The 143,431-nt window shown below is 36.9% G+C and overlaps 14 protein-coding genes across 15 annotated transcripts; 9 read left to right on the top strand and 5 right to left on the bottom strand.

Annotated features, from left to right (window-relative positions):
* The first annotated feature begins 27,405 nt into the window (after nt 1-27,405).
* On the top strand, nt 27,406-28,915 carry LOC6640473 (odorant receptor 42b). The gene is made up of 3 exons (XM_002063094.3): nt 27,406-28,264; nt 28,325-28,682; nt 28,768-28,915. The coding sequence occupies exons 1-3, from the start codon at nt 27,498-27,500 to the stop codon at nt 28,840-28,842; spliced, it is 1,200 nt and encodes a 399-aa protein (XP_002063130.1). The 5' UTR covers nt 27,406-27,497; the 3' UTR covers nt 28,843-28,915.
* A 2,702-nt stretch (nt 28,916-31,617) lies between these two features.
* LOC6640474 (J domain-containing protein CG6693) lies at nt 31,618-32,830 on the top strand. The gene has a single exon (XM_002063095.4). The coding sequence runs from the start codon at nt 31,787-31,789 to the stop codon at nt 32,624-32,626; it is 840 nt and encodes a 279-aa protein (XP_002063131.1). The 5' UTR covers nt 31,618-31,786; the 3' UTR covers nt 32,627-32,830.
* Nucleotides 32,831-39,555: 6,725 nt separating this feature from the next.
* On the top strand, nt 39,556-40,644 carry LOC6640407. The gene has a single exon (XM_002063096.3). It carries the CDS (start codon nt 39,678-39,680, stop codon nt 40,416-40,418), a length of 741 nt encoding a protein of 246 aa, XP_002063132.1. The 5' UTR covers nt 39,556-39,677; the 3' UTR covers nt 40,419-40,644.
* A 693-nt stretch (nt 40,645-41,337) lies between these two features.
* On the top strand, nt 41,338-42,688 carry LOC6640408 (odorant receptor 42a). The gene is made up of 3 exons (XM_002063097.1): nt 41,338-42,113; nt 42,172-42,529; nt 42,590-42,688. The coding sequence occupies exons 1-3, from the start codon at nt 41,338-41,340 to the stop codon at nt 42,686-42,688; spliced, it is 1,233 nt and encodes a 410-aa protein (XP_002063133.1).
* A 5,920-nt stretch (nt 42,689-48,608) lies between these two features.
* On the bottom strand, nt 48,609-50,703 carry LOC124460036 (alpha-amylase A-like). Its single transcript, XM_047010207.1, has 3 exons — nt 50,676-50,703; nt 50,056-50,323; nt 48,609-49,990 (listed from the first exon to the last, which is right to left on the bottom strand). The coding sequence occupies exons 1-3, from the start codon at nt 50,678-50,680 to the stop codon at nt 48,683-48,685; spliced, it is 1,581 nt and encodes a 526-aa protein (XP_046866163.1). The 5' UTR covers nt 50,681-50,703; the 3' UTR covers nt 48,609-48,682.
* Nucleotides 50,704-53,256: 2,553 nt separating this feature from the next.
* LOC6640410 (alpha-amylase A) lies at nt 53,257-55,144 on the top strand. Its single transcript, XM_023182015.2, has 3 exons — nt 53,257-53,348; nt 53,424-53,691; nt 53,757-55,144. Exons 1-3 carry the CDS (start codon nt 53,272-53,274, stop codon nt 55,062-55,064), a joined length of 1,653 nt encoding a protein of 550 aa, XP_023037783.1. The 5' UTR covers nt 53,257-53,271; the 3' UTR covers nt 55,065-55,144.
* A 1,268-nt stretch (nt 55,145-56,412) lies between these two features.
* Nucleotides 56,413-76,869, bottom strand: LOC6640411 (alpha-amylase A). Its single transcript, XM_023182014.2, has 3 exons — nt 76,822-76,869; nt 57,866-58,133; nt 56,413-57,800 (listed from the first exon to the last, which is right to left on the bottom strand). Exons 2-3 carry the CDS (start codon nt 58,040-58,042, stop codon nt 56,493-56,495), a joined length of 1,485 nt encoding a protein of 494 aa, XP_023037782.1. The 5' UTR covers nt 58,043-58,133; nt 76,822-76,869; the 3' UTR covers nt 56,413-56,492.
* Nucleotides 76,870-77,315: 446 nt separating this feature from the next.
* On the top strand, nt 77,316-85,680 carry LOC6640412 (zinc transporter 2). Of its 2 annotated transcripts, XM_002063101.4 has the most exons (9): nt 77,316-77,494; nt 80,447-81,304; nt 82,538-82,723; nt 82,949-83,111; nt 83,352-83,505; nt 84,080-84,349; nt 84,656-84,797; nt 84,922-85,162; nt 85,224-85,680. In XM_002063101.4, the coding sequence occupies exons 2-9, from the start codon at nt 80,858-80,860 to the stop codon at nt 85,337-85,339; spliced, it is 1,719 nt and encodes a 572-aa protein (XP_002063137.3). In that variant the 5' UTR covers nt 77,316-77,494; nt 80,447-80,857; the 3' UTR covers nt 85,340-85,680. The 2 variants fall into 2 exon arrangements, with proteins under 2 accessions (XP_002063137.3, XP_046866161.1); XM_047010205.1 differs by lacking the exon at nt 77,316-77,494 and having other exon boundaries at nt 80,361-81,304.
* A 4,169-nt stretch (nt 85,681-89,849) lies between these two features.
* On the bottom strand, nt 89,850-111,164 carry LOC6640258 (nuclear pore membrane glycoprotein 210). Its single transcript, XM_002063102.4, has 17 exons — nt 110,964-111,164; nt 108,461-110,891; nt 107,645-108,401; nt 107,263-107,580; nt 106,201-106,332; nt 105,887-106,086; nt 105,544-105,807; nt 104,482-104,607; nt 103,096-103,201; nt 100,303-100,424; nt 100,137-100,235; nt 99,690-100,073; nt 95,727-95,879; nt 93,588-93,723; nt 92,510-92,560; nt 90,301-90,378; nt 89,850-90,235 (listed from the first exon to the last, which is right to left on the bottom strand). Exons 1-17 carry the CDS (start codon nt 111,122-111,124, stop codon nt 90,096-90,098), a joined length of 5,658 nt encoding a protein of 1,885 aa, XP_002063138.3. The 5' UTR covers nt 111,125-111,164; the 3' UTR covers nt 89,850-90,095.
* A 294-nt stretch (nt 111,165-111,458) lies between these two features.
* Nucleotides 111,459-112,669, top strand: LOC6640259 (hydroxysteroid dehydrogenase-like protein 2). The gene is made up of 4 exons (XM_002063103.4): nt 111,459-111,591; nt 111,652-111,815; nt 111,878-112,091; nt 112,152-112,669. Exons 1-4 carry the CDS (start codon nt 111,578-111,580, stop codon nt 112,618-112,620), a joined length of 861 nt encoding a protein of 286 aa, XP_002063139.1. The 5' UTR covers nt 111,459-111,577; the 3' UTR covers nt 112,621-112,669.
* Nucleotides 112,670-112,837: 168 nt separating this feature from the next.
* On the top strand, nt 112,838-115,464 carry LOC6640260 (mediator of RNA polymerase II transcription subunit 16). The gene has a single exon (XM_002063104.3). It carries the CDS (start codon nt 112,886-112,888, stop codon nt 115,382-115,384), a length of 2,499 nt encoding a protein of 832 aa, XP_002063140.1. The 5' UTR covers nt 112,838-112,885; the 3' UTR covers nt 115,385-115,464.
* A 110-nt stretch (nt 115,465-115,574) lies between these two features.
* LOC6640261 (angiogenic factor with G patch and FHA domains 1) lies at nt 115,575-122,286 on the top strand. The gene is made up of 9 exons (XM_023181994.2): nt 115,575-115,940; nt 116,007-116,103; nt 120,022-120,158; nt 120,348-120,443; nt 120,691-121,120; nt 121,201-121,683; nt 121,745-121,868; nt 121,930-122,035; nt 122,113-122,286. The coding sequence occupies exons 1-9, from the start codon at nt 115,701-115,703 to the stop codon at nt 122,275-122,277; spliced, it is 1,878 nt and encodes a 625-aa protein (XP_023037762.1). The 5' UTR covers nt 115,575-115,700; the 3' UTR covers nt 122,278-122,286.
* Nucleotides 116,123-117,825, bottom strand: LOC6640618 (hexokinase type 2). Its single transcript, XM_023181995.2, has 2 exons — nt 117,768-117,825; nt 116,123-117,707 (listed from the first exon to the last, which is right to left on the bottom strand). Exon 2 carries the CDS (start codon nt 117,542-117,544, stop codon nt 116,180-116,182), a length of 1,365 nt encoding a protein of 454 aa, XP_023037763.1. The 5' UTR covers nt 117,545-117,707; nt 117,768-117,825; the 3' UTR covers nt 116,123-116,179.
* A 40-nt stretch (nt 122,287-122,326) lies between the features above and the next one.
* LOC6640619 (probable nuclear hormone receptor HR38) lies at nt 122,327-141,146 on the bottom strand. Its single transcript, XM_023181996.2, has 8 exons — nt 141,018-141,146; nt 134,357-135,083; nt 133,620-133,805; nt 132,468-133,399; nt 132,232-132,367; nt 129,817-130,122; nt 123,215-123,345; nt 122,327-123,151 (listed from the first exon to the last, which is right to left on the bottom strand). Exons 2-8 carry the CDS (start codon nt 135,045-135,047, stop codon nt 123,029-123,031), a joined length of 2,505 nt encoding a protein of 834 aa, XP_023037764.1. The 5' UTR covers nt 135,048-135,083; nt 141,018-141,146; the 3' UTR covers nt 122,327-123,028.
* Between the last annotated feature and the right edge of the window lie 2,285 nt (nt 141,147-143,431).

Raw genomic sequence — 143,431 nt, 5'->3', positions numbered from 1 at the left:
AAAGTCCTTTGAATGTCCTATGACATTAGAAAGTTACTAAACTAAACTATGTTTTGTTTTTACTACTAACTCTAGTCTCTAAATAAGATTTTATCGATTAAAAGGAGTTACTTAAAATTGTTTTCTACATTTAATACGATTACTTCGTCACAATTTTTCAACATCTTCGTTGTCACAACTTTCGCTGTTTGTCATTTTGGCTGCATTCTGTCAAAATGTCGTACCGAAATTCCATCTTGATTACATTCCTGATGGAAACCTTATACAGCCAGTCATCGGTTGAACTGGTTACAGGGTAAAGAGAACAAACTGCTTAATAAGCAGCGCAGCTGTCAACATTTTGGTATCAATTTCGTTGCTAAATTTGTTCTTTTCTCTTTTTGTCCCCCTACACTCATACACACACACACACACACACTCACAAATATATAGCAACACCCACACGCCAAATGTTTTGGCAGTCATCAAAAGTTATTGCATCGTTTTGATGCGCTATCAATTTCTAGTTCAGTGATCTTTCTTTCTCATTCTATCTCTCTCTGGATTTATCTCACTGCCGTTCTCTGTCTATCGAAGGCTATCTCTTTCATTCGTTGGCCGGAAGTGCTTAAAGCAATTGACAAAGTGGTTGGCCGCTATAAAAAATGAAAATGGCCTAAAAATAAAAAGCAGCTGTATCTCTAAAAAAAATAAATGTATGAACGAAATGCCAAAATGAAAAGCAAGTAAATGAAAATGACAGCTCGCGTAGATAGAAAAGAAAGTACATGGAACAGGTAGAATTTATTCTGCAAGCTGGGAGGCAAACAGGCAGCAAATTAATTTCAAGCCAAAGCTTGATGGCTATCGTCAACGCAATTTGCGCCTCATGGAAATTGAATGGCCGCAACAGCAAGAACCACTACCAACACACTGAAGTTTTGTGGAAAGTCTCCGGCTCGTTTATGTGCCGCAAATTGCAGCTGCTGCCCAAGGTTTTGACAATAATCAAAACACAAACAGCAACAGCAGCAGCAGCAGCAGCAGTAGGAGATGACAGGCCGCAGCAGGCAACAAAATTTTGAAGCCGGCTTGGGGGCATTGCCTGGCCGCACACTCTTGTCTCTTGGTCTCATACTAATTGCTTTCAATTTAATGAAAATTTTAATAGAAAAGCGCTTTGGCTGCCAAAAACTGTCGTTGTCGCCTTGGCAAGTTCCCTCTATACCTCCTTCGATTTCCCCTATCGTTTCGTGTCGTTCCATCTTTAAGCTGTCGCCATAGCGTGCATAAAGTACATAAGGGAAGCACAAACAGAGTGAGGGGGGGGCAACAAGGGTAACAAGAGAAGAGACCCAAAGCTGGAAAATTGCTACAAAACAATTTGCACTTAATATTGTGCAAGGAATTTATTTGGCACACACACACACACAGAGACAGAAAGAGAGAGTGTGAGAGCAAAACTTGATAATCAAAAGTTTACATTTTCAAAAAGCGTGTGAGCGTGCATTTCATTTAAGTTTTGTATTTGCATTTTGCCTGCATGATACACAATGCCCCCTCCACCCCTCCACCATACTTTGCCATCGTGCTCCTCTTTCTGAAATCTACACCGACGGTAAAAAAGTTTTTTTTCTTTTCTTTTTTTGGGCTTAAGCCAGTCGACGAGGACGATTGCAAGTTGAATTCCTTGTGTCTCCTGCGGGCTTATGGTGCGCAAGTGTCAGCTTTTAGGCGCTTATGCGACAGCAAAGTTCTTACACTACTTTTGCGTTGCTGCCATTTGCACAAGAGATGCAGCGCCGAGGCGCGTGGCGGGGCTTGTCTTCTTTCTCGGATTGATTTCCATATCAAATAGACTGTAGAGGAACGAAGATTGTTACCTAAAGGAGATAACGAAACAGAAAAAGTCTCTGAAACTACTCCATAAACTTGAATTAATCGAACTAAGCGGTTTTTCTTAAAGGGTTGTACCATTTAAGGCCATGAATAACTTAAATTTGATACATTTCTGTTTCAGATCAATACCCAAGTTGATATGTTCATGACCGACTTATGATTTCACTTAAAAATCCGTTGAACTTTTGCAAAGCACTTTGGCAGAATATTTAATTAGAATGCGATGGAGTAAGTGTACAGACCAAATTTAGTTCTTTTCTACTTAATATGTAGTAATTATAGAGATGATTATAGGTTTGGTGAAAAGGAAAACCACGTAATGACTAAAAATACCTGTCCAGACATATATATAATAATATATTGAATAATGACATTTGTTAAGAAATATTTGCAATAATCGCGTTAGTCTAGAGTTTACCATTTCAATACTGGCAATATATATCAATCATTAAAAATTGTCAGGTGAAATTGGTTTATACACAAGTATGGCATTTGGCTTCTAATTAATTTCAGTCAATAGATCTTACGCAATTAATACAATCGAATGTCTAATTACTGTCTTGTATCATTTAAATGCTATTATTCTTCTTAATAATATTTTAGGGAATGTTAAATTGAATAGACATGATACATTTAATGATATTCAGATTCCCCTCTACGACTCTACGTCTTTAATTTAGACTGTATTTACTTCTATGATAGTCTTTTAATCATTATTTTTAATCGTTATATGCTTCTTAATCTAAATGCCACCAATTGTACCAAGTAGTTTTTGGAGTTTTAATATACGTACTAAACTGCGTACATTATGAAAATGTGACTCATCAAATCATGGTTCGTCTAGATTACGACCTGCTCACGTTTTGTGTGCCTATGATTAAGAATCTTATAAGTTAGTTAAATGTATTAACTCCAAGCCGTCTATAACCCAGCTTTGATGATTATCAAATCAATTGATTAATTATCTCATAGTGATTAAAAAAAAAAAAAAAATTAAAAATTATGTGTTCTAAGATTTTAAATGCCCAAAAAACAATTAAGAAGTAAAATAAATATCATAACTCTTCTTTCAAGCCAATTGATCGGGATGTTGCAAAGAACTCTAATTGCTATCTATCTATATATCCCAAAATTGCTATATATTGGCCACGGTGTAGATAGAGATGGATAGATGATTTCTAATAGAGTGTTAAGGTGACTTTACACAGTTGTATATCACGATTGGATTTATGTGGAATATAATTTATGACACGAAAAAGGAAAAGCTAATGGCTAATGAAGACACAAAATCAAAGTGTCACACCTTAACGCTTTGATGCCATTATTATTTTTGCTTTTGCTGTTCTTGTTTTTGTTGTTGTTCTTGTTGCTGCTGCTGCTTTTTATGCTTTTCATTCGTTTTTTGTTTTGTTGTCGATTTTTCGATTATGGCGGCCAAATTGCTAGCCATAATTCTTATGGCACGGCTCGATGAAGCCAATAAACAATGACGAATCACTTATAAATTGTTGCAATATTTCCTTGAGAAAGAGCAGCTCCAAAAATATTGACTACTTCTCGATAGGACCCATCCACATCCACATCGACAACCACCCACCGATTTGTGCCGCTACTTTTGTTATTGTTGCTGGGAGTGAAAATTGAAATTGATGACGATGCTGCCGCTAAATGCCGCATTCCCCGTCATTCTCTTTCTGACTTACTACTACTTTCTAAGTCCACCTCCTTCATTTCGGCCATCTCTTGTCTACACTTTGGCGTTTTCCTTCTCATTGTTGTTGTTTATTTACGAACATTAACAAAATAAATGACATGCAAATAAAAACGCGAAAGCAACAGCAGCACCCAAAAAAAGAAAGTTTAAATAGACAAATTATTGTGCTGGCTGCAGGGCCTGTGGGGTGGGGTGGGTTTTGGGCGGGGGGGTTGGGCCAGAATGGGCAGCAGCCTGACAATTGACAAACGTTAAACGCAATTCATTTGCCGCCACTCGGGACGAGACGTGGCAGAAAAAAGAAGAAAAAAAAGGAGGAATTCGAAATTGAAGTTCGTGCAGATGGCCAAGAACAAATTTGGCAAATTGGCTTTGTCGTGGTATTTTTAATTTTTAACAGTCAACCCCAACACACACAAAAAACAAACACGTCTGTGATTGGTTCAATTCGATTGTTTTGTCAGTCACGTAATTAACGGTAAACTTATTAATCAATGGCCAAAACAGTCTGACAGTCAGACTCAGAGTCTGCTTAATTAAGTCAAATTGTGTGCAAATAGAAATCGAATTGAATTTTATCGCATTTTCTATGGCCTAAGCTAAGCAGTTGTTCAACCTTTATTTTTTGTTTTGGGTTTTTGGCCCAACCAGCAGAGGATTGAGGTAAGAAGTGCTTGAGTTTTTTTTTGTGGGATGGGGTAAAATGTTGTAATAGGTTGGCATTTGACTTTGTGTTGGCAAAAGTGTTGAAAGCCTGTCGGCACTGTCGTTGACAGCATTAGCAATGTAGCTCAGGCATTTTTGAACTGTATACCTCCCCTCCACCCTGCCACCCACAAATGCCGCCTCCATTTACCCAAAAATTTTATAATAATTATAATTTTGCGTGTATTTTGCATATTTTTAGCCAGGGCCAAAAGGTTGAGGTTGCTGGTTACTGGTTGTCGGTTCTTGGCTGTGGCAGCTGTGCGTTTAACATGGCCAAAAGTTCATGCCTCAAAAGTTGTAAGCTTTATGAAATATTTGTGGTAAACAGGCACAGGTTAAGTTACGCCTTCTTTAACATTTTGTCTCCTCTCATTAAGCTGCATGTTCAACAATTTTCATGTAAATGAAGATAATACCTGTTTTGTTCATTTGCCTACAAGCATAATAATTGTTGAAAAGTTTTCAAATTCAACATTTCCCATTGACTGCTTTTGAGGAATTCAACTGTTGGGTTAATTATATTTATGACTTATTCACACGCTTTTCTCACTTTCTCTCTGTGCATTTGGTTTTCTGGGTCAACTCGGAATCACCATAGAATGGTTTTGGTTTGCTCATATGAGCAAAAAGCAAATAAATGCAAAACAACAAGTATTAAGGCTCTACATTAAGGTCAGATTAGATATAATGGATATCGTTTAATATAGAGACCAAATGTATATGCAACTTAAGGCATAATTCCACAGCAACAAAGCACGTACACACACACACACACACACATTTTAAAATCCCATTAAAATGGCCTTGTTTTGCTCGACTTGCAAACTGATTGCATTCTTCTCTCGAATCATTTAATGCATATGAGAATAAGTATCTGAGTGAGAGTGTATGCGTCTGTGTGTGTGTGCTGTATCGATGTTACGATCTGGCAAATCGCTCTCCATTCTCCATTTGCCTTGTACATATGTAACCCTTAATACTTTGTCACTGCAATTGACATTTTGTCAAATGGCAATACAATGAGATTTTGCCTCTGCCCCTTTTGTCTGAAAATTCACTCTTTTACGCACAAACATACACTTACACACACACACACACACAAAGAGAAGGAACAATTGTATCTCGGTTTCATGTATTTTGTATCTGAGAATGAGTGCGAAAGAGAAAGCAGCTTTTAATGTTGCGTAATAAATTGAAAAGTAAGCAAGCGTATAAAATCCATTGACGGGTGAACAGAAATTATCCTGAAAAGGGGTAAACTAAATTTAAGTCGATCAGAAATCTATTAATAAAGGTTTCCTATTTTGAACAAATTGTTTTCCAAATTACCAAAGACATGGATTTCTGTAGACTTAAAAATCTTTATCACAAAGTTAAAACTGATTTTGCTTATTAAAAGTTGCTTCTTAAGATAAGAATATCAATGTGTTTGATCATTTTATGTCCTTCTGAAAATACTTTTTTCCTTACTAAGAGACTTATCATTAAGAGCCTATAGGTTGATCCTAAGTTCATATATGATTTATTATATTCCGAATAATTGGCTATAACTTTGTCTTAAAACCAAAAATGGTTCTTTCTCTTGAAATATCAGTATGTGATAAAATTGCAGATTACATCTTATAAACTTTTCGTGTATTTACTTTTGAATATATTCTCCTAACTACTAATTCACTTAATTTTGGCCAGATCAAAGTGTAAGTTTAAACAGTTTTAATGTCTTTGGTCATGACAAAAACCAATAATTCCCTGTCTTTGGCTACGCCCATGCCAAATAACCACACAAAGGAAGCTTAACATTGTAGTCGACTATCAGTTTCAGACAGTCATAAAAGTAAACTTTGCAATACATGCTAGTGAAATACAATACCAAAAACACACACACACACACACACACACTCTGAAACACACACACAGAAACTCACACTTACAGTCACAACTGAGCTTTATGTGTTGTGGGGCAGCTGTGATTGAAAAATTCGTTAGCTTTTGTTTCGTTTCATTTCAGTTTATTTTTGGTGTACTTTCATTCAATTTTGAGCATCTTTACGATTTGTTAGTTGCCCCAAAAAACTGTCCCACCCCCTTCTTCCGGCTATATAGCCATATACTTAATGTCACGTATTTGATCAGAAAATTAAGGATCAAAAAAGCATTTGTGTAAGCATCTGAAAATGTTGTGATTTATTGCACGAAAGCGTTTGGCCAGGCGGCCAGGATTTGTTCAGTCTCACTCGCTCCTACTTGAGTGTGTTGTATGAGTATGAATGTGTGTGTGTGTGTGTGTGTATGTCTGTGTTTCCTTATGATGCACGACAACAGGACAACAGCAGTTGAGCAGCTGCCAGCAGAGCTTTGAGTCCTCTGTCTGCCTGCCCGGTTTAGTTTAAAACTGGGACGTGTACAATTTAATTTAATCTTTTGGATTTTCCTTCCATGCATGCTGCTGCTGCTTCTGCTACTGCTGCTACTCTGACTGCTTTTCCTTTTTCCTCTGTTTGCTCGACACATAAATTTTAGCAAATCACTGAGCCAGAACTAAAGCATAGAACCGAAACTGAGACAGAAAGACAGCCAAAAAGAGATAGAGAAATAGATAGAAAAAGATGGACATAGAGAGAGAGAGACACTTAGTAGGGTGAGAATAAATTTATGAACAACTTTCAACATTCACAGAAGCAATCGCATAAGCCACAAGGCTAACGAACTTACCTGTAAATAGAAAATATGAAATTTTTCCGAAAGCACAATTTATGGCAAACAAATGTCAGAGCAATTAGCAAAATGCGTCCTGCAGGAGGACTTGAAGCGCAATATTAATTAAATTTTCAAAATCTACAATAAATACACGATCATAATCTAAAACATACGCCCTGTATTCCCATTCCCAACACCCACTCACATTCACATCATCGTCGATAATGTTGTTGTTGTTCCTGCTGCTGCTGCTTGTCAATTTAATTTGCTGAAAGCTATTACTTTCCCTCGGCACGTACTACAGCTATTTGAAATGAGCAACTGACGGATAAATTTATTAAATTTTTCACGTGCGTGTGGGTGGACGGTGAATTGGTTGCTGAATTGAGAAGCATCAAGAATCGACAGTGGTATGACAAAACTCGATGAAATTGATAGGCCAACGCAGCTGTATTCAATAAATAAGTGTACACATATATGTATATATATATGTATATCTGATATTTGTTAATGATTTTTGCATTGTATATGCAATTACAGACAGTTTTATGCTAATTGAAATCCAATATGAATACATATGTACATATGTACGTAGGTAATTGTTGACCTTGTTAATTACCCAAACGTTTCACATGGCATTAAAGCGACTAACTGCAAAATTATGTTAGCAAATAATAAAGAATTCACACTAAATATTCAAAATAAAGAAATAAAAATGAAAAGATAAATAGAGACAGAAACTTTAAGCATAATTTTATTTTTTTTGGGTTGTATGCTGCCATTGTTTGCCCGGTGGCATTAATAAATACAAAACAAATACTGGGCGTATACTTAATCTGCGGCCATTCCAAACCATTCCGAAACGGACAGGGCCCCAGATCGCATACACAAATCGCCGTTGGTTATTTTTGCTCTTTATGTCAAATGAAGCGTGCAAATGCCACAAACGCCCCCCAAAGCCTCGACATTAAATGCGCAGCCCCCTACAAACCAAAAATAAAAAGAACCAAAAGCAACAGCAACAGCATCATGCGCTTCAGGCTATATCCAAGGACACCACAGGAGTTGGAGTGCGTGTGTGTGTGTGTGTGTCTAACAAGTGACCAAGGCAGACCAAAGACGACGCCGCTTGTTGATAAAGTCATCAGCTCCAACAGCGACAACCACAACAACACGAAAAAAGAAATCGATAAACAAAATAAAAGCAAAGCAATAAAAAAAAAAATTTTATTTAATTTGGTCCGAACAGAAAAAGAAGAACAAAAAATAATACAAAAGGAAAACAAAAACGGAAAAACTGTGTGGAAAATCGTTTGGAATGCGATTTCAGTTTGTTCGTCTTCATCTCCAGTTTCCGTACCATTTGCTCTACAACCCAAATGTTGAAATAATTTATGCCTTTAAGCATACACTCAGAGAAACTAAAGAACCCTACAAAAAGGCCTAGAAATCTGTTAGCTAAACTATCCTTGTTTGAACTTACATTATTAAAGTTTCATTTTATAAAGGACCATGACAATGACAATGATGTAAATGGGAAACTTTTGCGAGTCTATATATAAAATATATGTAGAGATTAACTAAATTCCATCAACTGTAATTTGTGTATTCCATAGATATTTAATTCATAAATTATTTATCTAGACAGCAGCTCTAAATATTATTATTATTGAGGTGGAGAGAGAAAGAGAGAGAGAGAGAGAGGAAAAGTCGCAGCTGCTTGTTCATCTTTTAATTAGTTAGAAGCACGTGATGTCAATTGTAAATTTAATTCAAATTCCATTAGGCTTAACCAAAATTCATCAAGTGGTGGTACACACATACACAAATGTATGTGTGTGTGTATACAATTTATGATGCGCAACACAAAAAAAAAGTTAAATAAATATAATAGAACTATAAATTAAATTAGTGCGCAATGTTTAATAACAAATAATTCACTGGCTCAATATAAAAATAATAAAAAAGGAAACTGCAATTGCAGCTTTATTCTACACAAACAATATGAATTATGCATATGCACATAATAAACGTGTAGAGGGCCACACCGTGCCAACACGCATGTTCTGTTTGTTGTTGTTGTTGCTGTTGTTGTTGTTGTTGCTGTTGTTGTTGGTGTTTATGGGCATGTTAAGCGCTGGTAGGGGGGCTCATAATCGAATTAGTTGCAATAAAGCACAAAATTAATTTCCGCTCTGCATGCCGCAATCCGCAAAACATAAGCATGAAAATGTAATAGAAATAATAAGTAGATTGCGCTGAAAAGTAGGCGACATAGAAAATGATACGTTTGACCAGTTGGCATTTACAAAGGGATTCATTTTGCATCCCTCTCTCGCACTCTCTCTCTCTCACACACACTGACTTTCGATTTACTTTTTCCAGCACATAAAACCTAGATGCCTGGCGCTTTAATGGTCATCAGTTTGCATTGAAAGTGAAAAAGGAAATCATAATAAAGAATGCAGCATAAAGGGATAACGACATAAGCGGGCGATCTATGTATGTATGTATGTAAAGAGAATATAGAAAACGAATACAAATGGACTAAAGGAAAATTGCCAGAGCTGGGCTATTCAGCAGCGGCATGGCAACGGCAGCAAACCAAAACCACACACAGAACAGATAAAACCGATTGCCTGCGATACGAGCTGTAAATAAACAGGCCGAGAATGTGTGAGGGATATGAAAATGGGACTGGCAATGCTTCTACCACTGCCACTGCCACTGGAAAAGGAGCCATGCTATGGGATATAATACATACATACAAAAGAATGGAAGCAAAACAATGCTGAATGCTGGCATCTATGCATATACAAACACAACCATACACACTAAAACGCACATACAAAATTCAATTTTACTAGCAGACGCTTTTGTCTGTGCATTATGTGGCCCAGCAATGGCAGCAGCAGCAGCAGCAGCAGCAGCAGCAACAGCAGCAGCATCAGCGGCAGCATATTTATGCCAAAAAAAAAAAAAAAAGAAGCAAGCTTTGGCATGCCTAGCATAGATCTTTTTACATATATAAGCAAACTTGTGCAGAGTACCAAGTCTTGCCATATTTGTAAAATTTTATGGCATACTTTCCAGCGCACAGGCACTGAGAGTTGAGTTTGTTGAAAAGTTTGAAGTGTGTGTCGATTGCATGAAAAATGCCTTCACCTAACTTGAAACTTGGATCTTTTGCTAGTCGGGCAAATGTATTGACTGTTTCTCGTCAGCTTCTCTTACTACTTTTTCTTTTGGTTCTTTATCTCCTATGAGTTAATGGGCAAATCTCTAAGGGACCCATATGCAATATTTCTTAAGTCTCTCTTTGTTGCTGCCACTGTTGCTATTGCACGCTTCATCAGTCGATAGCCTGGCTTTAAAATCCACCAGGCAGCAGTTAAAACTTTTGGCCAACGACCGAGTCACTCAGAATATGTGTGTGTGTGTGTGTGTGTTTGTTTATGCGTATGTGTGTTGTGTGTGTGTTAGTCCCTTATGCCCCAAAGTGCTATTACTGAAATTGAAGACATCTATAAGTTGCCCTTTTTTTTCTTCTTCTACTTTGCCATTGACGGCTGCTCTTCTTCATTTTCATCTATATATCTGCATACATATGTGCGTGGGATTGCTGTTGTTGTCTTTGTTGTTGCCGTTGTTGTTGCTGTTGTTGGCAACGCTTTTATGGTAATGAGCTCACATTACAAGCAGCAACGAAGAGCAAAATATTTTGACGCTTCTCCCATTTGTAGCCCCCCCTCTCTTGGCTACTCCATCCCAAAACTAAGAAGAAAGAGCAAAGTTGCCCACCAACTTTCACTCGGCTTATCACATGGCACAAGAGGAAAGAAAAAAAAGTCAGAAGGGTATGGGTAAAAGAGGTCGCATTCCATATTAAAGTATCTGCAGCATGCAAAATGTTTATTTCCGTCATTTGACTCAAGCTCGAAGGCAGCCTTTCGTTGAAAGCAACTCACTAAGCAGTGTGTAGGGCAGGACCAGAGCACAGGACTATATCATAGAGGGCATGGGCTGAGTTCGGGGAATGGGACTAGGGGCTGGGGCAAGTCTTTCATGTTTTGTCTCGCGTTTTGTTTTGCTTTTTGCATTGTAAGCCCAGTCACACTCACCGACGCAGTCTGGTCTTTGCTTTGCTATGGTCTCGACTGGTCTGAGCCACGCCCACGCGGCGCGTTTTTCTCACACCTCTTAGTTAAGGGTCTGCGCGTTTCATTTGCGCCTCCTTTTTTCAACAAAAAAAAAACAAAAAATTCTTGATGTCGTGTGCTCATTTTTTCCGCTTTTTGCTACTGCTGCTGCTGGCTTTGCCATTGTTTTTATTATTGTTGTTGCCACTTACATACCTCCGTTTGGCCCCCTCCCACACGAAACGTCTTTGTTATGTTTTGTATATTTCCTACTCCCTCCCCCAGCCAAGAACCAACTTGATCCCAAGGACCTTGAACTCAACTTGCCAACGGCGCTAACGAGTACCACCAGCAGCAGTCGCAACAAAAAAAAGCAGAAAATAATTCAAAGAGTGGGCTGCGAATATTTCATATTTATTTTTATGTACTCGACCGGGGCCAAGTGCTCGTAAGCCATAAAGAATTCTGAGTGGGCAAAAAAGTTGTGCACACGCATTACGCATGATTTACTTTAGACTTTTAATTGAATTTAATGAAAACTGCATACAAGCACTAACACGTGCACACACACACATGCATACATACGCACACATAAGCACACACCTATACATATTATTGAATATAACAACAATTAAAGTAGTTGAAACTAAACTTGCCTGGTTTAGAGATTCATTTTCATTTTGGTAATTTTTGTGTGTGTGTGTTTTTTTTTGTTGTTATTCGTGAGTTTGTGTGTGTGTGTGTGTGTATTATTTTCTATGTAAATCAGCATTATAAATTCCTGAAACTAGTATAATAAAAACATGCACGACTGAACAGAGTAAGGAAAAAGTCGAAGCGGCAGACAGAAGAAGATAAAGATAACGAGGGAAGCATTTGTATCTATAGATATACGCTTGGCAGGATAAATTTCAAATTTTTTTATTTTTTTTTTATTTTTTTGTTTGCAAACAAACACACCAAGTGCGATTTATACATAATTATATATATACAAAAACATATATACGTACATTTAAAATGTGGGTATCTTATACGGGTGTGTGTATGTGTGTGTGTGTGTAGGTATTGGCTCATTGAAGCAGAAGCAAGAAGCAATTTAACAAACAGCCACAGACAACAAAAGAAACATTTTATTTTTCACTTGGAGAAATTTGCGTAAGTAAAAGAAATTCTAAAGACAATATAACTTCAAGGCAAGTCAGTGACATGGTCGTTCTCTCTCCATCTCTATCTCATTCTTTATCCTCATCTCTTTTGGTCTATGTCTGTCGTTTGTTATCTTTTTGTTTACTTTCTGTTGCTTATTAGACATATGTACATATGTATCTATAGTTCTGATTTGAATAGAAAATCTCTATTAAGCTGCAAAACAACCTTTTGGGTCTTTTTTTCTTAAATTTAAATTTGGTCACCTTTGTATATACATATTTTTGAGGTGATTTTGGTCTTGGGACAGAAGAATATTTTTGTTAAGATACGTAGTTCTCAAATTTATTTTTATTTTCCTGCATATCAACATCAAGATTGTATTTTTTACATGTGAAATAAAATTTAATGGTTTCCAGATAATGCATTCAATTACGGATTAAGAGCTATCGATCAGAGTTGGAATGTGTCTATACATATATTATCATATTTATATAGATTACATACATATATGTAGGTATGTAAAGGATTTTATCTATGTATATTATCTAATTTGCTTTAATATTGTATTAACCGAACATCATAATATTGTAATTAAGACTATCCAAATCTATTAAATAAATGTAGTTAAGAATGGCTGAAATTTTAAACCACGTCTATCTTATTTTTGCAATCTGAAAATAGATTGCTCAAATATTTGCATACTTTTCAATAATTCGCATTTAGTTAGTTGTTAATACAAGCAGTTTAAAAACAATATTGAAACTAATATTTTATAAAAACTGGGGTTAAGTCAGCTTGAGACCAATAAATCTTACTATTTTATAAGATTTTCAATCATAGGCAGCACAGAAGATGTCCCTGAAAGTTTAATAGTTCAACTACCCATTACCAAACAGTTCAAATTTGTTAGGTTAAACATTTTTTGAATTTAAATAAAATGAAATCAATAATTATAATAGAATAAACTAAATTTAACTATCTAAAGAAAAAACAAATGCAAGCATAGCCAATAAGCCAAGCAATTAGTTTAATTTTCATTTCAGAATTTCATTGAACACAATTTTATATATAAACAAAAGATTCCAATATCTAAGAAAATATTTAGATAAATAGATAAAACATTTGTTAAGTTAAATATATGTGAATTCAATTAGGATAATTCCAGTGTTAAAGAACGTTTGTATACTGACTCAAACTTTTCAATGCAAGTCACAGAGACAATACAGAAGAATATTTCATTTCCATAGTTGTGGTAGAACGGTTTCAATAAAAAGAAAAACCAAGAATAAAGCGAGGGCAAGCAAAACAGAAAGTAAACTAGAAGGAAAGCAGATAAGGATATAGGGAACATATCACACACACACAAGCACTTACACACTAACACACTAGCATAGCTAAGAGAAAGAGAGCAATAGAGGGTAATTCTTAGTTAACGAGCAAGCAAAACGTATTCACGCTTTACTTAATCCCCCTAGGGACCTACTACACAAGACTTGGCCATGCTGAGCTCCAGGATCCAGGTTCTATTTGTTGTCCTGATTCGGAGTCTCTAAATGTGTGTGTGTGTGTTGGTGTGTTAGTGTTGATATTGGTGTTGGTGTTGGCATTGCTGTGTACTTAGGACCCAGGCAATGCAGTTAGCTAGCGCCTCTCTCTATGGTCATACTCATTTTGGGCCTAATTGTGGGCAATTACTTTTTGCTCGGCTAATAAAAACGTTAGAGATATTTGCGTATTTTAACTAATGATTTTCTGCTTAGACCTAAATATACAACACAGTCAACATTTAAGTGACCCAGTTAAGAAGGCTGACTATCTATCTGTCTGTCTGTAACTTTTCCTTAGTCATACCCACACACACACACACACACTCAATTATAGGGACATGTCGAACATTTGAGTCATTAATAATTCAATTTTGGTTGCTAATACATTGTTTTGTTCTCCTTTTCTTGTGTGTAAGGTACAAATCTTTGACACAAAACTTTGGCTCTTAGCATAATTAGTTGGCCATATTCAATAATTAAAGACAATTGCTATGAGAGAATCTAATATACCGCAAATCAACTGATGGCAGGCAGGGAAATGATCAGAGTCAAAGAAAATCAAATTAGATATTCTCTCCTTCCTCCAAACCAGCAGCTGGGACAACCTACCCAAATCAATCAATCATAATTGATTGTATTTCGATTGGTAATCGATTCCACTACGCCAACAATTAAGTCTCTCATCTCCTTCCACTAACATCACCCCCTCATTATGGTCTTAATTTGTTAAAAGGAAGATGTAATTTTAATTGGCTATTTAACATTTTGCAGTGAGAGCATTGTAAATGTTTATGAGCCAGTTTAATTGGATTTACCCCGCAAGCAAGTCATAAAATGTCTTTAACTAGACTAAGTCAATGGGCATTACAATTTGTAAGCCAGTTTTTCTCTTCCCACACTTTTTCCCTCTCTCTCTCTCTCTCTTTCCCTTTTTTTAGAAGGCATTTACTTGAAGACATTTTCAAAGAGAAAACATTTGCAGAAAATAAGTCAAATAATTTGTGGAAAATTATTGAATAGACAGAGGCAACTTTTGCATTTTATTCTCATGAACTTTGCCAACCAATCGCAACGAATGCGGGTCTAAAAATACTACCATAGATAAGCCCAAACCCTCTTTAAAAAGCACAAACACAAAAAAGACAAAACGAGAAACGGAATTGGAAAATTAAAAGTTGGCCAAAACTCGGAAAATGCAATAAGAAGTCTACAAAGCAAAGCATCAAACAAAAAAAAAAAATAAAGTAGAGAACATTGAAATTATGCCAAGCTCAGCAGCTAAACGAGAGTAGAGATTGAATAAAATATTAAAATTGCTTCAACTCAAAATTCATGACTATGCTGATTTTTTTTCTCTCCTTTTTTTAGCCTTCTGATGTTCTCGTTGTTCCTTGTTATTTTTTTTTAGAATGGAATGTGTGTGTGTGTGTGTCTGTATTGCAAGTGGCTTGTGCCTTAGATTACTGGCCACATATGGCTGAATGAAAATAGAACTCATAGAATTGGGGGTAAACGTGACATCATCGGGCTATACACAAATATTCTAATGAATAAAAATGAATTTAAAAAACAACCAGCTACAGAAGGGGATCCAGCAAACAACAAAGACTGCAAAAAAAATTGAGAAATTTCAGGTCCCCGAATATCAAATACCTTTAGTTAAAGCCAAAGAGGTATATTCTGATTTCAAAAGATTTAGTAATTGAAATATTTTAAGTGTCCTCAGCTTAGGGAAACTTAAGGAAACAAACCCTCAATTATATCGGAAGTGTAGGAAATTTCTTATAACATACGGTGTTTATGAAAATCTGTGGAATTCTCCAAATATAGACAAATATAGACTTTAGACTAGCACAAAAATATTTTCTTTATAACCTCAAAGCTTGCTTGTTAACAACTTTTGATACATAGAGCTGCTTTGTCTTGTCAGCGAGAGAAAAAGTTAAGAAAACGTTAAGAAAATTGAACCATAATTTCTGCATTATCAAGGCTAATGACATTTTCACTATAATAATATCATGCCTCTAACCACTGCAGAGTAACTTTTGTATGGACTCTTGGAAAGAGTAGAAGAGTAGAGCAAATAAAATATCAAGAAAAAGAGTCAAATTCTCAGACATCAGGCTGCCAGCCAGTCTACGCCAGTCAACCAAACTCATAACTAAATGGCAAACTTACATGTTCTTGTCCTACCAAATCAGTTGGGCTTTTTTTTGTCTTGTTTTGTTCTGTCTGCCTGCAGCAGGAGCAGAAATAGAAGCAGGAGCTTCTTCTTTGTGGTAATCCTTTATTTAAATATTTTCTCTTTGTTTCTATGTGCCATTTTTTGTGTGAAACTGTTTGTGTGTGTGTGTGTGTATATGTTTTTATTTGCTAATGCTTGAAGATGTTTTTGCATAAATAACTATGTGAACATGACACACAGATATGGTCGAGAGAGATATAGTCATATACTGGGGCAAAAACCTCTTGAATTGCCAGTTGACTGTGCAGACACACACACAATCAAATCAAGTAAAACAAAGAAAAACAAATTTCGCAATACTTTTTTTTTTTTGAGGCTTATTTGTTTTGAATTCAAAATGTTTTCTTGACTTTTTGCCTTCGATTGAACTTCAATGGGTCTCAGTTTCATCTCCGATTTCAGCTATGATTAATGTTTTATTGCAATGCTGTTGCTGCTCATTACTAATTACATGAAGGCGTCAAAATGAGCCAGCCATAATGAATACCCCCAAGAGCCACTGTGAGTGTCGCCACGAATTTGTGTCAACGTCCAGACAGCAACATGGCCAACTGACATGGGCAAAAAGAAAACATTGGAAAGAGATAAAAGACCGAAAGCCAGACGCGGCCACATTTTGCATGTTAAATCCTCAAGGTGATGAAATGCTTTTTACAAGTTCGAGCCTGTTGCTAAATAAATGGCGTTGACATAGGCTCCAAAAAGCCACGCCCAAATGTGCGTGTTTTGTGCGCCTTTACGAATATGTATGTATGTATGTATATCTGTACGCTTGTGTGCGTGTGCAGGCTTTCAAATATCAAATTCACATTAATTTTGACATCGAAGCGGAAATACATTTAATTGCTTTCTAGGCTAAAGCAGTCAGAACACTATGACACATGGCTGACTCTAGATGACTGGCTGGCTAGATGGCTGGGCTGGGCTGGCTGGGCTGGCTGTCTGGCTTGTGTCCTAGTCCCAAACCGAATTGCTGGTCTGTCAGGCGTCAGTCAGTCCCTTTTTACTTGTCTCACGTTGACGACGCTAACGACGACTTTTGCCATTAGCACCGCCGTCGCGTCTCTAAGGGGAATTCACATACAAATATTTGACAATGGCTTTTCTTAGCAATTTTCATGTGTTTCCATTCTGTCATTTTCATTAACAAGCAGCCAAATTAGAGGAGACGACAAGCAAAGAGGAAGTAATATCACATATATAGTAGGAGTCTCTCTTATCTTTCCGTATAATAGGGAGTGTGTGTGTGTGGGTGTGGGTGTGTGTGTGTGCGTTTTAGGGGGTGTTTGAGTATGTATGCAAAGCTCACTTGTGCGGTTCCTTTGCCATAATCACATTGGGTTTGTTTATGGCACGTAACCAGGCAAAATAATTATACAGCCCAAAGCAAACCTTGCGGATTTTTGATTAACTCTCACAAAACGAAGCCAGTTAATTCTAGGTAAACATTTTAGTTTCCTAATATTTAATAATCCTTAAACCACAAATATGAGAATAGGTAATGCAAGTTTCAGCATCAATTTTTTCATTGCCTCCTAACCAAAACTCTATTAATCATTTTTTGTTTAAGAGACTCCAGAGAGATTTCAAATAAACGAATCGATCCCCATTAATAATCAGTTCGCATCTTATTTGAAAAGCAGTTGGAAAGTAAATAAATTTTAATAGCTCAAGTGAAATTATTTAAAAAAAATATACTTTCAGGAAACATATTGTATGGAGTACATAAGGATTAATTATCTAGTCTGGTTCAAAGGAATGGAAAACGGGCCTAATCCTTGAATATTCAAGAATTGCTTAAAGATTATATATTTTAATTCTAAAAGGATTAACTTTTATGGAGAACTAATTGCAAACAAGTTAGGCCATATTCATTGTTCTATGCTTCACCTGTTGCAATTCGTAATTTAAGTCAAAATTCATAAAGTTAATAACAAAAGAAATTGTAAACAAATGGAGAGTGAACAAAAGCGAAAGGCAATGAACAGAAAGTATATTTTGTATAAAGGAAAGGCAAAGTTATGAGAACAGCAAACAATTTAAATAACAATTTGATTACTACTCTGTAATTTGAATTAGAAAACACCAAAAAGTATAAATGCTTATCTCCATTGTGTCTGAGTATGACAGGCCGGGCAAGAAATTCAAGCAAAGTCACGTCAAGACACAGCTTGCCGTTGGGTTTAGAAATGCGCCAAGAACCCAAAAACCGACAGCAGCAAAACTTTCAAATCCCCCATAAATAAGCGAAAGGTAAAATGGGCCAAAACAAGGAAAAAAAGTAAAAAAAAAGGAGAGAGAAAAGTCGAAAGTAAAAGTCACATTATACACGTGTCATACTCACATGCGAGATGGCTCCAGCTTTAGCTTCAGCTTCAGTATCAGCATCAGCTTAAATGCATCCAAGTCCTCTAGGATGACAGATTTCTGCCTGCTTCTTTGCTCTCACCTTCTTGGGGATATTTTTTGGTTTGGTGTTAATGGGTGGAAAGTGTCTCACAGATTTGGCTTGTTGCTGTTTTTCTTCATTTTTGTTGCTGTTGTTGCTTGTTTAGCGTTTTCGTTGTCAAGGGAACTTTGTCACGGCAATGACACCTTGTCTTATCAGTCAAGCACTACACACACATATACATAGGTGTACATATATAGACATACGCACACTTGCACACCTGAAAGGACTAGAACACTGTGCGTGCGGAGGATGTGACGTTAGATGATACGATTTGGGTCAAAGTGCTAACAAAACAGCAATGCGATGCAATGGCACATGGCACAGTTGTCGTAGTTTTCTGTTGCCGCTTCACTCGATTCGACTCGCCTTGCTCGATCTCCCGGTTGGTCTTTTTTGTCGTCGTTTCCGTTTCCGCTTTCACTTTCCTTCTTTTTTTTTTTAGAATATTATTTTTTTCTTGTCGTTGTTGTCACTGACTTTTTGCAACGTTGCTTTCACACGCTTTCACAGAGAATGCGTTTTTAAGGATAACTGGGAAGCCGCAACTTGACTGACTTGGCCCTAAATCCACATACACACACACTCAACGCACACCCACGCGCGCGTATTCACTCACGCACTCAATGTTGGCCTTAGCCTTTGTTTTGGGGCTTGTTTAACTTATGATTTCTTGTCAAAAAAACTTCCAACGCACTTTTTTTTGGCCGCCGGCAACTCGTCACTCATCTCATATTTTATTATCCTTTATGCTTTCCTTTTCCGTTTTTGGAAAATATTTTCTTTTTTGCCTTTTCGGCGACCTTGTGTTATTGTTGTGATTATTTGTTGTTGTTGTATCTGTTGGTGTTGCTGTTGTTATTTTTAGTGACTATGACTCTGATCGGACAGAAGCGTTTATAGTTTCCGTAGTGAACAGTTTTCAACGAGTAGACGAAGTGAACTGAAAGGCAAACCAAACATCCTGCTGCCACAACTTCGTCCTAGTGTTCGTCACTTAACTGGAAGCGAAACTCCTTACCAAGAGGCCTGCGCAATCTGGCAAAGAGAGAGGCAAAAGAGCTTTTTTAGCCAAAACGTAAAAGCTTTTAGGTCAGTTACACGAAGAGAAACGGGCAAGTGCGCCAACAATTTAAGAGAAATTTGTTTGACAAAGAGAAAATCTTGGCATTCAAATTCGTTTAGCCCTCAAGATTTGGCGAATTTGTGTCACTTGGCTAAAGACTCGTTCCACATGCAGCAGAATCAGCAGCAACACCATAAAAAAGAGTCTCAAAAGAAACAGAAATGCTAATGACAGATTTCAAATCGCAAGGAATCAAACCTGTAATGGGCTAGATGACTAGATGAAGCCATGGATGTGAGGAGTACGTGATGGGGAGGGGTTCCAACAAGCGGCCTAAACTTTTGCGGTAGCCACACACACACGCACACAACGTGGTCGGTACATTTAGTTGGTTGGGAGACAATTCAGAAGTAAACTCTGACCGCAGAGCTGACAGGGACAACTATTGCTCTGGCAGCATCCGGCAGATGGAGGGTAAAATGTTTGCCTTTGCCCACATGCCACATGCCGCATGCCGCTTGTCGTTTTCCATTAGACGACCAACCTCAATGATTTCTTACTTACAACTCGCGCGCTCGTACAGAGACATGAACTCATTCTGTTCCACCACCACCTCGTCCTAGAGGCTAACCGACCGCAGGACGCATAATCGCATTCGTATTGCTGCTTGTTCTCTTCCTCCCTATCACTTACTCGCCTACTCACTATTCCTCTCTCGCTCTTTCGCTGTGTGAAGTGTATGTGTGTGTGTGTGTGTGAGGGGGGGGGTAGAAAAAGTTCAGGAAATTGCTTTTGCATGAGCAGGTCGTAAAGCGGAAGCCGCGGCGATTGCAAAAGAATTGAGCCAAAGTGAAGCGAAATGTCTACAAACTACTCAATTGCTAGTTAATCTTGAAGAACAACTAATTAGTTAGTTAAGCAAACTAACGCAAATTTAAAAAAATTTCTCCACAAAATTTGTGGCAACTATTTATATATTTTTTTTGTCGTCGTTTCTTATTTTTTGTGCTTTTGCATGTTTTTCAGTCATTCAGTCAACGGTCAATAAGCTCAATTCATAGCACTTTGACCTCGTTCAACTTTTGTCGTCATTCGAAATGATTTCGTGTCTGACACACCCACCTTTCCCCATCCTAACCCACCTAACAACAACAACAAACTCTGCCATTTCGACACTATCAGTGTAATGTTTTGTAGTTTCTGTTGTTGTTATGTTTGCTTGTTCACCCTTCTGTTTCCCAACCTGCCTTGTCTCGAATTCAATTGAAAAATGTTGCCTACTTTTTTGTGCTGTCAGAGAGAGAGAGAGCCAAAGGACATAACGTAAAACAAAAACGAAACACAGATGGGCAGGAAACAAAACTGTTAACCCTAAAGCAAGGATAGGTCAAACAGAGACACATATATTAAATGAGTAAGCATAATATTTATTTGGTAATTGGAATTCTATGTATATAACCTCGGGATAGTTCAATACAAAACATTAAAGACAATAGTTATTTTTTTTCCAATTAAACATATTTGAAACATCAAAAGACACTGTCAGAGACATGCCAAATAGCAATCATATAAAAGGGTGACCAACTGACATACGGCCGAGGCCATTAAGAAATCGACAAAGCATCATGACTTGCTTGAAACATAACTTTTATGTATAAATGTTATTCATGTTGTGTATACAATGTGTGATTGCATGTGATTAATATTTTGAGACTGCTAATTAAAAGACAAAAGGGTGGAGCATGATATATATACATATGTCCTTGAGAGAAGTGATATTACATGTTTGTTCTACAATTCAAAGCAACTAAAAGGCATAAGCGAAATATACATTACTTCCAATTTGGAACTAGATATGCCAATTTCCTTTTTTTTTTTTGGGATTCAAAAGAGGATAAAAAGAGTTTCCAAAGATTGAAGATTCGTTTAGATTATAACGAAGTAAGTACCTCATTTTCAATTCTTTTGGTAGAAAAGGACTTACTAATTCTATTCCTTTAAATGCAAAAACTGTAAAAAAAAGCTTTAGCTTATCTCTCCCAATACTTCATAGTCTTAAGAGTTTTGGATCTCTATAATAAAAAAAGCGTATCCAAATATCGTGTTAATTGTAAATTTAAAACCCTTTTGGTATGATTTCTGAATTGGTTTTGCTTGCTAAAGTATTCATAACTGGCAATTAATGAAAATTAACCAGTAATTTTGCTATAGAAACTAAAATTGCAGTCAATTGGCATGCCAAAAAGTGAGTACTTCTGCTTGAGGGATATGTATGTTGCCGTTGAACAATGAAATCAATTCAATTGCAACATGCAGGCAAACAAAGAGACAGACAAACAGACAGGCAGACGTACAGATCGACGTATATACCGACAGGACGACCTGCATACATGCCCGTACGTATTGGAATTTGTATTAGATAGCTGCATACGTACACACACACTCACACACATAGACTCATGCACAATATATTTGCCAGGCAATCACCATGCCTCTTCGGGCGCCCGCTGTATTGTAGCCATGCCACACAAATACACAGACATACAGAAACATACACATAATGTAGGTCTATTAAATCAATTTCGGTTGTTGCTCTTTTGTACTACTTTCACTGCCATACAAAGCACCTATTGCTGGTTGCCTTCTTTATAGCTGACAGGCAACAAGGGGCCGATGTCTGAGCAAAAGTTTATATCTAACTCACTGACTTGCCTGGTTGGCTGGCTGGCTGACTGACTGACTGAATGACTGACTAAGCATGCAATATTTAAACAGTCAGTAGAGAGAGGAAACATATTGTGTGTGTGTGTACTCACAAAATTGTTATGAACTTCAAATATTGACAGTGCGAAACAAATTACCTGATTACATTTAGGTCAAGCCATTTCTTTTTTTTTCTTTCTTTTTTGTGAGACCTTTTCGCGTTGCTGTTGTTACTGGCACCAAAGCGACACTAAATGTTGATGTGTTGTTTCTGCTGTTGCTTCTCCTTTGTTTGTTTGTGTTGTCTCAGGGGCCACACAGACAGAAAATAATTAAAAGTTTGTTGTATGAATGTCTAGCTAGTTGTTGTTTATTTGTATATATATGCACACATATCACTGGTTGTCTCTGTGTGTATGTATGCGTTTTATGCGCGCATTTTTTTTTTTGAACTTTTCATTTTTTTGCTTACCCCTTTCAACATTTTGAACGACCTTGTAAGTTAACAATTTGGGGCACTCGCTTGCTCACTCGCACTCTGTCGCAATGTTTACAAAATAATAATGGCATTTACGACCCTGGTCCTGTTGCCCTCTCACATGCACAGGCACACTCACACACACACATACGCCATGTGTGTGTGTGTTTGGCAGTGTGTATTTGCCTGAGGGTCGTCGCCTGCTGTCTCTGTTTGGGGAATTCTTTTTATTATAATTTTTATTTGCCGCATTTACAGAGCACAAGCAAAAGTAACTCATCAAAATGCATTTAAATGACACACGGGAAAAAAGCAAAAAACAAAAAAAAACGTGGAAAGAATAATAAAAACAAAAAAAAAGTATATAAAATGGAAACCGACCCAAAAAAAAAAATTATAATTATTCCAAGAACTTTTAAAACAAAAAATAAATGAAACATTTGATGTGAAAACAATTTAATATTCGATTAAAACTTGAGCCAACTTTACAGACAAGAATTTATAATAAAGGAAACAAAGTTTAACTGAAGCCCAGCAACAATGACAAAATCAATACATTTCTTAGAAATCGAAGGTTATTTTTAAATCCCGATTAAAACATGCAATCCCCACTAATTAATTGAATGTAACCTTTGCTTTTGTTTGACTTTTACTTTAATAATTTTACAAAGGGAACCAATATCCTAAGAGGAAAAGACCAAAAATTTGATTCTCATTTATATATTATCAGGTGAGCTCGAGACGATAACATTCTGTATGAATGAGTGCCTGTTATAGTTGTCAAAAGAATCTAAATGGTTGGTGAAACTTTTATACCATTTCTGTGTTTGCATTCAAACTTTAACAAATATGTTGATTATTGCCCACAAGAGGCTTACAGTCCTGGGAAACATCCAGTCGGAGTTAAAAGAGACATCGGCATCATACATAATAAGCGGTTACATTCTAAGGCTTTTTCAGATGCTAAAGAAAACTTTTTATTGGCAAATTAAACTGTTTTACATAGTTGACGATTTTGTTTGTTTCTGTATGATTTTTAACTAATAGCTTTATTGGTAGCACATTCCTGTAATATCATAATCCTTCTCTTTATTCGAGTTTAAGGACTTAACAGACATTTTGTTGCAAAGTTTGTTTTTAAATATATTCATTGGCTGTATACGCCTTCAATCGCAGCATTTGACCACCGACGATATAGAATTTTAATGGTTAATAAAGCAGTTTCCTCAAAAGATTTTATTTGGCCAGCATCGTCATCATATTATAATAACTTTTGCTCATTTAGTGAATTATTTGAAGAACATACAATCGATTACCTGTAAGATTTGTTAGAAGATCTATGCTAATAACAACATTTACATGAAGTCATTTTTAAAAAGTAATTGGCAGAGATTGTTTTATCATCTCAAATAAAAATTTAACAATAATATTCAAATTTTGTGTGTTTCATTTCAATTTTAAAAACCAAACGCTTAAAAAAACACCCGTTATATCATATTGCCATAATTACGACTTACCTGCAAAATATCTAGATTTAATACGTCCTAGCTTAATAATAAATAAACAATTTCGCGAAAGCCAAAGCCAAATGAAAATTTATTTGAACCATAATAGATATATTCAATTGTTCAAGATTAATACGTGTTTAAAGCGCGAAGGTAGCAAAAGAACTATTGTATAAGAGCCAGTTGGTCTAAAAAAATGTCGTCTTAAGCCAGAACCAGGTGTAAAACTATTTACAAACTGGTCCCAAACGACAAAAATAATATATTTCTTAAGGCAATTGCCATAACAATTAAAGCTGTGGCAACTTCTACTAAAGCCTTAAAATTTTGCAAGTTAATTATTCCAATACGAAAGTAAATAAATTTTAATTTCAATTTCTCTTCTCTTCAATGATTTAGCAAGCCTTCCAAGGCTTTATTAATATGCTTAATACGCTGGATGACGTCAAATTCCCCGTGTCGATGTTATTGCGGCCAAGTTGGAAAACATTTCGGTTACTTAAACTAATCAAAATTTATATGGGTTATTCGTCTGCTACTGCTGCCACTTAAACAGAACGCACAGAATGAAAAAGAAACACATTTTGAGACAAGAAATATGCGAGTGCATGGCAGCTTGAGGCCTAACAGTGTTGCCCACTTGACGTTAACTCCATTAATTTGCGACATATCAAAAACAGATTGACACTCGCTACACTATATATAGACCTGTGTGTATATGTTTATGTATGAATGTTGTATGTGTGTGTGTGTGTGATGACATCCTTCTCAAAAAGGTTGCGTTGTCGTCGTCGTCATCGTCGTGTGCGGTCATGTGTGAATGCTTCGTCAGGTGTTTCTCCCCGCTGAACCAACCAAAATGTGTGTAAGCAACTGCAAACCATGTTCTTTTTCGCACATACACACACACACACACACAACTGGGCTGCGCAGCTTGGCATTAATTTCCGTTAATTAAAATAAATACGTCAAGCGATAATAAATGACACAGCGTTTGCTTGCTTGCCGTTTGGTAGTTGCCAACTGAAAGTATTAAATGCAAACCAACCCAATGAGAAGCGCAAAAGGCTCACACACACGCGCCTCAGCCGACTGCAATTAGTTGACATCCTACCGAAATCGAGCAACCACCCAACTAACCGACACAGGAACTTATCAACCCACAAGGACTAAGGAGACAGTGAGACAGACAGAAGCCAAAAACGAAGTTGTTGCGCATTTTGGTGTTGCAATTAATGACATAATTGATCTGCCTTGGGGCCAAAATTAATTTCTGCCGAAGACAGCTCATAGATTGCTGGACTGTGGCTCTGGCATAAATTCTATTCAAAATTTTCCTAACATATCAGCACGTAAGCTAGAGCTGTCAGGCTTAATATGTACAGTCTGGCCTGAGGTGAAATGGTGGCACCAGGCAAAGGCAGATGCAGAGGCCAGAGGCAGAAGGCAATAGCACAGGATGGAAAGGAGATGGAGTAGAAGAAGATAGCCAGGCCATGTGCAAATAGCTGAGGCAAACACACACAAATGTGTTTCGGCACATGCTCATATCTACCAAAGGTGGGACCTCTCTGGTTCAGGAGCGTCAAGTAAGGGGCAGAGAAAAAAAGAGACACTGAGCTAACGTACTCAAGTGTGAGAGCTCGTGTACAATGGCAAACAAAAGATTATCCTTGCCCTTACTTCACACGCCAGAAACTTGCCTTGGACCAGCTTGAACAGCAGGCATCAGGGCCAGTACCAGTAGCAGTAGCAGCAACAGCAACAGCAGCACCAGCTGCTGGGCAGGTTTCTTCTTTGCTGCTGCTGCTACTGAAACGGTTGCAGTAATGAAAAAAAATGTCAACTTGTAAGCAGAGACAGCAGTTGGAGGAGGCAAGTAGCAGCAGGAGCAGAGAGCAGGCACTAGAGGTACATACAACAAAAGCGACAGCGACAACAAAACATGTGTCAAACGCCAGACATTCTGAGGAATATTAATAACACTCGGCGAAACATATTTTTCATTAAAGCTGCAAAGAGATGTCAAGCGAGCGATCCAAACAGATATGTGTACACAATATGTTGTGGAATTCTCCTCCTGGCTGTTGGCAATAGCTAGTGGCCGGGAGCCACTGCCCTTGCTTTTGGGCTTTAAGCTTTGGCTTATGCCAAATCCACAGCATGGCAATAATGTAGTTATAGTGGGATAAGGTCATGTAGTTGTTGGTTTTGCCTTGAAATTTTACTCTTCAGATAAGGCAAAACAATTAACTACTCCTGCTTCTGCTGCCCACGCTGCGTATGAGCAATATAGCTAATTGCTTTGCAATTTTCGTCAACTTTCCGTTTCATCATTTATGCAAAGCGGAAACTCGAACATGTGTAAATATGCGCCATTTAAAACTACACTTAACAAAAATTAAATACCATAAACTGTATAGATAAAACAATTTCGTTTGCCAAGAGTACAACAGCTGAAAAGTAGGCAACATTATTTACAAAGTAAGTAAAACCAAAGGGGAACTACTATTTACCTGGATAAATAGGCAATTTGTTTGTTAAAGAAAAGAATCTATAACACCAGTTTAGCTGACCACATTGACACACTATTCTAAGCTTTGGTATTTCAAGTCTAAATGTATTCACTTTAAAATGAATAAAATAATTTAGTAAAATAATTAAGAATGTCTGAAGAGACAATAGAAATTTCCTAACTATTTCAATCCATAAATGCTTGACCAAAAGACAAAAAGAGTTAAGAAATATCTAAATAATTAAAGGTAAAATAGTTAAATATTTCACAGCAATAAATGTTAACGTTAATTTTGCCATAAATGTTTTCTATTCTAAAAGAATATCCAAATTAAAGCTAAAAACAATTGTTTCAGTGTGTTGCATAGTTGTAAAATATTAAATATATATGTATTTATATATATATTTGTAGGTATCCCAAAAAATGGCTGCCTGCACTTGCTGACTTTTGACTCTTGTTTAATTAAACATAACATCCTGGCACACACAAAAATTCTCAAGTGAATAATTAAACAACAACAAGAAGTAAAGCAAAGAAAAAAGAAAGAACATAAGAAAAAAAAAAAGTCGACAGAAGAAAACTTAATGGAAACTTTTCGAATTAATTGAAAACTTCATCAAGGAACATTCTTGGACTCGGGCCACATATAAAAGCAAGTGTCGTCTTGGGTTCATACAAAACATACACCGATACAGTCCTCAAAGATGGTCTTCGATTTGATACGGCCAGCTCCATTGACCGAGCAGAAGCATTCTCGAGATGGCTGCATTTATCTATATCGTGCCATGAAGTTCATTGGCTGGATACCGCCCAAGGATGGAGTACTTCGTTATGTCTATCTCACCTGGACAGCGATGACATTGATTTGGTTTACCACTTACTTGCCATTGGGTTTCTTGGGCAGCTATATGACCCAAATCAAATTGTTTACGCCCGGTGAATTTCTCACCTCTCTGCAGGTGTGCATCAATGCCTATGGATCATCTGTTAAGGTGGCCATCACTTATTCGCAATTGTGGCGTCTGATCAAGGCTAAGGATTTGCTGGACAAAATGGATTTACGCTGCACCAGTATGGAGGAGAGAGAGAAAATACATCGTGTAGTGGCTCGCAGTAATCATGCCTTTCTAATTTTCACATTTGTCTACTGCGGCTATGCGGGATCGACATATCTGAGCTCGGTGTTGAGTGGTCGCCCACCATGGCAGTTGTATAATCCATTTATCGATTGGCATGATGGCACTCTTAAGCTGTGGGTAGCCTCAACTCTGGAGTATTTTGTTATGTCAGGAGCTGTATTGCAGGATCAGCTATCAGATACTTATCCCCTAGTCTATACACTGATTCTAAGAACTCATCTGGATATGTTAAAGGAACGCATTAGACGCCTACGTACGGACACTACAATGTCCGAGGATGAAAACTATGAGGAACTGGTGAAATGTGTCATGGATCACAAATTGATTTTAGAGTGAGTCGACGACTAAAATACATATATGTGAAGCCTAAGTAAATGTATATCTTTTTGTAGATTTTGTGCCCTCATCAAGCCTGTTATATCGGGAACAATCTTCACACAGTTTCTATTGATTGGCCTCGTCCTTGGTCTAACGCTCATCAATGTGTTTTTCTTCTCAGACATCTGGACTGGCATTGCATCCTTTATGTTTGTCATCACAATTCTGCTGCAGACATTCCCCTTCTGCTACACCTGCAATCTCATTATGGAGGACTGTGAGGCACTCACCCATGCCATTTTCCAATCGAATTGGGTAGATGCCAACGGCAGCTACAGGTCAACGCTATTGTATTTCCTTCACAATGTTCAGCAGCCCATCGTTTTTATTGCCGGCGGCATCTTTCAGATATCCATGAGCAGTAATATAAGCGTAAGTAATAGCCCAGACAGCAAAGGAGAAGTAAAAGGGTTGCAATCTCAGTTGACTTGTTTTTTTTTCCTTTTGCGTCTTGCAGGTGGCCAAGTTTGCTTTTTCCGTCATAACCATCACCAAGCAAATGAATATAGCCGATAAATTTAAGACGGAGTAAACGGAATGGAGACATGAACAACTTACTTATCTACTTACACAAACTTATTGCATATAGATTGATATATTGCGTATAGTGCATAATGGATATAATCCATATATTTGATGATTTTAACAAAATTTATTGATAAATTAGGGAATAGTGCCAACAATATTTTTTTTATTTTTATATCCTTGTACGGAGGTTGCAGCTTTGAAATATAAATATTCTTCATCTGTGTTATGCTTACATTATTTTAAAGAATTAATTAATTTTATAGTAATTTTTTCTTTAGACGTAATTGAAAAAGCCATGACTTATATGACTTGTGACTTATGTTTTAAGCCATGGCTCTATTTGCCTCTAGACTTCAAAACCTATCTTAACGCCTTAAGGACAACCTTCTAATTTCTTGTTTGCCTCAATAAATGGCCTCAAGCTTGCTTATTTAAAATATTGAAATTATATTAGTTATTTGGTTTTATCACTCAACTAAGCAGTTTTCTTATCAAAATCCTTTTATACTATTCTATAGTTATCATAGAGTCGAGATCTGCTAAAATCAATAACCGACTTTGCATAGATCATTAAAGTCAAATGAAAAATTGTAAGGATACCAAGCATAAATTAAATCTTGAAGTGCATTTATAAGTCCCAATTCTCATTACATTATAATAAGTGATTCAAAAATGTATTCTTATTTCTTTATAAGTTGCGAAGTAGAAAAGTCTAAGCCAAACCACTTCTAATGAAACACAACAATTATTGAAAATTTATGATTTTATATAAAGAAAGGCATTTTAAACTACTCTTTGGCAATACCATCAATAAAGACAGCGAATTTTTATGGCAATTGTAAGGACAACTAAACTATAATCAACCTTAAAATGTGACTATTTCTTGCATTTTTTCTGCTCCGAAAATTCAAGGATGCAAATCATATGAAAAGACATTTCCCACATTCACATACGCTTCAAGTGAACTATAAATATAGGACATGGCATAACATTAGAGAGATGTCATGGTAACAATTCGTTATATGAATTCTGCATAAATCACTCCTTTGCATATAAACGAATATATATGGTGTACATATATTTATTTTTGGTACTTTTTGCATTCTTTATTTGACAATTGGCCCGTTACCTATACACGTAAACAGGTATACAGATTGCACTTCTTTTTGTTGCATGGCTAGGGAAATTCTTTTGGTGCCTTGCTCAACAAACGATACCAAAAAAGGAAATGTATATATTTGCAAATATGTAGATATATATGAATGAATGTGTACCTATGTATATATCAGTATTTTTATAGTGAATTTTTTGCGCTCAGTTATCATTTATTGCATTTTGAGCTCAGCATATGATATTTTTGTTGTGCCCTTTATTATACGGCTTGTTACATATCATATTTTCTTGCCAATTTTTGTCTACCCTTCAATGAAAAAGTAAAATGTCTGAGGCATTTCGAGAAAAAATAAACTACATTCTCGAAATTCTTCTTCTCCTTGTATTTCACAGGATATCTTTAAGTCGACTCTCTTGTATGGTTTGGTCTAGGCCAAATTTGTGTTGGCCAATATGCAGTCATTGCACCTGTAACTGAGGCAGATCCTTGGGTAAATATTGCAAATATTTCAGGCATCATGTAAAAGCAAATATTCTATTTAAATACATTTTTTTCAGGTTGGAAAAAATATATATTTGTATATATAACCAGACTCTGCATTGCATAAAAACTGTTTGGCCAGATTGTCGTCGATTTAACACCACTTAACAAAGTAGCTTAACCACTTTGGTAAATTCTTTGCAAATTAAAAACTAATTAAGCCTGCAATCCTCAAAAAAGAAATAAAAAGGAAACACCCACACACACCCCACACCCCCCACAAATACACTAAGACTAACTAAACTTACATGCCTAAACTAAACTAAATTAACCAAGATGAACTAACGTTTGGATCTATATGAGAAAAAAATGGAGAAAATGAAAGTGAATGGGAGAAAGAGAAAAAAAAAGTGAGAGCGAGAAAACTCAACTAAACTTAACTCAACTTTTCGCATTAAGAAGAGGCGGGCCCTCCATTTAAATGCCAGCCACGTTTCAAATGATGTGAAAACTGGGCCTACAGCCCGTCGACATCGACGTCAGGATGTGTAACAGCTGAGAGACACTCACATGCTCCGATCTGTTCAGACTTGGAATGGTTTGGTTTGGTTTTGCTTCGGTCTGGCTGGAAGCCGCAAAGTATACGTATGCATAATGCTAAATACCACACACACACACACACACTGACAGAAGACAAAAAAGATTGTATGTTTATGTATTTATGTGTATGGTATATTTGCAGCACGTGGCATAAATCTCACCCAAAGAGCAAAAGTGGAGCTCAAAACGTTGCTTAATAAAATTATGAAGCACTTGAGGGCAAAAAGTTGATGATTTTCGACTCGAAAAAAAAAAAACAAAAACATAAGAAAAATATGAACGAAAGAAAAATCTCAACACGCAAAACGCTTAAAGTTTAAGTGTAATTGAAAACGACAAACTCAGAGAAAAGGTAATGGAGATGGAGCTAGAGAGAGAGAGTTGGAGATGGAGAAGATGGTTTGGAAGTGCATGCGCCTCTTAGACCTGGGCATTAATTTAACTTTATGCGGTCTTGTCTCAAATAAACTTTGCAAATTAGATATACAGGGGGAGTTACTTTCCCTCTCTGATCTTTTCTCCCAAGGTGCTCCATGACTTTAATGTCAGGTAGCTTGCTGTGAGGCATTTCAGCATGTAAGTAAGTCTGGGAGAAGTTCAGTTTGCTTTTTCATCTCCACTAGTAAACAAACTCTGAAGTAAACAAATCCAAAATTTACGAAAGTTACAAGTAAAAAATAAAAAAAACATTTACTCTTTGTAAGGACTTCCTTTAAACTGACCACTTACTCTCACACTCACACACGCACACACGATGTCTGTGATTAGTGACTCTTGGCGCCTCTTTAAAGCGCGGAATGTCTACGATGTTTTGGATATTCCTCCTGAGTCCTTGCCCCGTCATATACGGGAGGCTGCCTATCAATTGATTTTGCATGAACATCCGGACTTGAAGCCACTAACAGAACGTATCGACGGTTTTGACAAATGCCGCTTGGTGCATAAAATCCTGCTCATCTTGACGGATGCCAAAAAGCGAGCTGCCTATGATGAACGTGGTGACCTTGGGCCACTACCATCTCCTAGTCAAATGGACCAGAGTCTATCCACTTTGCTGGGCCAATGTTTTGCATTGAGGAAGTTTCCTCTTGATGGGACAGGTGTGCGTGAGAATTTTCTACGTAATTACAAAGGTTCGCTTTTGGAGAAGGAAGACATCAAAGCAGCCTACTTTTTGGGCAAAGGTTCAATGGATCGCATTTTAACAGAAGTTCCTCTGATGACAGTAAGCGACGAGAAGCGCGTTAAAAAGATAATTAAGGGACTTATCAAGATCAAGGAGCTCAAGGTATATAAAAAATTCGAGAATGATGCAGCCGATAAACGTCGTAGCCGTAAGAAGCGTTTTGCCGCCTTCACTGTGGAAGAGCAACACAACAAGGCTATGGACGAACTTTTAGTAAAATATAACAAAGATTTGGATAAAGAGGCAATCGATTATAATAATGATGATGAGTTGGATGCCAACACACCAGCAAGACCTGGCGATATTCTGCTGACCCGTTGCCATGGTGATATGCATGCCGTACTCAACAATCTGACCTCAAAATATAGTAGTGAATCATCCGCTACTCAAATGGAATGGGACTATTAAGAACAATTGCAACAGGATGGTTCGTCTTCTTTGCGTTCAAGACCCAATGCCACAAAGAATGCTCTACATTCAGAATGAAATCTACACGAAATGCACGACGATCTTATCAGGAGGGAGAACATTGATAAATTTAATATGTTATTAATCTTAAACTCGTTTTAATCTATGTATGTAGCTATATTAAAGAGGTTTTGTAAACAGTAATCAAAGGTTTTACAAAATTAAAAAAAAACAAAAACAAATACTCAGGAATAGGTATCAAAACCAAGGTCCAGGATTTAAGAATCTTTGGGGCAAGACTTTAGTAGATATCATCTTTCGATTATATACTTTAAAGAAACTAAATAAATCGAATCTTTAATAAGTTATTTTAGCTATTGGCTGTTTTGACTGTTTGGATATAAAAAATAATGTCATTTTCGCTTCAATTCATTCCACAAGAGAGAAGACCTTCACGTATCTGTTTTTAACTTCTTGAATTTGTTGTGTAATTCTAATTTTTACAACGTTTAACGCTTCACTTGTCACATACATTTGCAACGTGCTTTCTTTTTTCTATCTTTATGGTATTTCGAAAAGGGCACAAGAAAAATAAAAGCATTTCAATAAAAAATGCACATTTCATGAACTTCTCCTTCCAGGGCGACTGCCTTTTCGTTTAAAGGCAAATAGTTTTTGGTTGCAAGTTGCTTTGTCATTTCGTTTTCACTTCGTCCTCGATGTCGTCGTCGGTTTGCCTCAGTTGTGTTTGGTTGTCGAGCTGCCGTGCTCCCAAAAAGCTGCCTTGCTGCCTGCCATCTCCGTCTCCGTCTTCGTCTCGGCCGTCGTCTCGGTCTCCGCCTCCGTCTGAATAGTGTGCACGGCTGTGCATCCGTTGCGGTTTGTCTAAAGGAAGCGTTGCCCGAAAAATAAACAGCCAAAAAGGATGCGAAATGTAACGGAAGTGCGCGAAATTTTTGTACATTTTACCAAGTAGTAGTCGCTCGTTCGTTCGGTCGGTTGGACGCTTATAGTACATAATAGTTGAGAGGGAGTAAGGGGACTGGAGGTTTTTTTTGTTGTCATTGGATGGGTCGAATAGTTGCAAGTTTATGACATTTTAATGATGTCGACATTTATGACAGTTGGCTTGAAGATTTCACCATGCTTTGACAGTTGATAGTCCCAGTTAAAGCCACACAAAAATTAGACAAAACAAAAAAGAGTCGAAAAGGCAATTTAAGATCGAATTCAAATATTGAAAATTAAATGGAAAATTTATACACTTTGAACTGGGATTTCCAAAAATTAATAATCGTTGACTTTTTGCTGACACAGAAAGAGAGAGAGAGAGGGCGAGAGAGTATGAGGGAGAGGCAAAATAAAAAGAGGTTGTAAATCGTTGGAAATTTGCCATACACACACACACACCCGGCCTGTTGATTTGTTTGCCGACTCGTTTTTGAGGTCGGTTTTCCAAACTCTCCCAAATGCGGTTTCGTATGTTGGCTTCCCCTCGTCGCTGCTTCTATTCCTATAAAGCTGGTGGACTAGAGGGGGTGTATGATTGTGTATGCTTGGCATGCTTTATGGTGCCCAGTCCGCTGGTAAATGTTGTGACATAAATCAATCACTTTTTCCTACAAACAACACCACAAACACAATGTGAAATGCTGACATTTATTAAAATTCGTGTGAATTTGTGTGGCAATCTGTGCGGCAAGTTGTGCATGTATTTTATGACTGCCTCAATCCACTTTACCTCCATTTACCCTCCCAACCCCTATCAAAGTCCTCTTCCTCCTCTCATCTCGTCTGACTGGCTGGCTCTTACTGGTTGGCTTTTGATTTAGCAATTTTATGAAATTTTCGTGGTCCCTGTTCAATTTACCCCCACACTAAAAATTTGCCTGGTTGCCTGCCACTCAAATCCACATTACTTTGGTAACTGACATCAAACAGAAACTGGCAAAAGTTAATAGAAATATTTTCCAAAAATCTCCAAAATTTAATTAAATGCAATATAAATCTCAGCACATCAAGTTTAAATACAAATGCTTAGAACTGTTTTCTTTAAGTCTAATATTATGTCAGAAAGTTGACAACAATAAGAAATAACTAAAATAAAGTTTTTGCACTTTGAAATTGAGGTACAGACATATCGAAAAGTAGCTAACAGACAACTTTAAAAAGGTTTCCATTTGCTTTGTTAGTTTAAACTTTAACTTGAAGTTGACTTTTCCCTTTAATTATGGAGGCTTTTGTCTTTGGGAATTAAACAACATGCGGCAGACAACAAAAAGTTGCAATGGCATTTGCATTTCTGTTTCCTTCATTTTCATTTCTAGTGGCTTCTCTTTTCGCCACACACACACAGAAAGCCATAATTATTGTCCTCACAACACAAAAATTTCCCCTTTTCAAATACCCTGCAGTCAAATGGGTTCTGAAAGTATATTAAGGAAGTATTTATAAAGATGGAACAACTAAAAGTAATTCAAACTTTTAAGTGGCCTCAGAGATATTAATAAACTCTTTTAAATTAAAATGCAATATTGAGTATAAACACTTTAAGATATTAACATTCCAACTGTCAAAATAGAAGAAAAATAAATGACTTTAAACGCTTAACTTTTACTTACATTTCAATGATTGACTCTGATTTGTTATAGGGTATTTTCATCGTCTCCTTTCTAACTCTTCTTTTGTGTATATAACTTTAATTATTGAAACTTTTTGCCATAAATAAACCAGAAAATACATTCATCAGCATGAGCAAAAAAAAAAAAATAAAAAGTAATAAAAAATAAAACGAAGGTAACTTGAAACAGTTTGGGCCAAAAGGTTGCAGTTTCATCTCACCTGTTATGATTCTTTTGTGCGAGAAACTTGAAAGTTAAGATAAATGTATTTGCATTTATAACATTTTCATTTGCAATTTTCAACAAAAAAATTTGACAGTAACACGAAATGAAGCAGGGCGTTTGGTAGGTTAGGTGTACATTTAATAATGAAAATCAGTTGCCAAGTAAAAGCAAAGCAAAACGAGGATATGCTAAATACGGTGACAGGCGCAACTGGAACTGGCTTTTGAGGTGAAAGCAAAGTTTAAGCAATGTTTCGACTTAAAATGGATTAAATCGAAGGATTTGCATGTCTGATATTGGCAGGAACTGACTTTATATATATTCTTTGATATAACTTTCTCATTGTGCTTTTAGTCCAACTTTCTTGATTGCTGCAGTTTTCTGAAAAGGAAAATGCGTTTGCCAATTTTGGTTGGGCAAACTTTTTTATTTTAAACGGAATTTGGATATTTTTATGCATTTTTGCAGCAAAAGTTGAATGATACAGTTGATTTAAAAACGTTAACTAAAGATTTTTAAGCCCTACAACATGGCTTAAATTTAATTTGAATTGTAAGGATAAAACACAATGCCAAGTTATCTTAATATTTATATACCCTTGCTGAGCTCTATATTTATTATGGTAAAAATTTTGAAAAGCATTGGAAGAGTATATAAATATATTTATACCAAAGTAGAGATGGTCTATAGATGGTATATACATAGATCATGGGTGGATCTAGGGCTGTTAAATGGGTGGAAATTTGCCCGTTACAGTTTGCAAAATGCTGGAAAACTATTATTAGGAAAACTATTGAATTTGTAAATTTTCGAAATTCTGGAAATTTTCAAATGCTTTATAAACAATATTTTTTGCGTCAAGTCCACAAGTTCAGAAGATACCAAAAATTCTTTCTATACTTTTAAAAACGAGTCCCTGGACTATTTGTTGCATACTTTCAGGGGCAACAATCGACTATTTTACAGTTCTAGATCCGCAAATAATAAAAATGGTATACAAATAGAGTAAATAATTAGTGGTAAAAGCTTTTTTCGTCGATCAAGAGCATTTTAAGTTCGATGCGAAAAAATTTAGATTGTTTAACATTAAATTTTTTTATATGTTAAATCAATTGTAATAATTTATGGTACATTTAATTTCGCTTAACTCGTTTACATGTTGTCTCATTGCATTACCAATTTAATTAAATCAAGGCTTAAGGCTTAAAAATCATAAATAACATTCACAGCAATTATTCATACGGCAAGAAGAACAAGAACATAAATATGGGCCAACATCGCCGGCACATACATATGTACATACATATGTATGTACATAGAGTCAGAATTCAATTATGGCCCTCTGGGAATGCGTTCTCGGTTCAATGTGCATAGAAATCATGCTTGGAACTTCTGTGTACCCATCATTGTTGTGAATAGCATTCACAACCATTTGCTCGCCTCGTAAATCATTGTCTAAATTGAGCCATCAGAATTGACTGGACTCTAGTTTGGGAATAAAAAACGAATGGAGAAACAGGTGTTCCAGTTTGCCATCGGCAATCCCGTTTTTGGCAGCCAGCACCTTGATTGGTTGCCCTCCCAAAAAGCTGGTAGTCGGCAACGTTTCGAAGTGTCTCAATTGACGCAGCTGCCGTTTGTTCATTTAATTAACAAACTGTGACATTGCTTCTGACCGGGTCAGGTCAGACGAGTCTCTGACTCTGACACTGTTTCTAATTAAAACGCTTAAAAAACTCAATTTCAAGCCCTACGATAAATTAGCTCTATTAGCCCAGGACCAGAAAGTTGTTGCTCTTTATTTTTTTGTGCAACTGAGTACAAAGTAAAAAGCAAATTTTTCGCGCACATCAAATAATAAGCACTTTTTACAAAAATTTTCCAGCAAATAAGCTGAGAACAACAAAAAAAAAACCAAGAGAGAAAATAAAGGAAAAGCACCGCACCGACACTTCCGTTAAACAGGGAAACTGCTGCACAACGCACAACTGCTGAAGCGAAGCTAGGGCAAGGGGCAAGGGCATGGGAGTACAAACAATGGGCGTCAGAGCGGAAACAGCGTCAAGTCACTGCATTGAAATTAAATGCCATAAGATAATGTTGTAGCTTCGTTGCTAACAGTGAGTACTATAAGTATACACACACACACACACACAAAAGTGACAACAGAGCTCTGCCACCCTGATGAATAGAGTGGGCCATTCTTTAAGTAGGTTATTTTGCATTTAAGCTCAAAAAATTATATTTTTTTTAGTTTGTAAATTTTAAAATATATTTTGTTTGCCATTTATTTCCCTTGTTTGTGGTCCAAACTAAATACATTGTTTTAGATACAAACTAAGCTACTTCTTTATATGAAATAAGATTTGAAACCAATCTAACAGCTAATAGCACGAATATAACTTAAATACATATACACGAATTTGATTGAAGACCTTGCAAATCTTGTAAATATCGCAAAACTTAAGTAAAACTGCACCGAAAATACCTTGCCAGAAAGGATGAATATTCAAAAGGAACTGAATGATATTGCGAGTGATCCAATACATATAGTTCAGATATGTTGTGAATTAACTCCTAATTTGAGGCTGTGGACAATATTTTGACCACTATTCTATATTTTACTTATACAATGTATCTGAAAACATAAAAAGCAGCTCGGTGCAGAAGTTTCAGGAAAATAATATTTTGAAGGTGTCCCGAAAGTTTACAATTATCGCACGCAATGTTTTTTATCAATATCAAGTGACTTGCTGGTATATTCTTCAAAATATATGAGATCGAACTTTATTGGCAAACCATAACCAAATATTAAAAATAACAAAAAATACCAAAAATTATTAACAAACTTTTAATAGTGTTTAATATTCCTAGAGAAGTTTTATGAGGTGTATTTTGCAATTCTGGATCAAACTCATTGATCCAGAAGGGAGTCCTGTGTCGTACAATTGTGATAAATCCTTGTACTGAAAAAAATCCCTCATCCCAAAATTATTGAATAAGTAGATTTTTCTTCTTCAGTAATTAAGCTAAAAGCAAAGAAATAATTTCTTAAACAAGCCTTGACCTCATCGGCAGTTATATGGGCTTACGCCTTTAATATTTTAGTAAAATAAAGAAAGTATTTCAAAGTAGGTTTAAATATTTGTTGTCAGAAATCTACATCACGGCTTCTAAAGTTAGCAAAAGGTTTTTTCCACCAAATCATTGTATAAATTAGATTATTATAATTGTAGCAAAAGACTAATTAATCAGGCCAACATATTTTGTGCTCTTAACTAATTCAGTTACTCTGATTCTGTATATGAACTCGGCTTAATAATTAATAATACAAAGATTTTAAAATTTGATTAAAATCTGATTACTTTTTAATTCAAATGACACAACATTTTATTCTAAGAAAAACATGCATTACTTTTAGCCAAGTTAATTAAGTCCTTTTGTTTATAACAGCGTATTTTCATTTATAGTTTGTTTTCCTTGGAAAAACATTAACAGCAAAATTTTCCCCAGGCCAAAATACGATACAGAACTGATTGAAAGATTTGAAAAAATAAGTAAAGGAAAATTACGACAATGTTTTAACAGGTTTTCTTAAAATATCAAATTTCATTGGCATAGCCTTAAGTGCTCAGTCTTACTTAACCTAGTGTCGATGATTTCTTCTTTTCATTTTGTGTCTTGGGTTATTTTTTTTCACTTAGCTTTGCGTGTTGCTATGTATGAGCAATCAGCGTAATGTTGATACTACCTGCCACACAAATATTTAATTTCATCTGGCTTTTTACAATGGCTGCACCACTTACCGCTCACCTTACAGGCAACTTACCGTGCCTCCCGCAACAGGTGAGATATCTCAGGTAAACTCATTTGCACTTGAATATATATCGGTCAGAAGTGGGAGACGGCGGGAGATGGCGGCGTGTGTCAGTTATTCAAATGTTGATATTAGCCGCCAGCGAACCAACCGGAGAGCCAGTCAGCCTGAATGCCAGTCATCCCAACTGACTGACTGAATGACTGACTGACTGACTCCGGCGTTTCGTTCCAGCGAAATCAACAGTTGGCCTTGAGGGCAATTTCAAAATGTCTAGCCCTGTCGTGCCTCGCCTGGCCTGGGCTTGCCTTACATTTCAAAGTATATAAACAAAAGTATTTGAAAAGTATTCCCAGTTTCGTGTAGTAAGGAGCAAGGAGGTCTCAAGATGATGCTGCTTCGCTGGTTTCGCATTTCCCGTAACCTTGTGCTGGAGAGCAATGCTATATTGCTAGTGACTGGCATTATTTTCCTGGCCGATGTATATTTGCACATATTTGTTAAGCTATCGACTCTGGAATTCTTCGAAATGGGCAATTATATAGTATCCCTAAGCGCCTGGATGAGTTGGGTGCGCGGCCTCACACTTATGGTCTATATATTCGAAGCCATTCTGGGCATACGTATGGCCAAGAGTCCCAGTTTGTTCGCGTTTGCTGGCTATATGCTAATTGGTTTTATTCTCTTAATTTATTTAGCCAGCATAGTGATCTCCAGTATTGCATATCTGGACGATTTCAATATCTCAGTCGATATGTTGTTACAGAAACTATGGTTGGGCAATCGATTTGACAAAGTGGAGAGTCTATTCGAATGCTGTGGCAAGACGGGAGTTATCGATTACGTAGAGACCATCGAAAATCGGACTTGGTCTCGCGAATCATGTTGTGGAATGGAAACTTGTCATGGATGTCATGATATTATTCATAAATTTCTATGGGCGATTGAAAAAGAAATTGCTAGAGATAATATTATAGTATTTATTGTCCTGTGCATTGCCATGTTGATAATGTTGTGCCACTATAAGGATGCTGAATTTGTCGATGATCCCTATGAGTCAGAGTCATCAGATAATGATGATGATGATGATAATGAACCAAGTACACTGAAAGATCCAGGACAACAATAAATGGACAATTGCCACAGGGTGATTAGTAGCTAAATTAACGACCTACAATTTGGCTTTGGTCAATTGAACTTTAATTCAATGTTATGCCCCAGGCTCAGCGCTTGTTGCGCCTCATTAATCGATTGGCTAAGCCAACTCGCATTACGTTGCTTCGGTTCATTCGTCCTTCGGTCTTTCTGCCACTTAATTAGCTTTCAAAATAAAATGCCCACGAATTATATATGTATGTATAGCTACTTATGTTTTAATGGCTTCGATTTGCAGGCACAACAAACGATTATTGGCATTTTATGGATTTATTTCAAAGATTTATAACCAAATCACTGCATGTTATTTAACCTTGAGAATTTGTTGTTATGACATTTAACTGATATTTAATTGTGATTCGTTGTTATACCCTGTAATATAATCCAAAGCTTGTGTGCACTTTAATGCCATTTAAATTGATGTGTTCAGTCTCACTCTCAGTCTCTCCGTCTGTCTCTCTCTCTCTCTCTCTCTCTCTATAACTCGCTCTTCTGTGAACAAGTGCAGGCTGCTTCATTTTGGTTAAGCTTGTGGATGGAGGATGCCATTAATTATTTATATGAAAGTGTAAACTTTTACACTTCTCCTTTTAGAATGTTACGTGCCAAGCGTAAATGGTGTACACGGTGTAGTGTAACGCTGATGGCAAGGCATTTCAATTAGTTCAACTCTCGCCAAGAAAATCGTTGGGAATAGCGTATAGCGGGAACCGCTGTAGCTGGATAACCCAAAACAGTAATTGATTTCGATGAAAGTGTTGCCTCATGAATTTTTGACTACTGATGAGCTTATAATCACGCAATATCTATATAAAATGCCTCGGACTCTGCGACTTAATAGACACATCAGTTTTGCCCTCAGGATCATCAGTAGCAGCGGCAGCAACAGGACCATGGTACTTCGTCGTATCTTTCCTGCCATGTACACGGCCAAAGATAGTGAGCCGGCAAACTCAAAGAATGGCACTCTTTATCTTTTGCGTTGCGTCTTTTTCATGGGTGTGAGAAAGCCACCGAAACGTTATTTTCTCGCCTATTGTCTATGGTCGTTTGCCCTGAATCTTTGTTCAACATTCTATCAACCGATTGGCTTTATGACCGGCTATGTTATCCATCTATCGGAATTTTCGCCAGGTGAATTTCTTACATCGCTGCAGGTGGCCTTCAATGCCTGGTCATGTTCCACCAAAGTGTTGATTGTTTGGTATTTGGTGAACCGTTTCGATGATGCCAATGAGATTCTGGACGAAATGGACAAGCGCATTACACAGGACAGTGAGCGTAAAAGGATACATGAGGCATGTTCCCTAAGCAATCGCATATTTTTCTTCTTTATGTCCGTCTACATGATGTATGCCACAAATACGTTTCTAAGTGCCATTTTCATAGGGAGACCACCGTATCAGAATTACTATCCATTTTTGGATTGGCGTAGCAGTAAATGGCATTTGGCTCTGCAAGCTGGTCTAGAGTATTTTGCAATGTGCGGTGCTTGCTTTCAGGATGTTTGCGTCGATTGTTATCCTGTCAATTATATATTAGTGCTTAGAGCACATATGCAAATATTTGCTGAAAGACTACGTCAATTGGGCAGTGATCCGCACGAGAGTGAGGAAGAGCGCTATGAGAAACTGGTGCAATGTATTCAGGATCATAAGACTATATTAAGGTAAGTAGAGGAGATTACAATTTTAAAGGAGCGTTTATTCATTTCTTTGGTCTTGAAGATTTTGTGACAGCCTACGGCCTGTAATCTCTGGAACGATTTTTGTTCAGTTTCTAGTCGTGGGTTTAGTTTTGGGTTTCACTCTCATCAATATTGTGATGTTTGCCAATTTGGGATCTGCAATTGCCGCCTTATCGTTTATGTCGGCTGTTTTATTGGAGACTACACCATTTTGCATACTTTGCAATTATCTTACCGAGGATTGTAATCAATTAGCTGATGCTCTTTTTGAATCCAATTGGATTGATTACTCTAAGCGTTATAAAAATGCTTTGAGGCACTTTTTGCATAATCTACAGCAGCCCATAACTTTTATGGCGATGAATGTTTTTACAATTTCAGTTGGCACCAATATAAGTGTAAGTAAAACTTAAACAATTTAAACTATAAAAAATTATTTCATTTTAAATATGTTACAGGTTACGAAATTCTCTTTTTCCGTTTTCACACTGGTAAAGCAAATGAATATTGCCGAAAAATTATCGAAAACTGAAGAAGAAGTTGAAAATTTATATTGAATGTTTATTTTGAGAGGTTTTATTAGAAGATAAAGATCATCGACAACAAAGTTGCTCTGTCCCCAGTTACATATACTCGAATTGTTCCAACGTGCTAAACAAATGGCCCAAACATATCGACAAACAATTTCAAGTGTTCAACAAAACCAAATGCTTAACTTGACCAATAAAAAGTAAACGCCATTCACACACACAAACCCACCCTAACCCACGCACACTTACACATACAGGCCACAAGCTGGCCGCAAGTTAAACACTCGTACACACAACTGCCAATAGTCTGAAATCGAAATCTGAATGAATGTGTCAGTTGGCTTTGGCTAAAAGCGGTTGTCACAAAAAAAAAAACGAGAAAGAAAAAAAACGAAGAAAAAAATGGAAAGAATGAAAGAACAGAATAAAAGACGAAATCAGTTGAAAGCAAGCGCTCTGTTCCTTGGCCAAAAAGCTATTTGCATAGCACTTAAAAATGAAAAGGACACAAACAACCAAAAGGAAAGCAAAAAAAAAAAGAAGAAAAAGAAAAAAAATGCAGGTGAAAGGTACAAGGAAAAGGCGATAATTCGACATGAGGCTCGTTGCTGTAATTGACATTGTTAGAGGCAATGCGAAAGGCACATACAAGAAGGATGTTTTGATGCTGTTGCTGCTGCATGTGAAGTGTCCTAGGCAGGCCTCTAATAACGTGCATATATCTTTCTATCTCTCTTGGTCAGCACAAGAGTGACAACGACATTTGCAGCTAAAGTGTTAGTGGGTCTCGTCAGTAGGTTAGATAAATGAATGAATGCCACACACACGCACATATACACAGACCGAAGGTGATAAACAAATAGGCCTAAAAATAGCTCGTCACTAGGTGTATACTTAAATCCAACCAAATTGTTGTCTTTGGCATTGCCAAAAGTCCAAATAACTGGGTAGTAAGTGAAGTAATGTTGGAATTAAATCTTGAATCTCAATTTACGTTAATTGGTTTCAATTAACTTTTATCATAGAAATTGGGCAACAAACTAAATGAAGGCTAAAAACACTTGAAATAAAACAAACGGCAATGAAGGCAGGAAAAATATCAAACAATATGCAAAACTCGAATGCAAATTTACATTTGCCCGAAAAATGTAAAATTGAAATACGTTTATTCCATTTCCTGCCACCATTTCCCCTCACTTTCTATTTCTCGCTATTTCTCTCACGTTCTCTCTGGCGTTCCTCTGTATTTGACTATATGTGTGTGTGTGTGTGTGTGTGAGCGCAAAATATTTCACTTTGCAGTTTATTTTTTGTTGTTTTCACCCGACTTTGTTTTTGCAAACGCGTTGCATACTTTTAAGCGCGCTCATATTTATTTTTACAATACACATACGCAGCGTATGCCATCCTCGCATTTGTTTCTGTTTTTACTATTTCGTGTTGTATTTATTTCATTTTGCGTGAAATACGCGCCAAAAGAAGATGAGCGAAACATGCCACGCCTCGTGATGTACTACAGCTTGGGCAATATCAGCATTTCATACCGGGTGGCGGCCATCCACAATCCGCCAGCCGCCGTCCGCCATCCGCTATCATCATCATCATCATCAAAGCTGGTTGGCATTTTGTGCTTGCTGACCCGCTTTGCCTCTTTTTTTCCAGTATTTTCTCTTTTTGTTTTGTTTGTTTTTGGTTTCTTTTTTTTGGGGGGTATTTTTGGTTTTTATTTTTTCACTTTTTGGTGCTTTTCCCCCATTACATTTCGGTTTGCAATTTCTTCGTTCTTTCGCTTTATTTTTCTCTGCACTCTCTCGCTTGCTTACTTATTTATAGTATAACTGTTTCATTGTTGGCTCGCGGGCATGAACTATCTGCCATAGAGTCGTCTACATACATACATACGAATACATATATGTATGTATGTATTTAGATAGATGTGAGTGTGTGTTTTTGCTGGTTGCACCAAATCAGTTTTGCCATGTAGTTTTCATGTTAAACGCGCTCAAAATTAATGGCCAAACACACACACAGACACACCCAGCGACACACACACACATTCGTACACATAGTTGAGTTTTTGAAATAGAAACGAAACGAACGTTATCGTTACAAATGTCCTTTCCGCTGCCTGTCAGCAGGGCTACAATTCGCTGTCTCTGCTCTCCGCCCTCGTTCCTTTTGCTTCACAACGTGTTGTTGTCCGCTTGGGGTTCACTGTCGTTGCCATTTGCCGCAATTCTCGTCGTTGATTTTGATGTTGCTCCCGCTGTCCGTTGTTGCCCCCGCATGCCTCATACCATGGGCGTTAGGAGCTCTATTCGCCATTCTCCCTACAATTCGTACACACAGCATGCATTTAATATTTGCTTGCAGCTAAATCAAATTGTTTTTTTTTTTTTTTTCATTTTACTTTACTTTACTCGCACTGAAGATAAATGTGGGCAAATGTAATTTGAAAAAGCTCTAATATCCTGGCATACATTTTACAAATCTTCTTTTAGTCTTTCCAAATTTTTTCAAATTAGCGCCCAAATCACTCAGAACACATCTCTGTGTTACTTGGTTTTTGTTTTTGCTTCCCATGAATTCGAAAAGGTTATTTAACTGATTGTTTACACGACACTTTTTTTCCATCTATGCAAAAATGTTTAATATGTCAAATCTTGCTAAAGATTGATTAAATTGAAACACTTAACTTAACACATTTTTAAGGGAGTCAAAAAACTTCAAAGTTTAGTTTTCATAGTTTAGTAGATTTAAGAAAGAAATGTCGTTATTTTGGTGCTAAATCTATACGTATGCCTTGACTACAACTAAAAAATTAAATTGTTAAAAATAGTTCAACTACATATTTCCATACTTAGTTATCTTAAAAGTTTACCACATAGAGATAAAGTCCAGTCAGAAACAAAAAAAAAGTCGGTATATGTCGTGTCATTTGTAATTTTTGGATGTCACGTTTTTCTCTCTTTCCCTCAAAGTTTAAACTTATTTTAGAAAATTTCTTAGAAAATTTCTTCTTGGCGCAGCTGTTTAAATACCTAATTTCTAGCGATATTCCTTTTAGATTATTTTAGGTATCAATATTAAAACTTAGATCAAATATGTTAAAAAAATATGTTAAAAATTAAATCGAAATCAATAATAATTAATATCAAAAATCTTTTTATGCTAAAAAAATGTCTCCAGCTACCCAAATTTTAATAAAAACAAAAGTGATTAATGCTTTTTATTAGGCTTATAAAATATAGTGATGGATTGTTATATTGATGTATTATATAAAGATTATATGGTCATAAAAAATCACCTCATACCAATCAAATCGCAGTAGTTGGTTTAGAGTTCAAATTGATCACGCTTTTGGCAGCATGTCTTAACTTAAGTGGAGATGGTAAGTCATACTCCCTCATCGATATCTAAGGAATGCATTGTCCAACTTGAATAATCGAACGAAAATTAGTACGATTTGTGCTGATAAGACTAATTAGCAAAGCGTGTTACGAATCACAGGTGCACCTCATGGGTCTGTGAAGAAAACAAATTGCTAATAATGAAGCAATCGAGATTAATATTTTCGTATGGATTAAATTCTAGAAAATTGAACTCTAACATACGAATGTCAGGCTAATGGAAACCACATAAAGATGATGATAATAATGATGATGTTGATGTTGATTGGACCGCGAGACCTAGCTCGACCAATTCCTAACAGACAAGATACTGGAAAAGGCGACCGCATTACTTCTGACATCCCCACATGGCATTAATATTTAAAAGTCAGCTTTTTGAAACTTGTTTGACAGGCTGTCAGGACATGTTTACCAGCAACAGCCACCATCAGCGGGTGCAAAAGCAGGAGCTGGAGACGTAAAGGATAACACAGGCAGCAATATTAACCAACTGACGTCAAATTGAAAACATGTGCTAAGGAGCATTTTACACACACTTCCACGAACACTCAGACAGTTTCTGTGGAAGTTTTCATAAAAACTAACTAGGGTTATCCTTCTCCCTGACTTCACCTGTCATTTAAAGAGCTTAAAGATAATGCTAAATGTACTGAAAGTCAATTCTCAGCTGCTGGCAATGTCAAATGAAGCACAGTTGTCAAAAAAAAAAAAAACAAAACCGAGTCTATGCCACGGCGGTCTAAACAATGCCATCAGCCAAAGAACAAATGCCTCTCACTCTCTCATATGTGTGCGGTTTTTTTTCTTTTATTTTTATTTTGATATTTTGCATAAAAATGAACACAAGCAGCTCTGGCTCTGGCTCTGCTTTTGCTTCTGTCTTGCCTTTTGTCAGCAATTTTAAATTAATTTTTTTTATACCGCACACTCAGTTGCATGACCCCCCCCACCATCCCTCTCCACAGTCAACGCTTTCTCAACCTTATGCTTATCATTTTTGTATATACATATATATATATGGTTGGCTGTTGTATTGTACACGTGATTTTTGATGTGACTTGTGATTTTGCTCCTCCCTTTATGTAGATGTCCTGAAGGGAAGGCACAACACATAGAAGGAGATGGGCAACACACACACACACACCCACACCCACACAACACATGCTAAATCATAATCTTTTTGCAAGAAGAGCATATGAAAATTGCGTTTGCGTAATAAAAAGAGGTCTGAGTTTATCTGCTGTTAGAGAGAAAACTGATTTACTTTGCAATTTTATGACTTTATTAAGAATTATGCGATGTTTTGAATATATTTACCATATATGCACACACACACCCCAACTCATGAGTATATTAGAGGGGGGAAACGGGCAAGTCGGAAGTTAAAGCCGGAAACTCAACTTTATGCTAACTCTGCCCATCTCCCTCTGTTCCCTGTCCTAGCTTAACTCTATTTGTCTAACATAAAGCTCATATACATTGTGTACTATGGTTTTGGTTCTGGTAATGGTAATGCTAGTGGAAGTGCCAGTGCTGCTGCAGTCACTTGACCTCTAGTAAATGACATGAAAATCCTTTGATAAAGCTGCACACACACAACATACACATACGCACACATCTACATTCACATTCACATTTATTCATATCAACTCTAGCCAGGGACGACGGCAAGTTATGAGTGCATATTTTTATGCAACAAAATTGTACATCGACTTGCCAGCAGTAAGAGCATATCCTTCCGTATCCGTGTGCAGCTGCTGCAGCTCCTTTCCCCATCTACGGCTCCCTGTTCTTTTGGTTTGTATTTGCCCTTTGGATTGCAAACTGCCGGACCAATGCTTACTTTCCCCACTCTTGCATTCAAAGCCCGCACAAAATTTGTTCGTGTGATGAGCACAAATAAGCGCATTGCATTGTTGGAAGTGGGTTGGTGACTCGGGAGAATGTTGATACTATATCTGACAAATGATAATGACATGCTATATATCCATGAGTTGTTTACTAGCTAATGCTTGCTCTCTATAAATTTCTATATATGGCAAATCAAAGATTTAAGTACTTGGTAGTCAATAGAAAATTTTTGGAAATTGGAAAAATTCACTTCACAAGTTTCGTTCTCTTCAGCAGCTTCAATCACCTTTTTCCATGCGTTTCATTTTTTCCCTCTATTGCTGCGTTTGTCATTTGCTCTAATCGACTTTTATCTAAAGTGACCCATCTGTCCAGGCCTTTGGTACTGAAATTTAATTAAGTTCTGTCCTCTCAGGCATGCGTTATTCCTCTGTTTCTCTCCCTCTCTCTTTCTCTCTATCAATCTCACTCTGTATCTCAAGGACATTTTTAGGCATTTCCTCGAATCACTGGAGTATCGTGTTTTGGCTTTGTTGTCATCTGTTTGATTAGGGTCAGTAGGTGAGAAAGGCTAAAGGAACGACACATATAGAAGAGTCAAGTGGAAGAAAAAGCTTATATCAATTGCATTTTATTGCATATCTTCCTTCTTAGCCACCTTCCCCTCTGGTTTACCAAGCAAATTCTTCAGTTATAATCACAATGTCGTTTTTATTAAAAGTTAATAATCTCAAATTGAAAGCTGTAAAAGAATTTTCATTTACAACTTCGCGTTGACATGAAGAGCCAGGACACCATCGTCAGCAGAGCTGCTGATAGAGATGGAGGCACGACCATCAGAGCCAACGGTGACCGACTTGCCGGTGCAAGAGGAGCCGTTCTTCACGCCAGAGATGACATCGCAGTAGGTACCAGCGGGAAGACCGGTCTGCAGAGAGCTGTTCAGATCATAGTTGTCGTTGTTGAAGGCAACGAAAGCCTTGTTGCCACGGCTGAAGGAGATCTGGTTGCTGCCATTGTCCCACCAATTCTGCAATTCAGCGCCATCGGCGGCGTTGCGGAAGGCAACCATGTTGTAGATCTGGCGCCAACGGTGCTCACATACCCATCCACCGCTGCAAGACATGTCGCTGTTGAATCCGGGGGAGGCAATGTTGGTTCCATCAGTAGTGGGTGGTCCCTGGTCGGTATCGTCGAAGGAGAAGGAGGACATCACACGGGGAACGCCGAAGGGATGGGCCAACATGAAGGCAGAGGCCATCTTGTACTGCTTGGGCACCTTGTAGGTAAGAACGTCAGCACCACCGGCTCCATGTCCACGCTGGTTGTCATGATTGTCCACAAAGACCAGAGAGCGATCGGAAGCAGCGAAGCCCCAGGCGGTGCCCCAGTTAACCAGATATTGCAATTGATCCTTGCCGCGGAAAGCCTTGCCAATGGAGTCGGAGTGACGGAACTCGGTAACGGCACCAATGCCAGTGTACTCAGTCTTGCTAATAGCCTCGCCGCCCATATCGATGACCTCCTGGAAGATGTAAGGCTTGGCACCCGAGCTGAAACCATGAGCAGTGTTCAAGTTGTTCAGACGTCCATAGATGACACCCAAGTCAGAGGGCCACATATGTTTGGCAGCATCCACACGGAATCCAGCAACACCCAATTCGATCAAGTGGTTAAGGAACTCAACAACCTTGTCCTGGACCCAGGAGTTGCCCTGGTTCAAATCACGCAGACCAACCAACTCACAGTTGCGCACTTGGTTGGCATCGTTGTAGTTGGAGATGGAGCAAGTTGGGTTGAAGTCCAGGGAGGAGAATGGCACACCGGGGAAGCTCTTGGTGCTGGGGTCGGCAGTACTGCCAGCAGTACCATAAGTACCACCATCAGCAGCCATGTGATTGAAGACAACATCCACATAGGTGCGGACACCGACAGCATTGCAACGCTTGACCATGCTGGCGAATTGCTCCTCATTGCCGGAACGGGTAGTCAGTTTGTAGGATATGGGCTGGTAACGTTCCCACCATGGGCGGCCGCTCTTAACAGCGTTCTCGTTCACAGGAGAGACCTAGACGAACAAAAAACAGGGATAAATATCTATCCGCCAGAAGATGCCGCTCCATATCAACTTACCTGCAAACCAGCATAGCCGTAGGGGCCCAGGAAGTTCTCACATTCGGCGGCAATGTCATCCCATTTCCATTCAAACAAATGGACCATGCCATTGCGTCCCGACTCATAGTTGGGGGAGAACTGGGCATTGGCTATGGCGACGAAGGCCAGGGCCAAAAGTGTTTTGGTGAAAATCATTTTGCTGCTCCTACTACTGCTTGGTTGAACCGAAAGTTCAGTCTGAATTCGGAATGGCCACAGCTCCAGCTTATATGGGGGGTCCGCAGAGCTGGAAAAGATTCAATCGGTGAATGATTTGTGATGCAAATGGCCAGCTTATCACCACAACTGGTGGTTACCCCACCCATCAATCGACCAGTGGGGTATCGCGGGGCATTCTCTTGACGGTCCGATAAGATAAGTTTACTTTCTTATTGGAAAGTTTTATTTTAATCAAATTTACATTTTTAACGCCTAAAACTAATATTTTGCTTTTCATCGAGTTGGTAAAGACCACGTAGAGACGTCATGAGTATACATGAATTATTTTTTATACTATGCAAATGAACTTCATATTAAAATTTCAAATATATTGTCACTTTGTGCATGGTATACTAAGGTCGGCAAGACGATTTACTTACTTCATTGGAATTTCCAATTGAAATCTGTTATAAATTTACCCAAAATAGAGTCTAAGGCATCAGGTGGAGTCACCAAAAATAATTTTCAAAATTTTTTAAAAAGAAATATCAAAAACACCTTTATTTCTCAATCTTTAATTTTATTTATTCATTTACTCATTTATGTTTTAATCGATTATTTAATACCGTTCCCAACTCTCCTTTCTTATTTGTGAATTGCACTTAAAATGTGTTTAATATGTGTTGCATACATTTTAGAGTTTATATTGATTATGTCCTTATAGAGTTGAGATATTATATAAAATTTATATTTAATTTATCGTGGGCACTATTTAGTGATGAGATAGCAATGAATAATTAGACAAAACCTTTAGATAATATAAGTTCTCATCATTATTATTTTAGTTTGTTCAGTGTTAAGCGATTTCAATAATGAGCTAAATGCTTATTCCAAAACGAAGCTAATATACATACTATAGAATGTCTAACTTGGTTGGCTATTTTGAAATTACAATTGACAAATATTATTAATGCACATATTTATATCCCTATATAAAGACGCCAGTTACGTATGAATTTTCGCAAAGCGCTTATAGTTTTATAATTTGTATTAGACCGTTTGTTTAAGAATCGTGTTCATCTCAAGCGGATGCACTAAAGAAATCATAATACAACTGCACTTTTGTCACAAACAACTAACCTAGCGTAAAAAACACTTGTAATTCTAAACTACGCCCAAAACAGTAATAATTTTTCAACCCCCGAATACGAGGGTTTGAGTCATAATAGAATAAGATTTTCCAAGAACAATTGTTACCTCCTAGAGCCTAAGATTTCCTATATAAACTCAGTAATTTTGTAAATAAAATCAGTTCATATTTTGAATTCAACGAATGAAGATTGGGTTATTTACCTTCTATTTACCATTAATAAAAAAGTAGTCTTCCCTACAATGGACAAATGAGAAATTTCCTTGTGAATCTTTAGGACTTTTTAATAGATTTAATCTACTGTTTTTTAACTATCGATTAGGAATGTTTTTTGGCCGGTTTCTTAAGCAAACGAAGATAAATCGCTTTGCTCTACCACTTTGTTTTGGAGTCTTATATGGTTTAAACACTAACTAGTATAGAAAAGTTAAGCCCCACGACTTCTTAAACGCTATTACTATTACTATTACTAGAAGTTTAAGCCAAATATAAACATATATGTTCAGTTTTTGGACTTTAGTTCTAATTTTTTTAGCTTCCAAATAACTAAATGGAAAAAAATTAATTTGTTTTTTATTGTATTCAGTTGACGAACCGTAAATATTTACACTTTTTTAGATCTTGTAAAACTAAAAAAAAACTGCATCCTGGGAAAATTCAATTGACTTTCGTAGTATAATGAAAAAAGCACTTATGTAAGTAAATACGCATAAATATGCGGCCACGGCCAATTGGGCTTTTTAGATACTTAATTACTTAGTTAAGTTACTTAGGTGCCGAAAAATCAGATCTCAAGGTCGAAAACTAAAAAAGCCACAACTTCATAACCACCACTATTTGTATAGTGTAAATACACAAAAATTAAACATTTTATTGACTGTATACAGTGTATTGAACTACGTTCAAAAAATTAAAGTCTAATAAGTACTTGAATGAAGCTCATATTTATTACAGGGAAACGACATAAATTGTAATAAAAAAGACTTAACTTATACCTAAATTTAAATAAAATAGACAGTCATTTCTGATTTGTAACAATCTAACTTTAAGATTGTCATTCTACGTTGCAGAATATAGAACGATAAATTTCACTCTAAAATGAGGCAATAATAACGAAATAATACGTATTTCACATCATGATAGCATTGCTTTAACAATTTATGACGACCTTGATTACTGAATAATTTAATCGCTACCTAAATCTGAAACTAAGAATAGCAATAGGCCAATTGATGACCAATCTCGAAATCACATTCCTAGAACGCCTTGCCACGCGACGAGCACTCGACAAATGCGTGACTTGCACTCGGATGATGCAAATACGCATTAACAAAACTACCCACTAAGAAAAGTAAAAATAAGTTCAAAAAATAGACTTTAATTAAAATAGATTCTAGCTGCAAGTATTTGTTTACTTATCGTTTGATAAAGATGCCATTTTTTCTATGTATGTGCGACGAGCAAAGTTCGGAGCGATAATTAGATAGAAAACACTATTTCTATACTTCACTGATCATCATTATAAGCATCATTATTAGCAAACGAAAGCCAAAGATTTACAACATAAACCACTGGGACATGTCAGAAGTTGTAAACCAAAACGAAACAAACAGGCAGGAGAGGTGTCAAGTGGGTATTAGTCTAATCAGTTGATGGAATTCAATGATGAATGCGACTGTGATGATGGGGGGCAGGTGAGGCGAAGAAAATGTCTGGCCGATAGGTTATGCAGCTGATCGGCTTATAGATTTGATTAAAACTAATTATTTAGTCATAATAACCGCTCCAACATGTCTGCGCGTTCAACTGAACTCGAGCACTGAGTATTAAATCAAAGCATTGCCGTCACCCCCCTAATAGATGATAAGGCAGCGGCAGGAGGCGATATGTCGATATGGCAATTGTCATATCTTATCGCACCGTCAAGAGATCCCCCCGCGATACCCCACTGGTCGATTGATGGGTGGGGTAACCACCAGTTGTGGCGATAAGCTGGCCATTTGCATCACAAATCATTCACCGATTGAATCTTTTCCAGCTCTGCGGACCCCCCATATAAGCTGGAGCTGTGGCCATTCCGAATTCAGACTGAACTTTCGGTTCAACCAAGCAGTAGTAGGAGCAGCAAAATGATTTTCACCAAAACACTTTTGGCCCTGGCCTTCGTCGCCATAGCCAATGCCCAGTTCTCCCCCAACTATGAGTCGGGACGCAATGGCATGGTCCATTTGTTTGAATGGAAATGGGATGACATTGCCGCCGAATGTGAGAACTTCCTGGGCCCCTACGGCTATGCTGGTTTGCAGGTAAGTTGATATGGAGCGGCATCTTCTGGCGGATAGATATTTATCCCTGTTTTTTGTTCGTCTAGGTCTCTCCTGTGAACGAGAACGCTGTTAAGAGCGGCCGCCCATGGTGGGAACGTTACCAGCCCATTTCCTACAAACTGACTACCCGTTCCGGCAATGAGGAGCAATTCGCCAGCATGGTCAAGCGTTGCAATGCTGTCGGTGTCCGCACCTATGTGGATGTTGTCTTCAATCACATGGCTGCTGATGGTGGTACTTATGGTACTGCTGGCAGTACTGCCGACCCCAGCACCAAGAGCTTCCCCGGCGTGCCCTTCTCCTCCCTGGACTTCAACCCAACTTGCTCCATCTCCAACTACAACGATGCCAACCAAGTGCGCAACTGTGAGTTGGTTGGTCTGCGTGATTTGAACCAGGGCAACTCCTGGGTCCAGGACAAGGTTGTTGAGTTCCTTAACCACTTGATCGAATTGGGTGTTGCTGGATTCCGTGTGGATGCTGCCAAACATATGTGGCCCTCTGACTTGGGTGTCATCTATGGACGTCTGAACAACTTGAACACTGCTCATGGTTTCAGCTCGGGTGCCAAGCCTTACATCTTCCAGGAGGTCATCGATATGGGCGGCGAGGCTATTAGCAAGACTGAGTACACTGGCATTGGTGCCGTTACCGAGTTCCGTCACTCCGACTCCATTGGCAAGGCTTTCCGCGGCAAGGATCAATTGCAATATCTGGTTAACTGGGGCACCGCCTGGGGCTTCGCTGCTTCCGATCGCTCTCTGGTCTTTGTTGACAATCATGACAACCAGCGTGGACATGGAGCCGGTGGTGCTGACGTTCTTACCTACAAGGTGCCCAAGCAGTACAAGATGGCTTCTGCCTTCATGTTGGCCCATCCCTTCGGCGTTCCTCGTGTGATGTCCTCCTTCTCCTTCGACGATACCGACCAGGGACCACCCACTACTGATGGAACCAACATTGCCTCCCCCGGATTCAACAGCGACATGTCTTGCAGCGGTGGATGGGTATGTGAGCACCGTTGGCGCCAGATCTACAACATGGTTGCCTTCCGCAACGCCGCCGATGGCGCTGAATTGCAGAATTGGTGGGACAATGGCAGCAACCAGATCTCCTTCAGCCGTGGCAACAAGGCTTTCGTTGCATTCAACAACGACAACTATGATCTGAACAGCTCTCTGCAGACCGGTCTTCCCGCTGGTACCTACTGCGATGTCATCTCTGGCGTGAAGAACGGCTCCTCTTGCACCGGCAAGTCGGTCACCGTTGGCTCAGATGGTCGTGCCTCCATCTCTATCAGCAGCTCTGCTGATGATGGTGTCCTGGCTCTGCATGTCAACGCCAAGTTGTAAATCAAAATTCTCCAACAGCTTTCACTCTGAGATTATTAACTTTAAAATAAAAACGATATTGAGATTATATACAATTTAAATAACCGAAGATTTTGTGTGCAAAATGTGGAGAGTGGGACGAAAGTTATCATAATGCTAAACAGTTTCTCTTATTCATACTTAAGCAGACAATTAGAGCTAATCGTACTTACAGCGTTGTGTAGTTCCATAGTGACTAGGAAAATATTTGGGATGATTTGATAATACGCTAGTTAGCCGACAAAGAATTCATTAAAGGAACTACGTTATTTGCTTCTTATTTCCCTTTAAGAGGGTCTAACACCCTTCGACAAAAAATTTTTTTTTTTAAATTTATTTTAATCTACTACTTTGTGAGAATACGTGACAGAAAGGTTTTGGTCAAAATCGCATTCCTTCTCATGTTTCTGATAACCAAAAGGTCCCCATTTCCTGCCGTTTCTGAGAACTCGAGCGCGCTTTAAACGCGTTTTCCCGAAAATAGTGTTTTTTTACCGTTTTGGTACTACGTTTATTACACTAAATTTAGTCCGATTTTAATAAAATCGTCTTAAAATGTTCGGAAAACATACCGCTATGTTTTCCCGAGAACTTTTATTGAAATTAAATTTCCTTCCATTTTATGACCAAAAAAATGTACAAATCGTTGCATAACTTTTGTAAAAAAATTAAAAAAACAATTCGCCTCGGAAAAACCAACGTTGAGCAAATTTTGGCTTTATGAAAACCTCAAACGGACGATACATTCTCCTTTTCTAAATTTCATATGTTGCTGGCTTGATTATCTAAGATTTATATAAATCGGACAACCCATTCAAACAGATTAAGTCAATCATTAAGCAAATAAAAGAAATACGAGCCTATGACTCATTTGCAATTGGTTATTTGGTTATTTATTACACAACTTTTAACTAAAAAGGCTACCAGAGGAGGGCCGAATTGATGAATGGGAAAGCATTAAGTGATCGTCCGGTTTCTATTTTGTTTCAGAATTGAGAGTAATAGTTATCTCTGGCTAATCTTGGCTCTCGCTTAATTTTAGTACTACTCCTGGAAAAGCTGAATTGATGTAATATATTGAACTTTTGCTACATATTTTCCTTTATAATGCCCCAAAAATTAATCTCACTTGACGAATAATATCGATATTAGTTAAAACAAATTTTGAAATAGGTTTGGCTTGGTGGAATTATCTGAGAAAATAAAGTTGAATCAGCCAAAAAATTATTCTCAAAGTTTCTTAATAACATCCACTAATTCCGTTATTTTTCACCGATTTTTAAAGACTCGATCTTACCGTTATTACCATTTTTATAGAAATCTTCAGTTATTTAAATTGTATATAATCTCAATATCGTTTTTATTTTAAAGTTAATAATCTCAGAGTGAAAGCTGTTGGAGAATTTTGATTTACAACTTGGCGTTGACATGCAGAGCCAGGACACCATCATCAGCAGAGCTGCTGATAGAGATGGAGGCACGACCATCTGAGCCAACGGTGACCGACTTGCCGGTGCAAGAGGAGCCGTTCTTCACGCCAGAGATGACATCGCAGTAGGTACCAGCGGGAAGACCGGTCTGCAGAGAGCTGTTCAGATCATAGTTGTCGTTGTTGAATGCAACGAAAGCCTTGTTGCCACGGCTGAAGGAGATCTGGTTGCTGCCATTGTCCCACCAATTCTGCAATTCAGCGCCATCGGCGGCGTTGCGGAAGGCAACCATGTTGTAGATCTGGCGCCAACGGTGCTCACATACCCATCCACCGCTGCAAGACATGTCGCTGTTGAATCCGGGGGAGGCAATGTTGGTTCCATCAGTAGTGGGTGGTCCCTGGTCGGTATCGTCGAAGGAGAAGGAGGACATCACACGAGGAACGCCGAAGGGATGGGCCAACATGAAGGCAGAAGCCATCTTGTACTGCTTGGGCACCTTGTAGGTAAGAACGTCAGCACCACCGGCTCCATGTCCACGCTGGTTGTCATGATTGTCAACAAAGACCAGAGAGCGATCGGAAGCAGCGAAGCCCCAGGCGGTGCCCCAGTTAACCAGATATTGCAATTGATCCTTGCCGCGGAAAGCCTTGCCAATGGAGTCGGAGTGACGGAACTCGGTAACGGCACCAATGCCAGTGTACTCAGTCTTGCTAATAGCCTCGCCGCCCATATCGATGACCTCCTGGAAGATGTAAGGCTTGGCACCCGAGCTGAAACCATGAGCAGTGTTCAAGTTGTTCAGACGTCCATAGATGACACCCAAGTCAGAGGGCCACATATGTTTGGCAGCATCCACACGGAATCCAGCAACACCCAATTCGATCAAGTGGTTAAGGAACTCAACAACCTTGTCCTGGACCCAGGAGTTGCCCTGGTTCAAATCACGCAGACCAACCAACTCACAGTTGCGCACTTGGTTGGCATCGTTGTAGTTGGAGATGGAGCAAGTTGGGTTGAAGTCCAGGGAGGAGAAGGGCACGCCGGGGAAGCTCTTGGTGCTGGGGTCGGCAGTACTGCCAGCAGTACCATAAGTACCACCATCAGCAGCCATGTGATTGAAGACAACATCCACATAGGTGCGGACACCGACAGCATTGCAACGCTTGACCATGCTGGCGAATTGCTCCTCATTGCCGGAACGGGTAGTCAGTTTGTAGGAAATGGGCTGGTAACGTTCCCACCATGGGCGGCCGCTCTTAACAGCGTTCTCGTTCACAGGAGAGACCTAGACGAACAAAAAACAGGGATAAATATCTATCCGCCAGAAGATGCCGCTCCATATCAACTTACCTGCAAACCAGCATAGCCGTAGGGGCCCAGGAAGTTCTCACATTCGGCGGCAATGTCATCCCATTTCCATTCAAACAAATGGACCATGCCATTGCGTCCCGACTCATAGTTGGGGGAGAACTGGGCATTGGCTATGGCGACGAAGGCCAGGGCCAAAAGTGTTTTGGTGAAAATCATTTTGCTGCTCCTACTACTGCTTGGTTGAACCGAAAGTTCAGTCTGAATTCGGAATGGCCACAGCTCCAGCTTATATGGGGGGTCCGCAGAGCTGGAAAAGATTCAATCGGTGAATGATTTGTGATGCAAATGGCCAGCTTATCGCCACAACTGGTGGTTACCCCACCCATCAATCGACCAGTGGGGTATCGCGGGGGGATCTCTTGACGGTGCGATAAGATATGACAATTGCCATATCGACATATCGCCTCCTGCCGCTGCCTTATCATCTATTAGGGGGGTGACGGCAATGCTTTGATTTAATACTCAGTGCTCGAGTTCAGTTGAACGCGCAGACATGTTGGAGCGGTTATTATGACTAAATAATTAGTTTTAATCAAATCTATAAGCCGATCAGCTGCATAACCTATCGGCCAGACATTTTCTTCGCCTCACCTGCCCCCCATCATCACAGTCGCATTCATCATTGAATTCCATCAACTGATTAGACTAATACCCACTTGACACCTCTCCTGCCTGTTTGTTTCGTTTTGGTTTACAACTTCTGACATGTCCCAGTGGTTTATGTTGTAAATCTTTGGCTTTCGTTTGCTAATAATGATGCTTATAATGATGATCAGTGAAGTATAGAAATAGTGTTTTCTATCTAATTATCGCTCCGAACTTTGCTCGTCGCACATACATAGAAAAAATGGCATCTTTATCAAACGATAAGTAAACAAATACTTGCAGCTAGAATCTATTTTAATTAAAGTCTATTTTTTGAACTTATTTTTACTTTTCTTAGTGGGTAGTTTTGTTAATGCGTATTTGCATCATCCGAGTGCAAGTCACGCATTTGTCGAGTGCTCGTCGCGTGGCAAGGCATTGCATGGAATTTGTGAATTGTTCATCAACATCGTAGAGATATTTTTGGATTTAGATTTTAGTAGCGATTAAATTATTTAGTAATCAAGATTGTCATAAATTTCTTTATCAAAGTGTAGTAAAATTGCACGAATTCTGAGTGGCATTTTCTATTGGTCTTAAAGCCCAAAATTTAAGATAAATTCAAGGATTTTAGATTCCCTTTGTATTGCATCGACAACAATTTACAAGACACTCGAGGCACAATCATCTCAATTTCATAAAGACATTTAGTTGGCTTTGTGTAGTTTAAAAAAGTCAGTTTTTATTGCTTTTTATTTTATCTGAAATTTTACACACTCCACTGATTCGTGTGGCAGAAGCAGCAACATTTAATTGGAATTTCATCAAAATGTATTCCATATGCAGCCACTCGAGTTGAAGTCAAATACATAGTTGATGATAAGTTTTCAATTAAAATTAAACAGAAAATTCAAATTCAAGTGGTCTTTTATTTCATTTTGTTTTATTTATATTGTAAATTGTATATGTAGTTGGGTATTTTTCGCATTCTGTTTACGAAGAGATAAGGCAAACGTGTATTTGCCTGTAAGCTCACAACAGGATTGATAAGTCAGGTTGAATGATTTACGACAACTTCTACCTACTGTTTTTTTGTTATTGAAAATATTTTCAATTTTAATACACCTCTTTTCTCTTACTCTAGTCAATGGCAATGTCTTTTTTGACACACAATCAAATTATAGAAAACATTTTAGCAAACGGTGCAAACTGTGACACTTGTGCATATTGATTTGCATACTAAGCAAATTTGAAGTTGGTTAAAACGAGAACGAATGGCAAAAAGCAAATGGCATAGAGAGAGAGAGTAAGAGGAACAGATACATAGATAGACAAGCTGTCTAGCAAGTCAAGTCAGTGTACAAATATTTACCTTAAAGTACACATAAACGAAGAAGACAACCAACCCAAGAACTGAATGTGAGCATTTCCGCACATTACACCTGAAGTTGAGGAAACTTTCCTGCCATGGACAGGACAGAAGGGCTGAAACAACTTGCCATCTTATACCCGACTAACTTGTCTACCGTCTCGTTCTACTCTTTTGCTTAGAAGCCAATTTGAATTGTAAGCAAAAGCCGGATATGGCAAAGTTCAAAGCGGAAACGTTTGCTGCACTTTCAAAGCCAAAAAGTAACAGCAGTTACAGTAGGCAACTTTCGACCCCCAAGAGTACCTGGAAAAACTTCAGTAGATGGTATGAATGTAGGTTTCCAACCTCATCTAACATAAACCAAAAACTTGCAATCTATAAATGTAGAGACGGACTTGCCACGAAATGCAGTTAGATAAGTAAGCTTAAGAACTTTTTCCACTCATATTTCCAGACGGAAAGAGAAATTCATTTACATTTAAATTAAATTTATGGCATTTCGTTTAAAAACTTTATTAAAGATGACAAAACAATTGTCAAGTACAAAGTGAGTTTGCAAAGAAATTCTGAATTGTTGATTGAAACAGAAGCAACGGCCAACGGGTCGTATACACTATCTCAAATATGTATATATCAATGTGTAAGTACGTACTTACATATATGTAAGTAAAATATTTCAGTTATGCATGTGGCATGGCGTATGTTGTATAGATAAAGAAAATGATAGGAACGCTGTAGTATGTTGTTGTTGTTGTTGTTGTCTTGTGGAAAGAGTTCATTATGCATAATAATGGTTGCAAGTTCATTAAAAGCCACCACAACTGTTGGCGGTTTAAGCCACTAAAATATATACAAATTAATTCAATTTAGGTTTCAAAACAATTGTTATACATTCTTAAAGATAAAATTATTTAACTTTAGGTCTGAAATAAGATTTGATATTAATAAAAGTTTTCTTAAAGTAATTTTTTGACTTAAGATTGCTATGATAAGAATTAGATAAATTTATTTCCATTTGCGTGAAATGCACAATTCGCTGAATATCAATCCTAAAACTTAATAGAGATAAAATCAAAATTGTAGTATAAATTATAGATGAAGAGCATTTAAGAAAGAGAGAAGAGAGCATTGTATTCTACAATATCTATACTCTACTTCATATCTTAAATATTCTTTATCAATACTATAATATAGATTTTATCTCTATTAAGTTTAAGGCTCAGATTCAATAAAATCAACTTATTAAAACGACATCACTCTATCAGGAATTGCAATCAACTTTTTTAAACTATTCTTATTCCAAAACACCAAAGTAAAGCCACCCCAGGGAAGCCATGTTAAAGGGTAAATTTAGTAGTTCAATGTTTGCCTTTGGTTTTACTTTCTGGTTTTCCCAATTATCAGCAGATACTTAAACCGGGAAAGGAAAAATTCAAAGATTTTTCTTTGATTAAATAAATGAAATCATAGAAGAGTTTACCTATAAAATACTGCAAGTTTTTGCCATTTTAATCGGTGATATGAAAAAACAGTTTCGATTTTCCATCCATATTTATGGCACTTTACTTTAAGGTTGGCATAAAAAGTGTGTTATGTTTGTATGTACATGCAAGTCACAGTCATCAACGCGTTCATATGCAAAGCACTTAACAGCATTGACACAGGACAAAAGACAAGGGGACAGAGCACAGAGGACATAAGGCACAATGCCACACACACATATACGCACACCCACACAAACTCAACCACCTACACCCACACACGCACTCTTACTGAGAGCTAACGAGAGCAACATCAGCGTGTGTTACACGTATATAACTTTGTCACATTATCATTTTGATTGCAAATATGCTAAGCATTTCGCATTTAGCACACGGTAGCACAAATTCACGCTACACACAGAGAGAGAGAGAGAGTCAGAGAGAGAGAGAGATGTGAGAAGGGAGGGAATAATTTGTTGCACTTAATTTGGGGAAAAGAGATTTAAGTTGGATTTGAAGAACATGCATATTTCACATTTTCCTTTTATTCCCCCTCTTTATTTTATTCAGTTTTTCTTTACACAGGAATAGCTAATAAAATATAATACACTGCCATGGCCAGACTACAACAAAATGACCAAAATGAAATGCCAGGAAAAAAAAAAAAAAAAAAAAAGGAAAAAATAACAGAAAACGAAAGAACCAACTTTGCCGCTTTGACTTTTGTGCGCTTCCTTTTTAGTGTCACACGAAAATAAAACTGAGAATAACGAGCCAGTTGAAAGAGCCAGCGAATTGCAGTCGCAGGAGCAGCAACAGCAGCCACGCCTCCGCCCACACAGAGACACAATGAAATGTAGTTGAAAATTATGAAAATTATCTGCCACGCCATTTTTATGCCAGAAACTTTGCATCTAAATGTCCATAAAAGCGGAAGCGTCGCGACGCCAAATGGCACAAAGGCAAAAGAAATGGGAAGAAAAAAAAAACAGAAAACTACCAAAAGAAAGAAGTAAAAAAAGTGGAATTCAAGGGAAGGCAAGATAACTACAGCGAGGAGGTAGGTGGTAGATAGCAGAAAAGAAAAGAAAAAAAGCAATGGAAAATAATATGGGCTGACTACGTGTGGGCGTGTCAACTGCTGCCGGGCAACTGCTGCCTGGCAGACGACGGGCATGTCATCATTATAATAGAAATTAAGTGCAGTTCCAGTTCCAGTTGCAGCACCAGCATCAACTGAACCAACTCCTATGGCCAGCTCCTAGTGCTCCGCATCCCTGCAGCATACTCTCGCTACTCTCTACTCTGGGTAATGGGTAATAGAATTAAAAATTACTTGGACGCATGCCACACAGTCCAATGGCAATAGCAACGACAAATGCAACGACAAGGACAAAATGGCAAACAATGGCCAAAGGCATTGCCAACTTTATTGCTTATGCTCATGGCTTTAAGCCTTAAAGCCCACTAAATTAGCAAAAAGGGGAAGAAAAAATTCAGTATAAAAGGGGAGAGCAGAGCAGAAAAAAGAAATGAACTTTAGCCTCGTGACAATTGCAATCTGTTGGCATTTACTCGACCCGCTCAAAAGTATGCAACATGTCCGAGATTGCAAATGTTGCACACTGCAACGAATAGTAACGAAACCACCAAAAAAAAAGGAAAGCAAAAAAATCCTTTTGACAGATGATTTTCCACATTTCAGCAAGCATTTTTTTTTTTTCATTCTGAAATTCAAATTGTACGCGCAATTGATGTGAAAAAATATTTTCAGCAAGAAGAAAAACAAAAACATTTTGTTTATATAGCATTAAAATGTTAAAATTATAAAAGGGAAAAAAATGATGATTGAGCAAATAAAATATATAGCCAAAGGCTAAATACCCTCAAATGTTTGTTAGAACTCATATTTAATATATAAAAAGAATTTCCACATAGTTGATAGGTGCGAAAAGATGCTAAACTTTCGGGACAACAATTAAACAAACTCTTAAGGCACATTTTTACGATTGCAAGAGGTAAAAAATCACTGAACTCATTCTTTATTGCCACTTTAATGGCATTTTTATTAGGACTTCTATTAACTTTAATTAATTACCCATTGATTCAAACAGCTCAAACTGAAATGCTGGTGATTACAAGAGTGTTTGATTGGCATACAAAAGCGTTGAGTGGATTATACGCGAGAGTGTTCAAGTTAATAATAATAGATTATATGTGTTAAAGGCAAACATCGAAACACATAATGTCAGAAATAGCAAAAGATGATAAATATGGAAAAATGTACAAATTGTACATATAATGATGAGCATTCTGTTTCAAAATAGCTTTGTACATATTCCTGTCATTAAGCACAAGGCTATGACAACTCATAGTTTGAGTCTCATGCCCGCCGAAATAAAGCGAATAAAGGACCAAGCCGCAACCGCAGCAATGAAAGGTTGGTTAGCCACACACGCGCACAGGCATTCGAAGCTGGACAGGACCTATGAGACACAACACAATAACAGTTCCTGTTCTGACGTTCTTCCCCTGACCCCTGACCCATGATCCTCATATATCAGTATTTTCGCGAAAAAAAAATGTTTCATCACCTGGCCAACTCCCACCCAACCAATTCAATTCACTCATTTTCCGCTACCAATGCGAAAATAACTGCGAAAAATTGCATTTTCGTATACAGAAAAGTAAAATTGAAATTTGAGGTGAACCAATTCAGTATGCCTTTCTGCATTTCGGTTGCATTTCATTTCTGCTAGGACACAATCATGTAATTGAAAATATGCCCAGATAGAAGATAATCAGATATCACAAATATAGACTGAACTAATAATGAGCCATAAAAAAAAGGGCAGCCATTTATATATCGAAACATTTGTCGCATTCTCTCTTTCGCTCTCTTTTTCTATGTCTCTCTCTTGCTTTTTATACTGATTTGGGATATCTTTGCCACGTAAGCATTCAATTTGTCTTAATGTGAAAGCGAATTGCATGTCATAAGTTAAATCACAGGCCACGACTGCAAGGCCAGGACTAAATGACGAAAAAAAAAAGAGAGAAAGATACCAAAAGAGGAAACAAAGAATATGGCCGAAAAAGCCAAAAAAAAAAACCCAAAAGTCAAATCAAAAGACAGCGACAGGCGACAGCAGAACAATCAATTTTATGACCTCATCGTTGGTCCGCCCAGAACTTAGATTCAGCCGGCAGCAGCGTTATGAGCATCAAATGAACATAGAGTCAGCTAGCTAAAATTGGCTGGATTTGACCGATATCTGTACATATAGGTTTATGGGTCACCATCAACTAGTTACGACCATTGTTTTCCCGCGTCACCATTTTCAATTTATGGCACACTATTTTGCTATCTATCTCTACCTACTACTACCACTCTCTCGTTCTCTCTTTCTGTCTCTCTTGCGTTCTTAGTCTCTGATGTGTCTCTTTCGCTCTTTTTGTGCTGGTATCTTGATTGTTTGAGCCATAATGTCAGTCGTGCATATCGGCCAAAATAAATCAAACTAAAGTCAAATGAATTTGATTTGCGTTCAGGAAATTGTCACTAAAAATAAGATGTCATAAATGTAATTTCCTGATTCACTACCCCCCTCCCCACCCCAAACATTACTCACCTGCTCGATGCTTGGGACATAATGTATACAAGAAGAATTCTAAGCTAAAATCACCTTGGATTTTATCAATATATTTGGTAAGTGTAATTCATTTCCGTTCAATGGCATAACAATTCAATGTGAAAATAAAAGCATTAAAAAAAAAGGTTTGCTACATTTCACACGATTATATTTAAGATCCAACATGAATAATAAATGAATGGTAAAATCTCTTATCAATACACAAGTGTTCTGGCCAATAACTTAAAGTGCATGCCAACTAACATTTGCCATACTAAACTCCTACTTATGTGCATATATTTACACTGAGAGATCGTACTATTATCTAAAATTGATAAACTATCTATGTGGTATTCCTATCTTTTCAGGATGGAAAAAACCAATCCTAAAATAGGAGGGTAAAAACCTTTTTTATTTTAAATTAGGCTAAAATTAAACCAGGTAAATGCTCTGGTAAATGAACAAGTTTCTTAACTAGTTTAGCATTTTATATTTAGTTTTCTAACTCAGATATCTGAAATCTTCTTCTATTGTGTGATCACTTATCTGAAGACAATTCTATCGAATCAGTTAATAAACTTTTTATTCATTTTTAAAGGCAAATCAAATAATTAGTTAGTTAAGTTCAGTTTAAGGTCTAATAATCGATACCTAAGCCTTGTATAAATACTTTTGTTTTATATTATGGTAAGAGTCCAGTGTACTCGATACCTCAAATATAAATTCTAAGAGAACATTGTACTAAACTAAGTATGAAAATAGAAAAACATAGTTCCCATGTATATAATAGATTATCATGATGACTATACAATTTGTTAATATCAAAATTGTAAGCCTACTAATATATGTAGAAAAAGAAAGAAGCAATCAAATGTAATCGAAAGGTTCTTAGTATATGGAAGTCAAGCCATTAGGTACTCATTTCTTTATTATGCTAGTATTTGGTATTGATACTGGGAAATGTAAGTTTTGCAAAGTTCTCCTTTTACCTTTTTTCTAAGTGTATATTGAGCTTTTGTTCTGTTTTTCTGCTTTTTGCTGGCATGCAAATCACCGAAAATTCTCAAAACTGTGCAAAACGAATTATCAAAGCGGCTCAGAGACTATGAAAGAGGCACACACATCCTCACACACACACACACACACAAAACACACACAAACACATTCATATACACAAGCTAACTAGCAATCACTAACCGCCGACTCATTTTTAAACGCAATTGGTCAACACTCAACCATAGAGGTATGTATATATGTGTGTGTATAAACGAGCAGGGAGAGATATAGAGAGAGGGTAGGAGAAAGATAGGCACATAGAAGAGGCAAAAACGGCCCAGACGTTTCATGAATAAGGCATGAGCGTCAACACCAGTTAGCAAAAACAACAGCAACAAAGACAAGCCCAGCCACATGGCCATTGCCATCATCATCACCATCATCATCATCATGATCATCATCGTGTGTATGGTAGGTAGGCAATGTCTGAGCCTACAGGCAAACTGCAGCAGCCTGGAATAGGTCCCCATTCAGGACTGGCATGCTGCAGCTTTTCCTTCTCCTGCCTCAACTCTATTTGGCACTCAAAGTGCTTAGCATATTTTGCACTGATGGCGGTTTTGGCACGTAATGGCCAAGGCACAGTTGCACAGGATGCTGCAGCACTAAAAGTCTTAATTATTTCAAAGGTATTTGCGCCCTGATGCAGGCATAGTTACACATACACACACACACACACACACACCCACACATGCACAACGAACAATGGCATCACATTATGAACCTGCATCAGGCAAAAAAAAAATGCCCTTACGATTTCCAAAAATTTTCAAATAACTTCTTATCTCTTTCTCTCTATCTATCGAAAGTAGGTCAATTTCGTTTTAAATTTACTTCAATGTCGACGAAACGAACGTTATCCAAAAATGAAAGTTTAAAAGTAAAAATTTAACATAGTCTACTTTTGTGCGCTTCAAAAAGTTACTTCGAGAGATCAGAAAGTTAACATTGTAATCAGTAGCGGAATTTGAAATATGAATTTCAATTTAGTTTTTAAATATACGTTTTTGAAACTTTATCAAAGCAAACACAGATTTATATTACTATCTGTATTTGTAAGTTGCTAGTCTTAAGAAGTTTTATGTTTTAGTATTAATGATTATATTAATGATATATAATGATATGATATATATATAATCATTATATTATATTAATGATTATTGAGCGAGGCAAAACACTAATGCTCATTTTAAGCTTAGTACAAAATTTGAATTTCAAATCTTAAGTTTTCCAATCAGTTTACATATTCCTGAACTATTAACGGTCTTTAGCCAACAAAATGTCCTTTTCTAATTTTTTTAGTTTAATTTTTATATAAGTTCAGTTTTGACCAAAGCTTTTAAAATTGCTTGATAAAAGAAACTGAATTTGTTAATACTTTGAGAATTTATATCAAAGCTTACAGCTATAATATTATAGGCAAGAACTTGAAATTGCATGATAAAATAAATTAATAGGAAAAACAAATAAAAATTTTATATTGAAATAACAAACACCTCAATTGATGTTAATCCCTCACTGTTGCCCTTAATTGAATTAACTTATATATGTAGAATATTCCAAAATTTCTTGAAGTAAATGTCCAAATTTTCCTACACAATCACATAGAGCATGGCAGACATGCTCAGAAAGTTTCGCATGTATTTCTTGTTGAAGTTTTAAAGAGCTCAAGATGGCCAGAACATGTCAGTTCAAACTATCATAACAATTGCACGCATGGCTGGAGCAGCAAAATTAAAATTATGTATCTCATATTTTGGATTGCATTTTAAGCAGCTGCTGCTGCTGCTGGTGATGCTGGTGATGCTGCTACTGCAACTGCAAGTGCATCTTTTGGCTTATCAGTAAGAGTGCAGCATGGCCAGCACATAGATACACAGAGAAAACAAACCGAAAAGCACTTGCGTGTAGAAGGGAAAACCAGAAAAGAGCAAACAAGAATTTTGGCTTACTCTTTTTTTTGGGACAAGTATTCTTTGGGCCAAGTCAACAGCCAAGCAACATTCTAAGAAATTTGCACACAAATTAAAATTAAATGGACAAAACTTGCCGCGTCGGGACGCAATAATATCGACATCCAATGGCACACACAAATACAGCCAATTTTCCAGTCGTGCCACAAGCTAAAATATATATATATACATATATAGGTATACAAGAAAAAAGAAAAAAAAAAGTTGATCGTTAGTAGGAAATTTCAGCTTTTACTAAAAGTTGCGCTTCAAACTTTTGCTGCTGTTGCTGCCTCTTTTATGCTGGCTCTTATATAGTTTATCGTTAAAAAGTTGGACAAAAGTTCTATTTGGGATTTACGCAACAGCAAAAAAAAAAAAAAAAAGGTGAAAACCTGACGATGACGATGCTTCACATTTTTATATACCCTGGATGAAACAAGTAGATTACACGAAGCAAACATTTGTGGCCTTTTGAAAAAAAGTTATAAGCTTCGATTATAACCAATACCTTGGATTTTACAGCCATCAGCGCCCTTCTGGTTTTATTTAATTGGCATAGATATACATTTATGTGTTGAAGTAGTAAATTGATTAATAAAGCAATCTGCTTTAAATATTAAAATAATATAATTAATATGATAAAAAAAAGTATTTTGTATAGGCCCTTTGAAAGATTTGTTTGCATATAATCGAAGAGAGAGAGAGAGTTGCGGAATGGAGCAGATTTCTTATGAGGCAAACTAGAAAATTATCATTTTATGAAACCGAATTAAAAAAGCATGTAAATTAATTACATATTCTTTAACATGTCTTTTGGATATTGCTTTCGGATATTCGGATATTCACAGGTGAATCTGGTATAAAAAACAAAGGTCTTTTGCCCCTTAAAGTATATGTGTTGCTTTTTTGAAACGAATTGGATATAAACAATGCTCTGCTTCAAGGATTAACTAATTTTTATTAACAGTACATTCCATAATTTCTTTATATGAACCAAAAAGAGAATTCTCGGGCTGCTTATTGCAGGAAATTATTCCCATTGACTGACAGAAACTCCATTAGAGGGTATGTCAAAGCCAATGTCTCAATTGAAGAAAATCAACTTTTACTTTCTAGTTTTGCCAAAAAGTTATGTGTATACAAAAATCAAATCTAAATGCCTAGTCCCTCAAGTGTAAATAATAGTGCACTTTTCGCTTAGATTGCGGTTGGATTGAGAGAAGGCAGAGACATGCTCTTAGATACATATATGAAGTCGAACGACCTGAATGCGACCTTGAGATTGTCGTCTAGCATTAATTTCGAATAGATTGAAGTACCGCCTAAATGCGTTCGTGTGCAATTTATAAGAACGTGCTTCATCACCCACATTCCCCTCACACTCCGCTGCCATCATCAGTTTATATGCCCATCCCCTTGGCCATCATCTTATCATTCATTGCTGACGAGTTTCACCTTCATTTCCTACTAGTGTATGCCACGCCTTTAACCAATCCCCACTTGGCATTTATCTGTGCCAGGAAGACGTTTAATTAAGTCACTTGAATGCGTAGCCGGTTGCCTTGGCATTTATTCTCTCCCAGTGTGTGTGTGTGTGTTTGTGTGTGTGTTTCTCACTCTTTCACTTACTCGAAATGATAATGATGTTGTTTAATGCTGATGACAATGATAATGATGTTAATGACAATAATGACGACGACGATGCCTGCCAATGATGAAGGAGTTGCCTTTTGTTGCTGTTGTCCCTATTTGGTGTTGTTGTTGTTGTTGTTGTCACTGCTGTTGCGAATGTGCTGCATGTTACCTGGTGACCTTGTCAAGTGTAGCAGCTAGCATACCTCCTTTCAACATCCAACCACTCCCTCCACCCAGCTCCAACAGATCTGACATTTCACTTCAGCCATTTCAAAATGCGCATTGTGATTCTTTATATATGTTGTGTGTGTGTCTGTGTGTGTGAGTGTGCACGTGTGCGTGTTGGTTGGCATCCTCTGTCAACTCATTTAGATGGAGCATGAAATCGGTTTAGTGTTGCTTTTCAAAAGGAAATATACTTATGCCATATATCCCCATTCCATACCATTGCCACCTATCAACAAAGCTTTAGAACTTAAAGTCTTAACAAAATTCCAATGACATGGAGAAAAGCTGATTAACTCATGTTTTTTAGCAAGCAAAAGGGTTCCCAAATGGAAATAAAATTTGTACTTATATAGAAATATATGTATATATAAGTGGAGATGAAGATACTTCACGTTTCCAAGCTCCATCGACGGTTGCCATACACTACATAATTGATTTTCATTCACCCAATTCTCTTTTCGTTTATCGAGTTTGCTTTGGCAAAATGATTCAAGTTCTTAAGTGTGTAATAGGTCAAATCAATTGTGTTATCGGGTATTTACTAAGCTTATTTGCCCTAAAAAGATTTTATAATTACTGCAGGTTTGTTAAAAATTTGATCACTCATGGGGACTTGCTTCCTGGCCTTAGTCAAAAATAAAATTTAATAATTCAGCAATAAGTAGACCCGAGAACTGTGATATTAATGTACCACTTAAATTCTTAGACCCTATAGACACAATCCAAAAAAGTCATGTTCTTTCTTTTAGTGTTAAACCAAATGGGAAAAAACGGAACAATTTAAAGACGTTAGACACAACTTCAGTATTTAACTTTATAGTTTTATAAAGCTCACCTATTCATAATATTTAATATTATAAACACAAAATAGATTTAGAATAAATGTGCAAATTCGTTGTAAAAGCTATCCGAAGCTTTCAACACAAAACAACACAAATAAAAAATAAATTGTTTTAATAATTTTTTTTACATATTAACTTAAGCTTATATTAATAACTATTCTATTTAGATTTACGCATTTTCCAAGTATGTGCAAGTTTTTTAATAAGTTCTAGGGACATGTAGCATATTAATTCATTTATATATTTCTAAACATTTAAACATCAAATAAATTATTATCTGCAAATTGGGTTAAGTTTCGTTATAAAATAAAAAGGCTTACTTGAGTAAAAAAAATACTGTTAAATAAAAAAGTATCATTTATGACCCTAACAAGGAACTTGAGAGAATTTTTAAACAAGGAAGTAATGTATAATAGTAACTTTAACATAAAGTGTCTATTATATAGACTGGATCAATTCAAATTTCTTCGATGACTTCTAAAAAACTTTTACCAAGAAACATTTTGCCTAACAGGAATTCATGACCTCATTTGAAAATGAAGTTTTAAGATTTTGGTTTTTATATGGAATATATTTTTGGTTAAAAATTTAGAAAAAAATTAGATTATTTATGTACTTTACTTTCAAAGGTTTATTATTATTATTTTTATAAGTATAGGAACTAGTTGTAAACTATCAACCTAACTATATTTTACAAGCACTGGCATCTAAGGCCTTCGGCTTACAATTAGATGGAAACTACACCCATCCACTAGGCTGGGATTCGAACCCGGATCCGCGTTGTTCAGTTGCCTAACTAACTGGGCCACTTAGACAACTCATCTACTTTAAAGGTGTTGGACCAGGAATAACCAAATTTGATCAAAATTCTCCATAAATATACCGTAAGTAAAGTAAATGACCTTTTCTTTCAATCTGATTCTCCGTCTTTAAGTAGCCTATATACATATTAACAGTAAAAATGTTTTGGAAATGTTTCAGGATAAAATTTATATCCAATAAAAATCTTTCTAAATTTAAATTTAGTCATTTTTTGTATTGGTATTGATTTTACTATGACCTTCATAACATTAATTCAAGAGTCCTTAAAAGATTTAAAAAATTTATTTTCAATCTTTTTAAAGTTTTAGCAAATCAATTATAAGCCCCTAATTTAAGATGAGTTTTAGATTTGAAAATTTAATTTGTCAAATTTCAATGAAAATCAATTATTGATAGATAATTAATTTGCCAGTTAATTTGTATATGTTAAAAATTTATTTATTTGTTCGGATATAGTATGTACTTATGGATATCCATACATACATATGTAGATACGAAATTTCTAAGGACAAAGGAAAAAGGTAAACTGAGTGGAATGAGGAAAAGAAGAAATTAAGCACATTAACAGCTCCCAAAAGGGCAGACAACATGCCGGGTTGACTTGTATTTGAACGAATGTTGGCCAGCAAATGTTTAATTATGTAACAGTATCTAAACATAATGTATTTGTATTTGCATTCCCCTTGCCACCACCCACAAGTTTTCCCTCTGACTGAATTTGTGTGTGTGTATTTGCTTAAGCATATTTGAGTGTCGTCCAGAGTTGAATCTAAAAAGCAGTAAGACAGTAAATAAATGGCCCATGACAAAAAATAAATAAACCACATACACACACACATATATAGATAGACATTTAGTATATATATTATATACCTACAAATGTATATGGAAGACACACACGAGCTACTCTCAGTTGAGTGTGCATCCATGTGTGTATCTAATGCAAGTAATCATTTGCCTGCACTAATTACAACCCGACAGGGAGAGAGAGAAAGAGAGTGCAAAAAAGAGCCACAGAAAATTACATTAGGGGCTGTCTCGGGGAGTGTAAATTTAACATTGTTGCACATTAATCATGGAATTATCAATGCTAGCATAAATAATATTAAAGCTTACCTAAAAGACAACAACTAAAAAACGACACAAAAACCAAAATTATTTATGATCATGCCCAAAAAACAATCCAGAGAAAAGGTTAACCACAAAAAGCATGTACATACTTCCAAGTGCATGGACACACTTACATTAGATGAAAAAATTACCAAGTATTTATGCGTACTAAATGTTAAGATACGATAATAAAATACTCTAGAGAAATTTAGTTGCAAATTCCAAAAGATTTCTGCTGCCCAAGTCAATATTTTTGAGCAATTAGATTTGAATTGCAAATCATTGGAGCCGCTTCCTGCCCTCTTTTCGATGGGATTAAAGTGCTTAATAAATTCACTTTTCATCTAGTAACAACAGCAATCACTGGCAGTGGGCGGTCCAGGGGATTTGGGGGCGGTTGCATGGGAGTGTCGTCACTCTTGGTGCCAGTAAGTCAATTTGTCAATTTTAAAACAAACTACAACCGACCGACCATCCAACCAACCAACCGACAGTTTTGCCCCGGCCAACGGCCCTTGGCCCCAGTTACCCGCTGTGAGAGTTGTTGACAAACAACAACAACAACAAAAAAATTCAACAAAATGGAGAAAAATGTGAGGTGTAAAAATACATCGAGAGGAAAAGGATATACACACACACATATATACAAATATATAGATATAGTGAGATATATACATATATAAAAAAAAAAATTCAGAGTGCCAAAAGCCGCACACAAACAATCAAGCAGGAAGAGGCCGTAGACAGAATCAGCCAGCCATTTTCTCCCTCACTCATTCAGTCAGTCAGTCCGTCAGTCAGTCAACCATGGAACAGGAGCAGCAATGGCAGTTGTTGGCACTGGAGTCGAAGTTCGAGTGGCGCTTCCGCCGCCGAAAACAAAATCAAAGTTAAGCACTCAATTTTCAATTAAGCTCACAAAATGCACACCCAACACATACATCGACAATCGATAGAGACGCTGCCAAACGTACCCAAAAAAGAAAAAAAACACACACACACATACACACAAAGAGAAAACCCTCCAAAATAAAAGAATGACGCAGGCAGAAACCTGGGAATATGGTGTCAATGGATGCCTCAGCTAGCTGAAGCTGTATCAACGTTGTTTTCTTCTTTTTGTTTTTGTTTTTTTTTTTTGAGGAAAGGAGATGGAAGGATACCCTCCATGAGGTTCGAAATGAATGATATCACAAAAAAAAAAGAAAAGAAAAGGGAAATGTTGTTGGAGCCTTTACTTCGTTATAAATATTGATCTATTTGTAAGAAAACATTTTGCAAAATGCTTGACACACAAACCATCAAAGAGAAATATTTAATTAAAAGAAGAGTTTTTCTTAACATCACCATACAAAAATTTTCGAGAAAAGAATATTTTTCAATTCAGAAAAAGTTTTCAAAAGTTTTTCTTAACAAAATCCTATAGTTTCTTAAACTTTTTAAGCCAATAACCAAGATCAGCAAACATATTTTAGAACGTAATCCACTTATGTAATAAACACCAAAAATTACGTGAGCTTGTGCTACAAAAATATTCAAATTGTATTCAAATATAAGGATTTTTAAACCAAATTCATTTACTATTTAGATTAGCGAATAATTTTTTCATCTACTATCTAAAATCTATCTATCTATTTTGACAATCGATCGATATAAATAAAAATCAATATAGTTCAAGATTTATTTCTTGTTTAAACTTTATTAACCTATCTAACAGTTTAAAAATTGAATAATCTGTTTTTAAAGACAAATTTGAAATGAATAATTTGATATTTCAACGATTTTTATTAGAATTTGAAGCATGCATTTTCTTAGCAAGAGTAACTGAAATTCGAGGACATTTTGGTCAATGAATTTCTTATATTCTTTAAAAACGAAACAAGAAGCATACATTGCGAGAAGGTAAGGATACACACATGTATCCCTATCTCGCTGTGACCCCTCCCTTTTGGCCTCTCTCATTTTCGCTCTCTCCTTTTCTCAGACATTGAAATGCTCAAGGCACTTTGTATTAAATTCACTTTGCTTGTCACCTGCCCCAGCAACTGCCTTTTGCATCCTTCTCAATCCGTACAGAACCTCCAGTTCTCATTCCATAACTTACCCACCATATCACCATTCGTTACCTGTCTGACATGATGTGATATTTTGCTACTTTTCTTGTTTTTTTTTTTCTTTTTTCGGTCTTCCCCCCAAACTCTCTGCTGAAGTAGCTTCTTGATTTCGTTCGTTACGCGGCTCGATGATGTTTCCGTTTGTGCGAAGTGTGTGGAAACCATTTCCACTTAACTCTCTGCCTGGATGACGCTAGGCAGAGCTAGTTGCCAGTTTCTTAGGTAGCCAAGCAGTCAGTGTAATCTGTTTGCGTTCCTAATTACGTGAATGTCTGTGTGTGTGTTTGGTGTGTGAGTATGAGTAGAAAAGGAGAAGGAGGTTGGGGATGTGGATGGGTTGCACCTAAAATGTGTCTGCTGGCATTTTCTCATGCGATTAGGTTCAGAAGTTAAATGTTTAATGTTTAATCTGTGCTTCATGTTTGTCAGTTATCGTTAACCTGTCGCTGTCGAAAATCTTACACACAAATTGTTGCTTAGCAATCGAAAGAATACGCCCTCGCTGGAGCAGCATCACGAAAAAGTTAAGACAGCCTACAAACAAACGCAATCAACAACATCATCAATGCCAGCCAAAGCGTCAATAGTTCCTTCAAGCGACGCTAGAGAAACGTTTGCATAAAATATATTTAACTTGGCTAAAAGGTAAGGCCATGAAGGCGGCAGCAGACATACACCCACAACCACTCACACACAAACACACACAGACAGACAGGCAGACACACAAGTTGTGTCAAATGGGGCGTATACGCAACGGCGAAGGGCTCTTGTTTACAGCCAAGATTTTGTGGGGCGGATCCTTCATTTTCCATTTAAAGAAATTCCTAGAAAATTAAATTTACTTTTTCCTTTTTTCTCTTTCTCTCTCTCCCTCTCTTTCCCGCTTTCTTTTTCTTTGCCTATTTGTGGTTTTACCTTGACACAGAGACATACACACATACAGGGACACACAGTTACACCTAAACACTTAGCCAGGTGAGAGGCAAACAAACCTCAGAATAAAGTTCCCCTCACTTCATGTTATTTGTTGAAAGAATTTTCGGTAAGTAGCAATTTTCAAGTTATTGCGATTCAAAGCTTCTTTTTTTTCAAGTCTCCCCCCTCCGTGTCATCTGATACATGAGAAGTATTTTTTTACCTACTCAGATATTAATTGAAATCTTATCGTTTTATATTAGATGGAGCGGTAAAGAAGAGGGGTCGAGGGGCAGCAGCAGTTTGAAATTGTAGACAACCATTTGTCGTAAATAGACCCATTTTGCGGTAAAGTGAAACGTTTTAAACCAAAATATTAAATATCAAAAAATGTTTCTATGGAGACGTTTAGGCCATTTAGTATGATTAGAGAAAGACATTCTAAAACAGAAAGTTTGTTTCTTACCTTAACCGATATACTCTTAGTAAAAGAAGCAATTTAAAACAATTTTCTACTTTATCTGATATTTTTCATGAGAAAAACAATTATCAGTTCTGTTGATTTAGAGCTCTCTCTCTCTCTATCCCTCTAGAGTTTGAAGTTATTTTATTGTTCATTCAACGTATTTACTTTCGAAAACGAATTAAAGTCCAATAATTTACTTTTTGCCTCTTTGCAACTGCTTCCGAGATAGCTCACTCTACAAACAACTGACAACTGGGCATCAGCGAACGTCAAGGCTTAAAAAATTCATTTGTTGTGTAATTAATGCACTGTGTAATCAGCAATTTACACAGAATTCAGCTGTCAAAGGCCGCAATCATCTTCTAGATCTGACGGATTGCAACTTGACCATGAAAATCATCACAAAGGACGCCAAAAATTGATAAGTAGTAAAGTTGATTCAAGTAGTCTGAATCATAATATTGGCTACTCTGGATCAGGTTAAAGAACTTCACTTACAAAAACCGGCTCTTAGATTGGGAGTACTCTTCCGGCAATTACGTCGCATTTGAACATTTCTCATGGTCTTTCAATTTTATTTTCTAACTTGTTCTAGTTTGTTTTGCCAAATGTGTAACCAGTGAGCTTAAAATACATTCTTCTTCTATATATATCTATTTTTTAAATGGTAAATGTAAAACAGAACAAAGAATTCTTTATGTGAATGGTATATATATACATACCTATTCTTTATGAATCAGTTGATCCAATGCAAACAGTCACGCAAATATGAGAGTGCGAATTAACTCAATTAACCGATCAAATTTATATATACTATGAGTATATGAGATATCGCACAAAGTGACATTTGTTTACAAATGTCCAATGCAAACTGGCCCCATGATAAGCAATGGACCAAAAGAGATGCTCCATCCCAATAGAGAAGGAGAGAGTAAGTTAGTGAGTGAGATGAAAAGCACTCAAAGAGAGCGATAGAGAGAGAGAACTAAATTAACTAAGCTCCCGCACGTTTTACACGTTCGCTGATTAACACTTTTCAAGTGTTTTAATCAAAACTAGCCCTCTTACTCACTCTCCCTCTCTCTTTCTTTGTTTATCTCTCTGTTTCTTGCTCTCTCCAACAAAGTCACATTCTCCTCTCTCTCTCTCTCTCTTTCTCTAAATATGCTGGTACCCATCCGCTCACTCTGTACGCCACTGTTAGTTGAACTTCATGCGTCGCTGGCGGTGTGCGCGTTCTCCGTATTTTACACTTAAGATCCAAATACATATATTAAGGCTAATGATCGTGTAATTTACACAAAAAAAGAGTTCCCAATTTAAACCAAAAAAAAGAAGCAGAGGAAGAGGAAGCCTTTTTTAGATAACTAAACACGGTTTTTCGTGACATAAAAGGTGATTTTTTTGTGGGTGTACCATGACGAAAATTCATGTCATCACCGAAATGTGAACGAAAGTTAAAAACAAAGTGAATTTTATTTGAATTTATGGGAAACTAGTGACAAGTCAATTACGGTGGAAGTGAATTATGAACACTCATACAATTTTTTATATATATAAAACGTATGAGGTTTGTTTGTTTGCTCATATTATTAGTGATAACGGTTCTAATACCCTGTATTCTTAATATGAAAGGGTATATAACAGACTAGAATGTGACAAAGCAACAAGTGTAATACTCTGAAGCGACGTTGAGAAGCAGCAAGTGTGTTATTCTAGAGAATATATATTCATGATCAGTTTCAATGGAGAAACCCATCCATGTCTGAGTATAGATCATTAAAATTAAAAACAAAAGGCTTTCCTTGCCAAATTTTTTAAGTTCTAACAAAAAGTGTGCACTGAAATAGCTGAAACTATTAAGATCAATATTGTGCGCAGTTTCAGCAGGGTATATTAAAGTCCACGGGGTTGCCATAAGGTATGAAAAATTTTGCTCTTATGCTCACTCAGACATCTCTTATGGAATCTCACTCTCTCGATGGACCGGCTAGTCGTCCGACTTATTTACATTCACATGTTATTCAAGTTCATATTCATCTCCCAACGCCTTTAGGTAGTACGTATGAGAGTTCGTAATGAAGCTCATTACCACTCAAACCTGTTGATAAGGTCATTGCACGTGAAACTTAAATGTTGTTTTTATTATTAATGCTATTGCATTTTACAAAAAAAAAAAAAAATGAATATATATTCTGCGAATGCAAAACCTGTATTCAGATATTGGGTTAAACCTTTAGAAGCAAAACAAAGTTTTGTAAACAAATTGAATTCCCATCGTTAAAATCTTTAAATCTGAATATAGCTGACTGGGAAGTCGGCTATTGAGCACTATATATTCAAGCAATCGCCTCACATTCCAATATGAAAATGCAACCGATAATTATTGTTTCATTTCGTTCGGAATAAACAAAATTCTGTGGAAATGCAAATGCTGAACAAATATATATTTTTGTTTTGTATTGGAAATGCTTTTCTTTTTCTTATAATAGTAGTTTTAATTTTTCACTTAGCAGCAATATCTAAAAATAAACTCCCAACAAAAGACGTCAAAAGAAGCCCCTTGGCCATAAATAAACAAGACTCAATGAAAATAGGGAAATGTATTGGAGGGGAATATAATCGCATATAGAGAGCACGACGACTAGAAACAGATAGATATACTAGATGTATACATACATATATACAGACAGGAACTGTCAACAATAAATTATATGGTTTTTTCTTTTCATTTTCAAAAAAAAAATCTGATTTCTAACGGGCCGAGAGCACGTACATTTTTATCAATACTCAAATGGAATTACTCAAAATATATATATACAGGAGACTACTATATATATATATTCTACGACTGCAATTAAAAGTGTGGCTAAAGAGCCAATTGTTATCACCTTCACTTTCAGTTGTTGAATGATTTTCAGCTGTTTTTTTTGCTCAGGGCTCAAACTTTGTAATATTCACTTTTGCTGCCACTTTGGTTATAATGCCATAATAAAAAAAGAAAACATTATTCAGCCGGCTATCAAAGTTTTATCTAATCGTTTCTGTTTATCACAAGACACGTTCAAATTGTTACAAACAGCCTTTAAGAGCCTTGTCAGAAAACAGCTCTAACAACAACAAGAACAGCAAGAAAATGCGTTACCACCAGAAATCGAGAGCTCGACAAAATGTTCTTTCCAATTGAGAGTCAAGTGTCTAAGCATAAGAATGTGGTATTGGTTGTGTATATAGTATGTACATACAAACATCTACATACTATAGAGGGTCTGGTCTGTGGGTCTGGCTGGGTCTGACAAGTTAATCAAAGTCCGCAAAGTAGTTGACAAACCCCAATGCTCAATGTAGTATGAGTGCGTTCGTTTGGGTATGGGGCATGGGAATATTTGAAGCTCCAGCTTATCGCAAAACTCAAGTGCTTGAAGGCAACAAAACAATAAATGCGTATGGTTGACATAAAACACAAAACCCCAAACGATAAAAGAAAAAAAAGAACATAAGCCTTAAACAGGCAAAAAAAAACAGAAAAGCAAACAAAAAAAAACAGAAGAAAAACTTTGGGTACATGTATATATATGTACATATAATTATCAAATTATGATTACCAACGATATGTAAAAAAAAAAGATTTTTGAAGTGGCACAGCTCGTGCTTTAGTTTCCTTTTCCTTAACAAAGTGGATTTTGAGTTATTTAAGACTAAATTTAAAGACTAAATACAGCAATTATAAAGATATTACTACAAATTTCTTTGACATAAAAAGTCATTCATTCAAAATTAGTTACAAATATCTTATAAATCTTCATAGTTGTCTTCAGCCCTTTAAAATATACATAATTGACCCAAGCGCAAAGAAACTTTACTGGGTTACCAACCGTAAGTAATACTCCGTTTGGGTCATATCTTTATGGTAGCAAACGCCATAATTATAAGGTTTATTGACTCAACAAGCCCATTAACTAGCAAAATTAGTTGATAAGATCAAAACACGCGTCCAACATAAAGTTCTAATGATAAATAAGTCTGGCATTGGTCACACTTTTTAAAAGAACAATCAAACATAGGGAAAGTGTTAAGCCCAATAGATGCAGGGTATTTGAAATACATACATACATAAACAGACATTCAAGTATAACCAAAATTAGTCATTAGGCAATTCAACACGAGTGTCTAATTGTGAGAAACATTGTAAGACAAAAGTGGTTAATAATAAGTAGGCAATGGAATTGTGTATAACACTAGAAAATATATACAAACACATATATTATCTATAACTTATTTAATACATGTTTCGTTTAATATTATTTTTTTGCACACACACATACATACTCACGCACACAAACATAGAAAGAAGTAAAGCCAACTTGGTTTCAACGTTATGAGACTCTTTGAAAGATAACTGCAATTCAGCTGGGCATATGGACATGATGTGGCAGTTGCACTAATTATGATAAATGCGATGATGGATGAAGGTCCTGTCTTTACCTCAAATTTCCTTCTCCGACAACTCCTCACTAAATATTACTCCGCCAGCGCCACCGCCACGTCTGCCCTGCACTTTCATATCACGTAAATAAGCATCATTAAAACCGAAATAACAAAAGCTCAAATCAGTATAAAACATAAACACCAAACAAAGAACAACAAAGACTAACCGCAAAACGAAACCAAAAAAAAAAAAAATCCAGAAAAGGGGAAATAATATATAATAAAAGCGAAGAGATACAAAAAAAAAAAATACACACACCAAAACAAACAATGTCAAAATATCAGAAGCTTGACAGCGCTCTGGCACCCACAAGCCATGATGATGATTATGATGAGAGTTTTTCACTTTACTTTGATGATAATCAACACCACCAACAACACCAGCAGCAGCAACATCATCATGAGCAGCAACTGCAGGATGAGCAGCATGATAACAACAGCAACAGCAGCTATACGAGACTGAATATTGTGGGTGGCAATCGGACTACTCACATGCCAAATGGTAATCCCAAATACCACATTAATAACAACAACAACAACAACAAAAATAATAATGGCAGCGGCAACATCAGAAATAGCATAGACAGCAACATTGACAGCAACTGCCATGAATCACAAATAGTTTGTACAAATAATCCATATCGGGATCTAGATGAGCACAGTACATGGGAAGTACCGCTTTTGGATAACAGTGAAGACATGGATATTGATCACCTGGTGAGTTTTACTTTCAATCCTTCATGAGTTTCCTTCAGGTGAACGTTGTCAGATATATCAGGCTCATTCGATATCTTATTTGAATTATTTGTAATTTTCTAAGGTAGAGCAAAGCAGATGAACAGATGGGTTCAGTTCGTAAGTTAGTTTTATTTGACTTTCATTTTATGCTCAATATAGTTTTTCGACGAATTCTTTATTTTCCAATGGTGAAGTTTATTAAATATGAAAGCAAATACTTTTTAGCCCAGTTGATTATTATTTAAACAAAGTTTGTTTCAAGTTTTCGACCACTTTTATAAGTAAAACCTGAGACGCAAGATTTTGAAGTTTTTTACGAAATTGTATCAATGTTGCCAGAAATAATGATGTATAAGTATAAGTTAAAGGATCATATATTGTATATTTTATTTGAAAGCAGTTAACATAACGGGACATATACCATAGAATAGATTAAATGGTAATCAATCCTAGTGTGCATTTTTAATAATGGTTACTAAAGCTACTTAGAAATCAAACTCTTTTTAATTCCTAACTGAAAATCAGAATCATAAAATTATCAGAATTGAAGTCTATTTCTCCATTTCAAAAATCTTAACTTTTAAATCAGTTTTATACCTGCTCATCGGAATTTAAACCACATACCTATTTATGTGGATATGTAGTAAAATACACAAGGGGATAAAATATAGAAAATGTAACAGCAAAATGGTTGAATTTTACATACTACAGATACTAGAGGGTCCAAGAAACACGAATTTTTGTATCTCAATGCGACTTAGTGTATATTGGAAAATACAAAACTGAAATTGTAAAAGATGCAGTTCTTAACTTTAGTTATCATTTACACAAATTAACAACAATCAACGGAATATTATCTGCAAACTTATTACAATAGTTGCCACACACTGCGTATACGTTATTGAAGTTAGGGAAAAAAGAAGCCCATTGCGAAAAAGCTTGTAACTTCTCTATTTTTCAAAGAATTCCACATTTTCCTTTATCCGTTAATGAATATTTTATTAAATAATCTGTAACATTTAACTATTGTCCATCTTTTAAAAGTATTATTTTCATTCGTTTAACGAAACGAGCTGTTTAGTTTTGAGTGTGTTCCCTGCGGTATGCAATGAAAATTGGCCAAGCTATTTATATGCACAAACCCACTCATATATAGTCATATTTATAAGCAATTTGTGGGTTTTTTCGTGTTTTGTTTTTTTTTTCCACCAGCACTCAGAGCATGAGCTTGGCCATACAAGGCGAACGGGTGAAGAAGATGCAGGAAGGGGTTCGGGAATGGGCAATGGCGGTTGCCGCAGCTCTCAGCCAGGTTTTGGTGCGAACCTCAAAAGCAAATCGTCGCAGGAGGCCAAATTAAAAATTCTCCTCGCAATTTCCCTCTGTTGCATATTCATGGTGAGTAACACAGTTGCAAGGACACGCACACACAGACAGACACAAACACACACACACACATAATACACAAACAGCGAGACACAGAGTCGCGAAATTGCCTTGCATGCTTGATTTAATTATGATAAATTTCATCTCGACACCAAAACCAACATCATCTCCGCCAACAACAACAACTGCAACAACTGCAACAACTACAACAACGACTACAATTTACGGTAACCGCAGATCATTGAATTCCTTGGCGGTTACATGGCCGGAAGCTTAGCCATTATGACAGATGCCGCACATTTAGCCTCGGATTGTATTAGTTTCGTCATCGGTCTGGTTGCAATTTGGTTGGGTGGCCGACCACCGGATGGACGCATGTCCTTTGGTTACAAACGCTTTGGTAAGTATCCCCAATTACAGTTGACACTATGCTAATGACTTTCTGTCTCGCTCTGTGGCTAACTCAACGGGTTAAAGTGGTTAAATGGGGCTGTTCGCTGCCTTAACTACTTGTGAGTTGCACTACACCATACAATGTCATTTGCATTTATGTCAAACACGCTGTCTACTATTTCGCCTTGACAGTTTTTTAATATCAATTTCGTCCTTTTTTCCCTCTCTCTCTCTGTCTGTGTTACAGAGGTTCTGGGTGCCATGGCCTCAATATTAGGCGTTTGGCTATTAACAGCCATGCTTGTTGTGGTTGCCATTGAACGACTTTTCTCACAAGATTTCGATTTGGATGCCAATGTCATGATGTCCATATCAGGAATCGGTATAGCCATTAATATTGTGTAAGTTCTAGTAACAGATTAAACAGTGTCTCATGAATCTCATTTAAAATTATCAAAGTGAATGCTTTTGTGTAATTTAAAATGCTACAAGTTTTGAAAAGAATTTGCTGCACTTTTACTTAGCAAATGCTACGGGTCCCACTCCTTGAGGGGTCTGCGCTCTTTCTCTATTCTATGTTCATTTACCTACCAAAATAAAGTTTAAATTGACAAAAATTTAATTTAAAAAATTCTGAAAATTCTTAACTCTGCGAAAATTAAACTTTTGCTAAATTGTAAACGATTTTCTGAAGTAAAAACGCCTAATGGCCATGTAAAAATCCTCCAGTAAAAAACGTCTTAACATCTAATTTTAATTCAAATTGTGATGAAACTTAATTAATATGCCAAATTATGTAATAAACTCTTAAGAACTGTTTTGAACTGAATTATATTAAAGCATTTAGATAAACAGTTTACATTTACTCTGATCTAGCGTTATTCTAGATGAAATTCATAAAATTCTATCAACCTTTTGAAATCTTTAAATTGTTATGTCAATACTTTCTCTCACGTTTTCTCTTTTTTATCGCAGCATGATGTTTGTGTTGCATGGATCCTGGTTTATAGGCGGTCATGGTCATGGACACAGTCATAGTCATGGAGGACATGGACACAGTCATAGTCATGGTGGACACGGGCATAGTCACGCCCATGCCAACGCCCATACCTACACACTATCGACTGGGAATGCTGTTGCAGATGATGATGATGCTAGTGGCACTTTGGCAACAGCAACAACAACAATGCCAAATGGTCATTATGTTGCCATAACAAATGACTCAAAGCCATTTCAGCAAATCGGGTAGGTGGGCAAGTAACAGAAATCAATTGTATACATGCAGTCTGAGAGTAGAGTAGAGTAGAATATATTGATTCAAATGGCTTGGTTGCAATTTTATGGCCTGCGGTTAATGCTCTTTTCAATTTCAAATTAACAGAAAATAGCAACAACATTTTTCCTTATGCGGTTATACGCACATTGAGCCAATTGTTTTGCTACATTTTGTTTTATTACTTAAATTATTTAATTTGAATTTAATTCAGTTGATTTGATTATGGTATTAGTGAATGATTTTTGCTGATTAATGTTTCTTTTTTCTTTCTAAAGGCAACAGCAGCAGCCACAATCCAAAAAGCTGGAGAGCAAATCAGAACAGAATCTAAATCTTCGAGCGGCCATGATTCATGTAATTGGAGATCTCGTTCAGAGCATTGGCGTCTTTCTGGCCGCTGTGCTAATCAAATTTTGCGTAAGTTTTATTCACCTCTGTTTGCCCCCTGGAAGTTGTCTATATATGTCGCTGAATTCAGTGTCTAGACAAGTCAATTAAATAAAAGTTCTTCTTTACTAATTCAATTGACTGACCCTTGCAGCCAAGTGCCAAGTTTGCCGATCCACTGTGCACACTTCTCTTCTCGGTAATTGTGATTATGACCACAGTGCAGCTGTTCCGAGAATCAATATCAATCTTACTCGACGCTGTGCCCCGTAATGTTTGTCTACGAACTCTCGAGAGGGAATTGAAGTGCATTGAGGGTGTTCGATCGGTTCATCATTTGAATGTGTGGCAACATACCAGCGAGTTCAATGTGCTAATGGCTCATTTGATTATAGGTAAAAGCCGCCGTACAATTGATTTATATTTTAATTGTATATAAAATTTTATATTTTACAGACGACACCTGCTCGGATAGCTCAACAATATTAAAACAAGCCACCAAACTGGCCAATAGTGAACAATTTAATATCAAGCATGCCACCATACAAATCGAACGTCTAACTCCATTTTAGGGCATTTAAGTTTTGCTAACCAAAATTCTAAAGTACCAAAGTCTGCGTGTTTGTATAGCAATTATTATTACTATTATTGTATTTAAGGCATATTTGTGATTGTACGTATTAATTTTATGAAATTTTCTAGATAAAAAATTAGCAATAAATTTATTTTGGCATTAATAATAGGTGTTAATTGCAGTCCAAGACAATAATTGTTTGTAAAGAAGTGTTTATTATTTTAATAATTATTTTTAGCAAATACATTTATGCATTTTTATAATGAAAAATAAGTTTTTTAAATTGAAAATGTTTAAAATATATGAAATTATTAATTTCTTTAAGAAAATAAACAAAAAGTTAACTAAATTCTTAAATTTATCCATAAGGAATGCAAATTTGACTTTGACATATTTCACACTCTTCCTTCTAATATTTTATTTAAACGTTATTTATGGGTCTAAGCTTTGGAAGAAATATTTTAATGATAGGCATTTAATTTTTGATACTTTTGGATACTTGCAATGCGAAGAAAAACGCTTTTTGACATGTCTAGCAGAAGTTGTCATCCCAATTTTAGAAGAAACAAGACCTTAAAACTAATCATAATTTGTTATAAAGAAGAGAATGTTCTTTAATTTCAGAAATCGTTAAGCATTAAGCCCAAAACTTAGAGTAGTTTGCTTTTGTGGGATTGAAAAATGGATTTTGGATTTTATGAAAAAAATCTCTGATGTGCAAAAATATTGTCTGTGGTTGTTGTCATAGGCAAAAAAAAGTACCTTCTGGGAAATCAAGTCATGTTTATATATGGTTTTGTAGATTTCATCTTTCGATTTTCCAGCTCTTCCTTCCGATACTGTTGGCTGACTCAAGCCTCTTACTTCCACCACGCCTCCACATGTGTATAAATTGTTCTCTAGACAAAAATAAAACAAGGACTCGCGGCAAAATTTTGTGCCCGATTTACACAAATAGTCTTTTGCTCAGCTAAAAACAGTTTTTGCTTCAAAAATAATTAGAATTTCAATTAGCCTAAAAAAGAAAATGTAAACATTGGCGTTTATTAAAATGTGGAAAATGGAATGTAAACCGCACATCTTACATACTCGGGCAAAAACCAAAAGTTGTACTTAGTGTGGTAAATGGGAGGGGGGGAGCGGGAGTGTTCATGGTGGCAGTAAGTCATATGACTGTGTAATTAATTAGAATTTGCAACATCAGCAAGAAAATCTTCTCCTGCTGCTCTAATACTGTTTCTGTAGCTGCTTTTGCTGTTGCTTCTCGCTGTAATTGATGTCTTTATCTTTTTTGCTTCCACTTTTAATTAGAAAGCAACATTAAGAAGGCTGCAGGTGCAAATCTCTCTCGCTATCTCGCTATCTCTCTCTCTCTCTCTCTCTCTCTCTCTCTCTCGCTTGGTGTGTGTTTGTGTGTGGCCAAAGGCAAAAATTTCATTAAATTTGCAATTTTCGTGTTTTTGATTTGTTTGCCAAAGCGTTTACTTAATATTTGTGGGCAGCAAAACTAATGTTAATTTACTGCGACTAAAACCCAAATCGATTAAGGTCATCAAGTCAATAAGAGTTACAGTTACAGTTACATTAACAGCTATATTTACATAAATATATATAAAACATAAATGCAGATTATGGCTGAACGCATATGTATATAAGGATATGTTTATAGGGTGTCCTTTCTACTAAATATGTTGTATGGGTTAAAAAGTATCTTGAATACTCTAAACCCAATTTGCTATATATATTCTTAAGAGGAAAGTTGTCAGTAAAAGATTTTAGTTATTGATTTTACTTCTAGAAAACCTTTGGGAGTAACGGGTGGGTATTACAGGACAATTGTTCAAGAATGTCAAAGAGTCTAAAGTGAAATTATTGTCAAAGTTGGTAATTATTATATAAACTAATCCATTTCTTTTAGCAGACTTCCTTTAAAAACTATTTCTAAAGAAATCTAATGTATTCAGTTGCCAGTTTTATTCAGTGAAAACATTGAAGCTGCTGAGAAGTATCATTCAAAATGCTATATGCTAAGGATATTTAACAATTGTTCCCCTAATAAAGTAACCGGTAAAGCTATTTGTCCTTATATATGTAAATTTATAGTTGTCTCTACAATAAATTATTATAACTTAACTTATTTTCTTATTTTTGTGTAAACATTTTAGTATATTTAAAGACGTTAAAAAAAGTCTGATCTAAAAATAATAATAAAACAAACTCCTTTATAATAGAATAAGAAAAATGAGGTAATTGTATTAAGCTTAGCCATTTTGTTTTCCAATATTTACTCAAAATATTTCATTTTACGGAAAATCATCTATATTTTCTTATGTAGTAAAGCTGGTTTAGGTCGTGAATACGAAATAGAGTTATTAAAGTCGAGAAATTTGAAAGGAAAAATGAGAAAAAACTAATTCCCGTTTTGAAAGTTTTTGTTTTAGAAGTATAATCAATACTTTGCAAGAAAGGACCATCTTTTGTCTAAATCTTTTTAAAATACCTAAAGGCCTGTGTTATTAAGTAATTCATGAAAAATTTTTCAAGAACTTGAACTGCGAAAGAACTGAGTGCACATTCGGGAACAGCACACTCAAATTGTGATGAAAATTAATCTCCATTCTTATGAAAAAGCTATTTTCAAATAAAGATATAATATATAATAATTAGTCGCCTAATATTAAATAAATTCAAAGAAGAATCTATATAAATGATTCAAAAGCACAAAATCTTAACAACCTGTACTAAATCAGGTCCTTTATGCAATAAATTGTTAAATGTCCAATTTTAGGAAGTCAAAGTCTTTTCAACATTATGAATTGTTATGAGAAACTGTCATAAAACACTCTTTTTGGCAACTTGACAAAAAGTTAAGTGCAATACTTCGAACTTGGCTCAAAAAATTGAATAATATTGGAGTCTATAATTTTGTCTTTAGAGTTTGACTTTAGAGATTCCACTTTTAGTTTCAATTGCTCTAAGTCAAGCACCCTTTATGTTTTTGTTTATTACATATATATTTTAGCAATTTAGGACATAATATTTGCTAACGCAAATTGCACACAAGACTGGATATTTAGTTATACATGAATTTATATACGATTTTATATATATATGTATGTATTGGTTAGTCTATGTATATATAATTACCTGGATTGCTAATTGTTGTTTTAATAATTCATGTAGCCTACACAAAGAGAAAGTAATCGTTGGAGAGACGAAGAGAGAGAGAGAGAAATAATGGTGAAAGAGAGGGGATTAGAGAATGCTTGGCAGCAGAAGCCTTGACCATAATTCATCTATTCGTACATATTGGACAAACACACAAATCCGATTAGAATATCGCTTGCCAACACACATACACTCACACACCAACTACTGCCCCGTTCGCAGGATTTCAATGAACCGGAAATGAGCAAATCAAGCATGCCACACACACACACACAAACACATACGCACAGCAAATATCGCTAACACATGAGTGAAGTCAATTTTAAGCATCTTAATCAACCTTAAGGGGACAGCGTAACGAGACGTGAGGGTTTCAGGAGGGTGATGAGGCGGCAGGGGGGTCTCAGTTATTGAGGAATGCCTGTGCATTTGTCAGCTGGTCGGCATGGGCAACTACTTTAACAATCCTCTCGAGATGTGGCCACAGTTCAATACACTCGGACACGATTAAGTTTATTTATAATTTATGAGAGCATGCAAAAAAAAAAAGTATCCGGAAAAGAGCACTACATATCGAAGAAAATTTCCATTTCAGTGCCAAGGATATTGCGTTAAAATGATGAAGCGAGAGCCTTATCCCTTAACCCATATGTAAAATTACCACATCGCCTGACTGCACCGCAAAAACCCAACCATCCGACCGACCACTGGCTTAAGCATAAATGCTTAATATTAATAAATCAAGATAGAGCAAAAGGGGAAGATACACAAAAAAACAAAAAATAAAAATTTGCTTGCTTCAGTCTCTTGGAGTTTTAATGAGCCGAAACACATAACCATTTGGCCTAGTGCTCTAATTAAGAAAAGCTTTAAAACTAATTAATAATAGCAAAAAAAAATGAGGATAAAAATTAGAGAATTGGAGAAAGAGCAAATTCAGCCAGACACTTGAAATGTAAGCCCATTTTTCAAATGCTTTCGGGCGTGGCACATACTTGAAATGCGCAAATGTAAAATTAATGGCATACTTGACTCTTGATGCTGATTCTGATTCTAATTAGAAATGCATACAACAAAAATTTGCAGCTAGAAGCAACCCGGTAACTGCTACTGCTTAAAAATCAGTACTCCGGAGTGCTCAGATTGCACTTAACACTTTTACAGAGAAAGCGAGAGAAAGAGAGAGAAAAGGTAGGAGAGACACACGCCACGATACAGGAGAAGGAAAAATCAGTAAATTGAAGTGGCCTTTTGCACGTGCCTGGCAGACACTCCCACACCTACAAAACAGAAGCCACCCACACACACACACACACATACATAAAAAAAAAACTTTTCGATTTCTAGAATCTAGTACAAATCATATACGAAATTTATTTTATCATCGTTTTTTACACTTAACAAACAGATAGATTAACAATTATTAAGTTCTTTTATAGTCTGCCATTGGTATTCACTTAATTATAATCTCCTAGTTAAACACCGTCCATATATTACAACCTGAGTGTTATTATATTATAAATATTATCAACTAAAAATTGTGCTCATCAGTCCGGGATAATAAAAAAGTTTTTCTTTTTCTTTACTTAGTTGTTGGTACGTCGGTAAACTGGCGATCTGAAAGGTGAGCCCAATTGTGGATTACCATAGACAAAGTTTTCCTCGGAATCGGATAAATTTAATGGCTTTGGTTTGCGACCCCGATTCGGTGATTCCGAGAAGAGGGCTAAAAAATATATCATAAAATTTTAGTCTTTGTAACGAATCCAAACGATTAATAACTTTACTCACCATTATATACTTTAGTACCGGAATTATTGAAACTGTCACCATGGGAATGGTTCAATTTGCTAGTGTTTTTCTTGAATGCTAAAAAAAAAAAGGAAAGCAGAGAGTAATGGCTATTAGTTGGAAGGTTTCGCATTAAGTTATACGCCAATTGGCACGCGCTCGACTAGGCGATGGACGTGGGGGTGGTGGGTGCTATGAAATGAAAAATGTGCGAACAAACAAAAAACAGGCAAACATTTGCTCGACTTTTCTTTTTGCTTTCTTTCTGGGTTCTTTCCTTTTTGGCAGCAGCAGCAACAAATAATTTAGCTATTAAAATTAGTGTGAAAATTACGTGCGGGCAGAGGGCAAAATGCTGACCTTGCAGCAAACTTCTCATTAGCTAGAAATCTTAAGTAATTAGACTAATTTGGTAATTAAGGTAATTTGAGTATGCGCAGAGGCAACTTGCTGATAAAATGTAAAACACTTTTCGACCACCACGTGCAGGCGCCTTAACTGGGCTCAGCAGTTACATGTGTACAGGAAAATCAAGAATATAAGGAATCAAATATATAGGTATATATAATTGTATATAGTAGTATGGGAGCATTTGTGAATGAGTAAAGAGAATTAAACAACTCATTTCACTGAACTTGTTCCTTTTTTACTAACTCAATGGTTTATTTCTTTTCAATGGAGCATATAAAAACTGATCCGAAACCTCAGAAAACAATCAAATTAGTCTAAACTGAACAAGAGATTCAGTGAATCAACTGTAAACATATGAATGAATAAGTAAATCAGCTTTTTCATATATTAAAAAGTGACTCAGCGAACTCATTCTTTAAAATGAGGCGCAGCACTAATTCCCATACAGTGGTGGCAAAAAATTTGAGACATACATTTTTTGGTCTTAAAATCTGATTTCATGGGATTTTTATGTAATGTTAGTAAAAAGTTTTGATGTGTTCATTGATAGCGTTGAGTTGGTCATTCTATTGAGATAAGGTACCATAAATTTCGTGTTTTTTTTTTTGCCGCCACTATATATTATATATCCTGAATATCAAGCTCCTAATTTATAAGCCTTTCAATATATATTACTTCATATATGTAACGATTTTAGAATCAGTTGATTGATAATTTTAATGATTGTTTCCAATATATCCGTATAATATCAATTAGAGATATATTTTTAAAAGCAAATAGGTTCATTTAAAATATTTTTCAAAGCAAAATTTCTTGTTAAAGTAGCACAATTTGCTTTTACATTCAGTTATATATCTATTAAATATCCTCTTTAATCTAAACATTAAACAGCAGATGCTGTTTTTTAACCCCTCCAAATATCTGGAGAAAACTAAATTACCCTTTCAAAGAGTAAAGAAACGTTCTGAACCAATCAACACTTGGAAAAGCATTTCAAGTCAAGGTTAGGCGGCAGTGGCTATAAGTTTTGGTTTCTTTGGCCAAATTCAATTTACTTTTGCATTGCATTTTCCCATTTTTTCTTTCTTTTTTCAGCTCTCCTTTTCTGACTGGCGGCCTTGGTACCAGATGCTACTCTGGCCTGCTTCTGCTTCTGCTCCTAATACACATCTACACACAGTTGGCCAAAGTTTATGGGCATTGATTGCATTTGAATTACAATTTACACACTGGCATAAAGCCAATGGACCTGCGACATTTTTTTCTCTCCCTCTTTCTGACCACCCTCTCCTGATGATTATTTATTATTCAGCCTGATTAGCATAGTTTTTGAAATCCTTCAAGAATAAATATGTATGTATATTGGAGAAAGAGAGGGTAGTCAGGGGAGAGCAATTTCTACTGCTGCCTTTAATTTCATAGTTCAACCGCGAGAAGCTAAAGGAAAGCATGAAAAATCAAAGTTGAAGTCATAAATAAGAAATTCTGTAAACGCTGCTGCCAACCAACTGATGATGATAGTGCAAAGACTGAGCCTGTTATCGCTATGGTTGCCCGAAACTTTTTGGTATTCATGCACGAAATGACTAAAAACTTAAAACTAATAGAGAAGTGTAGGAAAAGTTGTGCGTGGTTGGGTTTTTGTGAAGATGCTGCTGCCCAGCTTCTATTAGATAACCCCTCATCTAGTTTGCCCCCCAACCACCGACTTCACCATGTCCTGACTCCAGCTTCGGGCTGCTGCCTGCTCATCCTCGGTTTGGTATGGTGTGCTTTCAAAATTATTAATTAAACTTACCCTCAGAGTTGACTTGCGTGACGTCTTGCGCTTGCAAAAAGAAAATGTACACTGCAAAAAAAAAAACCGAGAGAGAGAGTAAGAGAAACAAAAGTGAGTGAGAAAGAGTATAAATGAGAATGAATAACAAAAGTTGCTTTATATATGTACATGTGTATAGGTATGTCTATGGCTCATGCATGCGAAATGCAATTAATCAAGATGCAATAGTCTGTTGTCGTTGCTATTGCTCTTCGGGCGATTCCAAGATGCAATTGGGGGTGTTTGTTCTTTTTTTTTTTTTTGTTCGGGGTAACTCTTTAAACTTGTGGATTGGGTTTGAGTTGGGTTTGCGGTTGGTGTTTGTGGCTTGAGGTTGCTGGCACGTAGCAAAACAAAACTTCTTATCAGTTTGTGGTTGGCCAAGTGAACAAGGTAAACAACGTTGCTTGGCCACTTTTCTTAGCCTTCATTTTTTATTGGGTGTAAAGTGTTTTCTACCTTTCGTTTCGTTTCTTTTTTTTTTTTTGTTGGGGGAACCGATAACACAACAGCAACAACCGAAACCAACTAACTACATTGAGTTCCAAACAGAAAAATTTAGAGACAGAGAACGAGAAGGGAAAACGAAAACGACGAAAAGTTTTCCACAACTATGGCAAAAGCAAGTTTCATCGAGAAAGGGAGTGAGCTAGAGAGAGAGAGAGAAAATTCAGCAACTGAGTTGTTGGCTGCTGCGTGTAAAAATGCAAGAAAATGGCTCGAAAGTTTAACGAAGCGGCGTCGTCCTTACTAAAACGCAGGTCGCATGAAGCGTTACTAAAAAGGTCGACTCGCTGCCATTGCCTGTGTGTCAAAGGATAACGCAGCAAGGATGCCAAACGAAAGGGGTCGCTGATTAAAAATTCATGGAATTTGCGATTAACTGCAAAACAGGAACAGCAAAAAACAATTCTCCCCCTCTCTCTCTCTCTCTATGTCTAAGTGAAGGTCGCGCCGCCTCTTTATGATTTATGTTCTTTTACTTCTTTTTTTGGCTTAAATTATTTAAATTTATTGTATAACTCTAGATGGAATATGCAAATACGCTATCACTTACCCCATATCGAAATGATCACTATAATGGCGGTGGTTAGAATGAAACCAATATTTTCCAATAGGCGATAGAAGAATGTTGCCCCCATGGAACGTCCAGAGCATTTTTGAGCCAACATCGTATGGCCCACAATTGGTATCTGAAATAAGAATGTGGTTATAAGATGTATAGCTGTTTTCAAATCGGAAAGACAATTAATTATGTTCTTCTTTTTGTTTAGTGATCATTATTTCTTTATTGTTTTCGGATAAAAAGAATAGATAATCCATATCATTTCTATAAACTGTTGCTGTTGGAAAGAAGTGTCTTTGACTTGCCCAATATTTAAGTTGAAACTCATTAAAAATGCTTTGAGAGACTGATTTAGAAGAACTTCATTTATTTATTTTGTGTAAGCTCTTCGGCAACCGCTCGGCTTGATTCAAGGATATTTGCCGATTGTGCTTACCCTAATAGTCTATTGACTAGCCTTGCTTAGTCTATATTATTTTGTAAGTCACACCAAACTAAAGAGTTGCAAAAATATTGACGTTCACTGTAAAATACACAAAGATTTCTTTTTAGATAAACCAACTTTAGGGAGATAAATACACCAAGAAATTAAAAGAAAGTCAATTATTTAAGGTATTTTGAAAAGGATTTTTGCTTCAAATTTAAAGCAATCCCACTTAATATATGCGGATATTTAGCTACATATATTCGTAAGACCACCTCGGAGTGTATGTAAGCGACTGCGGAAACTTTAAGCGAGTATTTTTCTAAACTGTGTTTTTTAAATCAAATTCTTCTTCCTCCAAATCAGATCATTTTTATTGGGCACCACAGAGGATGAAGGAGTTGCAAGGATTTTACAATATTAAATATATGTACTTGCGTTAAATAAAACCCCAATTATTCGCCTTGGAAAAAATGTTGAAAAATTACTCTTTTTGGGCTCCCAGCTGTATTTATCCCCTTAAAGGAACTTTCTTTAAAATAAATGAATAAAATGGAACACAAAAACTTTCTTTTTTTAATGCCCATTTTCACAAATTCAACATATTTTTAAAGTACTGGCTATAAATTACCATTTTGTGGGTCATACCAACAATTACAATGTAAGATAACTAATGTTAGGAAATGGAATTTCGTTTTTAAAGCTGGCAATATTAAAGGCCACCTTTGAAATGGAAAATGTACTCTGCAAAGGCCAGACAAAACTTAAATCAAGTCGGTGACCATTGTGGCGTCTGGCCAAATGTTTCCACGAAGAAAAGGACAAGGAAGATCGACTTAGGCATGAGAATTTATTGACATGATGCATGAGAGTGTTTCTGTGTGTGTGTGTGTGTGTGTGTTTGTATGGTTAGCATATGAAACAAAAGACCAATAGCCACCACACGTATATAGGACATTCACAGACTCACATACTTAACGACTTTTGGACTTGTTTATGTGAAATCCTGAAACTGAGCAAAACCAACCTTTTGCCCTCCCCCCCTCGGTTTGGTCGATCTCTTTTGGTAGCGAAATTTATGCAATTTGACCAACAGCAGACAACTTGGACTTTGGGAAAAAGGTTAAGCAAGATATACGACAACAACTGCAACTACAACTACAGATACATTTACAACTGCAACTGCAACTACAATTGCGTTGACCATTCCATGCAACAGTGGGCGGGCATGGGCAGGGTGTAGATGGGTACATAAACGAAACTCAATTTATACGATTCCGTTGGTTGCAATTTTTATTTCAGTTGCCCGCTTTTAATGCTGCAGCGAACAAGACGAAGCGGCGGCAACACAACACAGGAAGTTTGAGTGCAGCAGCAGCAGGAAACGTGCCGGGTGAAACTTTTTGTGGAAATAACAACAACAAATTGATACGCGCCGAGGCAACTACTACTATCAGTATGTGTATGTTTGCTTTATCTAATGGCATCAGCAGCAGCAGCAGCGGCAGCAGCAGGTGTAACCCCATCCAAGCAACCTTCAAATGAAAAATGGCAAACGTTCCCGCACCCAACCAACATATATATTTACATTTGCGCTTTTTGTTGTTTGAAATTGAAATTGAACAACAAGAACAACAGAAACTATAAAATTCCAAAGGAATTTGCTACATATGTTTAACTAGTTGGTTAAATCTCATTCGTCTTACCTCAATACTTTGTTCGGTCTCTATTGATTCCACCAATACAAAGAACTGCTCATCCAGCGGAAAATCGCCAAGGAAATTCAAGCGATATTTGCTAAGACCATGGCCATGTTCAATGAATTCCACATCAAAGTATTTCGTATCCGATGGTTTGACCTAAAAATGTAGAAGAAAAAATAACAACAGCAAATAATTATTTAAGTCAAACTTAAATATGTTGGCAATACAAATTAAATAATTATTTTCTCATTTCACAAAAAAAAAGCTTAAAAGAAAATTCAATAAGCGCTCATTAGCATTAAATTGCAGTTGACTGAGGTCGCCAAAAGTGGTAGCAGGAGGCAGAGAGTGGGTGGGCGGGCTTCGGTTTTGGGAAGGGGTTCGTTTCAGGGGTTCGGGGAAGTTCCGGCCGTATTGTATTTATTTCATTTGTCAACTGTGTGGCAAAATTTGCATTCTCGCATAACCAAATGTATTTTCATATTTGTGTGCGTGTGGCAAAGTCTCAACAAATTGCAAGCAGCAAATTCAATTTAATTAAAATATGTATATATATATATATGAACAAATGTGTGAATTGTATTGTACATATATGTATCACAAACACACACACACCTACGCATGGAAAACCAAACATCATCATGACATTATCAAGTACTTGACAAATATTTCTGTTTGCATTGTGGCTTGTTTTTAAGAAATTTTTGATATTAAGAAGCTTTTTCTCACTCAATTTTCTACTAAATTGTCAAATTTTATATTTTAAATTTATCACCTTTCATTAAGCTCTACATTTATGGTGAACATTTCCCAAAATCATGCTTAAAACCTGAAGAAAATTTAATTTTAATAAAAAACATTTGTATAATAAAATATTTAACTTGCGAAAAAATAGCATATCCGGTAATTTTTCATTTGGCAAATTAATACGAAAAAAAGTGCAACTAGTTACAGTTGAAATGATCGAGAGATAAATACCCCCTACCTAATTGATGTCTAAAACTAACTAGATTTATTTGTAGATATTAGATATTTGAAGAAGGCTCCAGCTGAAGAATTACTCTTTGTTAAGAAGTTAAAGATTTCTTCCTCTAATAAACCATATTTAGTCTACAACTATTTCTGTTTATTTTTAGATATCAGAAAGAAAGAACACTTCAACTTCTTAAGCTGAAGTTAGTAACGAAGAAGACAAACTTAAAGGCTTTAAGAAGACTTCAACTTCTTAAGCTGAAGTTAGTAAGGAAGTTAAAGTCTTCATCCTTAGAATAGATTGACACTGACTCGATCGTAGAACTATCTATATTTAAGACCTTTTCATAAATTTTACTGAACTCAAATGACTAAATGCTTTATATTTCAAAAAGCATCCACAAAGTAAAACTCCTCAATTTCATAAATAATCAATTGATTCAGAAGAGTTACCTTAAAGTGTCAGCCGAACTCATTTATAAACTATATACATTTCCTTTTATTTGTATTTGTTTACTTTAAGTTTACAACAATTTAAAAATAAACTACCGGAAAGATGTGTTGAAATATTGTGAAAACTTGTTGTTGGGGAAAAGAAACTTTTATTGTTGGGACACGGCCTGTCAAGCTAGCGGAAAAGTTTACAGAAGCAAATAATTTAGGTCAAATGAAACTCTTTGAATTAGAGGTCGTTTTGCTCAACATGGCACATAATCTTTGAGATGGAATATATAAATTTTTCAGAACACCTAAATACCCGAATTTGTTACCCTAACCAATTCTAGAAGCATAAAAAATTCGAAACTGCAAAAAATAAGTTATTATTGTAGCGGAAGTGACCAGGGAGCAACTTTTGCTGACATCCGAACAAGTTTACGCACACCAGCGAGCACACACACACACACAAACACACATACATGCACACATATGTATCGAATATAATTATTAATATGTAATAATAAATACTTGAAAAAACATCAACATTATTAATAAACGGAAGTGCCAGCATATCAATACAATAAGAACAACAATAGCAGCAGCAATACAACAACAAAAAAGTTGAAAACAATACTTATTAGTCCATTGATAATACACACACACACACACACACAGATACACACACTTGCAAAAACAAAGAGTGAGAAAGAGTGAAGCAATATTTAATAATTAATTTAAAAATTATGCAGACCAATGCATTTTTATATTAATTTTACACACAAACACGTCGATAGCAAAGAGACTAAGAGCAATACATATACTATGATTGTATATACATATATATGTATGTATATATATCTGTCATGCGGTTGCTGGACTTGTTGTCAGTTGTGGAAATTGTTAAATTGAAGTACACATGAAATTGACAAGCAGAAGTTTTTACAATTCGGCTTTAAAATGAATTCCCAGGAAAGAGAAAGTCATAGTTCTTATTAACAGAGAACAAATAGATTGATTTCAATAGATCTTCTAAGCACAAATGTATTTGAGATCGATTTGGGCATGTATCTATAGAACTTGATAAAGAATTAATGTCGTGAATATTGATAAAAGGAAATACAAATCTAGCTGTATGTTAAAATATTTCTATTCGTTCTACCTAGTGGCCACACAAAATAGTCGACTCGTTGGAGAAAGAGTTCATAAACCAATACAATTTTTCTGTGTGACATTGTATATAATGAGATAATGATTGATATAAATCTGTTCCAAGTATTTGCACCATAAACACTATGACAAGCCTATCCAAAGTTCGTAAATCATACCTATTATATTGGCAATTTATACATATCATTTAAGATCTTGCCTCCTAACATGGGCCCCCTTAAAGGTTAAAGACTAACTATAGTTCTCTCTAAATTTTTTAAACAGGGGGGTTAACAATTTTCTATCAAGCTATTCAAAGCTGAAATCTAGAAAACTGCACTTAAAGGATTACTATGAACAGCCAATTTACGGCTTATGTACACAGAGTTCTAATCGATTCTCACTCGGATATATCACTTCCATTCCTCATCTTCAATGTTCAGTCGTCAATAAAACGCTCGATTGCACAAATAACAATCATCATTGACAGCTTCTGGCATCAGGGAAAACAATGAGAGCAGCGTTTAGTCCGAATGATCCACCCCACCCATTTACTCACATTTAAATTAAAGTAAAATGTTGAAATTTTTGAACGGAAAAGCAATCTAAATTATTTGCCATATCTCAAATGGCCACTTAACTGTAATTAGAGTTACAAAAATGCGGATAATATATATATTTCTTTTTTGTTAACTCAAAAAATAAAAACTGAAAGCAAATAATGCCTCAAGCTAGCCGGAAGTTGGAGGGGAAGTCAAGCAAAATTGCTGTCATTTTGCATTTTTCAAGAACGAACTTCTTTTCTTGCCTCCTCTCTCAATCACATTTTGTCTCTCTCTCCCACTTTCTTTTTTTTTTTCTTTAGCTGCAATGTCTTGGGGCAGCATTGACATTGCAAGGCTGATGGTTACTGGTTGCGGCTGTGGCTGCGGTTGCTTCAGCTACTACTTGCGGCATTTCTTGCGGCAACAACAATGGAAACAATGGCTGACTGGTTGAATGTCTGACTGGCACGAACTTTTGAATTCATGGACTACCATTGCTCTCTCTCTGTCTTCCGCTCTCTCTCTGGCAATGTCCTTGTGTCCATCTGGTTGACAGAAGAGCACTCTCATCGCTTGTGTTGTACATAATATTGTACTTTGGGTGAAGAAGCCGCCACTGGCATTGCGAATGCTACTGCTACTGGTAGAGAAGCGAACATTGTAAAGCAATTTCCTGTATTTTATTACCACATAAAATGCGAGTTCTGCTTCTCGTTCTTGTTCTACTTCGCCTACAATACTTGATGGCGGCAGTGGTTCTTTGCATGATTGTTCATCAAATAAGTGGCAGACAAATGTGAGGATTTAAATGAAATTCCCACATTTTATATATATGTATATACAAGAGACTTGTTAAGAGACTTACCTGCAATTTGGTTAGAGCTTTATCCAATCCACTAATATGCAATTCCTGTGGCTTCATATCACTCACTTGCACTGTCTCTGGTTTTACTTTAATGCCTGGCACCAATTTCAACGACATCTTATCCAATATGCCATTGGGCATTAATGCCTCCAATTCCAGATAGACATCGTTGGTCTTAACAATTGCAAGAAGTTCATTGAAACTAGCTAATAGCTCCAATTTACAAACATATCGACTAGTCTGACTATCAAAACCAGCCCGAACCTTGTAAAGTTTCAAAATTTGTTTGGCCAAAGGATCTTTGGCTGTCAGGCGACAGGTAAAGGCATCAACGGGAATTGGATTATCCAATTGATTCAAGCACTTGGAAATGTTGTGGGAAATCTAAAAAGAAGAATATGAAGATGATTATTACGAAAACAAGAAATTTATTTGTTTTAAGCTTACCAGATTTGTGTGTTTGTCTGTTTGTATATGATTACGCAACACCAATTGAGCATGATAATCCATGCCACTAAATATGTCTAGGGACTTGAGGAAAACAATCTGTAAAAAACAGATAATGCGTAACAATAGATCTAAGCCTTATCGCCAGATGGATAGAGAAACTCACTGCATCCGATTCTCGCACTTCAGCATCAAATTTGATATAAGCACCCGGATGACTTTCATCGCCGCTGGTTATAACAATTTTCTCTCCGGGCTTATGGCGATGGCTTAAAACACGAGCAATGCCTGCAAAATATAGAGAAAACGAGATGTGACCAGGTGAATGCTAAGCAATTCCAATTAAGTTTGAGGCCAACAAAAGTTATCAATATTTGATGCCATTTAGTATGCTTCACTGATTTGTTCTTCTTTTTTTTCCTTTCTCTCTTTCTCTCTCTCTATCTCTCTCTCTCTCAAGTGATGCTGCTTTGAATAGTTAATTACAAGAATTGCCTGGCATTTTTGGGTCCTTAGAAATTTCTGCTCTAAGCGCTCACTTTTCAACAAATACAGAGCTTATTATTACATACAATTATTTAATTAATTTATTCCACAATAACATGACATGGCACTTGAGGGCAGAGAAAATAATAATGATTGGATGCCTCTCAATTATTATTCATTGTTACAAAATGAATTAATTTTAAAGCAACAATATCAAAATGCAACAAGAATGAAAGCAAAGCAACCAATAAGCTAGCTAATTGTTTTGGGAATTTTCTTGTTTAGGTTGACACACAAAACGGCTTTGATTTTCCACTTTTGCTTTGCTTTGCTTTGCTTTCTCTCTCCCTCTCTCTTCAATAATAACAACAATAACTAAAATAACTGAAACTTGAATCTAAAACTAATCTTCCAGCTGTGCGAAGGACATTGGCTGCTCCTGCCTCTGCTGTTGCTGTTGCGTATAAATTGCTTGGGGACTTCATCTTGTGAAGCAGCAGCAGCAGTATATACTGTAGCCACAAATCAATAATCTGTATATTTATGGCAGTTATAACAAACACTTAATATACATAATTCAAAAACCAAGTAGTTAGTAACTAAAAAGTTTGAGTAACTTGTATTACTTTAGAACTCAGAGAATGGCAATAATGTATCATAGACCTGATTTTATAAGTATAAAATCTTGCCTACCTGGCAAGATTCGAAATCATAAACTAAACTAAACTACTGTACATTTCTTTAAGCATAAAGTTCAAATGCAAAAGCAAAAGGACCTATAGTCCTAGTATAGCAAACAGAAATCATATAAAACATGGCATAATGGCATGTTACTCTTTCGGTGTCGCGCTGTTTGCTATTTGCCGTTTGTCGCCCTATGTTTGTGTGTCTTCTTGGATGTTTATTTGCCTTACGTGCAGCGACGTGAAAAGTGTGAAAAATTGTTTTCTTTTCTCCACTTCCCATTTCGTTTTTTTATTTTTTCTGTTTTTTTGGTGTAAGGATTTTTCCTTATGCTTTTTTATGAATAATGTATTACGCTTAGCTGGCGTTGCGTTTTGAATTTTTTTTTTTTCTTCTCTCTATCTCTATCGCAATTGCTCAACTTGCAAATATGAAACGCTTCTCTTTTTTTCTCTTGAAAAAACAGCGCAAATAAGTATGCTATAAATGCTCAACTTGTTAACAGTAAATAAATCTCATACAGTGGATATTGACTAGAATGCATTAATAATAAAGAAAAAGAACTGCCATGTCTATATGCACTTTAAAGTATATATTTTATTTTGGAAGTATTAAGCATTCAAGTGGATTTATTCACTCTCAGATCTCACTCTTTTTATCAGGATTGGATTAAGGCTGATGTAGAGTGAGGTTTGTGAGGATATAAATGGGTAAAGAGTTACGCAAAAGTAATCAATGTTTCTTCAAATCTGAAGATCTAAGAATCTAATAGAAAAGATGTTATTATATAATTTAAAGCCTCAATTTTCATGAATATAAATCCTAAAATGGTTATATCCTTCTAATTATTATGGCTTACATTCAGTCAACGATTGGAGGATACAAATGTTGTAAAAAGTGATATACTATTCCTATTCCAAACCCTAAAATTAACCCTTTTGTTAGATCTTTTTCAGTTTTAGCTTTTCTGTCGTAAAATATAATATTTCGTTTAAATGAGTGACAGAGTTACAAGCACCTATTCCAAAAGATTTTAAATTTATTCTGTTACCAAACTCTAAAGTTAAACCCTTTTTTGCATAAACTGTATAACAATTAAAAAGAATTGCCTGAATTAAAATCAATTGAATCCTATCACTCTTTTGCTGGTCGTTTGTCTGCATCCTCACATATTATTTCGTCCCTGTTTAAACCTCTCTCAAACACTTCCCTCCCCATAACACCCATTGTGCATTTTCAGTAAAATTGAAAGCAAAGGTAATTAATGCAAAATTATGACCAGTGAATTGACGCTGTAAACACACACACAGACACACACACACACACAACACAACTGTGTTGCCTTTGTTGCCTTCATTGTTGTTTGTACAGCTTCCAAAAATCAGCCTAATTGGGTTATCAATAAATCGCATGTAAAATATATAGACCTATTTACACGATTTGTATGCATGAAATGTGCAAACAACACACTCTTTCTCTTCCTCTTCTTTTCGCACAATGAAATGCCATTTCAGTGTACAGTCCAACGGATTTGAATGAAGTAAAGCGCATAAATTTGCATGTGTAAAATTGGCCAAAATAAAACAAAAATACAAAAACTACATCAAGTTTCGAATAAAGCATTATTTGCTCATAAAATTAGCACTTTACAAAATTTAGTCTAATGAAATTAATCATTCAATCGTTATATGATGAACAAAAAAATATATGTACGAGATAAGAGACTGAACGGAGAGAGGGGGAGAGAGAGATATGGGGGTTAAAGTAACCTTGCTGGAAAACTACTCACCTGTGTTTTTATTAATCGTCACAATCTGCTCATTGGAGCTGCTCCAAATCGATGATAATGTTAGCGGTGAATCGAAGCAAATGATGTCACCCACAGAGAAAATTGTCTGTAGAAAAAAAATATATGAAAAAGAAGCAGAGTTATAAGTAAAAGTAGAATGGGGTGTAGAGAAGGTCGAATGCAATCGAACATTGAAGAGACTTAGTTTTCATAGACGTATACACAAATATGTTTACACTGTGCTGCAAAGTTTACTATAGAAATAAACAAAAAGGTCAACAATTGGCAATATAATCTTCCAAATGTTGAAGCTTTCGAAATTAATGCAATGAATATAATACCTAAGATTAACATTTAAAAACTTAAAAATTTTTTATAAATAATTAGAATTTTTTCAATTGATTAACTATTTATAATTTAATTTGTCTACTTGATTTGTTTTTAATGCTTGAGTTTATTATGTTATACATCAAAAATATTTAATTTTCTAATTTTAAAACGTCAATAAATGGAAACGTCTTACGTTTAACAACGATTTGGCCTGAATATATTAAAAAAAGAGTTATATAAGAAGGAAAAACTGATGATTTTGTTTTATTAATACCATATTAAAATAAAACGGTTGGTTTTTCGATATTCAAAAAACTGAAAAAAATTATTGTATTTGTGATTTAACTTTGATGCTCTAAACGTTTTTCTTTTTTTTTAAATAAAAGAAAAGGGAATAGGTTAAACTGTAATTCGTCTCTAACATCATAGGAAATAAATAAATTTTATAAATAAATATGTTGATATAATATGAATAATCATTTGACTAAGTATTTCACATAATTCTATCATCTCACAACAATTTCCAAAGCAGTGCAAACATTACTAAAATTGGAAACTCAAATAACTAAGTATCTCAAAATGTTAGATACAGTCGAGTCTCGATAGAACTACAGAGATTTCCGTTTTCCCGGGTTTTCCATACCATTCTTACGAAATATTGAGGTTTTCGATTTAGCGAATTATCCCGTCTCGACTGTAAATAGATTGCTCATTTGAGACTTAAACCATTTCTATGTAGTTCTGTGTTATTTATATATATGCACGTAAAACGTGTCTCAACACAAATCCATCCCATCATCAGCGGGTCGGTCATATTAAACATGACGTAGACAAGTGTCAATTCTGTTGATATTGCTTGGTTTGGGTTGAGTTGGGTTTGGTTTGGTTGGGTTTTGGGGTTAAGTTTTGGGATGCAATCTGCTGACAGTTTGGACATAGAGTATATACACAGACATTACGGATAGACACATACATGCATGGGCACACCCACATGCATGTTTTGGTTGTTGCCTGAGTGCTCAGCAACAACATCTACAACAATGAACAAAAACTCACCTTAGTGGGGTAAATATGCTGTGACTCAGACACTGACAGTTTGATATAATCCTCAGCATATTTAACTCCAGTTGTATCCTTTAAACTGATGGCAATCATGTTATTCGTCTCACGTTGCAAATTCAACTAGATAAGCAAAATAATAGAGTGAGTTAGAAATTTTCACATTCAACTATTACGATTTTATATGTATTTAAATGTTGCTCAAAGAGATGTCATCATAAGCTGCTATTGAAATTTATTTAATTAAATTTTGGAATTATTTTCCTGCTTAGCAAACAAATAGGACATAAGTATGATGGATAAATCCCATCCTCCGGGTCTGTTTTAAGTCTTGGTTAATGGATAGGTTAGACCACACACATACACATATACACACACACACACACACACACATTCTTGAACAAGGTGAAGCCACTTTAACTAGTTCCAAGTGTTTCGAGTCTTAGTTCGTTCTCTGTTTTGTGGTCTGCGGTGTGGTCAGTGGGCAGCTGCAGCTTTTAAGAGAAGGCTGCCCGAAAAAAAAAAAAATCTGCTGCTCCTGCTGCTTCCTGTTTCCGTCTTGTCCATGTGCAGCACAGAATTTTTATGCGGGGGCAACAAACACACACACACACACAGCCGAAATAGAAAGAAAGCAAGGCAAGTGGCCAAGCCAACAGTCAGACGGACTGACAACGTGAAACTGAGATTCTCTTCTATTCTGTTTTGTTTTTTTTTTCTGTTTTTGGCTGGTTTTTTGATTTTGTTAACAACAGCAGCCTCAGGTGCTTGACGTCACAGTACATTAAAATGCAGCTGCTCTCATTGTTAGGAGCATAAAATTGAAATAAGTTTGAGGCCACAACAAAACTTGCACACAAAAGAGGAGAAAAAAAAATATTAAGCTTAAACTTAAACTTGGCATTTTGAATAAGTGTATAAAAATGGAAAATAGAAACCACAAAAACTCTCGAGCAAATATGACAAGAGCAAAAGTCTTTTTTTTGTTCTCTTTTTAGCTTTTGGTCATTTGCCGCATTTTTGGGGCAGGACCAAAAACCAATGACAATGACAACTCACCGCAATTGTCAGATTATTGCCAATCTGAGCATCGACCACATCCTTGGTGGCCAAATCGTAGCGCAAGCCATTTACATCCTCAATATAGTGAGAGAACTCATTGCCCAGATTATCATGCAGCGAGACTTTGAATGCCACATTCATGCCACGTGGTAATTTATGTTCCAGTTTTTTCAATTTGATATTTGGCAATAGGGTGACCAAAATATATTGTACATTCTTCACTTCAATGCCAATAAGCAACGTTTGGTCAACGGTTTTGGCCTAGATAACAAACCAAAGAAAGAAAAAAAACAGAAGTGAAATGCAATTTCAAACTAAGCCGCTTTTGGGGCACACTCACAATTATCAGATCACGACCGAGAGAATCCTTTGTGTGGACAATGCCATCTGGCGTTACGCTCACAATGCCACTACTCTGCCCATCTAGCTTATAGACCGCATCATCCATATTACATTTCAACTGGAGTGTGCTACGCGGTGCGGCCAAAATCGAGTCCATTTTTGTGTGCTTGGGTGCCACCAATTCCAGTGTTTTGATTACTACCGAATGATAAAAACGTTTTCAATTTTGTGATTTCATTGTTGTTGCCATCTCATTCCACGACCACCATCACCATCATCAACATCCCCCATTCATTCGGTGTCTCTACTCACCAATTAGCTCCACACTGGCTGTTGGCAATTTTGTGCCATCGGCTAAACGCACCGAGGCTGATATGGTAACCTTACCGGGATTTAAGGCTCGTATGCGCACTGAAATCAAATCACTATTTTGGTATTCAATGCCTGAAAGAAGAACAAATTTGTTGTTTTAGAAAACATTTTAAATGGACTTTAACTATTTAACTGGGAGCTTAAATTATGAAATATCAAGATCTTAATCTATTTAATCGGAATTAAGCTAAATTAATATTAAAATATATCCTTATAGGAACATTGTTCTAATCATAGAATAGAAAATTTAGCATTCAGACCTGTTCTTGTTTCCGAATCGGTTTTAAACCCAAATCGAAAAAATTTCACATTGTTTTCAAACTTTTTAACATATATCAACTTACAGCTAGTTTTTGAGGACAAATCCTAACATTTAATTTGTAAAAGGTTTAAAAATAAATTTGATTTTGCTTTTGGCAAATGAAATTAATATATTTATACTTTACATTGAATTCATTTGTGCAAACAATTAAAATAAACAAAAATAAATGCAGTAAAAAGTGGCAAAGGCATTTCGATTGAAAACTTTTGGAAAGGAGATTCCAAATCCATTTTAACTACTGTCATAACTTTTTCACATTGAAATTTTTAGTTGCTTTTTAAAGAATGTTTGGTTGGAACACTAATACTAACTTCGAATTGTTTGCAAAATATAACAGATTATTAGAAAAATATTGAAAAGCCGTCATTTTCACAAATTTAAAAAAATATATGCCATTCCTTTTTATTTCCCTGATTCAAAGGTAAACGATTTGAATCGAGAGCCAGAACAGGTCTTAGTTCTGATTCCGGCAAATAACATTAGAGACCTAGTCTGTTTATAATTTGTATGTTCCGTATCTGTTCCTGCACTGAAACTCAACCGTGCAAGCTCATCGAAGAACACTTTAAAAATTTAATCTGCGTGTCTTTTGGTGGGCTTTGTGCTAAAGCAAACTAAAAGCAACAATGCCGTATCGAAGCACGTTCTATCCACATTGCAAATACATAATGTAGCCTTACCTGCTTCTGTGAATACATTGAAGATCTCTACTAATTCGGGCTGACTAACTGTCCAGGTGATTTGCATATTCTGTAGAGTGCCCAAGACCATGGGTGATAGATCGGGTAAACCCCAAAGAGTGGCTGGCATTACGGCTCCACTGCGTATGCGGACTAAAGGAGTGCGTATTTGAACAGCCTTCAGTGCCACAACATGAACATCGACAGTATCCTGAGATACAATTTCATCCTGATTGGTTATGGGATTCCGTAGAATGCAATTGCCAGTGATTTTAGTAGCTCCCAATCTATGAGCTGTCACAATAGCTGAACTCATGGCTGTAAGAAGAGGAAGAAACTGAGTTGCCTATGAATTCTTTCGTTTAAATGTCTCAATACTCACTTGCCACGTTTTGCTTATCCACCTGATAGACAATATTTGTATTGGGCAATGGACCACCTTGATAATAGATTTGTATACTCGATCCAACCACCAGGGTAGAGTTCCTGGGATACAAACGTAAAGGAGCAAAGACCTGAACATTGACGCCTTCACTTGACACCTGGTGATCCCCCACTCCTGCCTGGAATATAATCTTTGTCTCGCCAATGTTATTGCCAGTGATCAAGTACCGTAATACTCCTGGTCCCAGATTCTTTTGCGATAGCTGATCATCCAGACGTACACTCAAAATATTGGGATCGACTATCAACTGACTTAGCTCATAAGCAGCCAGTTGATTGTAATTAATCTCCAAAAGATTATCATTGGTATCAAAGAGCTTCACGATTGCCTCTATGGTATTGGTACGTTCTACACGATCCATGGCCAGAGCACTTATTGCTCCAATACCCACCACAGAGATGGATAAATAGGAGGGATCATTCATTAGACAGCGATCGGTAAGCTCAAGACGAGCATGTCCCAAGCGTAGGGGGGTCAATAACAATTGTTGCGACTTCTCATCATGTTGCACCTGAACAATGCCCGCCTCGGAGAGATCCAGTTGTAGAAAACCACTGCCCTGAGCGATGGGCAAACGATGGACATGCGACGGAGACATATAGATGCTCACATGTTGCGGCAACAAAGTATTATTCACTGTATGGAAACGTATTTCATTCTCTATTAAGGGTGTGCTAACTGCTCCAGTTTTGGCCTAAGAGATAACAAACAAAATTAATAAATTTCAATTGACTTTGTATACCATAATCTTACATTTTTCACTCCAAAGGGTGGACGCTCTGCATAGATATCCTGCTGAGCCAGTTTTTTATCATTGTACCGTGAAACAGTTCCCTTAATACGGAAATTATTGGCCACCTCATTCATGGTGAGAATCAATATATCCCGCGCTGGCAAACTAATGCCCTGATAATGCTCTTCTTCAGCGACCTGACGATGTGGTATATTGTCCACATGATAACGCTCTTCTCCAGCAGCAAATTCCCATTCCAACCACAATGAACTAACATTCATAAGCTTGCGGTTTTTCACATCTTGCACTTCAATCTCGATCTCAAACTGATTCTTCTGCTGTTCATTCAGATAGAGCAATGAATGGGATGCTGAATGTGAGGCCAGATCCAGGGGGCATGATTTCCTCAACTGCTGGCGAGCATAGAGCTTAAGGAAACGTGGTCGAACACAATGGACTTTTGTTGTCACATGAGCCTTGAATGCAGCAAAATTTGATGTGCTCAAAGAGTTGAAAACTCGATAAGTGAACTCAGTTTCTCCCAGTTCTCGGCATAGAATATTAAATGCTGTAATCTCATTTTGGGTATCAAATTCAATTTCCGAGACTTGAATAACTTTGCTATTAAAATTGATGGACTTGGTGAGCTCAGCTTCCAGGGTGAATATACGTTGGGGTCCATTGGCATAGATGACATGGCGAGAGGAGCCCACAGGTAATACAAGTTCATTCTCGACAGGATTGAGAACAACTAAAGGCTCATAGACATGAATATCGACGGAATCTTGTAGCAGTTTACCCTGATATATATACGAGACACGTAATTGTGTAGTACCCACGGCATTTGCCTTCAATCGCAGCACATGACAAGCGTCTGCGGCCAACTCGGGCACATTATCTCCATCATTGCTTTCGAGTAGTAAAGGATGACTTAGATCCACTTGGAAGTTAAGATTATCACATTTGGTATATGGCACATCCAAGTCTTTTACAGAAGTATATAAAGCAATATGGACCCATACAAAATCTCCGACAGCCGTTTCAAAGTTATATTCCTTGATAACCAGACGCTGTGGTGGCAGAAAATAGACATGAGCCGTTCGGGCCACATTCTGATTCTTAGCCAAAGTGACTTTGACTGTGGTGTGGGATTGGCCGCGTTCATCAAGACGGCCTCTGATTTCCGTAGTAGCTAATCCTTGATTGTCGATTTTCAACACTTGAGGATTACCAGAAAACCAGGCATAATTGTAATCTCCACCCACGGCATGGAACTGAATCTTTTGTGGCTTCATTGAGTTGGGATCGAACGGTAATATGACTTGAACTGGTTCCAGTTTTAAGTCGGCAAAGATGTGCATCTCAGCTTGGACCGAAAGATCCTTGTAAGATCCATAGACCTGGCTAATACCTTCCTGCTTTGCTTCACCATAAATGCGACTACCATTTCGTGTCTGCTTAAGGACTGTAAACAAGTTCTTGTCCAGTTCAGAGTCAATGGTGTAACGTGAACCCAAGGTAATTTTTTGACCGTGTGAGGAATACAAATCCAGGGCAATTTCATGCCTCTCTCCAACCACAGTTATCCAGTTATTGTGTGGCATTAAATTGATGCCAAGTTTCAAAGGTTCTGCTACTGTTATCAGAGCGCTTGGTCCTTTCAAGGAATCTTTGTCCTTATCCTGATCCGGTACATTACGATCTCTTAGAAACACTTGAGTACGTCCAAGGTGGGAGCCAAACACTGTTGCGCCATTTAAATAGGCCACATTGGAGTCTTCCACTTCTAAATAATATTGCTTGCTATCCTTAATCTCGTGTAGCTTGTCCATTTTCAACTGTAGTATGCGTAAATTGATGGAATCTCCCGCCATTATGGTCACCTCCGATGGTTCAATAATAATATTCGCCAGGACGCTGATATAAACCTCAATATGTGGGACATTTCGGTATTCCGGTTGTGGCATGCTAATGGTTACCTTAGAAGTTCCCGTATTGATGCCCTCCAACAGGATCATATAGCCCTTTACGCCATTAGCCTCAAATTTTTCCAATGCTGGTGGCACTGTGTGGTAAGGACTGTCCGAGAAGGTCAGGAAACGCATAGCTGCAGGAATGTTACTACTCGATTCGGATACCTCCCAATTGAATTCAATGCCTTCCAACGTGAAGAACTCATTCTCTTCCGCATCGAAGGCATGGAGCTCGAAAACAGCGGGTGCCTCTTCTAGATACAACCTACGCGTGGCTGTGCGCACATTCAGCCTGGCTATGGCATCTACAATGACATCACATCGCAGAGTCGATCCCGAATGAATGTCCTCAGCGAAAACGATGGCCGTGTTCCGGCGCCGTTCGTGTGTTTGGACTGTGACAATTGCCTGATTGGAACATTCGCTAAAATCTTGATAAATTGGAGTCACCGATATGTAGTCCTGGCGCGAAGAAGTCCTAAAAATATATTATATTTTAGGTTAGAAAGATGCCGGCATTGGCCCTATACGACGCCCGACCCACACTCACCATTTGTAACAGTTGGACTCGTCGACTTCTAGGGTAAAGTTCACTGATTTGTCATGAAAAATTGGCAGCAAGACACGGGGATGATTTAACTTGGCCGCTCTAATTATTTCGTTAGTTAAAAATATTAGAAAAAACAAATAAATTACTCTATGAAAGCCCATTTTGGACGCCGCCAAATCACGCTACAAATCTAATAGAGATGAGCAAACGAGTTGGTAACCGAGGCGAATAGTTAGAGATGGACCTATCTATTTAGAGATGACAATGTGACAAACAGCTTAATAAGAATTCAAAAAATAATAACTAATCAATCAGAAACATACGTTTTTAATTGCAATTAAAATAAGTTAAATATAAAACAGAATGATTTTGAAATATTATATCGTTTTATATTACTATTATTTTTGTGGCCCCCTGTATGAGCATTTTCCGCTCTATATGTAAGGATGGCTGTTTTGAACCATAGCTCATCTCTAAGATACCTCAGAGTCACAGCTGAGAATTGTTTTGGTTTGGTTTTTTATGGAAAGATAAGGATTGCGATAAGGCCAAAGCTTTTCTGTTAAAATCGCTGGTCTTAAACTGCTCAAACCGGGTTATTTTTAGTTACCACCATGAAGAACACCGGGTAAGTAGTGTCTCTAGGTCCAATAGCAAGATTAAGATAAGATTTTACCATTATCATTAGCAAACTAAAGGGCAAAACTCTGTTCATAACGGGAGCATCCCGTGGTATTGGCAAGGCCATAGCTTTGAAGGCAGCTCGCGATGGAGCCAATGTTGTTATAGCAGCCAAAACGGCAGAGCCACATCCAAAATTGCCAGGAACCATTTATACGGCTGCCGAAGAAAGTAAGTTGACCCTTAAACCTGTAGATTGGACTTGGATTTTGATCTTTGTACGCATTCCATAGTCGAACGTGCTGGGGGCAAAGCGTTGGCATGCATTGTAGATGTGCGCGATGAGAAGCAAGTGCAACAGGCTGTGGATGCAGCAGTGGCCAAGTTCGGAGGCATTGACATTGTGGTAAATAATGCCAGTGCCATTTCCATTACTCCCACACTCGATACGGAAATGAAACGATACGATTTGATGCAAAATATCAATACAAGGGGAACATTCTTGGTGTAAGTTTTAAATGTAAAGTGTATGGAATATGATAATCGAACTCATTCCAAACTCCATAGATCAAAGTTGTGTTTGCCGTATCTGCTCAAGAGCGATAATCCTCACATTTTGAACCTTTCGCCACCATTGAATATGAAGCCTCATTGGTTTGCCAATCACACGGCATATACCATAGCTAAATATGGCATGTCGATGTGTGTTTTGGGCATGGCAGCGGAATTCCGGGATCAAGGTGTGGCAGTCAATGGTCTTTGGCCACGAACCACCATTCATACTGCTGCCGTGGATATGTTGCATGGATCAGAGGGAGCTCTGTACTCTCGTAAACCCGAAATTATGGCAGATGCTGCCTATGCAATTTTCTGTCGTGATTCAAGAGATTATACAGGACATTTCTTTGTTGACGAGGATGTATTACTTGATGTGGGTGTAAAGGATTTCGCAAAATACGCTTGTCGTCCAGAAAATATAGATAAACTGGTAATTGATATATTTTTGGATGATGAAAGAACTGTGGCTAAGTTGTAAGATTGATATTTTTCCCCCAAATCTTTGGCACAAATGTAAAAATTGTTATTAAAATAAAATGGTTTCTATTTGTTTTTTAAAAATACAATTTCATATTCCAAATTCCCGCTAATTCTGTGACACTGCGATATGGCAACCCTTTGTAAGCCGGCTAGAAAATTAAGGCGAATTCATTAACGATCAGCGAATTCAAATAAGTAGAGCGAATTCAAAATAAAAACAAAAATATCTAAATGTAAGCCGAGCAAAGCAAAACAAAGTGAAAATGACTATTTTATATAAAGTTGAGAGCAAGGAATTCAGCAAGGACAGCGTGTACCCGCACAAAGTTGTCCTGTGCTCAGTATCGCCCAGGAATATTGTTGCTTTCAGCGTTCTCCAAAGTGTGGGTGTAGCTAACACAGACGCCGCACTAGGTGATTCCGAGGACTCAACAACGGGAACTAGCACAGGCAACAGCCATGTCTACGTATGCGACATAGTCACACCATGGGAACACTTTAAAGTTTGCTCCTCCAGGTCCCTGATCTCTGTGCTAGAATGGAGCCCCAATGGAGAGCAATTGCTGCTGGGCTTCATGGGCGGACGCTTGGAGATTTGGCAGCCACGCAATCAGAATATCAATCTTTGGCAATTGCAGTTTTATGCCATTTTGCCCAGCGAGGACATCATTGCGGCGAAATTCTTTCACAATGCCAAGGAATTTCTATTTAATCCACAAAAGAAAGATCACACTTATTATACGGATAAGTTTGAACGATTGGAGCAGAGGCCCACGCTTTGTGGCTTTGGTGGAGTGGCTGGCGAAGGAGGCATCATGCTAACATCGTCTGGATTGCTAGCCGCCTTTACTCTGCCCATCGTTCAGGCAGGGAATGACAGTTCGTTTGGGATAACACCGGCTGAAAAGTTGCCCCTCATCACCCACAGCTTGGGCATCTCGAGAAGCTACATAGAACACTGCACCATGCAGCACAGGCTAGCTGGTGGACTCCATGTGGCCTTTACTTGCGGCTGGCAACAGCAGCTCGTACAATGCTATCACATTCTTCTCTCCCTGGACGGTGATCTTGGCCTCGAACAACATCTGGCACTGAAATCCGAATCGCAGGCCTGCATTTTCCTTAATCCTCTCGAAGGCAAGCAGATCCGTAGTCTGAAACGTGCGCGTATAGCTCAAGAGGAGATAATCTTCATTGTCTACGATTGCCCGGACGGAGGTGGCCTGATTGAACAATGGTCATTGACCCATCGCCAGCATACAGTCCATGCTTTGCTCCAACAGGGTGGAGGACCAGGTAAACCGAATGATTTCGTTCACACCGAGAGTTGGGAACAAAAGGCCAAGATACATTTAAATGCCCGTGTCGCTGATCTCTGTGTTAGCCGTCTCATAACCAACTCCCTGGAGTGTTCACAAGTCTACGCCATACTCCAGGATAGCACGGTGCATATCCTGGAGGCGAATACACTGAAGCAACTCAGTTTAACGCAATTCGATCGTCCTGTGGAATCTTCCAGCGAAGTGAAATTTACCAGTGGCGATCTCACTCCAACCAGCCAAATGCTCCTAATCTTCGATAGCCATGCTCAACTGCATGCCATGCAGACGCCTCTACTGAAGCAGGGAGGAGCTGGTTTCCTATTGCTTCTGCTGGAGTATTGCATCATATCGGGCTTGGATGCCAGCGATGTTCTCCTTCTGAATCATTCGGCTGGTGTCAATCTTTTGGATAGTTTGGTAGAGAAACTCACGGACAATTTCACCCGGCAACCATCGTATGTGAGGCACTTTTACTATGCCAATTTCCTGGCCCTCAAGAGTCACTTGTGTCGGGTGCAACAGCAGCAGCAACAGCAACAACAAACCCAGCAACCTGGTCAGGAGCAGGAATTCAATAATCTTATCATACTCCATGCCATATCGACCACATTCAAGAGTCTGTTGCGTCCCTCCGATTTAGGCTGCCAAGACAAAGGACCAGCTGATAATTTGGCCATGAAATTGGCCGAATCTATACCGGATGTGGATACCGTAATGCTGAATCTCGATGCCAAGGATTTCACGGTGGAGCCCATGATGCTCCAGAGTCTACAGCAGCTTATTCAATGGGTTACCGACCTGGCCCTCAATATGCTGCATCGCCTGCCCGAGGAAGTGATGAAGTGTAAACTCTCCGGAAAGCGTCCCAGTTATGATATCAGCCGAGATATTGTAGCTATCGGAAGTTTGAGAGAGCTTCTGGTCATGATACGCATCTGGGGATTACTGAAAACCGAATGCCTGCCCATCTACACCAAAACCATGGATAACATTGATGTCCTGGCCGTTCTCTTTCGCTTGCTGACCCGCCTGGCCCAGAACACCGCCGAACCGGATGATATGCTTCTGGATGAGTGCAGTCTGTTATCCAAGCAGTTATTAATTCCACAAAATATTAAATTTACACCCACCACTCTGTTGAGTGCTCAGGGATTGGCTGCCTTGAGAGCTTCCAGTCATCCGTTGATGTTCTCGTCTCTGGTGGAGCCGGCCAGCCTGCAGGACATTGAAATGGAAGAAGTTGTCTTTGCCAGATCCATTAAAGATGGCGTGAGTAACCTTCAGTTGGGCTCCCATCCCAACACCATCAGACGCTGTGCCCGTTGTGGTTTCGTCTTTGTCAACAGCGCCAGCAAAGTGGCCAAGACATCCGCCCTGAAGGCCTGGTTTAACAAATGGCTGCATTGCCATTGTGGAGGCTTCTGGAAGCAAATTAATTAAATCCGTTCACACTTACCATCTACAGTATTCTTAAGTTTATATGTAATAAAGAAGACAAAAAACTTGATATATTTAATTAATTGCCAAATGTAAATTCAAATTTTGAAAAGTAGCTAATTTTCGACTCTCAGCGCGGAACCAGTTCCGAATCATATTTTGGCTATTTTCTGTAGCCCTGGTCAGTCAGTTCAATTCGTGAATAAGGGGGAAAATTATAGTACAAAAATTCATTTCGCCGAATTTTGTTTCTCCAGAAATTTGTTTATTTTCAAAACTGATTAAACTGTGATACCAAACACCTCGCATAACCATAACAATGTCTGCGGATGGAGCTAATGATGCGGAAGCATCAGCCCCACCGGCGCCGGCTCCAGAGGAAGATAACAACGGAGTCCCAGTGGACACATCCAGTCATGATTTCATAGAACTAAAGTCCATGGAGGATGTTAAGGCTCTGGAGCAAAAGCCACTTTACATGTACATTGAGAAATTGCATGGGATCATACGGAAATATGATAACAAATTGGCCATCTACAAGCAGAAGCTGAAATATTTTGTGAGATTCTTCAAGAGATTCGAGTACAAAACAAAATTTCAATTGAGCTCCTTTTCTTTCATGCAGTTGAACAAGGAGTCTGAGATGAAAACTGCCAAGGCTAAGGAGCAGGAAAAGCCACCACAAGAGGACCAAGAACCACAGGATGAAACCCCCAAAGAACGTGAGTCGATAGGTTCGAATATTGTGTGTGGGGAAAAAGGGAAAACAATTTATTGAATTGACTAATAACTATACAACTATTTGGTTTTACTGGCCACGGCTGCAACCAGTGCTGCTCCACGTCCGGATCCGTCCTCCGATAGCATGATATCAAAGGTTTTGTCCGGTTTGACCAATTTGTGCATAGTTTCGCGTATGTACTCATCGAATTTGGGATGATATCTATAGACAGAGCCATCCATGCCCACAACCACTTTGCGATCGAAGGTCTTGTTGACCAAGCCGCTGGCCCCAATGGCCACCAAAGTTGCTGCCCGCTTGGACACGCATTCGCATACATATTTGAGCTTCTGGCAATCTTCCACATTGGCCTTCTCCAGGCCAAAGAGTTGCTTACAAATCCTCCTTGTATTGGCAAATTCTGGGAATGTGTCCGATTCGATTTCCGATATGTGACGAGTCTCGAAAATATTCTCATTTTCCTCCAAAATGGTGGCAAATTCCTCACGCCTCGGGTTTAGCTTGAAGATGGCCTTTTTCTGCAGTCCTCGGATTAGAACCAGACGCACCAGCTCACCCAGATACATGCCCGAAGTCATTTTCTCGAAGAGCTGTTGAGCGGGATTAATTGATTTGTTATCAATCGTGACATCATATTCCGTCCGTACGAAATCCAGCTGTCCACCTTCGCCAAATGCTCCCCATTCACAATTGACAATGACTTGCTTCTTCTCACGCTTGAACTCATGATCGAGTAGGTCCACTTGATCGACATGCTCCACATAGCAGGCATTGCAGCCCGTTCCGACAATGATTCCCACTCTACAGTCGGCATTACGATGAGCACATGACATAAGGGTACCAGTCGTATCGTTGAGTATGGCCACCACAGCGATTTCGACATCGCCGCGCCTCTGTATGGCCTCGTGCAGCAAACGACCCACATCCTCGCCAGCGACTCCGGGACACTTGAAACCCTTGGTCCATCTCGAGAGCACTGCCTCCTTTAGACCCTTTTGCACACAGGGAAATGAGAAAGTAAATCCCAAGGGTAAATAGGCATTTTTCATATCATGTTTGGCCACAAATTTGGCCAGACATTCGGCTATATGATCGAAAAGATCCACTCCGGGTCCAATCATTAAATCCTTGGGCACAGCATATGTCTGAAATTCCACTCGAGCATCATGATGACCCTTGAGCGAGACGAGCAATACACGGAAATTGGTGCCACCCAAATCCAATGCCAAATACTTGCCAATCTCATCACCTGTTGGCAAATCCTGAACATAGGTGGGAAAACATTTCGTTGTCGCCTGGGCATTTGTCGAGCGTTTCAATCCTTTGCTAATTTCCGCATAGAAACGACTATAAACCTCTTGCACCTGATAATCGCTGAGCACAAAGGATTGCATAAGTTCCCGTACTTCGGTGTCCAGCATATTTTTATTGTAGTTTGTGTGTCCGCTTTTTAGTTTTATTTGGGGGGCTAATCTTTGATTCCGACTGCCTCGAACGATGAGTAACGACTAATTTGAAATCTAAATAGGCGCCGCCACCTTCACCTAGCGGCCAGTACAAGTCGATTGTGTTGGCGATAAGAAACTAAAAAAAAAAATATAAACTACAACAAAATTTGCACTGCAATTTTCTGCCTTGACTTACGAAAAGTTAATAGAAATCAACTAAGAAAGTGTGCAATCTCTCCCTCACCTACACAACCAACTGGCCAGATCCAACTAATGCTGCTACTGCTGCTGCTGTTGGCGTTTTTCATTTTTTTGTTGCGTAGCTAAATTAGTAATTAAAAAACAAGCAATCTAGTGAAAAATAACAAAAACACAAATGAAACGATGTATGCTAATCGCACACTTGCCTTTTGAATTTGTCAATTGCTGATGATAGCTCCTGATTTGCCAACAAACACCTCTATCTAATGTCTCTCTCTACCCTAAACAAGGGCATAGCCGACAACCCAAAGTAAACCGAAGGTGGGGGAGGGGCCAAGATTGAAGGTTTCTATTCGTAACATTTTTAAAAATTTAATCAAATTTCGGTTTTGAATCTGTAATCTTGCTTGGGATTTTGTTTTCTTGGCATCTTCTCTTCTTATTATATTATTCTATTTTCTAAATCTCAAAAAAGGTTAGAGTATATTGCCTCAAAAAGTCAATTAAATTGGCGTAAATTAAATATAGATTTATGTTTAAAGACTTTATACAAGGATTCTTGGGTAAAAAAAAAACATTTAAGCAACTTGAGAACACAACTTTTTAAAATTTTATAAATTTTTTGAGTCTATTAGCTTGTTTTTTCTCTTTTTTCCTTGGGATCTTTTATACATTCCAAATCTATCACATTCTAAAAACTCTCGAAACTCAAAAAATTATGCTTACAAAAATTGAAGTAATTTTTAAACATAATTTTCCATATTATGTTATTTCTTTTGAGTCTGTTATCATGCTTTAGTTTTCTCTTTCTTGAAATCTTGACATTTTTTTGTTGAATTTTTAAAATCTGAAGCTTTTTTTCTGAATATATTGAGTTGAAATTTGGAATGAATTTTAAATATAAATTTTGAACTGAAAAAATAATGCTTAAATTTTTTAATTACAAAAAAACCTTCAACACATTTTTGGCCAACTTTTATCAACCTAAAATTACCTTAACTCTTTTGATATTTTTAAACAAGTGCATATTTTTGCCAATTTCGTTTCCATTTTATAACTATTACTTAATGCAATTTATTACCCTATTTAGTAATGCATGTTTTTTACAGTCGAAGTAATTAACTGTTCAACTGAGAGATTTACAATAGACATACATAGTTATTTACTACAAGATTTTATGGGTAATAACATTAGATTTCAAATCGTAAATATGTACCTTACTAACTTAATCTAATAATCCTTTTCTACCCACTTTTTTAATCCATTTAAAATTTAATTGTATCGACTAAGACTTATGTACTTCAAAATATGTTTTTCGGAGAGCCTTTGCAGCCTTTTCTAACTAAATCGCATTTGTTAATAATTTATTTAAAAAAAAGAGTCCAGAGTTTAAAAATATAAAGTAATCGCCCCATATCTACTAAATCGAATAATGATAGTAATAATACTTGTTTTAAAAACCCAAACTCTCCAATTTATAAACTACAATTAGTTGCATTTACGTCCATTTGGTCTATATATATATATATATATGGTCTTCCATTTGCGAATTCTTTCGTTTAGGTAATACAATTTATCTTCCTTTTTTTCCTTTTCGTCTTCCTGATATGTAGTTATTACCAATTGAACACTTTCATTTACTATAGATTCTATTTGGGGGCTGTTTGAAGGGCGTGCCGGTTTCGCGTTGTCGGCATAGACTTGTAGAGAGAGATAAGATTTATAGAGACTCTTGAGCTTATTTCCGTAAAATGCTTATGGTGCCAATTTGGTTGCCCGTAAAACATCAGCTGTCCATAAAGAGATAATGTCTATGATTAGAAGAAATCGTTTTTAACTAGCTCTCCTATCTATGTATATATACGAACGTATCTACGTGAGTATCATATATCACGCCCTCTACTTCTACTTGGGGTCTAAAAAATTTGCTGCAAATGTCGTCTAGATGATAATATTTCTTTGTATAAGAAAAATGCGTCAAAACTCTGCACTCTTGGGCTTGGAGTCTGTGTTGTTGATGTAACCCAGTTGATAGAATCTCTTCTAAACACTGTCTGTGTTATATATTGCACAAATATTGTTTATATATACGTATGTATGATGTGTGTATATAATGTACTATATATAATAGTAATTTTTATGACCCATGTGCTTTTAAAGAGCGTAAGAGATAAGTATGGGTTTCCCATTCAATTCGAATTCGAAGTTCATTTGCTCTTGTTTTGATTTACTTTTGTTGTTTTTTTCAGTTTCCGAAACGGATGCATTTAGTTTTGTGGATGAAATGCGTCAGGCAGCAAAACATGCAGAGAATTTGAACAATTTTGTATATGAGCCGACATCGGGCATGTACTACGATCCCAAGACTGGCTATTACTATAATGCGGTAAATAATTATTATATTCTTCCATACGTAATCTTTATGACGTTTGTTGTGTGTGTTTGCAATGTTCCATCGTAAATGCATTGTGACATTCAAAAAGGTTATCGCCGCCTTCAAGGGGAACGAGCCCACAGCACGGCAAAATGCCCCCGGAATGGCAATACTTAATCTCTCTCTCTCTCTGTCTTCTAGGAATATGGTCTATATTATGATGGGAATACGGGTTGCTATTATAGCTATGATCACGCAAAAAATTCATATGAATTCCATTCGCAGGCTCAAGTTCAGGTGAGTCTATATATGGATTGATTGCCCGCCAAATGGCACACAACAATTAATAATTATAAAAACAAACCAATTCTTTCTTTCCCACTGGCGCCCAGAGCAATCGCCTCGATCCATGCGTTTATAGTAGACTTTTAGCGCAATTTGACAAACTAAGCATAGACCGAATGCGTAGAAATGCATTAGGTAAGAGATGAGCTTAAGAATGTGCGATAAAAACGCGGATTTCTTTTCTTTCCATTGTTTGCAGGAGAATAATCTTGATGGAAATGGTGCTGCAAATGGTCAGAAAGCCGACAATGACGACGATGATGATGATATTGAAGTGGAATTCGATGAATTTGGTGGCGTCATAACGGACAAAGCCAAATTAAAGCAAATCAGGGCCGAGAAACAAAAGGTTAAGGAACGTGCAGCCAAAAGTAAGCGCAAGGCCAAAAAGAAGTCCAAGAAGAAAGACGGTAAAAAGTCCAAGAAACATAAGAAAGAGCATCGTCATCATCAACACAAGACCAAGAAGAGAAGCAAACGTAATCCTGATGCTGATGCCGAAGACGGCGAACTCTCCGAGTCGAGTAGCAGCAGTAGCTCTAGTTCGGATTCGAGTAGTGATAGCGATGCCAGCAGTAGCGAATCCACCTCAGGTGTTCCAGTATTCAAAGCAGGAGGACGTTTTCAAGGTGCTGGCAGAAATTCGCGTTTTTATCTCACAAATTATTCAAATTTCTTCCTCTCTTATATATGAACTTTTTGCATACAGATATTGCCAAGAAATATCCGCCTTCGTTACGCCTTGTTGTTCAGGAGACAAATTTGGATTCCCTTAAAGTAGGCAGCCTTCATATGATTACCTTCAAGGGTGGCTCATTGGGACGCGAAGGAGCCCACGATGTCATCATCCCAGATGTGAATGTGAGCAAGTGCCATTTGAAATTCCATTATGACAGCAAGCCGGGCATATATAAATGTCGGGATCTGGGCTCGCGCAATGGTACCATACTAAATGGCACCAAAATGTCCAGTGAGCAAATGGATTTGGTCCATGGCAGTATCATTGTCATAGGTCAAACCAAACTGTTGTGTCATGTCCATGAGGGCAACAGCACTTGTGGCTTATGTGAACCCGGTTTGCTAATAGAGACGCCAGGCCCAGCGGAGGCGGCAACAAATGCCCCAATGACTGTCCTCTCACACAAGGAACAACTGAAGAAGCTGCAAAAGAAATATGGCCTTGAAAATGAAAGTGCGTATCCCTATAGAGAAAACTTGATCAGGAGTATATGAACATGATTTCTCTTCTCTAGAATTCGTTGAATCCAGCGGCAATGGCCAACAGAATTCCAATTATAATGATCGTGCCGCCACAAGACGCATCAAAGTGGGCAGCAGCACGGACAAAGAGAAGACCGAAGTGGCCTGTGTGAATACGTGAGTTGATTGAATGCAATTTCATGCCAACTTTTTGATTTATTAACCTTAATTTTTCCAGTGAGATTGCCAGCTCGAACAAAGGTTTTAAAATGTTAAGCAAATTGGGTTGGCAGAAAGGTGATACCTTGGGTAAAACAAATGCCAGTACAGGATTGCTGGCTCCAGTAAGTAATCTTCTAAATGAAATACAAATTAGTAAACCACAAATAACAACTCTTCCTTTCTCTCTCTCTTCCTTTAGATCAATGTGATGGGCAATGAGGGTACCAGTGGCTTGGGCAACAGTGAACCAACTACTACTTCAATGGCACGCTCCGCTCCGGTGGATAAACGCAAGCTGGCGAATCTAAAGATAACCCAGGCACGATATAAAAGAGCCAATGATATGTTCGATGACAGCGATTAGCCAATTAGAGATTTCAGTTTATAGATTAAATCCAAACAAGTTATAAATGTAAGTTTGAAACACATTTAATTAACAATTACTCAAACATATTTATAAGTACATATATTTATATATATATTCTATATATTATATAATTGTGTGTGTATATAGAAAATCTTGCTATAAGGTTAAGCTATCAGTCAATTAATTAATTAAGCTTCGCTCATAAACAGGCAAAAGACACAAAAAAAAAAAAGAAAAAGTTAAATAATAATAATATAATAATAATCGTCATATAAAGTAATAATAATAATAATCAAATACTAGATCTAAATAAATATTTCGCGTGTCTCCGAATAAACAAACAAATTGTTGTAATTTTAATTTAAATTGTAAGTTGTTTAATTTAATTATATATAGCCTAAGATTTGTAGTATTATGTGTTTATGTTAAAATACAAAAGCCTCTTAAGATATGTGGTTTCTCTGGCCGTAGATGGTTTTGTGTGGGATAATAATAATGATTGGACTTGTTATAAGTATGTTTTTTAATATGAGTCAGTGTGTGTGTATATATGTGTGTGTGTTGTTGATAATACTACTAAATGTTTTTTCTTTATGTAGATTCCATAATTTATATATGTGGAAAGTTATGTAACGCACAACGAGAATCTTTGGATGTTGGATAGTATGGAATACCCTTTAGAGCATTCTATATATGTATATATATATGCTAATTAATTTGCCGTTTCTCTATAATCTTCTCTTTCTCTTTAGCAACTCCCCTGCGCCTTGACACCTATAAAATAGCCCGTGGCACACGAATCCTTGCGCATTTCACACCACGAATTGTACGTGTGGTTATTGAATCCACAAATTTTGTCCACCTGCACTTGCTATATAAATAATCACATTAAATATTGAATTTATGAAAGGTTTTTTCTTTTTTTTTTACTCACCCCACTTTGTTGTTGCCGCTTTCTGGAGCATTTGTAGCGGCAGGAAACACAACGCGGCATTTGCGTCTGCAGATCCACCAAGCAGGTATCCTTTGGGCCACATTTGATATCCGCACAGCTGACGCGGTCCGCTGCAATATTGAAGAAACAATTTTTTATGATTTTCTCTGTCAGTTCTTTTGAAAGTTGCTTTTTTTATGGCTGTTTCAGTTTAATGGCCTTTTGCCTATACATATGTAAATAAATATAAATAAATTCTTAGCAGATGTTCGAGTTTACTTGCAAATACAATTTAGTTAGTTGCCAGTTCTATAAATTAAACATAATCCATTTAAGACCAGAATTGTCTACCCATATTAAAAACAACTTCTTACGGAAATAATTATAGAAGAGTAAGGGGAGACACATTTTTTTACGTCTTTTCAAGACATTAAAAAAAAATGTACATACCTATATAATTAATATTCTAAGTCAACACATTGTCGTTCCTACTGTTAAAGTTTAAAATTTAAATAAAAAGCTAAACTAATGCTCTCTATTCCCTCCCAGCTTTTCTTTAATAATTTAAATTGTAATTGGTTTTTAATTTTATGATTAACACTTGCCTACAAAATAACTTTTGGAAGTTTTCTGTCTCTAAATAACAAACAAAATCGTGCAAATACAATGAGTTTAGGAGACACAACCCCGCGCACCACGCCTTGTAACATTTTGTGACAGTTTCCATGGTGCGACATTTTTAGGTTTCAAAGTAAAAGATACGTTTTTTAAAATGCCTTTTGTGAAATTTTCGTCCACAAATATTGAAAAATGAATAGTGAAAATTCAACTGTGATCCTTAAAGCTCACATATTTTTTCTGCCAGCACTAATTGTTTAAACCTTAAATTTTAAATCTTGGTTCTAAGCAAAGGAAAAAAAAATGAATTTTTGGGGGTGTTTGAAATCAAAAAATACCTTTTACGTCCGATTTTAAACCTGTTCTTAAGGAAAAATTCTTCATAGGGACTCTAGATTTTTAAAATCTTTATAAGATTCGAAGAAGTCTCGTCTACCGATTTCGAAAATGCTCTAATAAGGGAATTTCAAAATTTTTTTATCGGATTACTCGTATCATTATTATAATTTAAGTAACTATTTTAGATAAACAAAGATGAGAAAAGAAAATATTCTGTTTTATGAATATTTATTCTATTTATGAAGTCATTTAATCACCCATTACTAAAACAATTTTTTTAACATGTCATATATATAGCCCATTTTTTAATTGATTAAATTAAGTGCATCTATTTGAATGATCAAGAAAACATTACCTTATTCTAAATAACTTTGAATAATTTTTAAAAACATATTTATACACTAAAAGCATAATTAAATTACCGAAATTATCGCATATTACATTTTTTTCAATTGTTTCTTAAAGAAAATTGTTGATGTAAGTAAGAATGCGTCCAACCTATTAACCAGCAGTGTATGTTAATATTAATTTAGATAAAAAAATCTTTTTATGTTGCCTTTGAAATAATCTTCTTCATTAGATTAAAGCCAAATGATATTCGAGTTTTTCGATGAAATAATATATTAATTTTCCTAAATTCTAAATCTCATGGAATCCCTTGAGAAACTCCAGATAATAGAACGTTGTATAAAATGGAAAACACATTAACAATGAAATTATCACTTACTTAAAAAGTTAATTCTAAGAATTGAGTTGAATTGAATCTGCTAGAAATCTTTTTGCTTGAAAGTGTTAGCCATAATATAATACTTTTGATTCATTTGGACCTTTTAGCAATATCTAATTAATGTAAGCCAGCAAAAGTACCCATTAATTTATTGCTTGAAGTGGGTGAGTAATAATTATCTTATATATCTAAATTTTCAGAATTAATTACAAGTTGTTAAAAAATTTTCAATTATAATCGTCTGACAGTATTAAGATGGGCTATTTTATTTTTTTTCGTGTGCCATTACTTGGAGTTGATACCCTTCCCCGTTCTCCAGCTCCAACGGTGTGTGAGTGCGCGCCCATTTACAGCTGTTGTCAGCATTTACAGAACTGCAATTTTCAACGCTGGCACATTATTCACACCACGGGCAATGTTGCGAACGGAGGGACAGAGAGACACACAGACAGACAGAAAGTCAGAGGCAGGGGCAGAGGAAGAGACGCCCTAAGAGTTGCGCACATGCGCAAGACTGGTAGCCCAAGTCCAAGCCGAGACCGCAACCGGGCTAAAGTGTGCGTGTGTGTGTGTGTGTTTATACACACGGGCATTTATCGTCAACATGATCTTCGACTTTGGCAACAATGTTGCAAAACCCCCCGGAGCATTGTACAGAGCAATTGCTTTGGTAATGGGTGACAGAGGGACAGGGATGACTGGGGATTGGAATGAAAGGAAAGGTCGACCGTCTGGCAATTCGTAACAGTTAAAGTTTATTAATTTCAACTTGGCAATTTGGCTTTGGGGCTCCTTTTTGCACATGTAATGAAATGAAACGCCTTTGCAACTTGTTGATTGTGATGGATATGTTGCTTGTAGTGACTGGGTATACATGTGGAGCAACTGATGGTGGATGGCTGGATGGCTCTGGATCTCTTGATAATGCCGTCACAATGCCCAGCCAACTGTAATTTGTTATGTCGACGTGGTTTAATCAACGCCAACGGCAGCTGCCTGTCCCTAGCTCCCTATTCCTGGCCCTGTTTCCTTTCCCCTATCTTGGAACATATTGCAACATTGCAACATTGTGTGTCCCAAGACAAAAAGACCCAATATCCAAGACCCAAGACCATGTCCATGTCCATGTCCAGGTGATTCGTTCGTTGTGGGTCTGCGTTAGCTGCGTTGTCTGTCTCATGGAGTTTGGGGGCCCGTGTTGCGTGTTGTTTAAGGTGATTTTAATACGATCGTAAACTTCCAGACCAGACGATGGTTGGTTGGTTGTGTGTGTGTGTGTGTGTGTGTGTAGCCAACCCAAAACCCCAGAAAAAAAAGTGAGGGTCGCCTGGTCTGACTGGGATTGGGTTGGCGTTTTAATGGTCTGTACGTGTAGTCATATTTCTTGGGTTCTCTCTCCCGGTCTGGCCTGGTCTGGTCTGGTCTGGTCAGCTCTTTCTGCTTGTTGCTGCTGCTGCTGCTGCTTTTTTCTTCAATTTTTTTTTGGGTTTCAGAAAGGGTTTGATCGCACAGCATCGCCGCTAAATATTTATGTGAAAGCAGACAAAACAAATAAACATGCGAAAACCATAAACTTACTAACCATAAAGATAAAAAACTCAAAAAGAAAAAAGAAAGAAAAGAACCAACACGCACACACTCACACACACACACACACATACATAGGTTTTTATCAGACTGACGATCATTTTGAAAAAGTGAGCAACAATTCGCGAAAGGAAGCTCAAAAGGAAGAGGAAGAAAGCTGGCTAGGACAGAGAAGAAACCAAAGGGAACGGGGGTAAGGCCTTGCAGACGGGTGTCTCCTCTTGCATTTTAAGATTCAAACTAACTGCACGCACACACGCACATTCTCCCTCTCTCTCTCTCTCTCTCTCTCTCTCTCACTCTCTCTCTCTGACTCTCTAAGTGTGTGTGCTAAAAGCAAAAGTGAATAATTGTTAATGATCTTAATTTATTTTAATATCCGGCTACCGTGTGCATACGTGAAACTTGGCTCAATGGAGAGCTCGATGTTGTTTTGAGGCGACTTGCCTAAGAAAATTTATGAGTTACATGTACACCCAAGAGGGGATCGACTATAGATGGGGAAATTGCGGGGACACGCACTGACTGACAGACAATTAAATAAAAAGAAGAAGAAAAAAAGGAAGGCGTCAGCTTAGACATTTATGAATTGTGAATGAATGGCATGAATCAGCAGACGAGACTCGGTTCAAGCCAAACCTCAGACATGTCACATAAATGTATGTATATTTTTCACTTAGATTCCATTAAAATTTGTACAAGAAAATCAAACTTTCTACTACCATATTCATGGAATTGCATTATGAATTTACATTTACAATAATTGAAGCTGTATCTTCAATGTATTCAGGTGGCTATATCCGGCTATTGTAGAGATTTCCTTGAATATTCCTTTTTTTTCAGGAAACATTAATATTAAAGTTAAAAGAAATACTTATATATCTAAAAAAAACTCTAAACCTAAGTAGAAACGATTCCCCTTTTTCAAATATAGTCTTGATTTTCAAGAATTCCTTCTTATCCTGGGGTGTTTTTTTATAAATTTAAATTTGTCATTTTCTTTTAATGAATTTAAAATTTGTTGCAACATAACTTTTGGTACTTTAGACTTTGACAACTCTTGCAAAATAACACCAAAATATGCATTATAAAAGGAAAATTAATATATTTAAGCAGTTTTTACAAGAAACAAATATTGAATACTAAGTACATATATGTTGTATTAACTGAATATAATCAATATGCAACATTAAAATTTTGATGCATATGTATACACAGGGAGTGACACTGAAAATCGAACACCTATTACAAGACAACAAAAATGCCTTAACACAAAGTCAAAGTAAAATGCTTTATAGGAAAAGAATTGTAACCTCCATTTTTGCTTTACATTTTCAACAGTCGAAATTCGTACGGGAGGATGTATTTTCATAATTTTGAATGGTCAGTTTTTGGGTAGCAGGGAGGATGAAATGATCTTTTGAACAAACTTCTGGCCTGTATTTATTATATATCATTTTATAAACAATTTTGGTAGTAGAAGCAAATTTAGCAATTTGGTTACATACAAAATGTAAAAATCTGATGTAAAAGATCACAAAGTTTATTGTTGTAAACATTAACATTAACTAATTTACATAGAAAATTTTAGCAACTTTCTCGAAAGTTTTAAATTATCTAATTTAATATTGAATATACGCTATTCACATAAACATATTTTTGGGTAGTTGTTAAGGGTCTGAGCAACAACTTGAATTCCTTTAAAATGGTCAAAATTTTAGATATTGCGTACCTGTTTAAAAGTACCATGATCGGATCTAGGAGGGGAGTGCTGCCAGTATTACATATCATTTGTTAACTTTTTTTGGCACCTCATACCCTTAACGAGTGAGTCTTTAAAGTGTTCATGGAATTTTGATAAATCTTAATAGTGACAAAATGCTTTTATCTCAAAATTATTGAAATTACTAAGTGGAAAATCCTGATTGGCCCAAACATTTTCTTACATCTGTTCATTAATAAAACTATTTTGATCCCTTCTACTTATAAGTATTAAGTATTAATGTATAATATATGTCTATTATTATAATTATTATTTGCAAGTCTGAAATTTTTTGTTGAAATTTGTTGTCGAAAAGTTAGCAATGTTTTGATTGATTTTTTATAGCAACTTTCCAAAAATTGAGGACAATTACGAATTGAAATTTGTTTTGGTCAACTTGTATCTTATTTTGGTTATCACCAACTAGTTTAGTGTAAAATTTATTTGATCATTGCCGATCAATTATGGGTGTTTATTGCTGTTGCTGCTGCAATGGCTTGGATGTAAGAAATATGGACTTATTGGCAATATGTATCGATTGAAACAGCTTTTGGTTGAATTTCATTGGCAGCTGCAGAATACCAGCAACATTCTGTTTTGGCCATACGGTTGTGAGTTTTGCCTTTTTGTTTTTTACTCTTCAGTCAGCATTAATTACAAGTTGTAATTTGCAACAAAACACTGCAATTAGCACGCAATTGCAGCCACCTCAGACGATTGTGTGTGCCTCCCGCCTCTACCCCGGGCCCAGCAAAAGAATCTCTGGCCCACTAAACTGAACTAGTTTGGGCAGTCTTAAACATGTTGTCTCTCTCTCTCTCTCTGTCTGGCTTCCTATCTTTGGGGGTCTCTATCTCTGATTATGGTACGACAATGGTATACGCCCGCCACGCCTTTAATTAGCAATGGCTTGTGTTGAGATGCACCAAGATGAATGTGGGCAGGCAGCTGCTGTTGCTGTTGCTGGTTCTGGTAGCTTGCATTGTAATTAATTGGAAATCGGAGTCGATCAATTGCATTGTGACCACAAAATTAATAAGCATGAATTATGCCGACGACGATGTGGATGCGCGCGGGCTTTTGCACCAAAGTAGAGCAAAATGTAGAGGCTATGCCATGGCAACTGACAGAGAGGCTAATCAAATTGCTGGCAATCATGGAGCCGTATAAGCAAATGTAGCAATTTCAGTCAAATACCGAGACCGAGAGAGCAACTTGATATGGCTTGGCTGGCTGCAGACGAGACAACAGCAACTCGACTCGACTTGCATTGACTTGGCTTGGCTTGGCTTGGAAAACCTCAACACAACTCGGTCCTACTCTCAGCCAAGTCAAGTCAATCAAATGCAAAATTGCGGTTCTGTGTTGATTGTTGTTAAATTTGCACAGCCGCCGACGCCGTTGCCGTTGCCGTCGCCTTCGATGCCGCCACCAACAACAACAACAACATTCAATTGCATTACAATTGCAGCAACAAAAGTCGTCAACAATTTGCCCAACTGACTGACTTTCCATAACAATTAAATTTGATTGATTTCCAGTTTTTTTTTTGTTGAGCCAAAAACTTACCTCTACAAGGTCCCGGATATGCCACAGCAATGGAACGCCCAATTTTGCATATCATACGATTTATATCACAAGCGCTTCTATATGTCTTGCCATCGACACCACACACAGCACGCTCCTCATCGTAGTCCCCATCGTAGCCATAGCCATCCAAGTCCAATTCATCATCATCATCATCGCCATCATCATTGTCTCTTCGATTTCCATTATGTCGGGGACACTCAATATTACAGGATATGCAATGCGGCATCATATACTGATCCTCCACACACATTAGTCCATTCAGACACTGAACACCATGACAACTAGCTGCAAAAATCAACGATTTAATTAGAAAAAATAATCTAAAAATCCATGCAAATTGTATAACATAAATTGTGCTAATTGTATGATGTATGTATGTATGTATAACCCTCTCGACAGGTATCTATCTAAAAATATTCATCATCAAAAAAAATATTTTGAAAATCATGTAGCACCTTGCAACTTTGTTTATTCGCATATGGGCGTTGATTGGGCCTATAAATAAATCTAGGGTTGTTTTCTTTTTGGCTTGTTTTCTTTTATTTATACCCTTACTGATGATGCGGATCCATTAGCACTATGCTAAACAAGCAAATCTGTTCGTAAATTTATAATTATGTGGTATACCCTTCAAACAATATTTTAGCTGTCTAACGTTTAGAGAATATAAAGAAAATCAAAAATTCAAAATATCTCTAGAAGAAAAGTTTTAAGATCAACTTAGTATCGTTTTTTGGTAATACAGTCGAATTTCGATAATTTGTAACCCGCTAAATAGAAAATCGAGATAAATCGAATAAAAATTCTATCCCCTTGAAAAAAATTCTTTTGATGGAAATCGCGATAATTTGAATTTCCGTATAAATCGACAAAAATGGATCCCCTTGCCATTTCAAATTATCGGGACTCGATTGTATTTTAAATTTCATTTTTAAAATAATGTTAAGAAATAAAATTTAGGGAACATTTTTTGTAGATATCAATTTTATGAAGTCTAAGGAAATCGATAAAGAAGTTATAGAAAATTATTTATGTAGGTATATGTGTTGTATTTATATAAAGATCTAAATTTTCAATATCTAGCTTGCAGTCCTAAACAATATTACAGAAATAATAATTTTTGGGTCTTCTGGAGCTATTTGTTTGCCTTTAAGAGACTTTAAGAGATATTTTTCTAAAATTCTAAGATTCATTATTAATTTTTTTGAAGAGCATATCCTAATAGCTAGATTATCAGGCCCTCGCCCGTTTTTGATTCCAAAAATTTGTAATTTATCGAAATCGATATTAATTTGATCTTTCAGTTTCTTTTAAAAAATTATCTTTGCTCGTTTTTCACAATTTTACATTTAAGAATGATGTAAAATTTAGATTTTTTTGATATGAATTTCTTATTACGTTTTTTTTATGTTCTCTACCTAAAGAGTATCCTAAAGTCGTTGACTTGTTTAAATGTTTGTAATACTTTTTATTTGCTTTTGCAAATTTCAGATGATGCTCATAGAAATATTTTTCTTTTTTAGCCAATAAACTGTCGAAATTTATCATTACACACACACAGAAACACACACACACTATCAAAAGGCATATTGCTATGGTTATTATTGGTCCGCCTTGGCGCCAACTGTGACACTCACAAATAATTGCATTCATTTTTATGATCGGCTATGGATGGTCATGCCAGAGACGGACAGACAGATAGAAAGAGTAAGAGAGAGAGAGAGAGAGAGATCTCAAGATCTTTCTATAGCCTGAACTGACTGCCTAGTTGCATCGATTGCTAACATTCCATTGGATGTTGGCACGCGCCATCGTTAGATAGCTGTTGTTGTTGTTTTGTTGTTGTTGTTGCTTCTGCTTGCGGGTCTAATCCAACAAGTTCTTCTTCTTGTTCTTATTTAGCCGTTGTTGTTGTTGTTGTTGCATCTCTTCTACTTTTATTGATCATTTGAGCATGTTTGCGAGTGCTTCCTGTATCATTAAATTATTACACAACATTTCGATCGTTCGACTCACTCCTTAAGGCTTAGTTGATCTTAGGCCAGTTTTAGTAGTGTGGGGGAATGGGGGAATGTGGAGTCTTTGGGGGTGGGGTGGGGATAGTTATTTCACCATTGGCGACAAGTTGTTGGCCGTAATTGAAATGTGCAATAATTTGTCATCTAATCTAATTGTGGCAAGCTGTTACATTTTGGCACGCAAGCAAAACTAACTAGCCAACCGACTAACTAACTAACTAACTAACTAACCAACTAACTAGCTTATCCAAACTGAATATAGATCTCGACTGGTTTTCTTTTGTATAAAAGAAAAAGAACTAAAACCCCCAAATGGAATTTTCCTTGGGCAAATTTAAGGAATTTCCATTTTTGGTTTGGTTTTTGTGGTACTCACTTTTGCAATGCCCTCGATAGGCAACCTCCAGTTGGGCATTGTTGGAACGGCAGGCTCGTTTGCGGAGTTGGCATTCGGTGTTGTAGGTGCGTCCATCGGAGCCGCAAACCGGATTCGAGTGTTGCTGTTGTTGTTGCTAATGGAAATAAGTTAAATTAATGTTGCCCCTCGTAGTATGCAATGGTTTTTAAAGAGACAGAGAGAGAGGGAGAGCCCTCGATCCTACTACTACCTACCAATACAACAGGCTCGTAAATTCCACCCAGAAATGCCAAGTCATCGGCATTAGCCAAGTGGCTATGGCTTTGGCTTTGGGCCGATGACGCAGCCATTTCACTTCCGTGTTCATTTTGATACAGACGACGACGATGTGGCCCAGACCCAGACACAGACATTGTGGTATTTACTGTCAGCAATGTGGTGGTGGTGGAGCTGGTGGTGGTGGCTGCTGATGCTGCTGCTGCTGCTGCTGATGTGCCTGCCACAATTCGTATGCGCTGATCCTTGTTATGCTTCTTGTTATTGCGCCTGCGTGGTTGTTGCTGCTGTTGTTGCTGCTGTTGCCTATTAATGTCGTTGGCGGGTTCATTAGCATTTGCTAACTTGTGTCTAGACTGAGTCGTTTGGTGCGCAGGCGTCGAGTCATTGGCTCCTGTCATCATTGATCTTGTTAAGTGTTTGCCATGGTTATTTCTATGCCTTCGTCTCGTTTCATAACCTCTCATCTCGACCCTGCCATTGTTGGTCTTACTCTGACTGCCGCTGCTGCTGCTGCTGCTGCTGCTGTCTATAATCAAAAGTCTTCTATGTTTTGTTTCACCCAGCGCCTTTTTTTGACTCTGGCGTTGTGGCATTGGCATTGGCATTGGCATTGGATTCCCTTGCTCTGATTTTCTTTGGTTATCAGCGATATCGCTATGTTTACGTTGGCGTTTGGCGCCATTTATATCTAAATTGATGTTTGTAATTTCACTACTTAGACTACGTGAACCGCGTTGAGTTTTTATGCCCCAGTGTTTCTGTTGTTGTTGTTGTTGTTGTTCATGTTGCTCCTGTTGTTGCTTTCGTCGCAATGCTGCTCCACATTCGGGGGCACAAACACATTTTGGCCTTCCCTTACGTTTAACGCACTTTTTATTTGGCCCACATTTAAAGCTCTTGCAATTCTCTGCAAAAAAAAAGAACAAAAAATGTAAAAGGCACATTAATATTATTTATTTATTATTACTTTTTTGTTGCTGTTGAATTGAAATTGCATAATTTATTAGTTGCAGTCGTGCAGTTGGCTGTTGCAGTTGTCTGCTGCATAAATTAACACTTTCAGACAAGTCGCCGCACTCCACTTGGTGCCACTTTATGCCACTCCACAGCCCACCCCGTCAACTTACCCATACACGGTGCACACTCAACGCCTCCTCCAATGGCCGTCGCAAAGAAGTACTCAACGCTGCTCAATTCTCGATCGGTGTAGGAGAAGGTCTGACTGGCGCCACAGCATTCCGTTTTAGTGATATTTGTTGAAAAGATTTGATTGCATTTACCGCTGCCAAGATGCGTTTGCCAGCAGGTACCAGCTAAATAATAAGATAAATTTTAAATATATTGTAAGCAATTCCAATTGATTGATTCATTAGAAACTCTGATCCATCTAATGGCATCTGTTCCTAAAAAATTTCATAATCATATTTTGCCTGACTGCCTGCTGATAAATTCCCGGCAAATTGGGATTAAATTAATATTTTTGTTCTCCCTTTCTCACTGTCTTTCATTTTTACGTTGTTGTTATTGTTGTTGTTGTTGTTGTGATGAATCCACATGGGCATTGGGATATAAACAAACAACAATCTTTGTGTATGATGAAAAATTGCGTCACATTTTGGTTAAGAAACGAAAAGAAGAAACAAAAAATGTGTCACATTTTTGTTTTATCGTTAAATCGCAGCTCAGTTCATCTCCCTTTTTGCTGTTTGGGGCGAATGAACGCCACATATGGTGAGTCAAAAAAGGAAAAAAAAGGGGCGGGGTAAGGCAACTACAACTTTTGGCGCCATCTCATTTAAAATGATATATATTATATCCATATATTGGGGTCAATCTCTTTTTTTAGTGAGTGAAATTAACTTACCTGCCGCCAGGCTTATGTTTAGTAGCAACAATCCAATTAACAAAGTCATCAGTGGCTGTCCAGAGTGCAACTGCAATTGATGATGTTGCTGGCCTGGTCCGGATGTTGTTCTCGTGCAAGGCTGACTAGAACTAGCTAAGTAGTCGTTCCCAAGTTGCTGTTGATGCGGCTGTGGCTGCGGCTGTTGCTGTTGCTGTTGCTGTTCACGTGCCGTTGACACCTTGTCATTAGCGTCGTCAGCAGTACCAGCAATGCGTGTACAACGATGTCTCAATGGGGCCGTATTGACGTCATGGCCAGCATCATCGGGAATAGCAAGACGATCAATGCGACCGGCCTGTTGGAGGAACCAATTGGCCGACTCTTGCACAATGTTCCATGCGATTGCTATAAATAAACTTAGAATTGTTCTACATTTGTGGCTACTGTTGGTGGTAGTTGTTGTTTCTGATGATGTTGCTGGTGTTGATGATGTTACTGGTACTGCTGCTGCTTTTGCTGCTTCTGCTGCTGACGTCTTTGACAATGTTGCCGCTAATTGGTTTGGTGTACGCGCTTCCGTTGTCGTCGGGACAGGAAGTGCGCGCATTGTCAGCATATTTCTGCGTTTGAATTTGTAATTTGATTTTAGAAATGTTAAATTGTTCTGACTGTTTGTCTGAAGTAGACGATGATGATGATGATGGGGCATGACAAGGCGATTTGATGCTGTGCTGTAGGCAAAAGGCTGCAAGACAGAAAAACAAAATAAAAAAAAAAAACAAATACCAAGATAAGCAGAGGAGAAAATTTGCAATTAAATAACAACGAATACACGAAAAACGTATTTGAAATGTTTAGGAGGGACAAGCCAGGCCACTTGAATGAAGCACATGCCTCAAGTGGCAGCAGCAGCAGCAGCAGCAGCACCAGCAGCAACATGATGCAACAGCAGTAACAACAAAAACAACATGAGCCGCCAGTCAAGCACAAAGAATGTTTTGTACAACAAACAAAACACAAAAAAAAAAATAAGAAACAGAGAGAGAGAGAGAGAAAAGCGACGTCAAAGAGGCAACAATTAAGTCTCAAACGTTGAGTTGACATTGAGCAGGCGGTTTTCAGAATGCGACTACTAATAATAAAGAACCTGTTGCTGATGTCTGCAGCAGCAACATCGACTGGGTCTGGGGCAGGGGCAGGTGTTTCACAAGCTTTGGTAGGTTTGGCGCATTATGCAGCCGCGTCTACTTCTGTCTGCGTCTGTCTGAATGTCGTGGCTCTCTGCCTACCTTGCCTGCCTGCCTGCCAGTCTGTCTGTCTGTCTGCCTGTATGTCTGTCTATCTGTCTCTTTGCCTGCTGCTGGTTTGTGACTTGCAGTTTGTTTGGCCTGCTAGTTTGGCATTTGTTTTTATTTTGGCGCTTTCGTTGTTGTTGTTGTTGTGTTGTTGCTGCTGCTGCTGCTGCTGCTGCTGCTGCCGCTGTTGTCAGTGTCATCGTCATGTTATTAAGGACGTGCTCAAAGAAAACATATGCAGAGACAGTAGACATGCAACAATTGCCGCTTAGAGAGCTAAAATGGAACGTGACTGGAGTGTGACTTTTATATTTTCAAGTAGCCTAATTTAACCAAAACAACTTTTGCCTAACGTCCTTGAGCGGCAACCATTGCTAATGGCTAAAAGAGAAACAGCAAACCCCATTCCACAAAACCGTTCAACTTAACCCTGTCTTAAGTTTAAGAAAAAGAAATTAATGCATCGAATTTTTCGGCCATTTCCTTGTAAACAATTAATGACCTACTGCAAAAATTATTGCGTTAACATGCCTTGCGACATTTTATATGACGGTCGTTGTCGTTGTCGTCTTCTTCGTCTGACTGCTGCAGTCACTTTCCAGGTTAACCGGCATGCCGGCCGGCCAGTCAGCCGGGCCTTGTCGCGCCAGACAAAAGCAACAACTACACGCACTTGCACTTGGAATTGGAGTTGGAGTTGGTTGATGGTACTGGAGTTGGAGTTGGACTTGGTGCTGCATTCCTGCTATTTTTAGATACCTCGTGCCAGTCAGTGGGTTTTTTTCTTTCTCTCCCCCCTCTCTCTCACCGACTACCTGTCTCAGTAAATGAGAGAGGGAGAAAGAGACATTAAACGGGGCAATAACATATGGCAAACAAATTTTCCAACAAATTTTCGATAATTTTGTCTAGACAAAAACACAATTTTTTTGTTTTTCTTTTTGATTATTGATTTGCAACTAAAGTTGCCATACAAGTATTTGAAAATTTATGTTTAGCTACAGATATATGTATGTATATATATTGGATTGAATATCTCTCTTGCTTGTGGTAAATTTTTACTGTACTTAAAGTTATGCCATTGAATGCTTGAAATTCCTTTGGTAGGTTGGGTAAACAATACTAACAGCCGCAACAACAACAACAACAACAACAATCAGAGAGCAACGGCAGCAACCGAAAAATGCAAGGAGTACAGCAGCTACATCAGCCACTGCCACAGCAACGGGGCAAGCAAAAGGCATAAAATGCATTCAAGGCAGTAGCTGTGGCAAGCTTAACAACTGCATTGCCAAACTCAATAACAGCACACACAAATACACACACACACACAACACACAAACACACACACTGGCAAAGCGAATGCCTTTTTCAAGATGCAGTTTGACCGTTGGCCGCCGCTTACACAAAAAAAAAATAAAGAAAAAGAAAAAAGACCTGTTTTTATGTTTTTGGGCATTTATTCTGGATTTTTGCAAAATGCTGTTGTTTTTTTTTCTTTTCTTTTCTTTCTTTCTACATTTTTTGTTTGTATTGAATTGCATCCTCTGCTGCTGCTGCTGCCGCTGCTGCAGTCTCTGTTGCTGCTGTTGCACTTCAGCAACAAGTGCATAATTTTAACCTCAAGAAGCACAAATTCAAACTAAAGCGGTGCTAAATTTCACTGTTATTGCTTCATCTTTCGCTTTAAATATCTTTCTCTCTCTCTCTCTCTCCCTCTCTTTTGATCTAACTATGTTATTACAAAGTTTTAGTTTAAACTTTTAACTCATTTACATCAGCAACATTAAATTCAATATTCTATAATCTAATGTCTAGTAGTATTAATTGCTTTAAAAGTGCTTAAATTCTAAAATTGTTGTAAACACCTAAACAAATATGACAAAGATATAAAAATCAGACAAGCAAAAGGCGATTAAAAATGCTACAATCTCACTTGAGAGTAACACATTTTCTTTATTAACTATTGTTTGCATTTACAATCTATCATTGGAAAGCAAATAAATTTTCAAATACATAAATCATGACAGAAATAATCAGACTCCATAAACAACTCAACTTTTAATCCATCAATCAAAGAACCAAACTTAGCATTCCTTTTCTTAACTCAAACTCAGGATCGGATTTGGCAGATTATCCATAGTACACTGTGGCTTAAATCGAAAATGCTGCTAGTCTAAATACCTATATTATTTCTATTTCTCTTCTTTCTCTTATTACTGCTAGGACTTGTCAAAGTTTAAATAATTTGAATAATACAAAATTAAAAGGAGAAAGAAATATGTAATTTTGTTTTTATTGGGATACCAATAACTTATGAAAGGATGAATTCTAGAATGATAACTTTATTGGATTTATTGGATCCAGATGCTTTTATTAAAACCACATAAATATTTTTCTACCGAGATATGAGTATGTATCTTTGAAACTAACCTTTATTGTACGATATTTTGATAAAAATATATAACAAAATGTTTGAAACTACCTTAAATTAAAATTCTACCACAAATCCTATGAGTATATTAAAAATAATGTCAAGATTACATATTAAGATTAATATTATAGTATAATATTAAATTCAAATTCTTGACTATATTTTTAACAGGTGCAAAGAGTATATAAATTAAATTTATAAATGGTAAATTGCAAAACTGGCTGCTTACTAACTAAATTAACTTTTTATTTTTCTCAAATTTTTACAATCTAAAAATTTGGTAACTAATTTATGCCATTTTTTCCGACCATGGCAATTACAATTAAGATTTGATTTATAAATTTAAATCTATTGAAAATAAACCTTAACTTTATTAGTTAAACTTATACACTATATTTCTATGTATAACGAAATGGCAAAGAATTTTTGACTACAAATTTTAAATAAAATTAAATTTAAGCTTTAAAGTAGTAAAAAGGCCAAGCACTAGGCATCTTGAACAACTAAGGATCCGGGTTCGAATTCTGGGCTAATGTATGGATGTCATTGAAAGAAACATAAGTTTACTTAATACAGGCAAACACATACCAAAAGTCAATAAAAAATGTTCATTTATTTCAACCTTAGAGGAATGCAGAAAATTTTAAAAGTTTTCGTGGTATTGATTGTCTTTCTGGTGTTAAGAATATTAATTCCCAAGGTTTGGTCAAAACTGTGTATTTTATATTTACAGATTACATATACGGTCGAAACTGTATCCCATTCAAAGGGATACATTTTGTTTATTTAGCTATAAATTTCAAATTAATATTCGGCTTAGTAAAAAGATAAAGGTTCAACAAAATGAGCCAACAAAATTGAATTTTCCACCAAGTAAACTATCATATAAATCTAATAATCAATTGTATTTCATAAATTAAATATTTATGTTAACTAGAAAAGAGTTTTCTTTTTAAAAACTTTTGTTTTCGAAATGAATTGATAAGTTGAAACAGAAAAATATTCCAAGAAACTCAAAGATATGAAAAGGATTTGTAATAAAAAGAAAACAAAATTGATTTTGATTTTCGTGTTAATATTAAAATATATTTTTGTGACTGATATTCCGTGATATTCTAAGAATTGAAGTTAAATCACAAAGTTGTGAATTTGCCTCCATGAATAAGCTGATTCGGCTCTGGCCTCTCTGAACCCTGTGCCTCATTCTTTTTGGGGGCATTCACGCTGCTTCCTACTTCTGTGGCGATTGCGCAATAACCGGAGAGGAACCCAGACACAGACACAGGAGACAGAAAAAGAAACAGATGAAGGCCAGCCAGCTGTAGGCGTAGACTTGAAACTGAGAGCCTGTGTTATTTTTAGCTTACGATGTTATTGTTGTTGTTGTTGTAGTCGTTAGGCGGAACTCAGTTTTAACTGTGTTTCATTCCTGTCCTTTGTCCCCTGTCCCCAATGTCCCACTGTCCCAACTATCTTGATGTCTGTGTGTGTGTGTGTGTGTGTGTGTGTGCTGGTGTGTCTATAAAAGGGTCAAGATATTTGGTTACCGAATTGAAACCGTTTGGCATTATAGCTTCTAAGGAAACTGTTTGTCATTCGCCGCCAAAAAGGAACAACAGGAAATTCCTTTCAACAAACTCATCATCATCGCCGTCGTTGTCGTCATCGTGATCATCATCGGCAGCAGCAACAACAACAACAACAACAACATTCGCATTATCGAAAGGAAGGCCAAAGTAAACGTAAACTGTGTGCGTTTTGTCAGTTTTGGCGTGAGATTAATGACTTTTTGGGGGCCTGAGCCTCCTACTCCTCCACTCCACTCTGCCCACTTACGCATTTGCATATGACAGCAGCAGCAGCAGTAGCAGCAGTAAATTTTCAATAAATATACATAAACCAACAAACAAATCAACTTGCAAAAAAACAGAAGTCGAAACTGAAAACCACAGCCAGACTGCTCGACTGCTGCCTTCTGCCTGCTGTCGATGCTATTCGAGATGTTGTTGATGTTGATGATGGCACTATCTCTCTGACGGGCAACTGGCCACTAAAAGGGGAGGCTCGCCTGACACATACCAACACACCCACCAGCACACAAACACACACATACACACAGAGAGATTGTCACGCATATGCAGATCCATTTGAGCTACTGTTTATTTTTTCTTTACTTCCCGAAAGTCGCGCGTTCAATATTTTTGCATTACTTATACGCAACGTGGTACCAAAAGAATGACAAAATAAAGTGAGAGAGAGAGACTGACAATTAATCTCAACAACCAAACTAGTTAATATTTAACTACTACTTGAATTAAAAATTAAAGTTTTCTATCTAATGTTACGCTTCAGCTCTAAGCAAAATTTTGTTGAGTTAGGCGAAAAAATGGCAATCGCACGCTTTACCGTGTGAAATACTTGAAAAATTCTCTATTTTGTTTATCATTAAAGAAAACTTTGAATCTGTTGAAGACAAATAGACAAACAGACAGATAGCTAGAATTGTTTGTTGCACTTCTAGTCCCGGTTCCAGACTCGATTGGAGTTGTAGGTCTCAGAGTCTCGTCGTAGTCGTCTCCAAAAAGCAAATGAAAATAAATATCGGCTCACATGAAATCCGAGCTGTTATTGAGTTTTTCGATCGTTTCTTATATGTTGTTGTTGTTTTTGTTGTTTTTGTTTTTATTCGTTATATTTTGTTTTGCTGCTTTTTTTTGTATTTTGTTTTTTTGTTTTTCTGTTGTCAACTATGCAAGAATTTTGTTATTGTCTGGAAGATGTGTGCTGCTTATACGTGGAAATATTTTTTTTTTTTTTGCCACAAACGGATGATTAGGCTCATGTATTGGCTTTTGCTTAGCTTTTGGCTTGGCTTAACATGGAATTGAGTTAACAATTGACTTAACTAATTAGGTTTATGTCTAAATCTATATAATTTTCAATTTCTCACCTCTTTTGATCAAACACAATTAGTAGGCGGCTTTGAAATTAAATTTTCTCTCGATGATCAGTTTCAACGTTTTCTTGGATTTCGATTCGATTTTGTTTCATTGAATTTCTTTTTTTATATTGTCATATTTTATGCACTTTTTCAACTATAAAAATTGAAACGAAAAGTTGTAAAAAAAAATCAAATAAAAAATAAGAACTTTTATAAAGAATATTATAAATTTAACAAGAAGAAAAATAAAATTTTTTTGTAGAAAGCTTTTCCGGTGAACAAACAATTTATGCTTAGTTTGCAAAAACAAATTTAATTACTTTTTTTTTTTGGTTAATATTATAATTTTTGTATTTAGCACTTTTCACTGAATTTGTGTGTGTGTGTGTGTGTTTGTGTGGGGGAGAGGAAAGGGAAGCACTACTTGTTTGGGGGTTTCCTTTTGTTAAAACTTTTTAAATATATTTAGTTGGTTTTATTTTTTAAATTCTTAATTTTTTTTTGCATTTTTTTGTTTAAGACGACTCTGATTCTGGTGGGTGAACGTGCGCCCCATCTGATGGTCGAATGCCGACTGAATTTTGAAAACCAAAGTTCTCATTTTAGGTAAGAAAAAGAGGCAACAATTTTACACCAATACTATAACAGACTCACACACACACACATACATGCAAAGCAGCGCAACGCAGGCTGTGTTCGTCTTCGGGTGTTTGTGTGTTTGTGTACTCTATCTTTGTATGCGTGGAGAGGCATGTAAATAATAACTCGCTCAACAACTTTCAGCAACATGTTGTCGGAAATGCATTTCCGGCTGCCGCTTGGCCCCAAAACATGTTGCCAAGGCACATATATACATATGTATTGGGTTTAGCAACATGTTGCCAGTTAGCTCATTAAATGCAGGCGAAATCATGCAGCGACCATATAGTAAACCAAAGTCGTATCTTTATCTCATTCTCTCTTTTTCTGTTTACTAGTCAGTTTTAACTGTCTATTGTTTGCCGTAGAAGAAAAACGATTTCTTTATGGTGCAAACAGCGTCATAATTTAGATCTAATTGCCAGATATTTGCACAAAAACAAACTGCATGTCGCTGGTGCCGCTTCTGTTGCTGATGTTGTTGCTGCTGCTTCTGCTGCTGCTGCTGGGGATCAGCTTCAGTGAAAATTAAGAAATTTGATGTGCATAGCAGCAAACGTCTACTAACTATATACACACAAACACACACACACTCACAAACTCTTATGGATAGGTATATACCTATCCTACCTATTGGAACCTTTGGTCGCCAATTACGTAGACGTGGAGAGCGTTTTATTGGGCAATGGCGTGCCGTGAGCGTATTAAGCTGCTGCTGCTGCTGCATTTGCTGTTGCTGTTGCTGATAGCCAACGTTTGCGCTTCACCTTTTGCCTCAACTAATGATGGCAAATGCCAGCAGAGGGAACCGACACATACATATCTACCTAACTAGTAACTACCAACTGAACTGAACTGAACTGAACTAAACCGAATGAATGAATGCATGTGTCTGCCACATTGGCCAGTGTTTATTGAAAGTGCATCTAATGAGCAGTAGGAAATTGCAGCCAGTAACTTATTTCTTCTTGTTTTTTTGAAGCTATTTCCGTTAAACTCGCATATTATTTATAGTTGTTATTGAATTTATTTTGCTACAATATATCAATCATATAACTCATGGAAATTCCCATGAAATTGCATATGAACATTCCTCACCCGCTACCCTCACATCTCTACCTCACCCATTTTGCCATAAATTTTGGTGATTTTATGAATGAAATACTAAATTTATATTTGACCAACTAATATATATAGCAAAATGCATATTTATGTGTGTTTGTGTTTTGATTTCCGCACGTCCAAATAAATCAAATGTAAAAATCACATCAAAGTGAAATGAATTTCCTATTGAAAATCTTGTAATCTCTGACATTTGAACTGGTACGGAAGTGAATCACGAAACGGCATGCAAAAAAAAACTTCATTTCATTTGAATACGTTGAAAATGTTTGGCCAACAGAGCGTATGCTTGATATGGCATTTCTCACGATAATTAGCATTCAGGTAGGTTAACCTGGGAAGGGTAGTGGAAAATGGGTAAAGGATGGGGGAAAGTGCATAGTAAAGTAAACTTAGTGTGTAAGGGGATAACTGCAGGCGGCCAACAGGAGCTTAAGTGACGGCAATTTGCGGTGCCTCAAGCATATTCGATGACAAAAAGAAATTTTTGCTTTGTGTTAAGCCTGTCTGCCAGCAGGCCTGTGCCTGTTGTCTCTCTCGTCTAGACTGATTTATACATAGATGCCAATATATGTATGTATATTTATCTATGTGTGTGTGCGGAGGGGTGGTGTGCGTGGTCATGGGTGAGTAATAGTCCGCTTAGGCTTGTTCTGCTGTCG

Source organism: Drosophila willistoni (genome assembly GCF_018902025.1).
Source record: "Drosophila willistoni isolate 14030-0811.24 chromosome 2L unlocalized genomic scaffold, UCI_dwil_1.1 Seg196, whole genome shotgun sequence".
NCBI lineage: Eukaryota > Metazoa > Arthropoda > Insecta > Diptera > Drosophilidae > Drosophila > Drosophila willistoni.
Note: the sequence above shows the minus strand (reverse complement) of the source record. Positions and strands in the feature narration are given on the sequence as shown.

Bases quoted from the DNA above. Each gene is read 5' to 3' on its own strand.
- LOC6640619 (XM_023181996.2), bottom strand. From the start codon at position 135,047: ATGCCCCATCATCATCATCATCGTCTACTTCAGACAAACAGTCAGAAC. The intron at 132,368-132,467 runs GTAGGTAGTAGT...TATTTCCATTAG, and splicing joins TTTACGAGCCTGTTGTATTG to CAACAACAACAGCAACACTC. The intron at 130,123-132,231 runs GTGAGTACCACA...TGATTTTTGCAG, and splicing joins CTATCGAGGGCATTGCAAAA to CTAGTTGTCATGGTGTTCAG.
- LOC6640407 (XM_002063096.3), top strand. From the start codon at position 39,678: ATGATGCTGCTTCGCTGGTTTCGCATTTCCCGTAACCTTGTGCTGGAG.
- LOC6640259 (XM_002063103.4), top strand. The intron at 111,816-111,877 runs GTAAGTTGACCC...CGCATTCCATAG, and splicing joins TTATACGGCTGCCGAAGAAA to TCGAACGTGCTGGGGGCAAA. The intron at 112,092-112,151 runs GTAAGTTTTAAA...CAAACTCCATAG, and splicing joins ACAAGGGGAACATTCTTGGT to ATCAAAGTTGTGTTTGCCGT.
- LOC6640260 (XM_002063104.3), top strand. From the start codon at position 112,886: ATGACTATTTTATATAAAGTTGAGAGCAAGGAATTCAGCAAGGACAGC.
- LOC6640473 (XM_002063094.3), top strand. From the start codon at position 27,498: ATGGTCTTCGATTTGATACGGCCAGCTCCATTGACCGAGCAGAAGCAT. The intron at 28,265-28,324 runs GTGAGTCGACGA...ATCTTTTTGTAG, and splicing joins GATCACAAATTGATTTTAGA to ATTTTGTGCCCTCATCAAGC. The intron at 28,683-28,767 runs GTAAGTAATAGC...TGCGTCTTGCAG, and splicing joins CCATGAGCAGTAATATAAGC to GTGGCCAAGTTTGCTTTTTC.
- LOC6640618 (XM_023181995.2), bottom strand. From the start codon at position 117,544: ATGCTGGACACCGAAGTACGGGAACTTATGCAATCCTTTGTGCTCAGC.
- LOC124460036 (XM_047010207.1), bottom strand. The intron at 49,991-50,055 runs GTAAGTTGATAT...TTGTTCGTCTAG, and splicing joins ACGGCTATGCTGGTTTGCAG to GTCTCTCCTGTGAACGAGAA.
- LOC6640412 (XM_002063101.4), top strand. From the start codon at position 80,858: ATGTCAAAATATCAGAAGCTTGACAGCGCTCTGGCACCCACAAGCCAT. The intron at 83,112-83,351 runs GTAAGTATCCCC...TCTGTGTTACAG, and splicing joins CTTTGGTTACAAACGCTTTG to AGGTTCTGGGTGCCATGGCC. The intron at 85,163-85,223 runs GTAAAAGCCGCC...TATATTTTACAG, and splicing joins AATGGCTCATTTGATTATAG to ACGACACCTGCTCGGATAGC.
- LOC6640474 (XM_002063095.4), top strand. From the start codon at position 31,787: ATGTCTGTGATTAGTGACTCTTGGCGCCTCTTTAAAGCGCGGAATGTC.
- LOC6640411 (XM_023182014.2), bottom strand. From the start codon at position 58,042: ATGATTTTCACCAAAACACTTTTGGCCCTGGCCTTCGTCGCCATAGCC. The intron at 57,801-57,865 runs GTAAGTTGATAT...TTGTTCGTCTAG, and splicing joins ACGGCTATGCTGGTTTGCAG to GTCTCTCCTGTGAACGAGAA.
- LOC6640261 (XM_023181994.2), top strand. From the start codon at position 115,701: ATGTCTGCGGATGGAGCTAATGATGCGGAAGCATCAGCCCCACCGGCG. The intron at 115,941-116,006 runs GTGAGATTCTTC...TCTTTCATGCAG, and splicing joins AGCAGAAGCTGAAATATTTT to TTGAACAAGGAGTCTGAGAT. The intron at 121,684-121,744 runs GTGCGTATCCCT...TCTCTTCTCTAG, and splicing joins ATATGGCCTTGAAAATGAAA to AATTCGTTGAATCCAGCGGC.
- LOC6640258 (XM_002063102.4), bottom strand. From the start codon at position 111,124: ATGGGCTTTCATAGAGTAATTTATTTGTTTTTTCTAATATTTTTAACT. The intron at 92,561-93,587 runs GTAAGTGATAGC...TTTTTTTTGCAG, and splicing joins AGTGATCATTTCGATATGGG to TGTACATTTTCTTTTTGCAA. The intron at 90,236-90,300 runs GTGAGTAAAGTT...TATATTTTTTAG, and splicing joins CGGTACTAAAGTATATAATG to CCCTCTTCTCGGAATCACCG.
- LOC6640408 (XM_002063097.1), top strand. From the start codon at position 41,338: ATGGTACTTCGTCGTATCTTTCCTGCCATGTACACGGCCAAAGATAGT. The intron at 42,114-42,171 runs GTAAGTAGAGGA...TTGGTCTTGAAG, and splicing joins GATCATAAGACTATATTAAG to ATTTTGTGACAGCCTACGGC. The intron at 42,530-42,589 runs GTAAGTAAAACT...AATATGTTACAG, and splicing joins CAGTTGGCACCAATATAAGT to GTTACGAAATTCTCTTTTTC.
- LOC6640410 (XM_023182015.2), top strand. From the start codon at position 53,272: ATGTCGATATGGCAATTGTCATATCTTATCGCACCGTCAAGAGATCCC. The intron at 53,349-53,423 runs GTGGGGTAACCA...AATCTTTTCCAG, and splicing joins CCCCACTGGTCGATTGATGG to CTCTGCGGACCCCCCATATA. The intron at 53,692-53,756 runs GTAAGTTGATAT...TTGTTCGTCTAG, and splicing joins ACGGCTATGCTGGTTTGCAG to GTCTCTCCTGTGAACGAGAA.